The following is a 144179-nucleotide window of genomic DNA, read 5'->3' as shown; positions in this document are numbered from 1 at the left end:
GCAATGGATTGAGGATTTAAATGCAAGGTGAACAATGGCGATTGTGCACCCGGCACAAGACCTGCCGTCACTCCTCCATAAACTGCAAATGGTAAAGCGGTTTTCCGAAGACTATATAATGTTTGCACCACCAGCCGCTTTAAGAAGTCATGCTTCAGGGGGGGAGTAAACTCGTAGAATCTTTGGCTGGACTAAAACGCGCTGTACTCTTTTTCCTTCCCTAAGGTTTTGTCCCGTTGGGTTTTCCTTGTCAAGGTTTTAACGAGGCAGCATATGCGTATTCAGCACCATTATCAGGCGACGTCCGTTGTACTCTTTTCCTCTGGTCTGATTTTTCCCACGTGGTTTTCCAGACGAGGTTTTTAACGAGGCAACATTAGCATTGACGTCAGCATTATTATGAACTTTGGGCACTCAGGTTTTGTCCCAAGTGGTTTTCCTGGTGCAGGAACTCAGGTTTTGTCCCAAGTGGTTTTCCTGGTGCGGGTGTTCAGGTTTTGTCCCAAGTGGTTTTCCTGACGCAGTTTTAGAAAATATTTTGTGGCGGCGACCACCCTCACTCTAAGTTCAGGTTTTTCCTAAATGGTTTTCCTGACACGATTTCGGCTACGGGAGAAAATATGTGACTACCATCATCACTCTGAAGCTACCAATGTTGTATTCTTTTTCCTTTGACTGGATTTTGCCACATTGGATTTTACCGGCAAGGTTTTGACGAGGCAACAAATTTTGCTCGGGTTTTGTCCTATCAGGTTTTACCAGCAAAGCTTGACAACTACACATTTTATCAAGAATGGTGGTCCAAGGGGGAGTGTTATGTGAACACGTGTGTCCCACCATCTCAATTGAATGTCTAACCTACCGACTAACTAAATCTAGATAAGCATAATTAGCCTTATCTTATACGTATAATTTATACACTAATGACACATACTTCTGAAACGTGTCAGTCTCATGTTTTAATAGTCATGCATTGAGTCCTATATAAGGCAATGCTCGGGCAATTGTAAAGGATACAGAGAGAACTCCTAATAATATTTCCCTTCCCGATTACATTTATTCCTCCAGCTATGTTATTCTAAGTTTTGCACTGTGAAAGTATAATCACTGCTATAAGTGATTAGTTATGTAGTTGGTTCTTACACAAGAATCTGTAGGCCACTAGCTATACTATATTAGCTAAGACAAATAATTTGTATCAGAATGTTAGTACTTGGGCAAGTTACTTAAATTTTCGTTTGCCAGATGATATGATTCTTTCACATTAAAATAATGACGACAGTTATCTCCAACTTAAACAAAAAGCAACTAAAACTGGTGTTTAGCACGCGGGATTAATTTAGTTAAAAATTGATCATCAGTTAACAAGTCATCATCACATGGTACTTGCACAACCCAAACAAAAAAACAAACAACAGCAACCTACTCCATTTTCCTTATTAATCACGTCCATTTCCATGTGCTGGAATTCTTGAGATTTACATAGGGAGGAAATAAAATATTAATCAACGCCGTGCAAGAGAAGACGACTTGACTTTTCAAACCTTACAAGTTACATGAGAGTAGCCACCTACTGGTGTTTCTAAGGGCAAGGGGTGTGATGGTATATTTTCACATCTGATGGATTGACCAATACAGGAAGTAGTGACGTAGCACAACAGTTCTTATCGGAAAAGGAAAAATAAAAATGTTCCACAGACGACAAAATGAATGCCATCGAGTGGAAAAATCACTTAGATGGCAGCTACCAGCTAGCGAAAACAAGTTGTAGGTCTCGATTTCCTCTAAACTCATCCAAATTTTATGTTTCCATCTGCATTTTTGAACTTCAAGTTCATCGTTTCCTCTTTCTACTTCGATTTCGATTGTGAAGACATTTTTTCACTATCACACAAGCATTTACAGCTCCTTCGGTTGGGAGAATTGGAAACCTAGATATTCAATTATGGGACAATCTAATTCTTGGAATTGAATTCAAAGGAATTCGATTGAAATCCTAAAAATTCAGGTTTGGTTGAGGTAATTCAATTATCTTTGTTTTTACCCGGAATCCAATTTCGTTGCACTATTAGGCCAATGCAATGGAAATCTACTATTTTGGAGAGAATTGGATTCCTAAATTACACAAAATTGGTCAATTGACCCAATAACGACAATTCCTGGGTGAAAAAGACATGTAAAATTTGATACTGTTTAAATGGACGAGAATGTAAAAATAGTCAGGATGAAACAATTTCATCCTACCCATTTTGAAGTACTTTTTCTCATTTTTAATTTACATCGCATCCAGTTTCATCCTGCTATTTTTTAAGTTTAAGCCAGGATGAATCCAGATTTATTCTTGCTATTTTTTTGGTGTCCATTTCACCCGTACTAATTTTTACTCGTCCATTAGAACCATGTTTTAAAAATATTTCGGTAATTGACCCAATTTCTATAAAAATTAAAGTCTTAAGTACAAAGAATTCATTTGCCTCGCTCGGTTCAAAGAACTGGGTGCATTCCCTAAAAATTGGATTACCCAGATCCAATTCCTTGAAACGAACATGATGTTATTGGCGTAAATGAGTTGTAAAAAATGGAACTTGTTTTTTTTGCGTTTGGATCGATCAAAAGGAATTATATTAAGAAGCACACAAGCTGTGCGGCCAAAGCAAAAAATTTCAAGGAAAAACAAAAAGCCAGAAAAGTCTTTTGACAAATCTTAGAAACTAAACAACCATTGTTACTGCGAACTAAAACAAAAACGCAAGCTACATTTAAGTAGGATTATCAACTTCTTCCCCATTTAAACCCTTGTGATTTTTTGCCACACCACTAAACATTTAGGGATTTGCTTTGAAAGATGGAAAGCTTAACCCCATTATACAACCAAACTCCGTAATAATATGAAAAATGGAACTTGTTTTTTTAGTTAAACCTATATTATAATTAGAAAACATCAAAATAGAATAATATGAAAAATGTTATCTTAAATTTGAAAACAACGATGGAATATCAACCCATATACTCTACTTTCTTAAATCAAATCCTTCTCAAATATCTTTTGTTATTTTCTTCTAAACTGTAACCGGTCGGGATAGTAAAGGGATAACTTACCTAGCGTTTTTAGGGGCCACTAAAAAGGAATTAGAAGCCGTTCATTTATACCCATCCAGTGAAGATGGTTATGGGATGTCTTAAAAGTAGAATTTGTCTATATTGTCCTTCACCTTTATACTAAATCTAAACCTATGTCCTTTATTTTCATAGTCATAACATTTTCTTCTCCTTCTTTGTTCTACCGATTGAAAATAAAATCATCATTTTAATTTTGATTGAAACCAAATATCATCCATCAAACAAATTTAAGGATTAATTTTTTTAAATTAAAAGCCAAGATTCATTAACCTTAAAGTTGAAACTTAGAACATCAAAAAAAAAAAAAAAGAATTAAATGTACAAAACAGATATATGACATTAGTTGTGATCCAAAATTAGGATTTCATTGCTTGAAATCAAAATTTTCATCGGAATTTTTTCTAGGATTTGCAGTAGCAGGAACACAATCGGTAGATAACAATCTATTTTACCTACCGATTATGGTTGATGTTCTTAAGAAATGATGAACATCAACTAGAATCGGTAGATAAAAAATGATTGTTATCTACAGATTATTCTTGATTCAAAAAATTCAATTGCTCTGCACTAAAAATTAAACACAATCAGTAGATAATGAACACAATTTACTAACGATTATGATAGTACCAAAATTCGAAAATTGAAGGATTTAGGAAAAATCTTATTTTGAGGCCATTATATATTCGAAGCATAATTTACTACCGATTATGGTAGTACCAAAATTCGAAAATTGAAGAATTTTTTTCAAAAACTCATTTTGGGGCCAGTATATAATCGGAAGTTTAATTAACTTAAAATACTATCGAATATGGTAATTTTCATTTCAAAATGCCACTATATAATCGGAAGTTAAGTTTACTTACCTTACTTCTGATTGTTATAATTCCAATATTCGAAAAATTCATGGTTTTTTTTTTCAAAAACTCATTTTGGAGCCAATATATAATCAGAAGTTTAATTTACTTAAAATACTACCGAATATGGTAATTCTCAATTCAAAATGCAACTATATAATCGGAAGTTAAGTTCACTTACCTTACTTCCGACTGTTATAATTCCAAAATTCGAAAAATTAAGTTTTTTTTTAAAAAAAAAACTCATTTTGGGGCCAATATACATTCGGAAGTTAAATTTACTACCGACTATGATAGTATCGAAATTCGAAAATTGAATACATTAGGAGGTTAAAATAACATAATTTACTATCAATTGTGGTAGTACCAAAGTTAGAAAATTAAAGAATTTTGGCAAACTCTCATTTTGGGGCCAATATACATTCAGAAGTTAAATTTACTATCGATTATGGTAGTGCCAAAATTCGAAAATTGAAGGATTTTGGAAAAATATCATTTTGGGGACACTATGTATTCGGAGGTTAAATTAACACAATTTACTACCGATTATGGTAGCAGCAAAATTTGGAAATTGTATAAAAAAAATAATCAAATAATTCTCCTACCAATAACTAAATATACACTAACTACCGAATTCCTATTTAACTACCGATTATTAAACGGCAATTTTACCGTTACGAAAAAAAAAAGATAAGGGGTGAACTCAATTTAGTTTTGGGTGACCAATTTTTGTCTTATTTTAGCCCCTAATTCCTTTTGAGTAGCCCCTAAAAATATAAGGATAACTTAGATATCCCACATCATCATTTTTTCCCACGTTTTCCAAGCACCTCATTCCCCTCTTTTAAAAGTAAAAAAAGATTTTTTCTCTTTCCTCTACTCCCACTCTCTCATCAGGAGATTTCAGGCGAACTTCTTTATCTTCTCCGACGAGCTTCAACTGCTCAGATCTGCTCCTCTTGGAGTGGATCTGAGCAGTAACCCCTTTCTCTTTCGGTTTTAATTAGTTACTCTTAGTTTTAGTTAGGATTTAATGATTTTTAGGTTTAGATTGGGGTTAAAACTTTCCTTTCCGGCGGCAAGTTTTATGCATCTTCATGATGTTTCTTTCTATGCTCTTCGAGCTTCTTTTATCGACTTTAATGGTCGTTCTTTGTTGGGGTTTTAGTTTTAAGTACATCAAAGGTGATCGTCGGAGACCGGAATATACGTCGGAATCTTCATCTCTCCGGTCAAAACTTCAAGCAAATCACTCCTATTTTGGAGTATCTCTTTCTTTAGAAGAAGATAATCAACAAAAATGGTGGACTTTTGATCCAAATACCATTTCTCTTCCGATTCAATCGGTTCTCTACTCATACATGTGTCTAGTCTTTTTTGGGTGTTACTTCTCTTTTCTTGTTAGGACATTTGATGTTGTACTAGTGTTGCATGGTATTTCTCTATGGTTCTTAATATTTGATGTACTTGAACTCTTTGTAACCTTAATTTTGAAATTATCAATGAAGAATAAGAGTTTTATCAAAATAAAAAATAAAAAATCCCCTCTTTAAATTGTTGCGATCTCTTTCTTTGTTGATCTTTGAAATAATTGCTTTCACTGAGAAAGGAATCAACAGAATCTCTTGAAGTGCCGACGTGATATATTAGTATTTTTGAGCCAATGATGTTTTCTTCGTCTTTTTTTTTTTCCAGCTTACACATTATCCCTAAAATTTATAAGTATATGTAACATTTTGAGATAGATTATCATCGTTTTCAACAACTCCGGCTATGGGTGCTTTATATCGGTATCCTTTTTACAACCAAAACAATACTCATGTTTATGTGACTCATGGAACTCATCAAGGTTTGAAATATTTCTTATATTCCTTCAAAATTCAATTCGAGCACACGTCATCTATAATATGAATACATAAAATTAGTGCAAATTTATAATAACATGTATGATCGAAATGTATGAATCAAAAATACTTACCAAGTCTTCTAGCGACAAGCCGAAACATGCAAGAAAATTGGGGATATGCCTCAAAATCTAGTGTCATCAATATGTCTGGAAATTCCAGTTTTTGGGGATAATACCCCAGCGATCCAACTTTTCATCTAACCCAATTAATTTGCCAAATACCGCACACAGGTGAGATTACACGTGTGACAAAAATATAGGTTTATCCTTCAATAAACTGCAGCTTTCTTGTTATGGAAATGGTGTTCTTCACAATGATTTAATTCGATTGAAAACTAAGATTTAAAGAAGTTTAAACAAATCAGAAATTAAGAGTGATTCCACTGATTTGTTGTATTGCAATGATCTATGAAAAAAAAACCATCATATATAAACCAAAATAGATCATGAAGAACACATGTTCAGAGAGATGATGAACATGATAAAATAAAATTGAAGGAATGATTCAACAAGTTTAAAGTTCAACAACATCAAATATAAATACCACCAACGGAAACAATCAACATATATACACAAAACCTAAAACCCTAAGTGAAGTAAACATACTGATCTCACAATTAAAACTAGGTTTTGTAGTCAAATTCAAAATCGAAACAAACCCACCTTATAAAAGTAATCGATCTTCATCACTTACACTTCAATTTAGTTAATAACAACGTAGACAAGAAAGAGACGTGGAGATCAAAAACACGATCAATACTCTTCGTATGCCAATTCAGGAAACCCCAACAACACTCCAGTACCTTTTCATCCATAAATCCTAGATTTTACTCTAATGATTCAGACTTCGGTCATAATGACGAAAGCATATATCTTATTTCACTAGAATCACAAGACCCATCTAGTGTTTTTGATGAGAAATTGATAATCATTCCTAGTTGGAAACCTAAATTTTGAAAACCCCATATTTGTATCTCAATTAAAAGATACTGGAAAACCTACGGATGGAAGTGGTGATGGGATAAGTAAGAAGAACTGAGATAATGTTGCGCCGGATAAGGAAAATAATTTTAGTTTCAAGTAAACCAAGGTTATAGTCGTCAATTCCATCATCTCGCGAGATCTCATATTCTGGGATTTTGACCGGTCAAAGTATGGTAATAGACTATCTGACATACTTACGAAAACTGTTAGTTGTATTGGGGTATATTCCCAAAAACTGGAATCTCGGGACATATTCTCAAAATGACACTCGATTTTGGGGCATATTTCTCATTCTCCCTTCTTGCATTGTGAAAATACTCTATATCTACGGAATTACTTCCTCTCTCCACCAAATTTGCACTAGGTTATGCCGGAGAGTTTCCATAGACTAATTTGCGAGCTGGAATTTTTGCAAGATGAAGGGAAAGCACAAGCAAGTCTGCAATGTCCTACCTTATGCAGTTATCTGGGAATTTGGAAGGACGGAAACGCTAAGATATTTGGAGGCAGAGCTAAATCACAAATTACGGTAGCTGTTAACCAAACTTTGTGAATTTGGTGCTCAAATAGAGGAACGTTTATGGGATAATCAAGCTCTTTTTCTGCGGGAAGAAATTGTTCAAGCGTAGAAAATTTCTGTTTGTTTCATTTTCATGGGTCCGAGGTATCATTTTGAAGCCTCCTTTTGTACATGACTTTTTTCCCCTATAATATATTCCGTTTTCATCTCGAAAAAAAGAAGTCTTCGAGTGACCACCACTTTTCGTCCTTGTTTGATTCCCTCTGAATTTTGTTTTCTAGGAATTACTGATTGGTCCTATATACAGAACCCCGTTTAATGGGTGGTCCACCCATTGGATTGTTTTACTCGCTGGTCCGAAAATATGTTTTTGGACTAAAAAATTTATCTTCTAGTCCTGTTCACGTGCGAGTGATATAAACCGTATTTTTTAAAAGGCGAAATTACCCTTTCGTAGAATTGCAACTAGCAAAAGCTGCGAACCAACCTATTTCATTTTCTCTCCCAATTTGAAGACTAAGTATGAAACCAGAAGAATTTATCACCGGTGAAATCAGGGAATCTCGTCATCAACATCAGTAAGAAAGCTAAGACTTCTTCTAATCTCTTTGATTTTGATTCTAGGTATATTTTTCTTTCAAAATAAATTGTTCTGGGAATTTCATTTTAGGGTTAATCAAAAAAATTTATTTCTTTTTCAATTCATAGAGCTAATTTGAAATTAGAGTGGAGATTCATAATCAATCTAACGTTATCATCGTTTTAATTTATAATTTTTTATTTTTTTCCACAAAATTGTAAGATCGGGTCTTTGCTTATATTCGGCCTATCTCTTAATAGTATACACTGATCCTAAATGTGAATTTATAGTGATGCTTAGCATGATTTAGTCTACATATCCCTCTGAAATTTTCTGAAAATGATTAGATTAACATTATGACCTTATCTTCCTTGACATTATAATACACCTTGAAGAGTTTCTTAATACATACCTTGATGAATTGGAAATTGTATTCCTAGAATTACCAAACAAAAAATGAAACTTTATGTCGGTGGTATGCATTATTTGTTGGTATGAGGTCAAGGTTCCATATATTGCAGGAAAGTATACAATTTACTAAGTAACATTATTGATCACCATCACAAGTACGGGACATCTCTCAGTTGGATTGTCCTATATTGTAATTAACATAACAGATTTTGAAGCTATTTAACATGTATTTGTTGTAATTTTTGATCTTCTTCAATTTTTATTTCTTAGGGTTCGTATTTTTTTGAAAATTTTTGTTACAAAATTACTAATTTCATTGTTACCGCTATGAATTTGGGGTTTTTGTCTATGTAGTGGAATATTGGAAGTTTCACAAATTTTTTCAACTTTTGGATATATAAATTTAGGAGTTTTCACATTTTTTCTAAACCTTTAGTTCATGCTTGAATACATATAAATATGTAGTAAGGGAAAGAGTGATTAGTTGATGATATATATTGTATAAAATCCTAACATTGTCTATGCTTGGATATATCGATATGTACTTAGGGAAAAGTGATTCGTTGACGTAATACATGTCAATATGTATCCTTGAATACCAAAGAAAAATATGCAGTATGTGTTAATACTATACATAGCAATACGTATTGTATTGTTGAATACAAGTAGAATTCATCAGCACTACATATCAATATGTATTATATAATGATGGATATGTAGTGTTGTCGAACAGATACTTTTGAAGTACACATACATCAGTACATATCACCATGTACTTGTTAATGTATTCTTGTTACTTTGTTTTCAACCAACTCTCATTACCTTAAAATGTCAATATGTACTGTTTGGATATATATGGATAGTTAAATTAGTGTTTGTGTATAATCTAATAGTAAATGTTGGCATGTACAACACTCTTTTATGCTTGGATATGCATTAGTACATATCAATATGTAGATTAATGTTGTTTGTATGATTTAACATTACATGTCGACGTGTATTATGTAGAACATATTGACATGTATTGTGTAAGAAACCTCTTTATACTTGAATAGGTATCAATACCTATTGACATTTACTGTGTAAAAAACCTCTTTTATGCATGAATAAACATCAATACATATTGATATTTTAGGTTTACTTAGATTTGTATTATCTTGTAAATATTAGTCACATATCCTATGTTTGAGTAATTGTTCTCACGTTATGATGTGTTCTTATTGGAAAAATTGGAAGTACGTATCATGCTTGAATTAAAGAAAAGATATAAACCTGTACACATTGACATGTACTGTTATGAAACACTATCTATTGACATGTATTTTGCGAAAAACATCTACTTGCATAAGAATCAATACATATAATCTGTATTGTTGGTACTTTATCTTACGCAGCTAATAGGCACGTATCAGTATGCGAGAACTTTACAAGCCAGTGACTCGTGCCAATCCAGCAAAGAAGAAAGATCCATCAGTACATATTGATATGTACTACTGGATACTCAGATTACATATGTATTACCTTGCTAAAGAAAAATAAATAAATAAAACGCTTTGTTATTTTGCTCAGGAAAAAAATTGTTGCATTAGAGTACTGTGCTTGTTGAACTATAATTTTATTATTTATATATGATCATGATGTTAGACTCTGACCACCTTTTTGAACTACAACACCTGCAAGAAGATGGCACCAAAGGAGATTTAGGAAGTTTATGCAAAATGCCATGGGAACGAAAGATGTGAGAGTAGATGTCTGTCGAACAAACACATCTGGGAAAAGATTTAGTGCAAAAGGAAGAGCTCTACTCACTTGTCACTGTAGCAGATATTCCGCAAAAGGTTTGAAAGTTTGGGCACTTAGGTTTGAAAGAACTGATGATTGGACTTATTGTTGAAGAACTATGTTTATTTTAGGAGGACTGAAAGAAAGTTTTGAGAACATTAAGATTTTAGTACTTTTAGATTTATTTATTTTTTTGATTGGGTTCTTAGTTTTGTTTGCAGGAAGATGACAATATCTTTTTGGATAAAAATGTACGCACTATTTTGTCCATTATGTCTACAATGAAGTTTGCAGTTATGATGTCAAGTATTTGTCAAGAACTATCAGGTCGGTTTTATTGTATAACATGCACTTTATCACTATCTACCAGGGATATAAACAGAAATATAAACGTAAATAAAACTCTCAAGAATGCTAGAAAATCAACACAATGAAAATCTTGTATAGTTTAGCTATTAATTGGGATTGTTTACAGATATTGTACTCTCTCATGAATGAACAAGCAAGATACAGAGATATCATCCCTTTTGAGATGCGAAAATCAACTCCATCCAACTAATTCTGTTGATGTTTCTGGTTTTCTTCTTCTTTGCAATTCTAATATTTTGCATAATTCTGCAGTACATATCGATATGTATTGAGTAAAACCCTAGTGCATATCAATATTTACCGAGTATCAGAACTACTAAAAGACTGACACTAGAAACTATGGATCTCCATTTTCCAAGGACGTCATTGTGCAACCTGCAGGAATGATGAGAGTGCAATAAATTCCCCCATATTGTAAAGTGCACTATCAAAATGAGTCGCTCTTGCAAAGAAATGAGGGAGAATGTTGATGCAGTCCGGAGACTACTAGATAGAACAAATTCTGCAGTCGATATTTATGTCCACATATTTTGCGAGTCTTTCATTCTTATAAATAGACTGTGCATTTATCTGATACATAACATGAGTTCTACGGGCATCTGACGACGGAACGACATCCACAATGCTTTCATCTGTTATGACCACGGGTCGCAGATTCCTTGTTCTTACTACCACCAACATTCCTGCCACCCCCTACTTGGATATATTCAGAAAATTCGGCTGCAAAAACAAAACAATATCTAAATAAATTAACCAGGTAACTTTAAAAAATAGATGTCTTTCTAATAGTCACTCTCATAGAGGTTCATAGCTATTGTAAGATATAACCCATATAATAGGCAGAAATTCATATATTTGTAATCAATTTTTAAACAAAATCCCAAAAAAAAATTAAAATCAAAACAGAAAATTGCAGCACGTATACACATGTACTGAAGATATTGAAATATACTGAGTAAAACTTAGTAGATAACAACTGCATGTTTAGTAAAAACATAATCAGTTTAGTGTTACTTATAGATACATAGAAACTACATGAAAACTCTAATTCAAGACAAGCATGATGCATAGAAACAAAGAGAGTTTCCAAAGTGTGACCAAACTAAAGGGTAAACTGAAACTATATTTAGTTCTGGAATCAAAACTGTCAAGTAGTGTGCAAGGGTTTATGCTAGAATACCCTTAGAGTTTGAGAGGTTAATGGTCAAAATACTCACGGTAGCACATGGAAGGATGTACATGGTATCACATCATTCTATTGAGAGAGCATACATTATTTTAGCAAAAATGGATACTTATAACATATCAGACAACACAATTTACAGGACAAAGAGTCAAAGCTTAGCATTGACACCGGTACATATCGATATGTACTGGGTAAAACCTGATACATATTGATATATATCTTTTAGAGTCTACAACACCACCCTTTAGCTTCTTTTCTTCTATTAGTTCTCTTTTGTTTTCTGCAATTACAAACTGCATTAGACCCAAATTTCTACCACATTATAAGCAACAATTTGCAAACTTCTTTAAGCGAGTGAATCTCGTATGATATAGCAGAATAAGTTTACAACGTTGAAAACTCAGGAAGGCTACTAAAAAACATGGTCGATCAGTTAAATCTCTTTAACAAGTGGTTTCAGTTCAATAACCTCCAACCTTATTTTTTTGAGAATAATCATTCTACCACTAATTCAAAATGAATATACCACTAATTCAAAATGAATATCCAAGTACATATATACATGTACTAAAGATAACAAGAATTGAAAACCTAACTAGTGGATATTGATATGTATTGAGTGAAAACCTAGTAGATTATATGTACTAAGTGAAAATCTAACCAATTTCTTAACCCACTTACTTCCTCTAATTTCCTGAACTTTTTACTACCAACTTTCAAGATGACAACATTGTTATGACCACATGTTAAGACACCCATTAAAATGATAAAATAGGATTAATGAGCCTATAAATCTACGACATATCTCTCAACAAATAAGAACAAGTGCACATTCACGGACTTGGATCAACGAACGAACAATAAACATAAAATAAACGACAGCCGCCATTGAAAGCTTAGTAAAATCGACCTTTTTCAAAAGAGAGCGATGTAATTGTGGTATATTAATTCATGCATGAAACCAAATGAAAACTATCATGTTGTATGACGCAGGTGCTAAATCCTAAAGACTTAAAAAGTACAAGAAAACATTTTTAAAAAAATCATCAAATTAATGTGCATGTCGTTAGGAACAAAGCATAAAAGTCAAGTACAAAGAACGAAAATGAAAAGAGCATCATGTTCCACTTATCTGACTTCATTGTAGTAGCATATGACGATCATCATCATAGGACATCCAACTGAAAGATGTCCCATACTTGTGATGTGATATATTCATTTGCAAAATGTTCTTCATGTAATACTACTACAACTTCTCATTTCATAATTGCTTTATCCCATTCGTAGTGTTTATAACAATGGTAAGTATTTAAGATTCTGATTGGATAGTTGGACTTCTGATCGATTGAAAGTATATGGTCATCTACAGGTGCTTCTAGGAGGCGAGGATATAGTAGGCAAATGCGTACTGTAAGTGACACTATCAAAAACCACCAGTTTTTCATGGTACAACCAAATATGTACTGCAATTTTTACCAGTACATATGGATTTTTCTTTCATATCTCATGCATAATCAACAAGGGTATTCATAAGAAAACAAAGTAACAACCAATACATCAACAAGTACATGGTGATATGTACTTCATTTTTCGCAATACAGACAAATACGTACTGGCAGTTGACACTATCAAAAACTACAGGCAAATACGTACTGGCAGTTGACACAATCAAAAACTATCCAGTTATTCACGGTACAACCAAATATCCATCAGTATTCGACAATACTATTGATATGTACCTGATGCATATGCAATCCAAGTAATAATACAAATTGATATGTAGCGCTGATGAATTCTACTTATATTCAACAATAGAAAACATATTGTTATGTATTGTATTAACACATACTGCATATTATTTTTTTGGTATTCAAGGATACATTTGACATGTATTACATCAACGAATCACTTTTCCTTAAGTACATATCGATATGTTCAAGCATAAACTATGCTAGGATTTATACAGTACATATCATCAACTAATCACTCTTTCCCTTACTACATATTTAAATGTATTCAAGCATGAACTAAGGGTTTAGCAAAAATCTGAAAACTTTTATATCCATAACTTGAAAAAATTGTGAAACTTTCAATATTCCACACATACAAAAACCCCAAATTCATAGCAGTAACTATGAAATTAGTAATTTTGTAAAAAAATTCTCAAAAAAATACGAACCTAAGAAATAAAAATTGAAGAAGATCAAAAAATTACAACAAATACCTGTTAAATAGCTTCAAAATTTGTTATGCTAATTACAGTATATATTGATATGTATTGCACCAACGAATTGATGTTAATAGGAGATTGAAAACATTAATTTTTCGATTAACATCAATTTCTTCAAGAAAAACTTGAAACTGAAAAAACCCCAGTTTTGATATAAAATTGAAATTGAAAAACTTAATACATACCTTAATTATATGTAAACCGATATCATCATCAGCATCAATAAAATCTTCTTCGTTAACATTAGTTTCTTCAAGAGTATCTGAGATTCACACGATTTTTCGAATTTTCTGTAACTTGTTTGATTTTTGATTGTCTTTTTTTTTTGAATCTAGGGGGTTTTGTTTCTTTCTCCGATGAAGAAGAAGAATGAAATATCGATGAAAGCAAGAAGAAAAGTGAAAACTGTTTTTTTGTACGCGTGTTTTCTTCTCTGCTTGTGACACGCGTGTTGTTAGGGTTACCTTGGTAATTTTACGCTTTTTGAAACTTTGTTGGACCAGCCAGCAAATATTTTATCTCGCTGGACTACACATTAATCCGGGTCGGGTTTTATGGACTAAATAACAAATTTCTCTTTTATTTTTATTTGGATTTTCATCGGGTTTCTCTTCGAATCTCGATAATTCGACCCAATTTTTTTCCCCGTACCTGCACTACAGCCGCCGGTAGTACTATTATATGTGCTTCAAAAAGTGTACGTCTTCCCCGTACCTGAACTACAGACTAAATCTCGTCTGGTATACAGAACCGCAAGACTAAATGTCGTCCATAGGCAGACGACTCAGTATCTGCGTGTAGTGTTCTCTCTCGAGAACGGCTTCAATCGAAGTTGATGAACCTAAAGAGAGTGAGTGATTTGGGGGAGTGACTCCTTCCCACAGTGAGCTGTTTTAGGCCACACTAAATTCAGTGGGAGGAGCGACCGACCTTCCTAGGTGCGGACCATTAGAGGTACATTTCTCCATTAGAAGTAAACTCCTCCACCACAGGATCTGATAGGGATAGGGTTTTAAGGTGTTAGTGGGGCCTGCACAATTTTGTTAGATGGTTGGATTTCATTGGTCCATAATTGGACTATGAAATTTGGTCTACCATTAGCTTTTTCCCTTTGCTTTGGGCGACTGCTTTTATTCAATGTCAGTGGTAGGGTTTAGCTTCATATCAAGGGTCACCAAGAATGGACGTTGCAGAATCTAAATAGGACTTGAAAAATCACAAAGAAGGTTGTAGCAAAATCTTTGGCGATTTCCATTTTTTGTTGTTGTTGATATTTGATATGTGAATTGGAAGGAAGCAAGAAAAAACAACAAAACAAAAAATTAGGATCATACTATTTGCACAGATTGTCCAAGCAAATTCGACAAATCTTGTCTGAATCTCTCTCAGGATGACAATCACTTATTTCTACAACGAGATTCACGAGTACAGGGTTCACAAGAACGGTTTATTTATTTATTCTCAGAACACTAGAAAAACATGTAAAGGGCGACGTGTGTGGATTTACTGGCATTACTTCTATGCGTGTTGAATGCATCCCTTAACGGCTTGACCCCCGTGTCCCTTAAATGGTAAGCATTTTGGCGTTCATTTTTAGTTGTATCCTCTGTTAGAGAAACCAATCATACTTCTACTACATTCTTGTATCCTCTTCTACTACTGAAGAGGGAAATATAATCAGTACAGCCATAATTTCTCTATTTAAGATTTAGACTCTACTTGCCTAAGAAAAAACATAACCAATCACACAACAAACAAAGACCTGGTAGTAGAGTTGATTAACACAACTGAATTCATGAAAATAGAAATTCAAGGACATTCAACATACAACGTACAACAATAGATTATACTAACATTTTTAGTTCAATAGAAACTTGAAAATCTCTACAAATTCAAATAACTTACTGCACCCCACGATTTCGGTGGTGGTTTTTGCATCTACAATTTCATCTATATACAACTTCAAGTACAAGAGTAGAACCACTTACAGGAGGATAGTCGCCAACGTCATTGGTATATGCGCGCCTTTACACTATTCAATGTTCTCTTCAGCTAGTAGTACTACCACTGTCCATTGCTACTACTACTTTAGAATAGCTGAATCCCAATTCTACACGCCAATTTCACCTGGAAAAACTTCGCCTTTGGCCTATCGGTGATCAGCAACTCTGGATGCTAAAGCGGATCTAAGCTGTTCTTGAGTGTACAAACGACTAGACATCTTGACAGTAGCTTGTTGGATCATTAAATCTTTCACAACTGAAACACTAGCATAATTCACATCCAAATCAAGCTCTTTTAAGGCAACCATTAATCTAGCAGCTGGATGATTCTTCTTATTACACTGAATTCTTATCATTGCTTCCCAACCCAAAATTTTGACATCAATATCCACATCAGGGGATTTATTTCCAATGTGATTTAATAACTTGAGATCTGGATCAGGTGGAGCTGCTGACACAGAAGAACTTCTTGTGTCTTTACACGATAATTCCTTCTTCAATGAATCAACTTGTGAAACCAAACCTTCTTTATCTGATTCAGTATTTTGAAGCTTTGTGCGAAGCTCGTTAATGTAAGCAATTGCATCTCCTAAAAGCGAAGCTTTATCCATTTTCGAAACATTCGGGACTACTGCTCTTAAAGCATAGAATCTCTGATTAAGTTTCTCTCTTCTTTGTCTTTCAGCTTCAACATGATTCAATGGTTCTTCTCTACCATTTGCGGGTTTTCTCCCGCGTTTCCGAGGTCGTTTCTCTGTATCTACAACTCTGCTACTTTCAGCTTCACGGACTGAAGCTTCAAGATCAGAATGATCAGAATCAACGGTTCCACCAGCACCATTAGATTTTACAACACCGGAAGAAGGTATGACCACACCAGATGTAAATGAAAACACAGCTTCATCATTATTACTTCCTTTGGAAGTCACTGATTTCTTCTTTTTCTTATCATCTTGAGCAAATTGAGAATTATTAGAGAAAATATTACCATTAACAGCACTAGAAGAATTTCTCTTACTGCTGTCTCCAAAGCTCAAAATCTCACCAGATTCCGGTTTGCAAGAAGATGGTTGATGATGTGAACTGTTCTTTGTACTACTTCCATCAAACCCATATTCAGAAAAATTTAATTCTCTTGTGAAAAACGTTTGAGTTTGGGTTTGGATTTGTGTTTGTTGTTGAACATGAACAATTGAGCTAGAAGGGTTTTCAGTTAGGCTACTTGAGCTATGATTTTCAAACTGAATAACTGGTTTAGAAACCTCAGCAACAACAGGTGGAACTGATGATGATTCCTTAATCTCTAACACAGGCGTCGGCTCAGAGATCCAAAGTAAAGAAGGGTCATTTTCACCTTGATCATTCTGTTGTTGTTGTTGTGACGATGATACTGGCCATGACCCATTATCAGGACTATTGAAATTAAACAAAATCCTAACTTTATTCATAAGATCTGAACTTTGAAAAATGATTTCAGTAGAACCTAATTCAACAACACCATTAGCTAAAGGTATACAAACCATAGTTTGTAAGCCAAATAATTGAGCTTGTTTAGCTCTATCACAAGTAGAACTTAATAATCTATCATTACCAGTTAACCAAACAGGATATGAAGAGAAAAAAGCTTGACCTGGTAAACCACCACCATTGATAAAAGATTGAGTCATTGAAACAAGAAAAAACCATTCTGTATCTGTAACTTCTTCATCAACTGGATCATCAGCTGAAGCGGGTACCCCTGAAATCAATGAATTCAATTCTCTTAAAACTTTTTTTCTATGTTCTTGTTCTGCTAAAGAAGATGGGGTTGTTTTTCTTTTCAATCTATCTTCTTCTCCTTTGTAATAACCATCTCCCCACCCTAAAAATGAAACCCCTGTGTTATCAACTGATGATTGCCAAAAGATTGCATAAGTCCAACTTTCTCTAGCTCCTTCAATTAGGATTTGAAGTCTTTGTTGTAAAGTTTCTTGATTGAAAACCACAGGTTGTTGCAGTTGCTGTTGTTGTTGCTGCTGCTGTTGATCAGACGTTATTGTTGATGCAGATGATGATGGAGGCCAACTATTAGCACCAGCAAATGGAGAAGAAAGATCTGAAGCCATAAAAGCATCCATCATTGATGAATTATCATCTGTCCATAAATTCATTGTTGGTAATCTATAATCAGTCATGTATCATAAGCAACCAAACCCCTAAAACCAAGAAGATGATGAGATACAGTAGTGATGGTGGGAGAGAAAGAGTAAGAAAAACGTGAAAAGTTTAGAGAGAGATAAAGGTCGGCGAGGAAGATATGAGAGAAAACTTGAATTTGGATTTAAATTTGGATTGAATTTCAAGTGAATTTCAGAGTAGATGATAATCATTTATTAGTTTGGTGTGAAAAGAGAAAAGAAAAGAAAGTGAGAAGAAGTGGAGAATAAGGTCTATATGAAAGATCGCCGATTTAATTTGGGTAAAACTCGCCTTATAATCTTTGAGAAAAAATCTACTGAATTAGCTGTGCTTTTTTTTTCTTTTGAAAGAGAGTTCAGTATTATTAATTAACAGTGAACTTCTCTCGAGTATAGATGCCCCATCCAATCATTCGTTACAATTACAATAAGAAAATCCGGACAGCAGTTGTCCCAAACACGTGTGTGTGTGCAAGTTCCTACATGTAGTTGTTGTTGGGTCGCAAAGTTCGCCAATCCATCTGCAGCTTGGTTCATTTCTCGGTAGATATGAGTGAGAGTGTAGGATCCAATTTGTTGTAGGTGGCTTTGGATTTCCTTGATCATAGTGTGAATGATCCATGGTGTTGTTGCGACATCTTTTCTATTGATAAGGATAACCAGCGTCTTTGAGTCCGTTTCAAAGTGAACTTGGACCCAGTTTTTTTGAACCGAAGTTCTTGTTGCCAGTGGGAAAGCCCATGTTTCAGCTACTAGAGCATTTGCTATGCCCAGAGGTGTAGCCATGGCCATCACCACCGTTCCTTGTGTGTCCTACATATCCAACCTGCGCCTGCAAATTTCGGAGATCCATCTGGTTCCCCTTTACTAGCATCGTCAGTGTTTGCTTTCATCCAGTTTGGTGGTGGTGGTATCCATTTTACCCATACAATAGTAGAAGGTCGTTCATTGTGTCTATTTGCTTGTTGTTGTGCCGCCTCCGTGCCATGGTGAAGTTTATGTTTTGTTACCCATTCGAATTCTTGGCTAAGGAGTAAAGCAATCTGTAGGGTTTGCCTTGGGGATTGGACTTTGTTGTTGTAGACTCTATCATTTCTCGCCATCCAGATATTCCAAATGGTGTAGCAGCAGAGAGTGAACTCTGTTTTTGTTCCTGCTTTCTTTATGAACTCATTGAAATTTCTTGGAGGGTTGAAAGGAACGTTATTCCGCATAGCAGTCCTCGTAACCGTATTTCTCACCCTTTGGCAAAAAATATTTGGTGCTGGGTGCGGTGGGAGCCTCAGTCCATTGTATGGGTTTTGTGAAATGTATCCTCTATTGATTTGTTCTCCTAGCAGATTCCAGACTTGTCTTGCTACGTTGCATTCGAAAAGGCAGTGTTGGGTCGATTCTTGGTGCTGATTGCAGATTGGGCAAGTAGCCGTATTGGTGATATTGCGCCTGTGAAGAACCTTGAAGGTGGGTAAACCGTGATGGCTGACTTTCCATAGGAAAAGCCTGATTTTCTGTGGGCAGTTTGCTGTCCATAGTTTATAGTATTCTCTGCCATTTTCATTCCATGTATTGTTGTGTTGAGTATCTATATTTTGATTTGTCGTCGGCCTTGTGAGGATCTCGTAACCACTCTTGACTGTGTATATACCATTTCGTGAGTGCGGCCAAATTCTTGTATCCGCAGTTGGAGGGTTAGGTATGTGGAGGCTTCGGATCATGTTGGCGACCAAAGGTGGGAACACCTGAGATACTAGACTTACATTCCAATTAAAAGCATGTGGTTCAAAAAGCGTACTTACCAAGTCATTTTCCACGCTTATTGGGATATCCACGTTGGTAATCATAGGTATCCAGTTTTCCTTGATTGTTGTGGAGTTTTCATCTCCCAGTTTGACAACAGTGTTCCGTTGTACGAAATCCGCCACCTTATGAATGTTTTTCCAAGTCGAACTAGCAGAGTCCGGTGGTTTTTGCATGTGCCTAATGATTGATTGATGTCGAAGGTACTTATCTCTGAACATGCGGTTGCAGATTGTGTTTGGTTCCGAATGGATCTGCCTAACTGATGAGTGCTAAAAAGTGCATATTTATATATATTTTTCTTGGCACTTAACTCATCTTTTGTGCATTAATTCTACATTTTATCCCATATTCTGTATTTTCATTGTTTTCAAGAATAAATATTTTTATTAATTAATTTTGTATTTCTAGGTTGTAAATAAAGACTAGATGAGTTGCGGAGCAGAAAAGTGGTGAAAAGCCGGGAGGAATTACACAAGGAAGCCGCGAAGAATGTTGTGCACAAGACCAAAAGGCTAGAAGTGGGCTTGAAGAGGAAGAAATTGTTCTTAAAGAAGAAATGGGCTCAGAATTATCCCAAGCCCAACTTATCTCCCAAACCAAAACCCAAATCCATAACCCACTTCTCATGTAGCCGTCAGATTGGATCCATATCATCATCCAACGGTCGCCTCCTCTTCGTGCATCAAAGTCTGAAATTCCTGACCAACACTACAGCACCTAACTCCATCTCACGCCGTTAGTTTCGTTGTATCTCTTCATCCGACGGTCGCTGAAGGCTATGTTCCATCTTATCGTTGGATGCATTTCAGATGTATCGATCAAACGCCTATCACTCGCCTAACATCGAAATCTGATGAGCCCGCCTCACACTCGAACAACCTAACCCTATACCCATCGCCAAACACTCCCCTCCTTCTTTCCATCGACTCCATCTTCTCCATTCCGTCTGCAGAGAAAAACTCTGCCACCACCATCACCTCCACTACCCTCGTCTCTGCCAGCCACCAAATTCCACCAAAACATCACAACCACTCCAAACCACTAAAACCCATCACCCCCCTTTCCATCTAGCTCCTTATTCCATCACTCTCTCACGTTTCTCTCCCTGAAACCCTAAGCGTGGGAGATTGATGAAGTAGGTAACCTAGAGCTGAAATTTACGCATGTAGGAAGTCTAGGAGAGGCAGACGCAAGTGGGTAGAAGCGTATGAGTGAAATTCGAGAAGTATGGGTAAGATTTCGAAACCCTAACTTCCCTGATTTGGGGGAATTTGGGGATTTTTGTAAGAACCCTAATTGATTAATTTGGGTATAAATAGAAGGTGTTTTGTGCTGTTGTGGGTATGCCTGGATTAGCCAGAGCACCACCTCAGAGGCCTGGACTAGCCAGTGCCCTCAATTATCCATGTTATGTGAATTTCAATTATAGTTCTTAATTCAGTTAATTTCAATTTCAAATGTTAATTATGTTTATCATGTTCTAATTTCATGTGCTAGGGTTTAGATGAAACTCTTGATTGTATGTTAAGATAGTTAGTAATCATGTCATTGTTCTTGTAGTGCTAAAAATGAGTTAGGACTGCTAGTAGACATTTGAACAAGCAAGCCTGTGATCAGCTGTGCTGTAGAAAGACAGCTGATGCTAGGGGTAAGTGAGTGATAATGGTTAAAAATTCAGTACATTAGAAGGATTGTGCCCAAATGCCTTAGAGTTGATAGATTAATTGGTTGTGCAAGTAAACCTGTGATCAGCTGTGCTGTAGAAAGACAGCTGATGCTAGGGGTATGCTAGTAAAATTAGTTGATAAATCACCCATTATAGTATTTCCTGAGATGAAACAAGACATGATTCGATTAGATGCTGCCTTAGCTTAGGATCAAGAAGTAGATTCAAAGACCCTAGTACCTTCATTCTATACTTCACTGCCTTTGGCTCAATGCCATTGTTTCACAGTTATTCCTTGGTTCACTATCTCACTGCCACTTAGTTACTTGTTTAGATAACTTTAGCTTAGGAAGATTTCAACACACACCCTAGTCCCTGTGGAATGACCCGTATTTGCACACACATACTACAATCGACACCGTGCACTTGCGGTATAACCGCAGGCCCTGCCATCTTTATCTTTGCTATTCATTTTATACACCAATCCGGGACTGCCAAGTTTTTGGCGCCGTTGCCGGGGACTTGGTGCTGTGTTGTTGAAGTTTTTCTTGCATCTTATCCCCAACTGCATCTGTTGTTAGCATTAGTTGTAACTTGCATATCTTGCATATTGCATTTACATCATTTTTATATTGCATTCCTGCATCTTTGATTTACTGCTTTGACTTACTGTTTTGAATGTTGTTGAGTTCACCAGGTACCATCTTCTGGTGCTGCTGAACTGTGTTGCTGCTGCTGCCTGTTGCTGCTGCTATTGCCAACTACTGCTGTGCTGCTCTGTTGCGCTTGCTGCTGCTGGTGCTGAGCCTCTAGTGCTCTTCCTGTTGTTGCTGCCAGCCTCTGCTGCTGCCAAGGCTGCTGCTGAGCTGCTTCTCCTCCTGCTAAGCCTGAAGTGGTGCTGCTGCCATTCATAAGCCAAGCCCAACTGGGCCTTGAGTACTGAAGCCAAAGCTTAGGATGATCCAAAGCCCAACTGGGCTTTTGCAACCAAACTGAGCAGCTGCGCTGTGCTTAAGCAAGTAAGCCTAAACCCATTAAGAGAACCCAACCTGTGGGCTTCCATTTTTAATTTGTGGGCTTGTAATAATTTTTTCCATTTTTCTGTTGGGTTTGTAATTAATTTCTTGTGGGCTTGTTTGTTTAATTTCTTGTGGGCATGGTTTTAGATTGATTTGGGACTGTTGTTTAAATTAAAGAAAACTGAACTTTTGAAAGCCCAGTTGGGCCTCATATTTTAGTTAGTAGCTAGCCAAAGCCCAACTAAATTTCTGGGACTGTGGGCTTAACATCCATTTGAAAACAAAACATTTACACTGTAGGCTTGACCCAAAAACAGAAAACGTTTTCAAAAGCCCAGTTGGGCCTCGACCTTTGGCTATTTAAGAGCCCAAATTTCAAATTGTTACCTGGGCTTGTTTCTGAACTGTGGGCCTGAACCAAAGTTCAAGTGGGCCAAAATTTCAAAATTCCAAAAACCAACAGTGAGCTTTACTCGCCAGCAGTGGGCCTGTTTTTCAAAAACGTAGCTGGGCTTCGCAAAACCCAACAGTGGGCTTGGTCTCCTTATCCCATTAAAAACCAAATGTTTTTCTCCCATAAAAACCAAAGTTTTCCAAATGTTTCCCTAAAAACCAAAATTTTTCTTTTTCCCATCAAAACCAAATGTCTCCCGACAAAACCAAATTTTTCCAAAAGTCCAATCCCATTAAAAACCAAATTTTCTTGTAGATAGTTTCTTAGTTAAATCTTTTGTTTCTTTTGTATATATAGTGCTAATCCAATATGATCTCGGCTAAAAAAATGTTGGATTTTTGCCTTGAATAATGGAGTTCTAATTTTGCTTTCGCCGAAATCGGGTATTCTCTTTCCTTTTTCTCTACTCAGCATAATCCTCTCCATATGTTGTATTATAATTCTTTACATCTTTTGAAACATTGAGGACAATGTTTAGTTTAGGTTTGGGGGTATAGAGTAGATACCACGATAATATGCCATAATTGAAAACAAAACTCCATCTTTTTGAAAAAATTGAAAAATTCCAAAAAAAATTGAAAAAAAAAAGAAAAAAAAATGGAGCTCATTTACCTTGAAATGTTGACTCTTGTGCAAATATGTAATTATTAGGAGTCTTAGTCTAGATATTTAGGCACCCTGATTCTAGCACAATTCACATAGTGATAAGAAACTTGCACGCGCACGATCTACCAATACATGTATAGCCTCGATCTTCAAGGTGTTTGATAGGAAGTTAGATTGCCAATCACTTTAGAATACTGAATGAGACTTGACTAGCTTGTTCTTTGGTTGGCTGGGATAGAAGTTGGAGAATACGTTAAGAAAAGCAACCATAGAATTTGACCGGATGCATTCGATAAGGGCCACCTCTTGCTAAGAGTCATGTAATTATGTTTTTCTTTTTGTTCATGTATCAAAAGTGTCACTATGTTGTAAAGATCAAAGTTATTTCTTACAAAAAAAATAAAATAAATAAATAAATAAATAAAATTCAATCAAGTATTTATTCCATGTTTTGTCATGTTAAAGACAATATTCTCCCTTGTTCCAAAAATAAAAGAGAGTAATCAATGTAAATAAGAGTCATGTAAAGAGTCATCTTTTTTTTGTAAATAGTCTTGTAATAAGCAAGGAGGGTGCAACCATCGATGTATAACGCGGGTAAACTGAAATATCACCAACTCATTGGGTGAACATTCACAATTCTCGTAAAGCCGGACAGCTAGCTTGGCTTAGAATTCGGTTCTTAGCCTAAAAACTATCTCTTGGTGGTTAGTAGTCATAACTTCAGGTCATTCTAGAAACATGTGTAGATACACTTTACACTCTTATCACATGTCTTTATTTGTTATCAGTGCTAGGATTGTGCCTTTGATAGCTAGATTGACATCTCCATTTTGCTGTGAGCTTAAACTGTCTTGCACATGTCACATTTGATGGAATCTGAGCTTATATTTTGACCTAGAACTTTGTAGGTACGTTCTAAGCAAACCTTCACGAGACTTCACTCGTCCACTAGGGACACTTGGTGGTTTAAAAGGCTTAGTGCATATGCTAAATGCATTCGAGAGACCAGCGACAGTGGTATAGGTAGGATTTCCTTAGTTTTGTTTTACTTGAGGACAAGTAAAATTCAGGTTTGGGGGTATTTGATGAGTGCTAAAAAGTGCATATTTATATATATTTTTCTTGGCACTTAACTCATCTTTTGTGCATTAATTCTACATTTTATCCCATATTCTGTATTTTCATTGTTTTCAAGAATAAATATTTTTATTAATTAATTTTGTATTTCTAGGTTGTAAATAAAGACTAGATGAGTTGCGGAGCAGAAAAGTGGTGAAAAGCCGGGAGGAATTACACAAGGAAGCCGCGAAGAATGTTGTGCACAAGACCAAAAGGCTAGAAGTGGGCTTGAAGAGGAAGAAATTGTTCTTAAAGAAGAAATGGGCTCAGAATTATCCCAAGCCCAACTTATCTCCCAAACCAAAACCCAAATCCATAACCCACTTCTCATGTAGCCGTCAGATTGGATCCATATCATCATCCAACGGTCGCCTCCTCTTCGTGCATCAAAGTCTGAAATTCCTGACCAACACTACAGCACCTAACTCCATCTCACGCCGTTAGTTTCGTTGTATCTCTTCATCCGACGGTCGCTGAAGGCTATGTTCCATCTTATCGTTGGATGCATTTCAGATGTATCGATCAAACGCCTATCACTCGCCTAACATCGAAATCTGATGAGCCCGCCTCACACTCGAACAACCTAACCCTATACCCATCGCCAAACACTCCCCTCCTTCTTTCCATCGACTCCATCTTCTCCATTCCGTCTGCAGAGAAAAACTCTGCCACCACCATCACCTCCACTACCCTCGTCTCTGCCAGCCACCAAATTCCACCAAAACATCACAACCACTCCAACCACTAAAACCCATCACCCCCCTTTCCATCTAGCTCCCTATTCCATCACTCTCTCACGTTTCTCTCCCTGAAACCCTAAGCGTGGGAGATTGATGAAGTAGGTAACCTAGAGCTGAAATTGACGCATGGAGGAAGTCTAGGAGAGGCAGACGCAAGTGGGTAGAAGCGTATGAGTGAAATTCGAGAAGTATGGGTAAGATTTCGAAACCCTAACTTCCCTGATTTGGGGGAATTTGGGGATTTTTGTAAGAACCCTAATTGATTAATTTGGGTATAAATAGAAGGTGTTTTGTGCTGTTGTGGGTATGCCTGGATTAGCCAGAGCACCACCTCAGAGGCCTGGACTAGCCAGTGCCCTCAATTATCCATGTTCTGTGAATTTCAATTATAGTTCTTAATTCACTTAATTTCAATTTCAAATGTTAATTATGTTTATCATGTTCTAATTTCATGTGCTAGGGTTTAGATGAAACTCTTGATTGTATGTTAAGATAGTTAGTAATCATGTCATTGTTCTTGTAGTGCTAAAAATGAGTTAGGACTGCTAGTAGCCATTTGAACAAGCAAGCCTGTGATCAGCTGTGCTGTAGAAAGACAGCTGATGCTAGGGGTAAGTGAGTGATAATGGTTAAAAATTCAGTACATTAGAAGGATTGTGCCCAAATGCCTTAGAGTTGATAGATTAATTGGTTGTGCAAGTAAACCTGTGATCAGCTGTGCTGTAGAAAGACAGCTGATGCTAGGGGTATGCTAGTAAAATTAGTTGATAAATCACCCATTATAGTATTTCCTGAGATGAAACAAGACATGATTCGATTAGATGCTGCCTTAGCTTAGGATCAAGAAGTAGATTCAAAGACCCTAGTACCTTCATTCTATACTTCACTGCCTTTGGCTCAATGCCATTGTTTCACAGTTATTCCTTGGTTCACTATCTCACTGCCACTTAGTTACTTGTTTAGATAACTTTAGCTTAGGAAGATTTCAACACACACCCTAGTCCCTGTGGAATGACCCGTATTTGCACACACATACTACAATCGACACCGTGCACTTGCGGTATAACCGCAGGCCCTGCCATCTTTATCTTTGCTCTTCATTTTATACACCAATCCGGGCCTGCCACTAACTCTTTTGCCCAAGAGAGCAAAATTATGTTTCCTTGTATTTCTGATGCCTAATCCTCCCTTGCCTATTGGGATATTTAGTTTTTCTCTACCCAATATATGTAGTTTTCTGGTGTCGCTTTCATGTCCCCAGAAGAAATTTCTTGCAATTTTGTCCATCTTTTGGTGTACATGGACTGGAAGGAGCCTGGTTTGCATTACATGATTCACAGTGCGGATTAGGGATGTATTGATGAGCATCCATCTGCCTGCCTGGTTGACGCATTTTGAGATCCACCCCTTAGCCTTTCGTCCCATTCTTTGTAGCAGTTGAGCAAAGATTTGTGAAGAATTCCTCCCTTCTTTGAAACATATTCCCAAATATTTTGGTGGGTTGGGAGTTGTAGGGATGTTGAAAGAATTTTTCAATCTTTCTAAGGAATTTGTGTTCAGGTGCGGGTGGTGGATGAGGACAGATTTTTGGGTGTTTATTAATTGCCCTGCCGAAGTGGTATATGATTGAAGGATGCTATTGAGGTTGCTGCAAGTTTCCGTATCCGCGGCGCAAGTTATCAAAAGGTCATCAGCATACATGAGGTGAAGTATAGGCCGATTGTTGTTCGACATTTTCATACCTTTCAGCTTGCCTTCCTCTTCCAATCTCGCCAAATTTGTTGATAATATCTCTGCACAAAGGATGAAGATGTAAGGGGACAAAGGGTCCCCTTGCTTGAGACCCCTTTTGGGTAGAATCTTACCATGTAGAGATACGTTAACATTCACCGAGTAAGTTACCGTTGTGATGCACACCATAACATAATCAATGAATTTTGGTGGAAATCCAAGAGCTTTCAAAGAGAGTCTTATGAATCCCCAGTCGACGCTGTCATAAGATTTTCTAATGTCTAAATTCAGAGCAATCTTGGGATTGATGGTACTGGCAGATTGTCGTGATGGAACAATTCCGTTGCGATAGCAATATTATCATGTATAGCCCTATTCGGAACAAAGGCACTCTGGTATGGGCTGATCATGAATTGGAGGATTTGCCTTAATCTATCAACAAGAAGTTTTGAGATAATCTTGTATACCACGTTGCAGAGACCAATTGGTCTGAACTCATTTGGGTTTGAAGGTGCATCATTTTTGGGGATTAAAGTGACGGTTGTATGGTTAAAAGGTTCATACAGTTCTACATTCTCAAAGAAATTATAGACTAACTCAAAAATTTGTGGGTTGGTTAAGTCCCAGTATTCCTTGAAAAACTTACTTATATAACCATCTGGGCCCGGTGCCTTCTCAGAGCCAATGCTGAGCAGTGCTTTGTGTATTTCCTCATTTGACGGTGGCCTCATGAGTTCCATGCATCTATTGCTCGAGATTCTCGGTAGGAAGTTGTTGAAAAGATTCAAATCAATTGTAGTTGGCCCTGCATTATACTGGGTATCAATATGTTTCACCAGCATTGTTGCAGTTTGTTTTTGGTTATGCACCCACCGGTGATTTTCATCTTTATGTTGACTGATATGATTGAAGCGCCTGTTGATAGTGTCTTTTGTGTGGAAGAATCTTGTGTTTAGGTCGCCATTGTTCAGCCAGTCTATTCTGGATCTCTGTTTCCAATATGCATCCTGACAATGTTGGAGCATTAGGTGAGAATTTCTTGTTTCCCTTTCATGTTTTAGACAAAATATCAATTCACTTTCGATAGAGGTTGCGCATTTTGATTGAGCCAGTTGTGTCTGAAATTCAGCTTCCTTTATGAGTTGGGGAAGATGACCAAAGGTAGTCTTGTGCCATTGTTGCAAAGCCATTGCTGTGTTTTCCATTTTCAACTGGAAGTTCCTTGCAGTGTCGGCCACCTGATATTCTTGCCAAGCTCTGGTGACTATATCTTTCATCTCTGGGTAGAGGAACCAAAGGTGTTCCATTTTGAAGTTTTTTGAGGACCTTCTGGAGATTGCTTTCTCAAGTAGCAAAAGTGGAGCATGGTCCGACGCAATGCATGGTAGATGTCTCACTAAAGCTTGTGGATGTCCAGTTAGCCATTCTTGGTTTTCCATGCCTCTATCGAGTCTTTCCATGATGAAATTTGAATCAATTTGTCGATTTGACCATGTGATCGATCGCCTTCAAAACCCAAATCAATTAGACCATTTGAGTTGATGAACTTATTAAAATGTTTTACCTGGACATTTGTCACCGGCCTTCCTCCCTTCTTTTCATGTTCATTGATCACTTCATTAAAATCACCCATGAGAAACCAAGGTATTGTCGGAGTTGGAATCAGATTAGCAAAAGTTTTCCAGAGGTCTTTTCTTGCAGCAGGTTGGGGGGGGGGGGCATAAACTCCAGTAAAGTACCAAGGTTGTGCATCTAGGTTTTGTGTGGAACTAATGTACAAATGTAAAAGACTTTCATTAGACACTAAGACAGATACATTTAGGTGGGAAGTCCACATAATGCAGAGGCCACCCTTATTCCCAAAACAAGAAACAGCAAAAGAACTCTGAAAACCTAAACTAGTTTGTACAAACGACATGTGATCAGCAGTAGCTAAAGTTTCAGACAAAAAAACAAGATCAGGTTGAAATTTGTGTTTGTATTCACATAATTTAGAAACTGTCAAGGGGTTGTGGATGCCTTGACAGTTCCAAACCAAGAAATTCATTCCAAGTGCGAGTGTTGGTGTTGGCCAACAACTCGCGAAGAACTGCAGTCTCCCTATGGGGTAATCTCTTCATCGAAGGAAAACTTCCAGGCAGGTGCTGGAGTGTGGGATTGGTTGTTCCGGGTCGGTGTTGCATTGCTGTTGCTGTACTGTTGATTCTCTCTTTTGTTTATTGGATCTCTCGATTGTTGTCCTGTGAAAGGTCCTATAGTGCTTCTTGGATTCCTTGCCCTGTGTGTTGGTATCTCAAACATGGGAGTCCAAATCTTCTTCGATTGATGTTCTAACTGTGCGATTGAGACATATTTCCTCTGTTTCTCCGGAGGTGGTTGAGTTGCAAAGTCCGAGGTATTGGGCAGTTCAAGGTGTGGAGGCAGCCTTGTCGGTGACTTCTGAATTCGTCGTTTGTAATTTCGGAGAGGTTTGGTCATGTTGTGTCTATCTTCTGAGCGAGCATTTGTAGTCACAATCACTTCTGGTTTCCATTTATGTTGTGAACTAGCAGATTCACCTTTGCATCTTGTTTCTGCAAAACATTCAACAAGATTTTTGTATAGTCCATAGTAAAGAAAGCTAACATTCTATTTATTCCTGGAGCTGCCTTCGACCCTGTTGTTTGACTCGATCCAGACCCGGTGAAGTGTGAATGGGTTGTTCCTGTGGTGTGGGTTGATCCATCAAAACCGTTTTTCTCTTGTGGGTAGTCCAATCTCTTCCTTGGGCCTGATGTGTGCACTACTTGTTCAGAATGTCCTCCTTGATGGACTTTTCCTTTGCCTTTGGTAATGCGCACAAATTGTGAAGCTTTGTTGATGAGTTCATTCACATGAGAGACGAATTTGCTAGGTTTCTTTGCTGGCAAGGATGAGCTGGCATGTTGTGGTCCCTTCTGATCATTCTGACTGTTGTTCCTTGTATTAACTCAAGGTGTCTTAGCAGGTGTCTCTGCATGAGCATCTTTTCCGAGGTGTTGTTTTTGCGGCTTTTGAAGGTGGATTGTGTCAGTACCTTTGTCAGATTTTTCCGAAGGAGTGACTGGATTCCAAGCCAGACCGCGCCGAGTCATTTCTACAGAAAGTTGAATCGGGCATTGACTTGGTTTTGCTGGATCGGTTACCCTACTCACCTCTTGTTCTTCCTGCTGTTGTTGCTTTCCCCTTGCACTTTCTGTCATGTCTTGCTGTTGTTGTTTTCCTGTATTTTGAGGAGGTTGTTGATACTTGTCTTGTGTCGCTCTCTGATCGCCTATGTCATGAGTTGTATTTTTTGATGGCTCTCCAAGATCGCCTATGCTTGTCTTGTGTCGCTCTCTAGTCTGCGGAAGGGTCCAAAAAAATGATCTCGAAACGGGTGAAAAGGTGCAAATCTAACGGAATCAGTGAAGTTCCGAGCAATGTAGTTAATTCCCGATTTCGATCTGGGAAGATTTTGTCTCGAGGAGATTCTTGGTTGAATCTTGGAGTAACTACCTAGTTTATTTTATTTTTGAATTTTAAACCTTTAATATGTATATCAAATATTTTTTACACATAGATATAATAAAATACCACTAATTTTAAAAAGAAACAAATCTTTATTTGTGATAGTAGAAAACCAACATCCATATAAATTTCAAAAACGTTAAAGAAGATTTTCGGTCAATTTTGGTCGACTCAACCAAAATTATACCAAGAGTCCAATTCCGGCTGATTCCTGCCAAATTCCGTCTCGGCGAAATCAAATATTTCGCTACCTTGAATATCGAAACCGGAATTTCTGGCGGAATCTCGGCCATCTCAGCTGAGATTGACTACATTGGTTCCGAGTCGAAGCTGTCAACTCATTTGGTCCATAGTGGACATGGCTGTCAATAATCGCCCGAAATCTGAGATTATTTTCCAAAAAATCGACATCCTGTAGGATTTAATCCGATATATCGAAATTCGGATCGGACTTTACCTACTTATGGTATCGGAATCTGATCAATAAGGTCATATCCGGTTGGTTTATATCCGACATCCGTAGCCTAGGGATGTACTAGTAATTTCAATCCCCGTGTATTAGATGACGTCGACAATTAACCTCTATTACTCTGTAACATTTTTCAGAGAGAAAAGAAAGAGATCGAGATCAAAAAAGATAGAGATCGATACAGAGAGTTAGAGACTTAGAGAGTAAAGATTAGTTTTGATTGTGGTCAGAGAAGATTAGTTTTTCATTCAGAAAACAAGTGAGATGGTGTTGTTTTGATTGTGGTCAGAGAAGATTAGTTTTTCATTCAGAAAATAATTAAGTAATCTAAACCCTTTTTTTATTTTTGTTAAAACTTAAAGTCGATTCATGCATGATGTTTTGTTAATTATAAGTGAAGTTGGGATAATTGATGTTTCTGAAATTAGGGTTTCTGGTTGAAACTGGGAATTTCGGAATTAAACTTTTTTTTCCTCAAATCGATTGCATGTTTGATGTTTCATGTTTAATTATAGATTGTTAGAGCATTGCTCGGTCGAACCCACAAGTGTTGCTATCTCAAGTTTGTTGTCAAATTTAGTTGATCAAAACTATATCTTGGTTTCTAGTCTACATTTAGTCAAGTCTCGGATTAGGATAAAAGTGTGTAGTTGAGTACCAGACATCATTGCGTTCTATCGTTTGAAGGAGAAAATCAACCGTAGCTTTTGGAGAACTTCATCAACAAAAGGTAAGTGAAGACTGAAACACATATTACTCAAGTTTCACCTTTCTATCTATGAGACAGTGTCGCATGACTAAATTGGACTTTACATGCACAACAGAAATTTCAAGACAAGTTTATCTTGTTAATTATTCTCGAAATATGTCGACTAAGCTTAAGAACATTTGTTCAAACTTGATGAATTTGGTTTAGAACAATTTATTGTTTATGACCTAAATCGTGATTCAAGTCAATCATTTAAAAATAGCCTGGAACAGTGATATGTGTCAATGATGTTATTAGGGAATGTGTTAGAATTGATTATTAGAGAGATATAAACCTATTGTAAATATGGATACAGGACAGTACACGTACCAGCTTACATATTGGAGCAACTGTTATAGGTCCGGAGCCGTAGTACGTGTACCCAGTACACGTACCGGCGTATCTATAGTTCAGCAACAACTTTTGTTACGCATACCGAGTATGAAAACCCAAAAAGTTCTTTTGACTCGTGAACTCAGGATGGTATACATACCTAGTATGCATACCGAAAAAAATTTGTGGACTCCTGAACTCGTTTTATCTTAAGGATATACAAACCTGTTAGAGCATTACTCGTTCGAACTCACAAGTGTTGTTATCTCAAGCTTGTTGTCAATTTAATTTATCAAAATTATATCTTGATTTCTAGTCTACATTTGTTCAAGTCTCGAACTAGGATATATAAAAGTGTGTAGTTGAGTATCGGCTATCACTGCGTTTTATCATTCGAAGGCGAAGATCAACATAAGCTCTGGAGAACTTCTACAACAAAAGGTAAGTGAATACTGAACCACCTATTTCTCAAGTTTACACCTTTCGATTCATGAGACATTTTCGCATGACTAAATTAGACATTGCATGAATAACAGAAATTTTGAGTCAAGTTTATCTTGAATATCGTTCTCGAAATATAAGCTTAAGAACATTTGTTCAAACTTGATGAATTTGGTTAAAAACAATTTATTTTTTATAACCTAATTATGATTCAAGATTTAATCATTTGAAAATAGGCTGGAACGGTGATATGTGTCATTTTTGTTATTAGGAAATATTTCATATTGATTATTAGAGAGATATAGAACTACTGTAAATCTGGATACAAGACAGTATGCATACTAGTTCACATACTGGGAGAACTGTTATAAGTCCAGAGACGCAGTACATGTACCCACTACACATACCGGTGTAGCTATAGTTCGATAACGACTTTTTGGTATGCATACCCGGTATTCATACCATAAAGAGTCTGTTGACTCGTGAACCAGGAAAGTACGCATACCTAGTATGCAAACAGGAAAAAATCTGTTGGCTTCAAAACCAAAAAGGTATGCATGTCCAGTATGCAAACCATAAAAGATCTGTGTATTCCTGAACCCGTTTCTGTCTTAAGGGTATCATACCCGGTACACGTACCATGACAAAAATACTCACGAACAAGTACAATACATGTACTTCCCCTGTCGAATATTTTCGAATGCATCAAAATTATTTCTATGAGATAATAGGAATTTGAAAAACTCTCTAAAAACACTATATAGACATGTTTGATCACATTTGTGACTCAAGGTTAAAGACTTAAAGTGTTATATGAAAACGGTTAAGCTTATTGTTCGATTGGCTAGTTTCGGCTGACCTTCACGAACAAGTCATTGTACACGGTTCGGTTATGGTTCACCCTAACCAGAGTGTATATTCTGGTATGTTAATCTCACGTCAAGTTTTTCATCTAACATTCGAAAGCTACCTTAGCTTATATCTAAAGCAACCTTAATCTTGAAACTCCATATAAGGAGAACCTTAAATAACTGGGATCTTTGAATCCCTGACACTATTCTTGTGTGTCCTAGTTGTAAACTAGAGTCATCCCCTTCTTTAAATCTTTTTAGGTTTAGCAACTAAAAAGACTTCACCTAGGGATTCGTGAGCAAGGTTTAACTATGTTTATCTTGATAGTTCGTGTATCCTGATCTTGTTTTGATTGTTGAGCTTTGCTCCAACAAACAAGATAGATATAAATCACAAAATTTCTTCGTATCATACTTTGTGATTTCACAAGTTTATACTTGTGAGGTGAATAATAATCTAGGCTGCTCTTCGAGAGTCATAAGACTGGATTATGAGGTTTGATAGACTTTGTCTATTATAATTAATTCCCAACCTGTTAGAGCATAGCTCGGTTGAACTCACCAAGTGTTGGTATGTCAAGGTTGGTTGTCATATTTTAGTATTAAAACTCATCTAGAGTTGCTTGGTTAAATACTAGAGTCAACTTCGTTTAGGTTAGACTAGAAAGTCTAGGAATGTTGAGACATACAAGTATTACTCCGAAGACCTGGAGAATAAGAAGAAATAACGACTACAACGAAGACATCATCCTTCCACTTGAGGTTAGTAATATAGACTTGATCTTGTTTTAATTCATAACGTATTTTTCAAGTCGTGCTACATTGAAAACATAACATGTGAAGCTGTATATATTGTATATAATACTCTAGTGATGAGACTTGGTCATAATAGTATGATCGAAGTATCAAGCAAGCATAGTACAAAGTATAAACGCTTATCTTTTGGAACTTCGTAAAGACGACATCGACATAATCTATTATATATATTTAGTTGATTATGTGTGCATCATATAAGTATGATTTCATCCTAGAAAACTATGTATCTTTACATTAGTTTAAGGAAGTAGATGTGTGAACTTTTTTTCATAATCGAATGGGACATCATGATTGGTCTTGTTATTTTTTGAATATCTTTTTTTTGATGACCAATGGAGTTGACAGTGGTAAAACCTATCTTGACTATGTTAAGACTTGAGGTATAACCGGTCACGACCTATAATGAGTACCTAGTTATGAATCGGTAACTTAGTTTAACCTATCACATGCTATGTTGGGATTCTAGATATAACCGGTCACATAAACACTTTGAATCAAAGTGTAACCGGTCACATGATGTATTGGAGGTTAGTGGTAATCGATCACATGATAACCTCGGGAAGCATAGTGTAACCGGCCACATAGTTACCTTGGGAAGCAAGTGTAACCGATCACGATGGCTTCGGCAAGCAAGGTGTAACCGGTATCATAACTGATTACAACCTATCTTGGGAATTTTACTGTATCCCATCACAACATTCTTTGGAGTGATGGTATAGTAGGTTTGTGATCTAAAACCGTGGTTCACATATTTCTTCATGTTGTGTGTGAATTAGGGTTTAAGGGTTTACTAAGATGAGAAGCTTTATGATGTCGACATATTTGAACATGTACATAACTCTTATCGTTTATTGTTCAAAGATATTCCTTGATGCTCAAGGTGATCTTGTATAGAAATAAACGGAGAATCTTTTACTTAAGGTTTTTGGTCTTATGTGCTTTAATAATCAGCAATTAATACATAGCTCTGGAGAATAAAAATTAGTAATGTGCATTTACTAATTAGAGATTTCTATGAGAGATTTCGTAAATATTTGACTCCATTTATTGGAATTAGGAAAACTGAATTTGGACATTCATTGCATATTTTAAGAATAATCTCGGTTTTGGAAATTCCTTGGTGTCCAAACAACCTTGGTCTATAAATACCTAAGTTATCATTTCTAGCAAACTATCATAAGATCCAGGCAAACTTCATTTCTTGTTGTTTCTCGTGGAGCCGTCTATTCGGAAAGGAAAGTATCCTAATTAGGTGAAATCTCTTACGACCGCTCGTTTAAAGACTTCTGTGGGATCAAGAAGCTCTACGAGTACCGCTAGTGGGGAACTAGATAATTGCAGTGTAATTATTTTTTATTATTGATTTGATTGACTAACGGTTGTTAAGACTTCGATTGCACCTAGTTTGTTTATTCATACTAGATCAAAGTATGGATGAGATATTTAGAACTTTTGTTATATCTAAAGACATCTTGTGATAATCCATTGTTAATAGGATTCGTTCTGTGTGTGATTGATCACAAGAGGATTCAAGTGTTGTTGTGCAGGTTTTTGAAGGCCATAGAAGATTTGAAGACGAAGAAGAATTCTTATTAGTTTTTGCATCTTGTGGATTTAGTGCACAAACCTTGATCGGCTGGGATCTAACTAGAATCAGTTTATCTTTGATAGACTTGATTGATTAGTTGCGTGAGATTGGCATCACTTTATAGTTTCTATTTTGATATCTATATTGACTGATTGCGAATCTAAAGATTGATTATTTCGGTATTCAATATTTAGATTGATCTAACCATACAAAGGAGTTTATTAGATTAAACATAAGAGCCTTTGTCAACAACTCATTAATATCTTCTAGCAAGATTTATTAGAGTGGTTACCAAACAGATTCTTCCTTTGTTGTTTGGAATACGATCCAAAGGACTTGTTATTCACGTGCGTGACTCTAGAAGTCCAAGACGCAGGGATACTGAGGGAACCAAGTAGCTAGGGCTAGTCTGCTTGGTCACAACTATGCGAAGTTGGTATTTGATTTTGTGTAGCGGCTTAATTATGAGAGTATTCAAAACTGGACTAGGTCCCAGGTTTTTTTTACATTTGCAGTTTCCTCTTTAAAAAAAATCTTGTTGTGTCTTTTACTTTGTTTTCCATATTATAATTGTTATTATAATTAAGTAAAATACAAAAGTACGTTAACTACGTAATACTTGATATTGATCCTATAGTGTTTCATTTAATTTCGAACCTATTATCAAGTACACACTTTGTTGTCGTATAGTCTCAATATTGTATCCATAGTCAATCACACAAGTGATCTTGTTGTTGTAGTGTCTCGATCTCGTATCCATAGACGATCACATGAAGTGTGAACCGAATTTTTGTACTGTCTCGACTCTGTCCATAGAAGATCACTTTCGGTAGAGGAATTATAGGTTAAAAAATTAAATATTGTGGTGTAATTGGGTACCCTCGTCTTTTCACTACCTCACCTTGATCTTTGATCAGAATGGAAATCACATATAGGCTTATCTGTGGGATACAAATTGGTTTAAAGTCTTCAATTGAGTTGAAGCAAATCTTAGACTGTAAAGGACGTCATCTAAGGAAATCAATTGTGCGGAGTCTTGATAGGATTCAAAAGGCGTAAGGAGCGCGACTGTAACTTAATTGTTGTGACGGTTTAATTCGGTCTCAACTACATTCCAGTCTAAAATTCTAATAGTAAGATAGTGTCTGTAGCGGCTTAATACAGTTTGGTATTCAAATATGGACTAGGTCCCTTGGTTTTCCAGCATTTGCAATTTCATCGTTAACAAAATTTCTGGTGTTTGTGTTATTTCTTTTCCGTATTATATTGTTATCTTTATAATTAAAATATCACGAGTTGTACGTAAAATCAATTCAAGTAGATAAGTCCATTGCAATTTTTGAAGATGACTTGATTGATTCTTGGATATTGGTCTTTGGTATCGTCCAATTACTCTCACGGAATAATCAGGTTCACGGACTTGTCTCTGTTAACATTATGATTGTAAGAGAAAGAGATATAAGCTCTTCATATAATTGTTGATTGATATTCATTAAGTTGAATTCTCAGAATGGTATTCTAGTGCAGTACATACAGTTTGACTAAGAAAAAGTTGGTGGTGTATTTTGGTACCCCCCCCCCCCCCCCGTTTTCAAAACCCGGTACACGTACCATGACAAAATAACTCATGAATTGGAAGTAAGTACACGTACTTACCCTGTTGAATGTTTTCAGATGCATCAGAATTATTCCTATGAGATAATCGGCATTTGAATAACTCTCTAAAAAACATATCTAGACATGCTAGATCACATTAGTGTGAATCCAGATTAAAGTCTTAAAGTGTTATATGAAAATGATTAAGCTTATACTTCGTATGGATAGTTTCGGCTAACCTCTCATGAACAAGTCATTGTACACGGTTCGGTAACGGTTCATCCTAACCAAAGTTTATATTATGTTATGTTAATCTCAAGTCAAAGATTCATCTAATGGTGGATATTTATTGCTTGATTCCAAAGCTACCTTAACTTAAATCTAAAGCAACCTTTGATTTTGAAAGTCTATATAAGGAGAACCTCAAGCAACTGGGATTTTTGAATCCCCGACACTATTCTTGTGTGTCCTAGTTGAAAAATAGAGTCGTCATCTCTTTTAAACCATATTAGGTTTAGCGACTAAAAAGACTTCGCTTAGGGATTCGTGAAGCCAGGTCCGTCTATCTTTATCTTGATAGTTCATGTATCCTGATCTTGCTACTGATTGTTGAGTCTCACTCCGATCAGGCGAGATAGATAGAAATCGCAAAGTTTCTTCATCTCGGACTTTGTGATTCCATGTATATTCCTCCATAACGATTATTTGTTAAAATCAGAGTAGGAAATACTTGTGAGGTGAATACTAATCTAGGATGCTCTTCGGGAGTCGTAAGTACCAGATTTTGAGGTTTGCTAGACTTTGCCTATTGCAAAAGAATTCCTATCATACCTTGATCTTTGATCAAAACGAAAATCACATATAGGCTTATTTAAGGGAGGTAGATTGGTTTAAAGTATTCAATTGAGTTGAATCAACTCTTAGGATGTAAAGGAAGTCAACTAAGGGAATAAATTGTGCAGAATCTTACGAGATTCAAGAGGCGTAAGGAACACGACTGCAACTGAATTACTGTGACGGGGGATTCGGTCTCAACTATATTCCGGTCCGAAGTTATTTGTAGTAGGCTAGTGTATGTAGTGTCTTAATACCGTTTGGTGTTCAAATCTGGACTAGGTCCGGGTCTGCATTTGTGGTTTCCTTGTTAACAAAATTTCAGGTGTCAGTGTTATTTCTTTTTCCGCATTATATTGTTTATCTTTATAATTGAAATATCAAAGGTTGTGCGTAAATCAATCAAAGTAGATACGTTCGTTTTAATTGTTGGATACGACTTGGTTAATCTTGGATATTGATCTTTGGAATCGTCCACGAACTCTCAAGACATAATCAGACTCACGGACTTGTCCCCGTTTACATATTGATTGTGATAGAAAGAGATATAAACTCTTTATATAATTCCTGATTGAGATTCATTAAGTTGTAACTCTCGTAATTGTGTTTGAGTTTAGTCCATACAGGTTGCCTAAGTAAAAGTTGGTGGTGTATTTTCGTACCCCCGCATTTTCAATTGGTACCAGAGCAGGAAAACACGCGCGCAAAAGACCTAATAAGTTTGTGCTTGAAGCAATCTGACTGTATGGACATGAGTGTTGTCTCTAATAGCGTATCACTAACTCAAACTATACCAGATCCCGAGTGTGTTCTAGAAACCATCGATGATGATTTTGGTTGTGATCTGAAAAAGATGGTCGAAAAACTTTGTCATGAGAAACATCGATTGATAAGGAAAACCGAAGGACTTCAATGTGAAGTTTATATCAAAGATTCTGATCTTCTAGAGGGATCTGAAAGGGAAAAAACTCTCCACTAAAATTGGATGATCAGATTCAAGTTACTAAAGAGATAATTGCAAAGTTAGATGACTCAAAATCTGCTCTTGCACAAACTCTTGGGATTTCGAAATCTGTTAAAAAAATCCTATGTTAGAGCATAGCTCGGTTGAATCCACCAAGCGTTGGTATGTCATGGTTGTAATATTTTAGTGAATCAAAACTCAATTAAAGAGTCGCTTGATTATATACTAGAGACAACTTCGTATAGGTTCGGCTAGAAAGATTAGGATTATGAGACATACAAGTATTACTCGAAGACTTGAAGAATGTGAAGAAGTAACAAGCTACATCGACGACATCATCCTTCCTCTTGAGGTTAGTAACATTGTGACTTGAACTATTTCATTCCTAACGTATCTTTCAAGTCGTGCTATATTGAAAACATAACTGCGAAGATGTGAATGATTATACTCTAGTAGACATAGTGTTAAAGAATTAGAATACGAAGTATAACGCTTATCTTTTGGACTTCGTATATAAGACATCGACATAATCGTATGAATGCTATTGTGATTATGTGTATGGGTAAAGGTGAAGATTTCATCCTAGGAAACAATGTTTACATTTATTTAAAGGAAGTACATTCATGAACTTGTTTTATGAATCGAAAGGGAAATCACTAGGCTTATTGATACTGTTATTCATTGCATACATTTGGATTACCAATATGTGTGAGTTAGTAGAACCGATCATAATTAGTTATGTATCTTGGTAAAACTAGTCACAATGCTTGACTTATGTATTTGTATGACTTTTATTAGTGTAACCGATCCTAAGTAATCACTTAAGATGGTATGATAGATATTTGTAATTGGTGTAACCGATCCTGGTAATTGGTATGACCAATCACAAAAGAGTTGTGTAATCGATCCTTGTAATTGGCGCAACTGGTCCTGGTAATTGGTGTAACCGATCCTAGTGACTAGTGTGACCGATCACAAGTAATACCATGAGAATATGGTAACTGGTCCTGGTAATTGACGTAACCGATCCTGATATCTGATGTAACCGGTCCCAATAACCATATTAAGGTAGAAACGATCTTTGTGTTTGGTAGAACCGTAAACCCATGATTAGTGAATTGATATTTAATCAATCACATAGTTCTTGGAAGTCAGGTGAACCAATTTTAACTTGTTTGGAAGTGTGGTATAATGGGTTCCAAGGTTGTAAATATGAAAAAGGATTTACAAAGAAAAAGATGTCGACATACTTTGAACATGTTCGGTAACTCTTATCTTTTATTGTTCAAAGATATTCCTTAATAACTCAAGGAGATCCCGGACCGAAATAAGTTGAGAATCTTTTAATTAAGGTTGTTATTTTACATGCTTTTAATTACCAGCAGTTAAATGCATATCTCTGGAAAATAAAAATTGGTAATGTGCATTTAATAATTGGAGAGCATTTCCAGGAATTATGAAAACCGATTTTGGAAATATATTGCATATCTTGAAAATATTCGGTTTTGGAAGTTTCTTGGTGTCCAAACTTCCTTGGTATATAAATACCCAAGTTTGCATTTCGAGCAAACTATACTAAGAGCCAGCAAAACTACCTTGTTGTGTTGTTACTGGTGGGGCCGTCTATTCGGAGAGGAAAGTACCCTCATTGGGCGAAATCTCTTACGACCGCTCGTTCAAAGACTTATGTGGGATCAAGAAGCTCTACGAGTATCGTTGGTGGGAAACTAGATAATTGTAGTATTATTAGTTTTTGATTTGATTTGATTGACTAACGATTGTTGAACTTTGATTGCATCTGGTTTGTTTATTCTTGAGAATCTCCTCTTATGATATAAGATTCACTCAAACTAGATCGAAGTGTCGTCGGGATATTTAGAACATTTTGTAGATCTAAAGACGTCTTGTGATAATCCATTATTAACAGACTCCGTTCTGTGCGTGATTGATCACAAGAGATTCAAGTTGTGGTGTGCAGGTGTTTATTTAAGATTAAAGAAGATTTGAAGACAAAGAAGATTTCTTATTGGTTTCATATCTTTGCTGTGCAAAAAACTTGATCGGCTGGGATCCAACTATAATCGGTTTATCTTTGATACATTTGATTGATTAGTTGCGTAGATCGACAACACTATATAGTATCTTGGTAGATCCTATATTTGATTGCAAAATAAAAACTCTGCTACTTTGATAGTTGGATAGATATATCTAAAACCGAAAAATAAGTTTATTGGATTAAACAGAAGAGCCTTTGTCTAACTCATATCACTGATATTGAATAGAGTTGTTACCGAACAGATTTGTTGTTCCTTTACTGTTTGGAATACGAACCAAAGGAATTGTTCCAGTGCGTGCACTTATTGAATGTCGGAAGCGCAGGGATATCGAAGAAACTAGGTGAACTATGGGTTTAGTTGCTTGGTCTCAACTATACAATGTTGGTTTGATTTTGTATAGCGGATTAATTCTGAGACTATTCAATTCTGGACTAGGTCCCGGGGTTTTTCTGCATTTGCGGTTTCCACGTTAACAAAATCTTGCTATGTCATTTACTTTTGTTTTCCACAATTATAATTGTTGTTATTATAATTTAAAGTAAATTACACAAACGTTAACTCCATATTACTTGATAGTGATCATATATAGTTTGGTTAAGTCAGAACCTATTATCAAGTAATCACACTTTGATTGTTGATTGTCTCGATCTTGTATCCATAGACGATCACACAAAGTGTGAATACCGATTCGTTGTATTGTCTCGACTCAGAACATAGACAATCACTTTCGGTAAGAGGACTTATAGGTGGAAAAGTTTAAGATTGTGGTATATTTGGTACCCTTATCTTTTCAATTGGTATCAGAGCAGGCAAACACTAAAAGATCTAACAATCCGTGTTTGGTGCGATCCAACCTATAAGAATTGAATCTATGTCGGATTCAGTTAACGTTATGCAAGAGTATGATTACTCAAATGTTGAAGATGTTACAATTTCGTTAACTCGTGATCCAGGAGTTATGAAAACATCTGAGTGTATCTCTGATGGAAAAGAAGATTTTGATAAAGAGTTGGTAAAACTCCTAAAGCCAATAAGATCTATGTCTACTCGAATGATGATATTAAAGACATAATTTAATCTTCTTAAGTATGAGATCAGAGAAGAATATATTCAACTAAATGCTCTAGCTAAAGAGAATATGAATCTCAATGTCAAACTAGAAGCCCTTGGTAAACCTCTTACTCATTATCAAGAGACTCATCCGATGAATCTGACAAATGATTCCGTTATAATCTCTTTTGATGAAGAAACCAAAAGTCCTTGTTCGAATTTTATAGACTGTGACAACAAAACTTGCTTGATCACATATGAAGCAGATCATGATGATGGTGAAAAGTCGAGGGTGCCCAAATATACCTCAAGATAAAACTTTTCCTACCTATAAGTCCTTTCTCCAAAAGTGATTGTCTATGGAATGAGTCGAGACAATGCAACTAATCGTTTCACACTTCGTGTGATCGTCTATGGATACGAGGTCGAGACAATACAACAACGAAGTATGTTTACTTGATAAAAAGGTTCGGACTTAACCAAACACAATAAGATTGCTTATCAAGTAAATAGGAATTAACGTTTGTGTAATTTACTTTAATTATAATAAAACAATTATAGTGCGGAAATATAAAGTAAATGACACATCAAGATTTTGTTAACGAGGAAACCGCAACTGCAGAAAAACCTCGGGACCTTGTCCAGAATTGAATACTCTCAGGATTAATCCGCTACACAAAATTACACCAACTTCGTATAGTTGAGACCAAGCAACTAAACCTATAGTTCACCTAGTTCCGTCTGTATTCCCACGCCTCCGACCTATGAATAAGTCACGTACTTGGAACAATTCCTTTGGTTCGTATTCCAAACAGTAAAGGAACAAAAAATCTGTTTGGTATCAACTCTCTTCAACCAAGTGATGTGAGTTCGACAAAGGCTCTTCTGTTTATCTCAAATAAACTCCTTCGTTAGGTTCTTAGATCTATCTTATGTTCAACTACCAAAGGTAATTGTTAAGATTTTGCAATCAATACTTTTAATCACAAAGAATTGTATTGATGCCGATATACAAAACTAATCAATCCAATCTACCACAAGGATAAACCGATTATAGTTGTATCCTCTATACCAAAACAAGTATTTTGCACACCAAAGATTATGAATCCCAAATCAGAAATCTTCAATATCTTCTTTGTCTTCAAATCTTCTTATATCTTTAATAAACACCTGCACCCAACAACTTCAATCTCTTGTGATCAATCACGCGCAGAAAGGAGTCTGTTAACAATGGATTATCACAAGATTGTCTTTAACACTAACAACAGTCTAAAGATCCATGTCGAAACTTCGATCCAGTTTGAGTGAATCTTATATCATAAGAGAAGATTCTCAAGCATAAACAAACTAGGTGCAATCAAAGTTCAACCACCGTTAGTCAATCAAATCAATCGAAAACATAAGATAAACCGCAATTATCTAGTTTCCCACCAACGGTACTAATAGAGCTTCTCAATCCCAAAGAAGACTTTAAAATGAGCGGCCGTAAAAGATTTCTCCTAATTAGGTTACTCTCATCTCCGAATAGGCGGCTTCACCAGTAACAACACAACCGAGGAAGTTTGTTGTCACGAAGGATTAGTTTGCTAGAAATGCAAACTTCAAGTATTTATAGACAAGGAAGTTTGGACACCAAGGAATTTCCAAAACCGAAAATATTCTCAAGATATTCATTAAAGCACAAATTCGGTTTCCATAATTCCTGGAAATGCTTTGTCCAAAATAATGACCAAAAATCTCTTTGGAAAATCTTTAACTAGTAAATGCACATTAATAATTCTTATTTTTCTAAAATACAATTAAGACCTTAATTAAAAGATTCTTAACTTATTTATGTTTCGATCCAGGGATATTCTTCCTTTAGCTATTAAGGAATAACTTTGAACAATAAAAGATAAATATTACTGCCTGTGTTCAAAGTGTATTGACATCCTTACTTTGTAAGTCCTCTTTCATACTTACAACCTTGAAACCGATTTGCCACATTTCCAAACAAGTTTAGAATTGGTTCATCGGACTTTCAAGAACTATGTGATTGATCAAGAACACTCAATCACAAATCATGGGTCTAACGGTTCTACCAAAACAAGTATCGGTTCTACCTCCATGTGAGTACTGTGCATAGTCACACTAGATTTCCAAAATTCGTTCGACCAGGTACTAGGATCGGCTCCCCACATATATATGGTATCTAACTTATATGTGTTGCATATGTCCATAGGATCGGTTCTCCTTTGCCTAAAAACGTGTTGCACATGTCCATAGGACCGGTTCCCTTTTCTGCTACAAACTTGCTGCACCTCATAAAAGGATCGATTCCCCTTTGTGATGTGTTGCACCTCTTACTAGGATAGGTTTCCCTTTACCCAGATTCGTTCATACACAAATCACAAACTCGATCATACCATCTCAAGTGATTACTTAAGATCGGTTTCACTAATAAAAGTCATACCAATACATAAGTCAGGCCTTTGTGAATAGTTTTACCAAGAATACAAACAAGTCATGAGCGGTTATACTAAATCACACATATTGGTTGTTCACAAGATATGCAATGAATAACAATACCAATAACGCCTAGTGATTTCCTTTTCGATTCATAAACAAGTTTATGAACTTACATCCTTAAAACACATGTAAAACATTGTTTCCTAGGATGAAATCCTCACCTCATACCCATACATAATCACAATAGCATTTAAACGATTATGTCGATGTCTTATATACAAATTTTAATGGTTAAGCAATGAACCTCGTATTGTATTCCTTAATACTATGTCTATCTAGAGTGTTCATGCTTCGCAGTTTTGTTTTCAATATGCATAACTTGAAAGATACGTTAGGTAATGAAATAATTCAAGTCAAATATCACTAACCTCAAGTGGAAGAATTATGTTGTCGTTGTAGCTTCTTACTTCTTCACTTCTTCAAGTCTTCGCAATACTTGTAATGTCTCATATCCTAATACTTTCAAGTTAACCTGTACGAAGTTGACTCTAGTACATAATCAACCGACTCTTAAAATGAGTTTTGATTCACTAAAATATGACAACCAAACCTGACATACCAACGCTTGGTGGGTTCAACCGAGCTATTCTCTAACAATCTCCCCCTTTGTCAATTTTAGTGTCAAAACTCTTACAATCATATGGATAAACAAATTACAAGAATTTATTACACATACGGTTGATTCCCGAATTCAACATCACAATACCCTGTATACATTCAATCCTTAAATGCCGTTGTTGACATTATAATAACAAAGCTAATACTCCCCCTAAAGGTGAGATAGGTAGATTTTATCAATCCGCGCGTCCTTGTTGTACCAATTCATATGATATGTTACTCCCCCTTAGTCCGTGCTTTCACTCTTTCGTTTAGATAAAACGTTTAAGCACCAATGTTCTTTTCCTTAGCGATACAAATCAATAAAAAATCAATGCCAGTATCACTTGTCTACTCCATATATTTCTCCCCTTTTTTGTCACAAAATGACAAAGAAATGAAAAAAATAAAGGACAAAACGAAAAGAATCTTACAAATCTCAAATAGACTTGCAACCTATAGAGTTAAGCACGAGGGTTCCACACACCATTTTTTATAACCAATATCAAAACCGAAACTACAAACTGAAACTACAAAGTAATTTGTTTTGATAGGTTATCAAGGAAATAATTGCCCGAAGCAATTTTCACAATTCATTTTAGCAAACCAAAAACCAACTAAGCACCTTAGTCCCTTTGCTAAACCGATTGTACAAATACAATTGCTTCATTCGATAAGACCAAAATAAAGATAACTCTATTTTTCTCGTCAGGTTATATTTACCCATATAACTTAGACCTTTAAATTTTAAACAAGACAAGTACTAGGTTAATTAACTAGCATTTCTTGTTAAGGAATTCGATTAGACTTGAATAACCGAAACCTCCACTTTGATAAGTCTGTTAGAGCACTGCTCGGTCGAACTCGCATGCGTTGCTATCTCAAGCATGTTTGTCAATGTTAGTGATCAAAACTATAAGTCTTGATTTCTAGTCTACTATAGCTAAGTCTCGGACTAGGATAAAAAGTGTAGTTGAGCTCAAGAACTCCATGGCGATCATCATACAAGACGAAGAACTACTCAAGGAACTGGTGGAACTTCATTGACTAAAAGGTATGTGGATACTTGAACTTATCTATCACTCAAAAATATATCTACTATATCTACTATTTTGAGACAAAAGTCGTTTTACTATATAGACTATGATTATACACATTTGCTATGTGGAGCCGAGTTTATCTCGCCTATCTATTTCTCGAAATATGTGTTGGTAAGCTTTCGCTTTGGCCAAGTTCACCTTTACCCAGTGACGAAAATCATGTTAAGTTTCAAACACTTGAAAATGGCTTTGACGAAAAATGGTTTTTGAATAACAACTATATAACGTCCTCTAAGAATGTTTCAATGATTGAAATAAAATTTTAGAATATATAACCAATGTTGGATATAAGCATTGTGTGATAACACATATACATATAAGCCCTTATTCCTTGAACCAAAGTATGCGTACTTTGTTGATCAGGAAAACCGGAAAACCAGTCCGCGAACTGTCGGAGGTTCTCGACCCGAGAAAATCTGTTGGAGTTTGTAAACTCTTCTGGGAACTTAATTTCGCGAACTAAGTCCGCGTACTTGAGTTAGTTATTTCTAAAGACGATTATTCGTGAACTTAAACTTATATAAACTAAGGAATGCAAGTTTGCAAACCGTGGATATAAAGTTCATGAATTGATTCGAGTGAATCAAATCGTTTTTGCTTCAATTGTGTCTTGTATACTTTTATAAGATCTAAGCAATTGAACAACTATCTAACTAGTTCATTTGAGTCATTTGAACTAGTTATGGTAAAGAAGAATATGGTTAATATTAAAGTGATCATATGGCTAACCATTTGGTTAACTATTGTTGAACCAATGGATGTACATATTTGGGTACAGTTACACAAACCTAAAATCGTGCATTTCATTTGTGTGTAACAAGCTAGGTTTTCGATCTAACAGTTGAAATATATTAGCTTGAATCTAATCTGGTTTTCATCTAACGGTGAATATTGAATGCTTTGTTACCAAGCTAACATTGATTGCAAACCCTGATTTGAAAGACTATATAAGGGAGAACTCTAGTAACTGGAAAACCTAATACCCACACCTTACGTGTGATACTAGTTGTATTATCTAGAGTCGATTCTCCTTTAAACTTAGGTTTCTTCTGGTAAACCAGGTTAACGACTTGAACACTTCATTGGGATTGTGAACCCAGACCGATACTACTTTCTTGTAGTTGTGTGATCTGGTCTTTTCATATTCTATCGTACGAGTACAATCGTAAAGATTGGCTTGAGATTGATATCTCTGATAGGCAAGATATAAAAGTAATCACAAACATCTTCGTCTCATCGTTTGTGATTCCACAATTTCTTCTTTCGCCGCGTCGATTGAGATTATTATGAGGTGATTGATAATTCTAGGTTGTTCTTCGGGAATATAAGTCTGGGTTATCAATTGGTTCCTGTTCACCTTGATTTATTAAAAGACGGAACAGAACTCTTAGGTATGTATGTGGGAGACATATTTATCTATTACTGTAGATTTTTCTGTGTGATACTGATTTGTTTATTAAAGTCTTCGACTTTGGGTCGTAGCAACTTTTAGTTGTGGGTGAGATCAGCTAAGGGAATCAAGCGAGTAGTATCCTGCTGGGATCAGAGATGTAAGGAGCGCAACTGTACCTTGGATCGGTGTGAGATTGATTGGGGTTCAACTACAGTCCATGCCGAAGTTAATTTGTAGTAGGCTAGTATCTGTAACGGCTTAATATAGTGTGTGTTCAATCTGGACTAGGTCCCGAGGTTTTTCTGCATTTGCGGTTTCCTCGTTACAAAATTCTGGTGTCTGTGTTATTTCTTTTCCGCATTATATTTTGTTATATAATTGAAATATCACAGTTTGTGCGTTAGTTCAATCAATTAGAATATCCGACCTTTGTTTGTTGATTTGCATTGATTGACACTTGGATATTGGTCTTTGGTACCATCCAAGTTATCTCTCTTATATTTAATCAGACTCGCAGATTTTTATTTGCTTGAGTAAGGATTAAATCGAGAGATCGAGATATTATAACTCTTTGATATACTTTGTTAAGATTAAGTATGGTTGATTCTCTTGAAAGTATATTGGAGTTAGTCCATACAGATTGCTAAGTGAAATATTGGGTATGGTTGTTGTACCCCCGCTTTTTCAATTGGTATCAGAGCAGCCAAACACGTTTAAATACCTTATAAGTCTGTGTTTGTAGCAATCTGACTCTATGGATAAGAGTATCTCTGATAACGCAACATCAACTCAGAATAACTCGTGTGCATCTCTATGTCCAGAAGCTCTCGAGAAAAACTCTGTTTCTAGTCCTTTGATTGAATCTGCATTCAACTAGGAAAAATATCATGATGAACAGTTGGATGATCTTTCCGATGACAGTGATTCAGAAGAAGGACAAAGTATTGATGAGGAAGTCTCTCAATATATCAAGATTTTTGACCGTTCTTTGAAAGAAAAGAAGTCAACAACCTTCTTGAGTAAATACATGGCTCCTCTTTGTCAAGAAAACTGAAAATTGAGAAAACTCTTTAAAGGGTATGATGGTGGATATAAACTCTTACAATCTATCGTAAGATCGTCAAGAAGATGTTCGCTCAAAAATGTTAGAATGTGATAATCTTCTTCGAAATCTCTGTATGTTGAAAGAAAGACTTGCAGAAGCTGAAGCAAGATATGACTCTCAACAAAAACGTTTTGATGACAAAGAACTCAGTCTTCTCGCCAAAGAAAAATCCTTGGAGACTGACCTTGCAGCTGCTCTTGATAAAGTGAAATCACTGGAAGAGAATCTGAGTAGATTCAATTATATCTCTACTAAATTATCTTCTATGCTTGGAGCATGTAAAGAACATCGTGATACACGTGGTCTGGGCTATAAAGGAATAGACGCTCCAAAAACTAGTAAGATCAATTTCGTTAAAGCTAGTGATATTCCTTCATGTGGAAAAACTCCTACAGCTGGTGATGCTCCTAAAAATAATGATAATGTTCCTTATAGAACTAGTCACACGAGAACAGTTCCTTTAACTGCTTTTATTGCGGAAATAAGGGACGTCCTGAACGAAGATGTCGTTTTCGTTTGAGGAATGAAAAACTTCACAACATTCTTGTTTGGATGTCTAAAGAAGTTCTTAAACCTGTTTCTCATGTTGGAGTAAAAGGAATTGTTGACAATCAAGAAAAATACTGTGATAAGTCTTTTCTTAACTGTGCATTTGAAAATAAAAATGCCTACAATGGTAGAAGGAAAAACGGCAGAAGGGCAACTGGCTTCTTAAATAACTTCGAGAAGAGAAAAAGACAAAGGAGAAAGAAAGAAAAGCCAAATTCCGTTTCTACTGTTAAAGAAGACGGTGAACCAAAGGTATCTGCTCCAGATTTCATTCATATCAATAATTGAGTCTCAGAGCTCAAGACTAGCATAAATAGACTCAGACGGAGCATCAAAAAGACAAGGAAAGCGACTGGCTCAGGTACTCCTTGCTCCTCTCTTGATAAAACTCCTTTAACTAAATCGAGTTATTTTTCCGTAAATCCTCTGGAAGGAGAAAAAGAAGAAAACAATATTGATGAGCAAAATGCTCATCTAAATACACCATGACTGCTCAATGAAGCATCCTTCTTTTAGATTAAATAAGGATGCTCATAGTTCTTAAGAAATTGTCTTGAGAAAGCTGTCAAGGTCGTATTTTTGTTGTTTTTGATGATCTTAAAAATCTGTTGAGCCCTGCTTCGTCTTTCTTGAAGATAATTCTGATCATCCTCTTTTGAGAAAAATTCTCTATTTAATCGTCCTTCCTCCAAGTAGTTGCTTCCCAACAATTATTTTCTTGGAATTAAGAAGTTCATCCTTTGTTCATCTATGGTCCTCCATTCTGTTTGGTCACGTAAAGTTGTGACCATGAGTACACGTACACCTGACCCACATGAACGTCAAGTTTCCTAGGGTTTTTATGGAACTTCTTTATATATATATATATATGTCATCAACTGATACATCGTTCCATAAGGTCAAAAGATTCTACTGATTTTTTTTGTGCACAATGGATGGAAGCAACAAAGATGATGAAGTCAAGAAGGGAAACACTATCGAGTTTCACAAGAATCTTGTTTTCATAACATGCTATCATCCTATCGATCATGAAAACGAACTACCAGTTCATATGTCTTCACAACTGGTAGGAAATATTCTTCGAGATTTTGAGATCGTACGTGAACAACTTGGAATTGCAACAAGGAATCTTGATTTTCAGAAAAACGAACTGAAGAAAGCAACTGATGAGCTCGTCCATGTTCAATCTCTAGTTGCTGACAGGGTTTAGTTTTTTTTTTTTTAAAAATCATGTTCTCTAAGAGATAGTTTGCCTAGTAAATCTTCTTTTCTTGTTTTATTTAGAAGAATAACTAGAGTTTGGAATAAATATTATTGTGATTACACATAGCTATGTCCAACGTTTTCATCTTCATGTTTTTAAGTTTATTTGTTTAAATTCTAAAAAATTGTTTGGAAGATGATTTTTGCAGTATTAATCTTTATGGTTTTATATATTGCAATATGTTATGGGATATATGTGTTTGCGTCCGTGAACTATGATTGTCCCATAACTTGTCAAAAGTTAAGTCTTTCGTAAGTCGATATGCAAGTATTGATAAAAGAATGAATGGACTTTTGACATTACAAAAGTTAAGCCTATTATGTCATTTATTGATGGAAGATAGGTTAAAATCTTTTGTTTACAAGGATTATGTCTATTATATGTCATTGTGCAAATACTGATGGAAAATAGAATGAATCATTGTCTATTCCCCAGTATTGATCTTCCCTGATCCATATTCTATGTATATACTGTGCGGCTCCGTAAATTCTCTTATGTTGAGCATTTCCGATTTAATTAATCATGGGTTCTCTTGTGGTTAATTGAATTGAGTATTAATTGGATTCAAATCCATATTCGTATGTGATTTGTTATGTCCAAAGAAATCCTTCATTTCTTTTGAAATTAAGGTCGCTCTTGTTGTTATTTCTAGAATGACATTTTATGGGAGGGAGTTCTTAATTGAATTTGTGATTAATTGCCAAATCTTTGTGGGGAGTGTGGATATGGAAATTATAAGGGTTATCTTGTATCTTTATAAACTCCTTGATGAAAGCATTTAGCTCCGGCTATAAGATTGCATCTAAATAAGTTGATATGTGCTTTCTTTTGGTCATGAAATGTCTCTATGGAAATTTTCATTAGGATCCCGTTCTTGTACCTTTGCCAATTTTATTGACAAAAAGGGGGAGAATTAATATATAGTTCACACTACAAATACATATGGTTTTTGGATCATTATGTAAGGAGGAGTGGTTTCCATGTGAGATGGAGTATTGACTAAGGGGGAGAGATACATATTACCATAGTATTGTTGTCGAAGTTGTGATACAATTGAACTTTGATACTACATAATGATACTATGACACTGTATAACAATGATCGAGAATTCTATTTTCTCATTGTTATAGCTACAGATTTTTAACAACGATGATGCTTAAGTTACAACCTTTGGAATCATTGGAGTACTTGGAAGTGACGAAGATTTCGAGTAATGTTGAAGATTAGGCATGTGGAATAGGAGACAAAAGTGTATTATTTATTTTTGTATTCCATATGTATTAATAGTTTTGTCACTAAAATTGACAAAGGGGAAGATTGTTAGAGCACTGCTCGGTCGAACTCGCATGCGTTGCCATGTCAAGCATGTTTGTCAATGTTAGTGATGAAAACTATAAGTCTTGATTTCTAGTCTATTATAGCTAAGTCTCGGACTAGGATAGAAAGTGTATTGGAGCTCAAGAACTCCATGGCGATCATCATATAAGACGAAGAACTACTCAAGGAACTGGTGGAACTTCGTTGACTAAGAGGTATGTGGAGACTTGAACTTATCTATCACTCAAAAGTCTATCTACTCTATCTCCTATCTTGAGACAAAAGTCGTTTTACTATATAGACTTTGATTATACACATTTGCTATTTCGAGCCGAGTTTATCTCGCCTATATATTTCTCGAAATATGTGTTGGTAAACTTTCGCTTTGGCCAAGTTCATCTTTACCTAGTGACGAAAGTCATGTTAAGTTTCATTCACTTGAAAATGGCTTTGACGAAAAATAGTTTGTGCATAACAACTATATAACATCCTCTAATAATGTTTCAATGATTGAAATGAGAGTTTAGAATATATAACCAATGTTGGATATAAGCATTGTGTGCTAACACATATATGTATAAGTCCTTATTCCTTGAACCAAAGTATGCGTACTATTTTGATCATGAAAACCGGAAAACCAGTCCGCGAACTGTCAGAGGTTCTCGACCCGAGAAAATCTGCTGGAGATTGTAAACTCTTCCGGGAACTTAAGTCCGCGTACTTGAGTTAGTTATTTCTAAAGACGATTATTCGGTGAACTTAAACTTATATAAACTAAGGAATGCAAGTTTGCAAACCGTGGCTATAAAGTTCATGAATCGATTCGAGTGAATCAAATCGTTTTTGCTTCGATTGTGTCTTGAACACACATTGTATAAACCCCGGGACCTAGTCTAGATTGAACACACACTATATTAAGCCGCTACAGACACTAGACTACTCCAAGCTAACTTCGGACTGGACTGTAGTTGAACCCCAATCAGTCTCCCACTGATCCAAGGTACAGTTGTACTCCTTACGCCTCTGATCCCATCAGGATACCGCGCACTTGATTCCCTTAGATGATCTCACCCACAACTAAGAGTTGCTACGACCCAAAATCGTAGGCTTTGACAATAAACAAATCTGCCTCACACATACAAGTCTATCAAAGGATCAATCTGTCTCCCACAGACAAACCCTAAAAGTTTTGTTCCGTCTTTTGATAATAATCAAGGTGAACAGGAACCAATTGATAATACGGTCTTATATTCCCGAAGAACAGCCTAGAGTTATCAATGACCTCACAACAATCTTAATCGTATGGTAGCGAAACAAGATGTTGCGGAATCACAAACAATGAGACGAAGATGTTTGTGATTAATTTTTATATCTTGCCTATTGGAGATATAAATCTCAAGCCAATCAGTCTGATTGTACTCGTACGATAGAAAATGCAAGATCAGATCACACAACTACGATAAAAGTAATATCGGTCTGGCTTCACAATCCCAATGAAGTCTCTAAGTCGTTAACCTGGTTTTAGAAGAAGAAAACCAAAGGTTAAAGGAGAATCGACTCTAGCACGCAAACTAGTATTACATGTAAGGTGTAGGGATTAGTTTTGCACAATACTAGATGTCTCCTTTATATAGTCCTTCAAATCAGGGTTTGCAATCAATATTAGCTTAGTAACAAAACATTCAATATTCACCGTTAGATGAAAACCTGATTTATATTCAAGCTAATATTTCTCAACCGTTAGATCTAAAACTTAGCTTGTTACACACAATTGATAATGCACGCTTCTAGGTTTGTTAACCGTACCCAAATGTATGCACTTGTTGGTTCAACAATAGTTAACCAAATGGTTAGCCATATGAGCATTTCATATCAACTATGTTTTTCTTCACCATAACTAGTTCAAATGACTTCAAATGAACTAGTTAGAGTTGTTCAATTGCAAGGAAATATTATGTACTGCAAAAGACACAATTGAAGCGAAGATGATTTGTTTCACTTGAATCGGTTCATGAACTTTTATAGCCACCGTTTGAAAACTGCATTCCTTAGTCTTTTTAAGTTTAAGTTCAGAAATCATCTTCAGGTATATAACCTTCTCAAGTTCGCAGACTAGGTTCGCGGAATTAAGTTACCGGGCAAAGTTTACAAATTCCAACAGAAATTCTCGGGTATGAGAACTTCGCCGGTTCGCGGACTGGGTTCGCAGACTTAGCTTCACGCAAGTAGTTTTTCAACTCCAGCAGAAATTCTCGGGTTTGAGAACATCGGGAGTTCGCGGACTTGGCTCATGCCATTCTTCCGGTTCTCTTGATCAACAAAGTTCGCAAACTTTGGTTCAAGGAATAAGATTTATACATAAATGTGTTTCCACAACAATGCTTATGTCCACCATTGGTTATGTAATCTAAACTCTCATTTCAATCATTGAAACATTCTTAGAGGATGTTATACAGTTGTTACACCATTTCTCGTCAAAGCAATTTTCAAGATGATTGAAACATATCATGACTTTCGTCACATGTTAAAGATAAACTTGATCGAAGCGAAAAGCTTACCAACATATATTTCGAGATATAGATAGACGAGGTATACTCGGATCGAAATACCAAATGTATATAATCCAAGTCTACATATATATAGAGCATACGAATTCTTGTCTCAAAGAGTAGGAGATAGAGTGGATAGACTTTTGAGTGATAGGTAAGTTCAAGTCTTCACATACCTTTTTGTCGAGAAGTTCCACCGGTTCCTTGAGTAGTTCTTCTACTTGTATGATGAATCGCCATGAAGTCCTTGAGCTCAAATACACTTTCTATCCTAGTCCGAGATTTAGCTATAATAGACTAGAAATCAAGACTTATAGTTTTGATCACTAACATTGACAAACATGCTTGAGATAGCAACGCATGCGAGTTTGACCGAGCAATGCTCTAATAATCTCCTCGTTTGTCAATTTTAGTGACAAAACTATCAATACATATGAAATAGAAAAAAGATAAAGAAACTTTAGTAGCTCCTATTCCACATGTCTAATCTTCAACATTCCTCGAAATCTTTGTCACTTCCAAGTAATCCAATGATCCCAAAGGTTGTAAGTTTAGCATCATCGCTGTTGAAGATCCGTAGCTATAACAATGAGAAAACATAGTTCTCGATCATTGTTATACAATGTCTTAGTATTATTACACAACGTCAAAGTTCAACTGTATCACAACTTCAACAATAATACTATGGTGATATGTATCACTCCCCCTTAGTCAATACTCCATCTTACATGGAGACCACTCCCCCTTACACAATGATCCGAAAACCATATGTATTTTTAGTATGAACTATATATTAATTCTCCCCTTTTTTGTCAATAAAATTGGCAAAGGTACAAGAACGGGATCATAATGAAATTTCCTAGAGAGACATTTCATGACAAAAGGAAAAAATACATACCAACAAATTTAGATGCAATCATAAAGCCGAAGCTAAATGCATTCATCAAGGAGTTTAAAGATACAAGATAACCCCTCTAAAATTCAACAGCCGCACACTCCTCAAGATATGACCATTAAGCACAAGTTCAAAAGAACTCTTCCCCATTCGATGTCATTCCCGAAAGAACAACAAGAGCGACCTTAATTTCGTAAGAAAAAAAGGATTTTTATTGGACACCAAAAACCACAACAATGATTTTCTATATCCAAAAACTCAATCAAATTAATCACAAGTAAACCCATGATTAATTTAATCGGAATACGCAATCAAATTAAACACAAGAAGTGATCAATTCAATTGATTGTGCTCAAAATAAGAGAACTTATGGAGACACGAAATTACCATCTAGATTAATTACAAGAGAACCCATAATTAATCTAATTGGAATATACAACCAAACTAATCACAAAAGTAATCAATTTAATTGTCATTTGTTTTGCTCGACATAAGAAAACTTACGGAGCAATAACTAAATAACCAAACAAGATGATTAATTTAGTTCAATATGCTCGACATAACATATCTCATGGAACACCAACTAAGATAATAAATCAACTTGGTTGTATAGTGCTCAACATAAGATACATTATGGAGCCTCATAGTAATATATAAAAATATGGATCAGGGATGATCAATATTGCAGAATACACAAGGATTCATTCTATCTTCAATCACTATTTGCAGAACGACAATTAATAGACATAATCCTTGAAGAAAAAAGATTTTAACCTATCTTCCATCAAAATATTTGAAAATATAGGCTTAACTTTTGTATTTGTCAAAATTCCATTCATTCTTTTACCAGTACGTGAATACCGAACACGAACGACTTTACTTTTGACAAAGTATGTGACAAACATAGTTCACGGACGTAAACACCAATATCCCATAACAAATTGCAATATATCAAATCATAAAGATTAATACTGCAAAAACATCATCCTCCAAATATTTTTTAGAATTTAAACCAATAAACCTAAAAAAACAAGAAGATGAAAAATAATAGCTATGTGCAATCACAATCATTGCTATTCAAACCACTAGTTATTCCTCCAATTAAACCAAAAAAAAGACATACTAGGCAACAATGTCTTTGAGAAATTCCTTATCATTCCCGAACTCCTTGTCGTTAACATCCATTGGAATATAAGGTTCGTGGAGGAAGGAGTCAATACCAACAAACCGTCTTCGCTGATGATGTCGAACCAGGGCCTTATGAATTTCCAAAGATCTTAAAACGCAAGCCTTTATTTCACTAATATCCTTTCTTACTTCCTTCAACTCATCAATAACATCGAAAAACTTCTAAGAGTTAGAAGGGACAGCCCTTGGCTTTCTTGTATTCCTCCTCTTTATTTTCAAGGAAGAAGTTACTGGATATTTCTCTTTTTCCTTGATTGATGGCTTAACAATCATATTGACATCTTTTCCATCCAAAGACATGATGCTTAGAGAACAGTTATAAACAACTGGTTTTTGTGAGTGGAATACACAATCTCATCAAGCAGTCTTAAGATATAAAGGATATCAGAGAGGAAAAAGGAATGTAGGGCTCACAACCTTTAAACAGGTTTATGGACGCGCAATTCTAAACCCTATAAAGAGTAGAATTTTCGATAATAACCCTTTACTTTATTTTATAGACAGGAAAAACAAACCTAAGAAAAAAGAACTTTTCCTAAAGCCTGAGCGGTACACAATCTTATCTCTTTTGATCAGGCACATGAGACAATATTTACCAAACAACACAATTAATTTGTGCTGTGGTGAACAACAATTTGTCCACCATTTTCCTCTTGAGAGGAATCCATTGACTTCTGTCTATCAAAGCGATTTGACCATACCTTCTTCTCTAATGGTCTTATGTTTTCTTTGGAAACAAACTTCTTAGACGAAGATAAAATCCTACATACCTCAGCAGTCTTATGAGCAAGTTTAAGCTTCCTTGCCAATCTATTTGCTCTTCGTTGAAGTTTGTTGGCGTGCCTCACTTGATGTTTGTACTTGTAACATCTTGATAGTTCATTACCCTTTTGAGAACAAAACGAGCACGTCAAACTTGGATAGTATTCAGGCATCTGTGGTGTGAAAGCAACCAGACACATAGTAGATCCTGAAACATTACAAACAGAGTTTCCAAAGGATGGGTCAATTGATTCTTCCAGCTTGATTGGATTCTCTTCTTCACCGAAACCATCAAGGTTGATATATGTATTACTACAATTATCAAAATCAATGTTTTCACATAGAAGATCAACACTTGATTTACTATCTTCATCAGAATCATAGATATCAGACATCTCATCAAGTGTTACAGTAAGACCTTTGTTCCCAGTGTATTTTCTACGATTTGGGCACTCGTTTGCAAAATGACCAAAACCTTTACACTTAAAGCACTGTGGCATATCCTCGTCATCAGCCTCGTCAGCATCCCTTTTTTTAGGAGGAACGCGATTGTGAGGTTGATCTGATGACCTAGGTTTGTCTCTTGAAAAGCGTTTACTTCTCTTCAATAGAAGATCCCTAAACTGCCTTGTGATCAAGGAGACTGATTTGTCAAGATATTCATCCGAAAAATCACCATCAGACTGATCATCCTCAGAGACATAAACACTTTTACTTTTATCAAGTAATTTAGTGTTTTTCTGTGCTTTCAAGGAAACATCCTTTCCGATTTTGGATGTATGCTCATGATCAAAGATCTTTAGCTTTCCAACCAATGTATTTCTGGAAAGATTATCAAGGTTATTTCCCTCAACGATAGCATGATTCTTAGACTCGTATCTAGATGGCAGCGATCTGAGAATTTTCATCACAATGTCCTTTTTAGGAATAGTCTTACCCAATGCAAAAGATGCATTAACAATTTCAGACACTCTGTGATTAAACTCATCAAATGTATCTTCATCTGCCATACGAAGGTTCTCCCAATCGGAGTTAAGGTTTTGAAGCCTAGCTTCCTTTTCACTAGAGTTACCTTTAAATACGGTTTCGAAGATATCCCAAGAATCTTTAGACCTAGTGCAATTAGACACATGGTGCTGAAGATTCGAGGTAATGGCATGTATGATGGCATTCAAACCGTCGAAATTTTGCTTTGCAGCAAGTATCTCGGCAGGACTGTATTCACCAATATTATTGGGAACGTTTACATCTCCAACTGCCACAACGGGAGCATCATAGCCATTAACAACATATACCCATGATTGAAAATCACGTGCTTGATGAAAAGCTCGCATAACAATTTTCCACCATAAGTAAGTAGAACCATCGAAGACTGGTGGTACGTTAATAGAGATATCACCTCTATCCATAGAGTCAGATCTCTACAAACACAGACTTGTAAGGTCTTAAACGTGTTTGCTTGCTCTGATACCAATTGAAAAAGCGGGAGTCTAACAACACCACCCATAATTCGCTTAGCAATCTGTATGGACAAAATCGAATATACTTTTAACATAATCAACAAGACTCAATCAATTAAAAGTATATCAACGAGTTTATATCTCTCTTCTTGATTTGATTTACTCAAGCAAGAACTGCGAGTTCTAATCAAATACAAGGAATAACTTAGATGGTGCCAAAGACCAATATCCAAGGATCAATCAATGACAATCAACAACCAAAGGTTGGATTACTCTAATTGATGATCTAACGCACAACCTGTATTATTTCAATTATAAAGATAAAACAATATAATGCGGAAATTGAAATAACACAGACACCAGAAATTTTGTTAACGAGGAAACCGCAAATGCAGAAAAACCCCGGGACCTAGTCCAGATTGAACATATATTGTATTGAGCCGCTACAGACACTAACTTACTCCAAGCTAACTTCGGACTGGACTGTAGTTGAACCCCAATCAGTCTCCCACTGATCCAAGGTACAGTTGTACTCCCCACGCCTCTGATCCCAGCAGGATACCGCGCACTTGATTCCCTTAGCTGATCTACCCACAACTAAGAGTTGCTACGACCCAAAATCGCAGGCTTTGAAAATAAACAAGTCTGTCTCACACATACAAGTCTATCAAAGGATCAATATGTCTCCCACAGACAAATCCTAAAGGTTTTGTTCTGTCTTTTGATAATAATCAAGGTGAACAGGAACAAATTGATAATCCGGTCTTATATTCCCGAAGAACAGCCTAGAGTTATCAATCACCTCACAACAATCTTAATCTTATGGTAGCGAAACAAGATGTTGCGGAATCACAAACAATGAGACGAAGATATTTGTGATTACTTTTTATATCTTGCCTATCAGAGATATCAATTCCAAGCCAATCAATCTGATTGTACTCGTACGATAGAAGATGCAAGATTATATCACACAACTACGATAAAAGTAGTATCGGTCTGGCTTCACAATCCCAATGAAGTATTTAAGTCGTTAACCTGGTTTTAGAAGAAGAAAACCAAAGGTTAAAGGAGAATCGACTCTAGCACGCAAACTAGTATCACACGTAAGGTGTGGGGATTAGTTTTGCACAACACTAGATATATCCTTTATATAGTCTTTAAAATCAGGGTTTGCAATCAATGTTAGCTTAGTAACAAAGCATTCAATATTTACCGTTAGATGAAAACCTGATTTAGATTCAAGCTAATATTTATCAACCGTGAGATCGAAAACTTAGCTTGTTACACACACTTGATAATGTATGCTTCTAGGTTTGTTGACTGTACCCAAATGTATGCACTTGTTTGTTCAACAATAGTTAACCAAATGGTTATCCATATGAGCATTTCATATCAACCATGTTGTTCTTCACCATAACTAGTTCAAATGACTTCAAATGAACTAGTTAGAGAGTTGTTCAATTGCAAGGAAATCTTATGTACTACACAAGACACAATTGAAGCAAAGATGATTTGATTCACTTGAATCGGTTCATGAAATTTTATAGCCACGGTTTGCAAACTGCATTCCTTAGTCTTTTTAAGTTTAAGTTCAGAAATCATCTTCAAATATATAACCTTCTCAAGTTCGCAGACTAGGTTCGTGGACTTAAGTTACCGGGCAGAGTTTACAAACTCCAGCAGAAATTCTCGGGTCTGAGAACTTCGCCGGTTCGCGGACTGGGTTCGCGGACTGAGTTAGCGGACTTAGCTTCACGCAAGTGGTTTGTCAACTCCAGCAGAAATTCTCGGGTTTGAGAACTTCGGAAGTTCGCGGACTGCGTTCGCGGACTTGGCTCACGCCATTCTTCCGGTTCTCTTGATCAACAAAGTTTGCAAACTTTGGTTCAAGGAATAAGACTTATACATAAATGTGTTTCCACAACAATGCTTATGTCTACCATTGGTTATGTAATCTAAACTCTCATTTCAATCATTGAAACATTCTTACAGTATGTTATACAGTTGTTGCACCATTTCTCGTCAAAGAAATTTTCAAGATGATTGAAACATATCATGACTTTCGTCACATGGTAAATACAAACTTGATCGGAGCGAAAAGCTTACCAACACATATTTCGAGATATAGATAGGTGAGGTATACTCGGCTCGAAATACCAAATGTGTATAATCCAAGTATATATATATAGCATACGACTTCTTGTGTCAAAGAGTAGGAGATAGAGTAGATAGACTTTTGAGTGATAGATAAGTTCAAGTCTTCACATACCTTTATGTCGGGAAGTTCCACCTGTTCCTTGAATAGTTCTTCTACTTGTATGATGAATCTCCATGAAGTCTTTGAGCTCAACTACACTTTCTATCCTAGTCCGAGACTTAGCTATAATAGACTAGAAATCAACACTTATAGTTTTGATCACTAACATTGACAAACATACTTGAGATAGCAACGAATGCGAGTTCGACCGAGCAATGCTCTAACAGTTGTCATCCTTATGCAAAACAAAAGAATAACAACAACCAACCTTTACCAGAGAAAGGTTGAAAACCGGTTTTTAACTATTGCAAGCAAAGTTGAAAACCACCGAAACACATATGCTTTTATGCTAAACCAAAACCGATTCAACATATTGTGACTTTTTCACATATTGTTTATATCAGAAACCCTCACGATCCTTTGATAGAGCCTACCAATATGGGCTACAACTTAATCCTGCTAAATCAAAAAGTCACCCAAACCATAAGGGTTCACAATATTATGAGATCGAATATCAAGGTAATAAAACCGAAATCAAAAATCCCATAAACATCCATAGAAATAATAAAGCATTCAAGCACAGGCTATGTAAATAAAAAAACATCACAAGAAAAATTATAAATCAAACAATTTTGTTCATAATATGATAGTTTTATTCATAATAGACTTAGTACAATCATTGAAAGAAATCAAAAATTGTTGTCTATTTTCCTTTTGCAACTCAGTCCTTCATATCAGTACTAAATGAAGGCGGATTACTGCTTTCAGTCTTCAGCTTGTGAATTTCTTCAAGTAGAAAACCTTGTTGCTTGACCAAAACTTCTTGCAGGTGATAAATTTTCGTGAAGGATTCTGCAAGAGCATGTAATTCTGTCTTTGATTGAACACAAAAGTGTGTCAATGCTTCAATACACTGATCTTTCTTCAGAGTATTCTCTCTTTCCTTCTTCCTAAGCCAATCTCCTTTTCTAATTTTACTCTTAATATCAAGAGAAGATCCAGACTTAGCCTTAATTTGATCTTTCTGATCTAACATCTTTCCAAAAGAAGATGTTGGATCCAGACTCATGGTTCGGACAAGGAATGACCAAAGAAGGAGAAGGATCTTTTTATAATTTTCATACTTCCGAAAATATAATATTCGAATATATCAAATATTTTCAAATACTAGATTTTATTTCCATACTCTACACATAAGTGCCTTATTTTTCTTCTTCCTCACTCAGAATTCGGCACACATGGTGAGGAAAGAATTCTAATACCGATCAAGTGGTATTAGTATGAGATTTTCTCTCATTATGGAAATTTGAACAAAAAGATTATCCTTGATCTAGTATCGTATGAGATATTCTCTTCTTATTACTTCGAACGAGCGAAGTACCTTGAGATTGACTTGGGTTGCCTATGCAACTTTTAGCAATTATGTTTTTGAGACAGTTTTTGCATCTTGTCTTATTTTTCCCTTTACCATTAGATGATTTAATAACATCGGAAGACATTTCCATTTTTAAAATGGGTAAATCACTAACGGAGGAGGAAGAAATAAGATTGACAACTGATGCAATATTAGCTGTTTCCTCTTCTTCAGAATCGTATGAACCAAAGGTCTCATCTAGAGTTACAGCCAACGCCTTGCTTCCAGTGTATTTCTTAAGATTGGGAAAATCTTTAGCAATATGACCAAACCCTTTATACTTAAAACATTGCGGCTGATATTCATCATCTTCCTCATGATCCTTTTTGACAGTAACTCGATCATGTGGACGAGAAGATCGATGAGTATCCTTAATGAATCTCTTATTACGCCTTTTTAAGAGATCTCGAAACTGTTTAGTAATCAATGATAACGATTGTTCAATTTCATCATCAGAATTTTATGCAATCTATTCATCTGAATCATTCGTCTGTCTATTCCTCTCCATTGGAGATTTCAGAAGTTTTGCAGCTCTAAAAGCGATTCCTTTACTTTGAATATACTGTGATTCATGGTCAAAGATCTTTAACTTTCCAACGAGTGTGCTTCATGAGAGAGTTGAGATATCATTTGCTTCTATGATTGCATGCTTCTTAGAATCGTATCTTGGTGGCAACGATTTGAGAATTTTGCACACTATATCTTTTTCAGAGATAGTCTTTCCAAGAGAGATTAGGGTCTAGACTCGTTTCTCATCAACCTACTAACTTCTACTCTTTTCTCTAGAATCGGTTTTTACCCTACTACAACTATTAAGGAGACAATGCCCATAAGATTTGTTGGTTTCGATCGTGATAATATGGTTTTAGTAGACATGTATTCTCATGGCAAATAGTCATAGATATTTAGTCCAGGATTGATCAAGGTTATTGATGAGGTTCCAACTCGCAAAGAATATTTTTTACTTCTATTTATACTATCAAGTAATATAATGATAAGCAGATTCCATCCCGAGGGAGGTAATTGAGCAAAAGTTGTTATGCAAATAATCTTATCAAGTTTATTTTGCAAAGAATCTGAAAATTGTATTCAAATATGAAATGAGATTGATTAAGGATTCATTCTCGGCCACGGAACATAAACTTAATCGATATATCGCCACGTTTTTCGCATTATCTCGTTACAAACAACCCAAGAATAATTGGTACGCTCAACTATTCCGTTATTATCTCTTAAGTTCACCGGATACGGAAGCGCTTGACTACCGGATTTTACTTGTCAAGTTTCATAGAAGTACACTCTCTATGTGTAACTTAAACAAGTGCTCTAAGTTTTATGAGATAAGGTTGCTCCTAGTGATAACTTCAAAAGCTTGAATTACCTACTAGTGTCAATTTCTACATATGGGTACTTAACAAAGTCCCATCATACATACCCGTATATTTTTGTTTGTGTTTAATTCTCTAGACAATTACAGGACGGAAAAAAATAATCAAAACTAGCAATAAGATTATGAATTAACTATTAAATTTCGAACTTAAAACAATTAACAAATAACCCATAAACATTATTAGCATGGTAGAAATTGAATAATAACGAAAATAATTGTGAAAGAATAAGCTATTTCATATCAATTGTAGGTTCATATTCCGGTCTTTGAAATCACCCCTAATCAAAGATAGTTTAGCTACTCATAATCATATATTCTCAAAAATAAGGTACATGGCTGAATGGTGTTTGAAATGATCAGAAAAGTTGAGATTAATGTTGAGATTACCAGTCCCACATTGTCCGGGCAATCCAAGATCCTGCGGTTTATAATCCCTTAGGGCCTATCCACTCATTGCCAATTGGTATTGAGTTGGATGCCCGTATTCTAATATGGAATCAGAGCAGGCTATTTGTGTCGAGTCATTTGATTGCACCTTCACTCCGCGTCACCCGATTTATTGTCCACGTGTTATACCCAACGAGGCTACACGTGAGGGGGCGTGTTTAAATTATCAGTCCCACATTGTCCGGGCAATCCAAGATCCTGCGGTTTATAATCCCTTAGGGCCTATCCACTCATTGCCAATTGGTATTGAGTTGGATGCCCGTATTCTAATAATTAAACCATAGCAACAAACCAAGTTTGATTCTTGAAGTAGTCGAGAACTTGTGGTAAAAATTATGAAATCCAACGAGCTCTCTGGAAAATTTAATTGAACAGGTTGCAGGCATCTTCTCTGGTGATCAAAAGGTAGGGTTTCAGTTGTGTTTCTGACCTCCTTATATATATCTCCGCACCTGTAATTTCGTGACCTCAACATACCCAACCATTCACGGAATACAAAAATACTAATGTGAACTCAATTGCATCCATTCATCTCTGTCAAACCAAAAGAAACAACACCACTTGGTGTCTGTTTTCACGGCTCAGTCCATATCCAAAAATCAAGACAAACTGGTACCTAAGTTATCTTACCATGTTGGCTTCTAAATCAGGTCCAACCAATGCCAAACGCGACCAATGAACCATGGCAGCAACGACAAAAAATCTCGTGTGTTTGTTGCACCAACTAGCCTCTGCCAAAACCCTTGTATTCAGTAGCATGATATCGTATAATTGAAATTCAGCTCAACAACTTGTAGTATCTCCTCCAAACCAAACCAATTCAGTCTGCAAAAATTTTCCCACCAAAAACCCAATTCAAGCCAACAAAACCTATGGAAATAACGTTGACACCTAGCTGTTTTCTTCACTGAGTTTACTGCCGAAACTTGTCATGAATCACCACAAATTCGAGTCACTTATCTCTGTCCCTTGTTGATGTCTTGGTTGCACCAGACGGACCCAATTTCATACACACTCGTAGCTCCATCTTTGTCCGTTCTGAAATGACCTAACTCATTTTGAAAAGCACACTTCAATTCATTCCCTGTAGAATAATCCACCAAATTTGAACATAACAACTTCCTATTTTAGCTGAAATCCAGCTCATTTTAGCTCCAAATGTGAGCTGAAAAACCACTAAAGCGCAACATATTCTCCTTGTTCTTGTTGCTGTTGAGATACTCTCGAAAACCCACAAAATCATTCTCACAATTCATGCCAACAACAAGTTCAATTCTTCCTATTAGAGCATAACTCGGTTGAACCCACCAAGCGTTGGTATGTCAAGGTTAGTTGTCATATTTTAGTATCAAAACTCATCTAGAGTCGCTTGATTAATTACTAGAGTCACCTTCATTTAGGTTAGACTAGAAAGTCTAGGAATGATGGGACTTACAAGTATTACTCTGAAGACCTGAAAAATGTGAAGAAGTAATGATTACAATGAAGACATCGTCCTTCCACATGAGGTTAGTAATATTGACTTGAACTTGTATCCATTCCTAACGTATTTTTCAAGTCGCTTTTGACTGAAAACATAACATGCGAAGTTATATATTCATGAAACTCTAGTATTAAACTTGGTCATATTATTATGATCAAAATATCAAGGAAGTATATTGAATTACGAAGTAAAATGCTTATCTTTTGAACTTCATAAGTGCGAAATTATGTAACTTGTTACTTGATTGTGTGTATGGGATATATGTGTGATTTCATCCTAGGAAATAATGTTTTATGATATTTTTTTAAAGGAAGTCAATATTACTAACTTATGGATATTTGTGACCGAATCATACCTATGGTAGGATATGCGGTATAATGATTCTTAAACTTATGTTGGGAGTCAAGGTAGTACCGATTCTTACCTATCTTGGGAAGCTGGTATGATCGATTCTTAAACTTATGTTGAGAGTCTAGGTAGAACCGGTCCTTACCTCTATTGGGAAATTGGTATAACCAATTGTTAACTTATGTTGAGAACCATGGTGGAACCAATCCCTACCCATTTCAAGAATTTGGTATGACCGATTTCTTAACTTACGTTAGGAACCAAGGTGAAACTGATCCCTACCTATGTTGGAGACTTGGTAGAACCAAAGCTTAACCTATGTTAGGTGTCATGGTAGAACCAATCCCAAAGGAAAAATCGAATCTCAAGTTCACATATTACTTCACGGTTTTGTGTGAGTTTGGAATTAGGGTTTGCTAAGATATGAAAGTTATGGATGTCGACATAGTTTGAACATGTGTACAATTCTTATTCATAATTGTTCAAAGATATTCCTTGATACTCAAGATGATCCCAATCTGAAATATTGAGAATCTTATAAATTAAGATTTTCGATTCTATATGTTTTGATTTCCTATCAATTAAAAAAGAGCTCTAGAAAAAGGAATATTAGTAATGTACTAAACTAATATAGGAATTTTTTCAATAAGAGATTTCAGAAATATTGTTTGACATTAATTGGAAATACGAAAACCAAAATAGTACTTATTGCATATCTTGAGAATATTTTTGGTTTTGGAATTTCCTTGTTGTCCAAACAACCTTGGTCTATAAATAGTTGAGTTTGTATTTTTTGCAAACTATCCTAAGAGCTAGGTGAATTTCATTCGTGTTGTTTTTGGTGGAGCCGTCTATTTGAAGAGGATAGTAACCTAGTTATGAGAAATCTCTTACGACCGCTCGTTTAAAGACTACTGTGGGATCAAGAAGCTCTACGAGTACCGTTGGTGAGAAACTAGATAATTGTATTTTTATTTTAGTTTTCGATTATTGATTTGATTGACTAAAGGTTGTTGAAACTTTGGTTGCACCTGGTTTGATTATTCTTGAAAGCCTTCTCTTCTGACATAAGGGTCACTCAAACTAGATCAAAGTATCCACAAGATCATTAGAACTGTTGTCAGATCTAAAGACATCTTGTGATAATCCATTGTTAACAGACTTTTCATCATGTGCATGATTGATCACAACATGATTCAAGTTTTTGTGTGCTGGTACTTTAAAGATAATCGAAGATTTGAAGACATAAAAGATTTATCTGATTAGTTTCATATCTTGTGAACTTTTTTCATAGATTTTGGTCGGCTAGGATCCGACTTAGATCTGACTTGTCTTTGATAGATTCGATCATAAAGTCGATTAGATCGACAAATATCATTTAGTGGTATTCTTCAATACCCGAATCTGATAGTAGTGAATCTGAATCTAAGTTACTGATTCGGATTTATCTTACCCGACAAAGGAGTTTATTAGATTAAACGGAAGAGCCTCTGTCAACGACTCAACATATCTTTTACTAATGACTGAATGGAGTGGTTACCAAACAGATTTGTTCTTTTACTGTTTGGAATACGATCAAAAGGAGTGGAGTACATAAAACTTTACTTGGTAAAGCAACTCAAGATAATGATTTCTATCTTGAGATTCACGTGCGTGACCAGAAGGTCGAAGACACAAAGATACTAAGGGAACTAAGTAACTAGGGGTAGTTTACTTGGTCTCAACTATACGAAGTTGGCTTTTATTCTTTGTATAACGGCTTGATTCTGAGAGTATTCAAAACTGGACTAGGTCACAGGGTTTTCTGCATTTGCGGTTTCCTCGTGTAGATCGTGGTTTTTAGTTCAGGGCTAAAAATGTAAAACCTTATATTTAATGCGCCGCCTGCAAAAGGACTGAGCCATTTAAAAGTAATGAGTGCCAGGGCCTCTCTGCTCACACATGTATTGAGAAACTCAGTATATTTATTCAGAATGGTGCATGTAGCAACAATCCCAAACATTCTGTAAACTCTCGCATGTATTACTCATTAGTGTATGGTTTATTGAGTATTTTCCTATGCTATGTTCCCCAGCTGAACCATTAGTATTGGTATGACACGACAATTAGTGTTCACTCGCAGCTGAGTAGCACGAATTTCCCGAAATATCAAAATTAAGGTCTAAATGAAAATGCTCAATCATAAGACGCGCTAACTGCTCTCTGAGAATAAAAGAATTTTGTGTCAATACACAGAATTTTTTAAATTTGTTCAATTTTGTGATAACTCACAAGATTCAAGTTTTCGGCCTAATTAATGTGCAAACATTAGGTCTTTTGCACCTTGTGCAAATATATCGAACCCTATTGGTCGAGGCCAAACCTAGATAAGCTGGGAACTAATCCGCCATGGAGCCAGTATGAGCAAAGTCCTACCAAAAACGAGAAATAAAGAAGAACTGTGGCAAATGGGAGCGACAACAAAAGAGGCGCAGCCACGCCACATAACTGGCCGATTCGCTCCAACAGGAGCCGCCTGTGGCCGCTGGACACGCTCCATGTTGCCCTTGCCAACCTCTTTTTATATCGACCAATCAGGTCGCTCTAAATGCGCCACACACATTTAGAATGAGGCCGGCCCCACACTGCTTGCCGGCCCTCTTTCCCATCGACCAATCAGGTCGCTCTAAATGCGCCACACGCATTTGGAATGAGGCCGTCCCCACATTGCTTTCCGGCCCTCTTTCCCATCAACCAATCAGGTCGTTCTAAATGCGCCACACACATTTGGAATGAGCCCGACCCCACATTGCTTGCCGATCCTCTTTCCCATTGACCAATCAGGTCGCTCTAAATGCGCCACACGCATTTGGAATGAGGTCGGCCCCATGTTGCATGTCGACCCCCTCTTTTTGCCATCGACCAATTAGATCGCTCAAAACCCGCCACACACACTTTTAATAAAGTTGGAAGTTGGTTGGTCGATGCACCTAACTCCATTAGGAACCTAATCTAGACGGCTCAAGCCAGTCTCCAAAAAATCACGGATGCACGATTGGGCCACTTGATTTATTAAGCTTAGCCGCTCCTAACACGCCCAAATAGGCATCACCATGCAACCGCAAGCAACGTGCCAAAACTGCTTCTCCAAACCGCGCCTAGTGATTATCGCAGGTGCCATGACGATTGGCTATTCATCCTTCCAAATTGCTTCAGTGTGCCAATTGGCAGGCCATGCCATTCCGTGGCAGCAACATGACAGCGTAGCTGCGTGCTAACCCACTTTTGATCATGGCCAACGCCATAAAAAATTCCAATTAGGGTATTCTGATCATAATATGGCTCTTGTTCTAGTGGCATTAGTCGAAACCCTAATTCCTAGTCGTGGACTAAATTATGCCGCTTCGGCCCTACAACATGCCACAAGCCATGTGGGACCCAGAAAATTCCAAAAATGGCGCCATGCTATGGCCATCCATGGTTATCCTTGCGCCTATGGTCGTTCCCATATTATGGCCCTACCATAATTCCTTTGACGCGGCCATGGCACTATCCGCACTAAAAACATCACCGTGCCGCGGCCACATGCCACACGTGCTAATTAGTGTTTGGCATGCCAACCCCTAATTTGGATAGGGCCGCTACGCTAACCATGACAAATAATGCCACCCATGGAATTAAGTTTGATACGGCAACTAGAGCCAATATTGTTGAGCCATATTTGGACCTAACACCAATATTCCAATATATACTGGCCGCGGCTACGCCAGACACTATTTGCACCACTATGCCACTGGCAGGCGCCAATCGTGCCACTATACCACTGGCATGTGCCAATCGCGCCACTATGCCATTACCAGGTGCCAACAGGATGTGGCCATAATTAACGACCACCTTCTCTCATAAATTGCAATCTCGGCCGTCCAGCTTCGCCACGAAATTAACCGTCCTACGATAATTCTTAGGTAACCAACCAAGACTAACCTAATAGCGGCATACGCCATTTTCCTATAGCAAGTCTCATGACTTGACTTTCCACACATGATTATCTGCCACCTAGCTGGCGTACGGTTAATCAGAATAACCAGGTCTTGCACACAAGAGCCACTCAGCAATCCGCTGCACATTTTCCACCAAAATACTCGAGACATCAAACATGTCACAAACTGGGGATGCTCATCAGGGTATTGGTCTGGCGGTTTACAATGTGCGGCGTTGATTGAGGGTAAAAACTGATTCTACTGTTTTTGGTAAATTTGGGTGTGTTGATGAGAAACGAATTCAAACCCTAAACAAATGTACTACACAGGAGTACTTTTGAGTTCGAGAGATCAATCTGTAAGACTCTGGCCTAAACTAAGAAATGTATGTTCCAGATTCAATTCGGTCACAAGGTGAAGGAGAAGGGTTGATCTTATGGAGGGATGCGAAGAAGGTGCTTGAGATCAGAATGTTGAATTATGAAGGTGTGGTTGTTTATGACTTGTATCAGAAAATGGTTTCTGGTTACTTGTGTCCTGTCCGTTTGAATAGGTTGAAAACCTATTTATACAAGTCATTGACGCGCCTGATCTCTTAGGAAGTGGAGGAAGTTAAGTAGTGGAGAAGTGGGTTTGTGTGGAAGGTGGTGATCATCATGTTTCCGTTATGAGGGAGGACTGATCACACATTCACCCACTACTCTCATTACTATTAACCGTCCGTCTTTCCTGACACTTTCTCGTAATGGGCGCGTTGCACGCTGTAAACCGCCAGACCAATATCCTAGTGAGCATCCCCCAGTTTGTGACATGTTTGATGTCTCGAGTGAATGGGTCAAGTCATGTGACTTGCCGCTAAAATCAGCACTTAGTGCTTTTAGGTCAAATAATAAATTATTTGTGAAACTGATATTTATAAAGCATTGCTTATAATCGATGTATGTAAATCATCTCTTTCGAATAAGCAGCTGAAAATAATTGATGTGTTAGAAGCATCGTTGTTTTTTGAGCTCGATCGAATCAGACACGGATTGAGCGTCTTAAAAGTAGCACGACCGACCATCTTTGGGTAATCGTTTGAGGGCCCTATGGTCGAGCTGTCTCTTGGTCGATCACTCCTGTGGAGGAGAGATGGCCGGTGATCACAATGTTACTTTGTTGGTTTTATAAAAATAAATCTATACCATCCATCTAGGCTGGCAAAGTTGGATGAACGAGATGATTTGCGGCAGTTGTATACTGCTGTTGACGCAACTTTAGGGTTTAGGGGTCCATATGGCCAACTCTATTTGGGCGTGCGATTTGAGGCATCAGGCATTAGCTCGAGCAGGCCAGTTGGTCAGTGTAAAGATGAGTCGACAGTGATCACGTTGACATCTTCGGGGATGCCTGAAATTAAATCTAAGCCTTTCAACTAGGCCAGCGAAGATGGATGGTTGTGATCGATTTGCGACAGTGGTATGTTGCCGCAAACGCCAATTAGGGTTTAGAGACGGCCACATTACCTCTAGTTCGATCAAGCGGTTTAATGTGTCATTGACTTCCCTTGGGCAAGTCGATCGAGTAGGAATAAAATTGGGTCGGTGGTGAACTCATGTACACCTTCTTGATCGTCCAATATACGATCTACACCGTCCAATTAGGTTGGCGAAGTTGGATGGACATGACTGATTTGCGGCAGTTGTATAATGCCGCTTATTCAATTTAGGGTTTAAAGGTTGCGCGATCATCCTTCTTTGGGCGCGTGATTCAACGCGTTTCTGGTTTTCCGTGGGCAGGTCGATCGAACAAGAATGAAGTTGGGTCATTAGTGAGTACCCTTTTGATCATTCGAGGGACGATCTAATCCGTCCAACTAAGCTGGCGAAGTTGGACGAATGTGATGCATTTGAGACCGCTTGGTCGGTCTTAGCTCGTTTGAGATCTTCTTAAACAGCGCGATCACCCATGTTTGGGTCGGCATTTAAAGCACTTTTGAATGAGAAAAATAGGACTCGATCGACTAGGGCACTAGTGGGCCCGCCGATGGTCACTATGGTGATTTCCTAGTTCTGCTAGGAGTACTCTAAGCTTGTTAAATCGCGTGACCAAATCGTGTGTCCGTGATTATTTTTTGAGACTGATATGGACAGTCTGGATTTCCCTTAAGGAATTTAAACATGTTCGATCGAGCTATCCTTTAATTACAAGTGTGTCGACATGAAAATCTCTTTGTCAGAGGACGATGCAGCCTGTGTGAGTATTTTCATGCAAATTCTCAATACTGACACTTCGGGAGATTCACGCTACTCTGCTGAGTGCGAATATTTAATCGTCATTTCATATCAATATTAGGAGTTCGGCTGGGAACATAGCATAGGAAGATATCAAGCAGGTCAATGCATTAGTGAGTAATGCCGGTGTAAAATAGAATTCACAGAGTATTCGGGATATGCACCATTCTGAGTGAATTACACACACACACACACATATATATATATATATATATATATATATATATCCGAATATATTGAATTGCTCAATACATACATGAGCGAAGAGGTTTATGCACTCATCACCTTCAGATGGATTTCGTTCCTTTGCAAGATGACAGCGCATAAATACAGGGTTTGACAATTTTGACCCTAAACTAAAAACCTCCATCAACATTAAGTCCCCTGCTTAACACGTAATGGTGACGCTATTGCGGGGTAAGTAATCGATGGTGACATACTAAACGCAAAAGAAACGAGAAAGATAAGGTTTACCATGAGGAGTTTGATTGATCACCAACAACAGGTCCATACGGCGGATGGCATCGGCGTGACCATGGCGTGTCAGCGGGCCGACTGCCTTTCTCCGTGTTCGAATCAAATAGGGAATCCTTCCTTCGTTAGGATTCTGCAAAGTATGTAGGTATAAAAGGGAGTCGACCCTTCCCCTTCTTCTTTATTCGCTCGTTTTTGCTTCGTCCTTACAGCTGGTGTTCATCTATTTGCTGCTGTTAGCAATCCCATTCCAGTCGTCCATCGACAACAAGGTAAGAGCTTCTTCGTTCTCTTCCCTTCTTTTACCCTTTGCGAGCATAAACTCCAACCGCTTGCATTGCTTTCATAGTTTTGGAGTTTCGTTTGATCCTGAATGAATCTTCTTTTGTTGACAGCGTTGAAGCGAGGATGTTCATCATTAGTAGTAGAGGTGATCACAACAACATGATCATAGTAGGTCAGCAAAGTATTTGTGGTAAGTGTCGCTGCTCGTTACTCTTCCTCTTCCTTTTTCTCTTATCTTTCGTTGGCTTCACTTTTATGTATTCGTGTTAGTAGCAAGGGCGTGTCAATCGAGACGACCAGCAGAAGGAACAACAGCAATACGAGGAGGCAGAAGTTATTCAGGTATGCACTCCAACGTCTCCTCCTTATATCGGCATTTTTTTTGTTCTTGTGTGTTGTTGTGAACCTAGCCGTAGGTATATCTTCCATGAACCCGAGAAATCATCCCAGTATGACTAATCGCTCTTTGTAGACAGTATTAACAATACCATTGATAACAAAGTAATCAGCATCACTAGCAAGATGAAAAGAGAATACACATGCGATTGCCGCTTATTTTCTCCCCATTTTTTGTGCCAAAACCTAGCTTTAACTTTCAACCGTGGGTGTAATACCCATGGTGGAATAATTTTTCTTTTGTTCGAGGGGAGTAATTCCCCACTCGAGCTAGTTGTAAGTGCATACCGGCCGTGAGCGTGTATCCCGCGGCCAAAGACCTTGTTGCGGGAGTAAACTGTCCGTGTGCGTATATTCCGCGGCTGAAAATGGACGGCAATGAATACAGATTTTATATTAGTTTGTTATCCACATGATTCGATCTCTGAGCTTTGACAATTGGTTGCATCGAATTCAATAAGAAGTTGTGTGTATGATTTTTCTTTTTAGCATGAAGTAGTGACTCTTTTTCATTGTGCTTCATTGTAGTTATTTGAAAGCGAACATAAGGAATTCTCGTTAAGATGTCACCTGGAAATACTTCTGTCGCCAAGCCAGGAAGTGCTAGCAATGCCAAAGATATGCCAAATATAAATGATGATCTCTTCGTCGTGCCTTATCTGAACGTTAGGAATCATCCTGGTCATAAGATAACCCTCCTCACAGGTTCTGAGAAAGAAGAGGCTACTCCGTCAGTTTCTCCGGGGCGTGTGATGAGGTTCTGTCTCCAAAAGAAAGAGTATCCATCTTCTCCTATTGATTTCAAAATTTGTCACACTCCGTTGCGCTCTTATGAAGGATGGATGAGGAATATGTTGAGCAATGAACGCATCAAGAATAACTTGACTAAAGCACAAGTTGTTGAAGCTGTCATGGCGTATGCAACACTTCATATTAATAAAGATGCTGCGGTTTAATCACTTTCATTTCTCGATGGTGTACTTCCATGCACACGACCATATGCAGATGGGAGGGGAGGGGTGGGGGGTCGGTGGGGGGGTGGTGGTGGTGGATGACCATCTCTTTAGAAAGCGTAGCCACTTTGTTGAGCTTTGCAGTTGCGGAAAATCTTCACTTTGTGATTGGAAGTGACTAAGATTTCAAGTAATGTTGAAGATTAGGCATGTGGAATAGGAGCTACAAAAGTTTTTTTATATATTTTCTTGTATTCCATATGTATTTATAGTTTTGTCACTAAAATTGACAAAGGGGGAGATTGTTAGAGCATTGCTCGGTCGAACTCGCATGCGCTGCTATCTCAAGCATGTTTATCAATGTTAGTGATCAAAACTATAAGTCTTGATTTATAGTCTACTATAGCTAAGGTCTCAGACTAGGATAGAAAGTGTAGTTGAGCTCAAGAACTCCATGGAAATCATCATACAAGACGAAGGACTACTTAAGGAACTGGTGGATCTTCATCGACTAAAAGGTATGTGGAGACTTGAACTTATCTATCACTCAAAATTCTATTTATCTCCTATCTTGAGACAAAAGTCATTTTTCTATGTAGAATTAGATTATACACTTTTGGTATTTCGAGCCGAGTTTACCTCGCCTATCTATTTCTCGAAATATGTGTTGTTAAAGCTTTCGTTTTAGCCAAGTTCATCTTTACCTAGTGACGAAAGTCATGTTATGTTTCAATCAATTTGAAAATTACTCTGACGAGAAATGGTTTGTGAATAACAACTATATAACGTCCTCTGAGAATATTTCAATGATTGAAATGAAAGTTTAGACTATATAACCATTTGTAAGATATAAGCATTGTTGTGGAAACATATATATGTATAAGTCCTTATTGCTTGAACTAAAGTTTGCGAACTTTGCTGATCAAGTGAACCGGATTAGCGCGTGAGCTAAGTCCGCGAACTGGCGAAGTTCTCAAACCCGAGAATTTCTGCTGGAGTTTGTGAACTCCATCCGGGAACTTAAGTCCGTGAACCCAGTCCGCAAACTTGAGTAGGTTATGTCTAAAAACGATGTTTAATGAACTTATCTTTATAAACTAAGGAATGCAATTGCAAACCGTGGCTATAGAGTTCATGAACCGATTCATGTGAATCAAATCATTTTTGCTTCAATTTTGTCTGGTGTAATACATAAGATTTCTTTGCAATTGAACAACTCTCTAACTAGTTCATTTGAGTCATTTGAACTATTGTTGAACCAACTAATATACAAGTTTGGGTACGGTTACACAATCCCAGGAACGTGCATTTCATTTGTGTATAACAAGCTATGTTTTTGATCTAACGGTTGATAAATATTAGCTTGAATCTAATCAGGTTTTCATCTAACGGTGAATATTAAATGCTTTGTTACTAAGCTAACATTGATTTCAAACCCTGATTTGAAAGACTATATAAGTGTGAACTCTAGCAACTAGGAAACCTAATCCCCACACATTATGTGTGATACTAGTTGTGCTAAGCTAGAGTCGATTCTCCTTTAACCTTTGGTTTCTTCTTCTAAACCAGGTTAACGACTTAAAGACTTCATTGGGATCGTGAAGCCAGACCGATACCACTGTTCTTGTACTTGTATGATATGATCTTGACGTTTCTATCGTACGAGTACAATTTTAATAATTGGCTTGAGATTTCTATCTCCGATAGGAAAGATAAAAAATAATCACAAACATATTCGTCTCATCGTTTGTGATTCCACAATATCTTTTTTCGCTGCGTCGATTAAGACTATTGTGAGGTGATTGATAATACTAGGTTGTTCTTCGGGAATATAAGACCGGTTTATCAATTAGTTCATGTTCACCTTGATTTATCAAAAGATGGAACAAAACTCATAGGTATATTCGTGGGAGACGGATTTATCTACTATCATAGACTTTTCTGTGTGATACAGATTTGTTTATTAAAGTCTTCGACTTTGGGTCGTAGCAACTCTTAGTTGTGGGTGAGATCAGCTAAAAGAATCAAGTACGTAGCATCCTGCTGGGATCAAAGACGTAGGAGCATAACTGTACCTTGGATCAGTGTGAGATCGGTTGGGGTTCAACTACAATCCATACCGAAGTTAGCTTGGATTAGGCTAGTGTCTATAGCGGCTTAATACAGTGTGTGTTCAATTTGGACTAGGTCCCCGGGTTTTTCTGCATTTGCGGTTTCCTCGTTAACAAAATTCTGGTGTTTGTGTTATTTATTTTCCGCATTATATTTGTTTATATAACTGAAATAATACAGGTTGTGCGTTGTTCAATCAATTAGAATATCCGACTTTTTGGTTGTTGATTTAAATTGATTGACACTTGGATATTGGTCTTTGGTACCATCCAAGTTTATCTCTCTTGTATTTAAATTGAGACTTGCAGTTTGCTTGAGTAAGATTTAAATCGAGAGATAGAGATAAAAACTCTTTGATATATTGAGTCTGACTGTCTAGTTGATTCTCTATAAAGTATATTGGAGTTTGTCCATACAGATTGCTAAGCTAAATATTGGGTGTGGTTGTTAGACCCCCGCTTTTTCAATTGGTATCAGAGCAGGCAAACACGTTTAAGACCTTACAAGTCTGTGTTTGTAGCGATCTGAATCTATGGACAGAGGTGCTATCTCAATAAACGTACCACCAGTCTTCGATGGTTCTAATTACTTTTGGTGGAAAATTGTTATGCGAGCTTTTCTTCAAGCACGTGATTTTCAATCATGGGTGTATGTAGTTAATGGATATAATGCTCTCGTTGTGGCAGTTGGAGATGTAAACATTCCCAAGGACATTGGTGAATACACCCCTGCCGAGATAAATGCTGCAAAGAAAACCTCCGATGGTTTGAATGCCATTATACATGTCATTACCCCAAATCTTCAGCACCATGTGTAAAATTGCACTAAGTCTAAAGAAGCTTGGGATATCTTAGAAACCGTATTTGAAGGAAATACCAGTAAAAAGGAAGCTAGGCTTCAAAACCTTAATTCCGATTGGGAAAACCTTCGTATGGCAGATGAAGAAACATTTGATGAGTTTAATCACAAAGTGTCTAAAATTGTTAATGCATCTTTTGCATTGGGTAAGACTATTCCTGAAAAGGACATTGTGATGAAAATTCTCAGATCGCTGTCATCTAGATATGACTCTAAGAAGCATGCCATAGTTGAAGGAAATAACCTTGATATTCTTTCCAGAAATACTCTTGTTGGAAAGATTAAAATTTTCGATATCGAACTTAAACAAAGAGATAAAAGTCAATTGTTTAGCAACCATGTTGCTACATCTGATAAAAGATCTCGTCGTCCCAAATTGATTAATGAAAAGGATGAAAATTGCTTTATTTCTACTCTATCACTGTTTATACAACAGCTTAAGAAAGTTCTTAGACAAAGTAAAAGAAAGTCTCAAACGAGAGCTCAATCAATCAATAAAAGGGATAAGAAAGTTCCAAGAAACTATGCTAGAAAAAATAGTTTCTAGTGCTATAAAAGTGTCAATGATATTCCTAAAGATCCTAACACAGAGGTTTGTGAGTTAACTAAAGCATGGATGGCTACTCTTGACTATTGTCCCGAGGATGAAGTCTATGATGTTTTCTTAACCTCTTTGCTGAAAATCACATTTGCCCTCCTAATAGTTATGACTATTCCGTGATGAATAATCATACCTCTCCTGAAGTGTTTCAATTGGAAAATGAAACTCTGTTTAAAAGGATTAAAGATCTGGAATGTCAACGACTCTCTTCAAGACTGGAGGTTGTCAAATACAATTATGATTCTTATGAAATATGTCAGACCTCTTTGATTGAGTCTGTTAAACACAATCATCAAACATCTCCTGACCCTGTATCATTCTCAAGTCACTTTGATAAAAAGGATGATATGGACAATCACAAGAACTTGCCAAGCTCGTTGGCTGCCTTGTGTGATGATCAAGATCATCTTAAAGATATTAGCACTAGAGATCGAAAGCAGTGCTCCTCTAAATGCTTGCAAAGGAGGAAAAAGAAAGTTTCTAGGAAACCCTCATTGTTTTCAAAAAGGATTCCCAAAGCACTGCATAGTTTGCGAAAATCAACAATCAAGGTGTTCAAAACTATGTTAAAAAATGGAAAGAATGACGTGCGTAACTCTTCTTTCCTAAAAACAAAACAGAAACAAGGAACAACAAATACTTCATCCTCTTGTAAAAAGTCTCCCAGTTCTGCATTGGATTAGGACAATCACTTTATATAACCATTGTTACAATGATTCATGTCTATCTCTCTTAAGACAAGAATCATATTTTCAAGAGGGTTGTGATGAATGTTTTGTTCCTTTAGGGTTACTTCTGTTTGTTTTGTTAAAACCGTTTTTGTTCATAAACGGCTTCTTCCTATAAGACTTCTTCTGGGAATTACCAAATTCTATTAGGGTTTTGGTCAAGGGTCTTTGTTGGAAATCCATTCCTATCCTCATTCCCTTTAAAGGATGAAGATTACTCTTCTGTATAAACTTTTCATTTATCTTTTCTAATCGTGTCCTCTTCAATTCTTTCCAACAAAGAAGTGATGTTTGGACTGTTCTTTTTCCCTCTAAGAAGATTCGCTTTGATTCTTCTAACAATGAGATGTGCTCTGACAAACGGGATTTCACCCCTGATGGGAACTCGTCTGTCTCTCTTTTTGACAAGCTCTCTTTAACCATGAATCTCGTCTTGGAACAAACCCGTGCTCTGAAAAGTGATCTCGAAACTTCTTTTTAGAGACTTGAAGAAAAGATGGATAATATTGAATCAAGGATTGATCTGATCGAAGATGAGCTTGAAGAATATAGGGAATATGAGAAGAGTATTCAAAGTAAGTGAAATTGCTTTATAGGAATTTTATTTTCCTAGTAAATCTTCTATTTTTTTCTTGTTTTATTTAGAAGAATGACTAGAGTTTGGAATAGCCATTATTGTGATTACACATAGCTATGTCCAACGTTTTCATCTTCATGTTCTTAGATTTATTGGTTTAAATTATAAATTTGTTTGGAAGATGATTTTTGCAGTATTAATCTTTATGGTTTTATATATTGCAATATTGTTATGGGATATGTGTGTTTACGTCCGTGAACTTGATTGTCCCATACTTTGTCAAAAGTAAAGTCGTTCGTGAGTTGATACGTATGTATTGATGAAAGAATGAATTGACTTTTGACAAATACAAAAGTTAAGCCTATTATGTCAATTTTTGATGGAAGATAGGTTAAAATCTTTTGTTTTCAAGGATTATGTATTTTGGATGTCATTGTGCAAATGGTGATGTAAAAATAGAATGAATCCTTGTGTATTCCGCAGTAATTGATCTTCCCTAATCCATATTTTATGTATTACTGTGAGGCTCCGTAATGTGTCTTATGTTGAGCACTAAACAACCAAGCTGATTATTTTTATGATTAGCTTTGTTGTTGTTCCGTGAGATACTTTATGTCGAGCATTTTGAACTAAATTAATCATCTTGTTTGGTTATTTAGTTACGACTCCGTGACTTTTCTTATGTTTGAGCGTTTTTTACTGGGTTGATTATTTTCATGATTAACTTAGTCATTGCTCCATATATTCTCTTATGTCGAGTATGACCAATTAAATTGATTACTTTTGTGATTAGTTTAGTTGTGTATTTCGATTAGATTAATTGTGAGTTTTCTTGTGATTAATCTAATTGAGCGTTTATGTCTCCATAAGTTTACTTGTGTTGATCAATTTCAATTAAGTAAATCATGGCTTCTCTTATGATTAAGTTAATTGAGTTTTTTGGATTCAAATTCATACTCGTATGTAATTTGTTATGTCCAAAGAAATCTATCTTTTCTTTTTGAAATTAAGGTCGCTCTTGTTGTTCTTTCGGGAATGACATAAAATGGGGGAGAGTTATTTTGAACTTGTGCTTAATTGCCAAATCTTTGTGGGGAGTGCGGCTGTGGAATATTTTAGGGGTTATCTTGTATCTTCATAGACTCCTTGATGAATGCATTTAGCTTCGGCTTTATGATTGCATCTAAATAAGATGATATATGCTTTCTTTTGGTCATGAAATGTCTTTTTCAGAAATTTCATTAGGATCCCGTTCTTGTACCTTTGCCAATTTAATTGACAAAAAGGGGGAGAATTAATATGTAGTTCACGCTACAAATACATATGGTTTTCGGATCATTATGTAAGGGGGAGTAGTTTCCATGTGAGATGGAGTATTGACTAAGGGGGAGTGATATATCACCATAGTATTGTTGTTAAAGTTGTGATACAATTGAACTTTGACGTTGTGTAATGATACTATGACACTGTATAACAATGATTGAGAACTCTTGTTTTCTCGTTGTTATAGCTATGGATTTTCAACAACGGTGATGCTAAACTTACAACCTTTTGGATCATTGGAGTACTTGGAAGTGACTAAGATTTCAAGTAATGTTGAAGATTAGGCATGTGGAATAGGAGCTACAAAAGTTTTTTTATATATTTTCTTGTATTCCATATGTATTTATAGTTTTGTCACTAAAATTGACAAAGGGGGAGATTGTTAGAGCATTGCTCGGTCGAACTCGCATGCGCTGCTATCTCAAGCATGTTTATCAATGTTAGTGATCAAAACTATAAGTCTTATTTCTAGTCTACTATAGCTAAGGTTTCAGACTAGGATAGAAAGTGTAGTTGAGCTCAAGAACTCCATGGCAATCATCATACAAGACGAAGGACTACTCAAGGAATTGGTGGATCTTCATCGACTAAAAGGTATGTGGCTACTTGAACTTATCTATCACTCAAAAGTCTATTTATCTCCTATCTTGATATAAAAGTCATTTTGCTATATAGACTTAGATTATACACATTTGGTATTTCGAGCCGAGTTTATCTCGCCTATCTATTTCTCGAAATATGTGTTGGTAAAGCTTTCTCTTTAGCCAAGTTCATCTTTACCTAGTGAAGAAAGTCATGTTATGTTTCAATCAATTTGAAAATTGCTCTGACGAGAAATGATTTGTGAATAACAACTATATAACGTCCTCTGAGAATGTTTCAATGATTGAAATGAGAGTTTAGACTATATAACCATTTGGAGGATATAAGCATTGTTGTGGAAAAACATATATGTATAAGTCCTTATTGCTTGAACCGAAGTTTGCGAACTTTGCTGATCAAGTGAACCGGAGTAGCACGTGAGATAAGTCCGCGATCTCAGTCCGCAAACCCAGTCCACGAACTGGCGAAGTTCTCAAACCCTAGAATTTCTGCTGGAGTTTGTGAACTCCATCCGGGAACTTAAGTCCGCGAACTTGAGTCGGTTATGTCTAAAAACGATTTTTAGTGAACTTATCTTTATAAACTAAGGAATGCAATTTCAAACCGTGGCTATAGAGTTCATGAACCGATTCATGTGAATCAAATCGTTTTTACTTCAATTGTGTCTTGTGTAGTACATAATGTACAAGTCTTTGCTTCAATCGTGGCTAACTAGTTCATTTGAGTCATTTGAACTAGTTATGGTGAAGAAGAATATGGTTGATATGAAGGTGATCATATGGCTAACCATTTGGTTAACTATTGTTGAACCAACTAATGTACAAGTTTGGGTACGGTTACACAAGCCCAGGAACATGCATTTAATTTGTGTATAACAAGCTATGTTTTCGATCTAACAGTTGATAAATATTAGCTTGAATCTAATCAGGTTTTCATCTAACGATAAATATTGAATGCTTTGTTACTAAGCTAACATTGATTTCAAACCCTGATTTGAAAGACTATATAAGGGAGAACTCTAGCAACTGGGAAACCTAATCCCCACACATTCTATGTGATACTAGTTGTGCTAAGCTAGAGTCGATTCTCCTTTAACCTTTGGTTTTTTCTTCTAAACCAGGTTAACGACTTAAAGACTTCATTGGGATTGTGAATCCAGACCGATACTACTTTTCTTGTAGTTGTGTGATCTGATCTTGCTGTTTCTATCGTGTGAGTACAACTGTAATAATTGGCTTGAGATTTCTATCTCCAATTGGAAAGATAAAAAGTAATCACAAACATCTTCGTCTCATCGTTTCTGATTCCACAATACCTTTTTTCGCTGCGTCGATTAAGACTATTGTGAGGTGATTGATAATACCAGGTTGTTCTTCGGGAATATAAGACCGGTTTATCAACTATTTCATGTTCACCTTGATTTATCAAAAGACGGAAGAAAACTCATAGGTATAGTCGTGGGAGATGGCTGTGTGATACAGATTTGTTTATTAAAGTCTTCGACTTTGGGTCGTAGCAACTCTTAGTTGTGGGTGATATTAGCTAAGGGAATCAAGTACGTAGCATCCTGCTGGGATCAGAGACATGGGAGCATAACTGTACCTTGGATCAGTGTGAGATTGGTTGGGGTTCAACTACAGTCTAGACCGAAGTTAGATTGGATTAGGCTAGTGTTTGTAGTGGCTTAATACAGTGTGTGTTCAATCTGGACTATGTCCCGGGGTTTTTCTGCATGTGCGGTTTCCTCGTTAACAAAATTCCGGTGTTTCTGTTATTTATTTTCCGCATTATATTTGTTTATATAATTAAAATAATACAGATTGTACGTTTTTCAATCAATTAGAATATCCGAACTTTCCATTGTTTATTTAAATTGATTTACACTTGGATATTGGTCTTTGGTACCATCCAAGTTTATCTCTCTTGTATTTAAATTGAGACTCGCAGTTTGCTTGAGTAAGATTTAAATCGAGAGACAGAGATAAAAACTCTTTGATATACTTTTTGACTAGATTGATTCTGAATGTCTAGTTGATTCTCTAGAAAGTATATTGGAGTTTGTCCATACAGACTGCAAAGCGAAATATTGGTGTGGTTGTTAGATCCCCGCTTTTTCAGTGTTGTCCGCTGAAGAAGAGGTGATGTACGACGCTCTGGTTAAGAAGGCGGAGGGATTTAATCAGAAGGAATGTGATGAAAAATGTTTTTATACTTGGTGGGTGTCTGAATGGTTTCTTACGCGACCGAAAGTGGACCAGGTGTTGGATGATGTACTTAGTGTTGCCGCGTTTTTATCCCTGTGGTTGTCTAGGGACGTTTTTGATGATGACTCTGGTAAGAAAACCATAAGAGAGAAACTCATCATGTTCACTATTAAGATGGCGCAATGCGTAGTCCTTCCTCTAGGTAGCTTGTTCCTCGGGTCTTTGTACTCTCACCTGTATTCTCTGGCAGAGGACATGTATGTTTCCAACGGATATATGAAGGTGGAGTCACATATTCACATCGATTTTCTCCATGCATTTTTATGGGAACACTTCAAAGGTTATGCTCCTGTCCCTGCGGTTTCGTTTTCCAGTTTATATGGAGGTTCCAGAATAATTCGTTGGCAAAAGAGGCGTCTGAAGCTCGGGTTGGAGCTCATCGATTTTTTTGATAATGTGCATGCCATAGATTTTTGCCCGTGGGCACCGGTTCATTCTTCTGTGGTCCAGCCAAAAACCTTTGCCGTTGTTCCTGATACGGTGTTGCACACTGGAGAGAAAATGAGTCTTGGAGAGATCATATTTATGCGAAGCTGCACCCCAGGATATGTTCCGTCCTTCTTTAATGAATCCCTTACTGTAGTTCCGTATAATATCGACAGGGCCGCTTGTCACATGGGATTTGATCAGGGTATTACATTTTGTCGTCTTCACATGCCTCCAACGGAGCTTTTGCTGCCTGTTTTTGATACTAACCTCTTCGCCGCGAAGAAGAGCCTCCCATTCTTTCTCCTAGGAAGGAAACCAGCGGCTACTAGGAAGTATAACGATTTCTTGAGAGAAGAGCTCCTAGCTTTTCAAGAGTTCGCTGACGAAGTTGTGGCAGTCCCGCGTGACAGGCCTTCCCCTGAGATCTTGAAGCAACATAAGTTGTTGAAGCAGCCTTCCTCGAGCAAACGAACCCGTAGTTCTAATAAAGGTGAGCGCAGTCCCGAGGAGAAAGAGGCGCATTCGAAGGGACGTGCAGGTGGCGCTCGGACGACTCCAACCGCTCCGGTAGTCTTCAACTCTTCTAATATGCAGGTTGATGTGTTTTCAAAGTTGTTGTAGTAATAAATAGAGTTCGTTCAAGAATTGTGAAGGTTGTGATTTTAGATTTAAATTTTAAAACTAAAGAAAATAAAGCAAATTAAAACTGATTATATTAGAGAGACCGGGGTTCAGGATATCACCATTCACCAAAATTCATGTAATTTAATGTTAATTTTTATCATGCAATTCTAGAAAATATAACTCCAATCAAAAGAAATTGTGATTCTAATCATTGCCTATATTAGATTTTCAAAACATCAATTGTTAATCGCAAGCATGAAGTATCAAAAGCCCTAAACTAAGCATACTTCATCAAGAGAAAACACAACTAATTAATAAAAATCATTACTCAATTTTCATTCGGTGCAAATAATCATAAAAGAATTGCATAAATAAATTCAAATAAATTTTACCACATAACTTTTGGAAGAATGGCTTCCTCCATCGCCCCGGAAGATTGGGTTTAGCTCATCATTGTGTAAACACGCTCAAAATATTTGTTCATTGCTTCAAAAATTGTTTACAAAGATAAAATGGAGAGAAAATGATGAAAATCGGGTGTTTAAAACTCTTCCCCTAATCACTTCCTAATCACCCCTTCTATGTGATCCTAGGAACCTATTTATACCCAGTAGCACCAAGAAATCTCGCTATTACTCAAGATAATTCTCTCTTAACTCGGCCTTGATGAAAAATATTCTGGGAATATTTTCTTCCCATTTTCACACGTCTTCTGAGTTGTATGGTATATCAAAATATTCTCATTTAATTGAGACAAATAATGAAGAGAATATCTTCAATTAATTCCGTGAATAATTCCTTCCCTGTTTTCGAAAATATCCAAAAGTATACGATTTCCTTCCATTCAAGACACGTACAAAATCTTACTGTCATGGTAAGAAGACAATCATGTCTTAAAGACACAAATATCCCAATAATATCATGACCAGAATCTCACACAGTTGAGATTTCTTTTCCCGCCAAATATCTTTCCCGTGAAGAAGAAGATGGGTGCCCCCTATCCGGTCCTGGGGTGCGAATAGCAGATGCCATGAGGGGTGTCTCTGATCAGCTGCTTGGGTGCAAATATACTTTGTGTACCCCTTATCATTTGGGCGCCCCTTATCCACAAGTGAGAATATGAATAACACGTTCCTTCCGGTGTTTTAGACGACTTTTCGAGCCGATTTTTCCAAGAATGTTTATTTCCAAAAATACCTAAAAACACATAAAATACCATAATAAGTACAAAAATCGAGTACCAACAATACATGAAATTAAGGACAACGTAGACACAAAAATGTGTCTATCAAATACCCCAAAACTTATTATTTGCTAGTCCTCGAGCAAATCTAGAAAATAAAAATGACTACACTTAGCACGTGCAGCAAGCCGTTAAACCGCTAGGTGGCCCTAGTGGCGGAGTGTTGTCTCCGGAGGGTTTACCAGAGGTGTACCCACAAAACCTTTACTCCAGACCCTAGCTATCTACGCAGAACCTTGGAAGGCACTAAAGAATCTCCTTGGTTGGCATACAATCATTGACTATAGGAGGAAGTACTCTGATGCGAAATTCCAATAGTTGTACACGAGTTTGCACTCAACATACTAAAATTCATATATAAGTGACAGAGCTCTACTCAGATAGTTTCTGTACATCATAACCGGAGTCAACCAATCACATGGAAAGATTAAGAAGATGGATAAAGAGATGGTTAAAAGTGAACGGTGTTTCCCATATATGTCTGAAGGCCTTTGCCAAGGTGAACCTATCCTAATGGACTGAGATACCGGTCTGACTAATATCAACACATCTGGTATATACAAGGGGACCAGTGGTCGATAAACCTAACTCTAGGTCAACACAACTGGAATATACAAGGGCACCAGTGGTCGACTTTATTGAATTTATTCCGGTTGGTCTAATGGTCTGTTTTTTTTTTTTGGTATCTCAATCACTCTATTCCACCCTAGCAAAGGTAACAACTTGAATCGTGTGCCCCACCAAATCACTTAAAAAATAAAAACAGAAGGATTAGGGTTCAACGAGATATGGCGAAACTACCAAGTTTTTTTTTAATTCTAACACCTGAGCTCTGTGCTTTTATGAATAGACTCTTTAGATGTTTCCATCTAATCAGATTGGTTCCTCAACTCCTACAACCAAGATGTTCCCATCCACTTAGATTGGTTAGTGCCAACCTTAATAAGCATAAATTTCTAGGCTCTGGAGTTTATTTGTTGCAGCTAAGAGCTAACAAAAAATTTCTTCCCCACCCCCAAACTTAAATCTAACATTGTCTTCAATGTTCTAAAGATGAAATTAAAAGCATGAACAATAAGAAACTGTTACCACTTGATGGATGGAAAAGAAATAAGGAAGGATATTACCGTAAGCATGAGTACCTCCCAGGAAATGCTAAATTTAAAGTCTTTATCTAGACATCAAATACCTCAAAAAGTATTGTCACCTTACAAAGTCATATATCAATAGTCGAAAATTTTTTGGGTCCATAAGACCAAATAGAGTTGACACCAGTATGAGACAACTGCACTGATTCAGAAAAATGAAAAGAAGGAGCACGTCCTCATCTAAGGTTTCTGTCAAGACAACTGGGTTTATCTGCGACGCGTAATTGAACTTCATATGTGTGTCTCGATAAATAGATTCATCCGAAAAAAGGGTCTCTAATACCCGGGTTACCTCCTGGACAGTATCAGGAGGATCGGGTTGCGGAGTCTGAAAAGACTCAAGTAATATCTCAGATGTACAAGGCTCGAATCCCAAGTTAGGGACTCTAATTAGGGATACGATACAATCACAAGAACCATCACTACCCCCGAAATGAGGGTTCACAGACAAACCTCTAACTATTTCTTGAATTTCCGGATCTTCAGAGTCCTTAAAATACTCAAGAGATTCTTCTAGTTCTCTACCCCCAAACTTAGGGTCATCATTATTCTCAGAAAAACCTAAAACTATTGCCTGAATTTCTGGGTCCATAGAATCTTTAAAATACTCAAGAGCTTCTTCTAAAGATTGATCACATATCTGATCTAAGAGAATGGTTTCCTCAAAATCATCTAAAGAATCTACCAGTAAAGTGTCAAGCCAATTATCCTGAACCAAATCCTGAACTAAAGTGCTAATCATATTCACTTCTTCTAAATCATCGTTCTCAGAAGGTTGTCTAGTAACATTAAAGACATTTAGTGCAGTGGTCATATTACCAAAGGATATGTTCATAAGCCCAGTCATATAGTTTATGACAGCGTTAGCTGTGGCTAAAAATGGGCGACCTAAAATCACTGGGATTTGACGACTTGGGTCCTGAACATGCTGGGTGTCTAGAACAACGAAATCCACAGGATAAATAAACTTATCAACCTCAATCAGAACATCCTCTATGACACCACGAGGGACTTTGACAGACCTATCAGCTAATTGCCGTGTCATTTTAGTCGGTTTCAACTTACCAAGACCTAGCTGGGTGTATACATGATACGGGAGTAAGTTAACACTAGCTCCTAAGTCAAGTAAATCTTTATCGACCATGTGATTACCAGCCGCACAAGATATGGTGGGGCATCTAGGATCCTTATACTTAGGGGGTGTTTGGTTCAGAAGAATGGAACTTACCTGACCAGCTAGAAAAGCTTTCTTATGGACATTAAGCTTACGCTTTCGTGTACAAAGATCTTTAAGGAACTTGGCATAAGCAGGCATCTGCCTAATTGCTTCTAATAGCGGAATGTTGATGTTCACCTGCTTAAATGTTTCCATTATCTCGTTGAAAGTCGACTCCTTCTTTGTTGGGGATAACAAATGTGGATATGGGGCTCTAGGCACAAAGGTAGACCTATCAGGAATTTCTTGGGAATCCTTAGAGACTGTTTCAGTTTCCTTGTATACGGGCTCCTCTTGGGAAGTAGAAGGTGGAACTACAGTTTATCCACTAGGCATGGCTACCTTATTGTCTACCGTTTTACCACTCCTAAGGGTTGTTATCGAGTTCACATGGTTTGATGATTTCTCACCAGCTAAAGATATTTGATGGACTCCCCTAGGGTTGGGTTGTGGTTGACTAGGAAACTTTCTTTTTTCTCTCAATGTCTCATTTATCTGACTAACCTGGGTTTTCAACTCGGAAATAACCTGAGAGTTAGCTTGTACCATCTTTTTATTTTCATCTAATCCTTGTGCAACTGATTGCTGAAATTCTAAAGTGTTCCGAGTTAACAAGGCAAGAGACTCTTCTAAACTCATGATTTTCTTATCTGAAGGGATCTGAAACTGTGCCGGAGCTGAAGGACTCTTAGAATAGCCAAAACCTGGGGGAACCTGAGCATTACTAGACTGACCTTGATTCTGGCTCTTGGACCAAGAAAGGTTTGGATGGTTTCTCCAGCCAGGGTTGTAGGTTTCTGAATATGGGTCAAACTTCTGTTGGTTATCAAACCTAGTGTTGTTATAAAGAGCATTGGCTTGCTCTTCAACAGCATGGCCTTCCCAAAAAGGCTAATTTCTTCCACTACTACCACTAAAATGACCTAATTCTAAGGCTTCTAACCTTTTGGCTATAGCTGCTATTTTGGCATCTGACTCATAAGATCCTTCTACCTATTAACATTTCCTCTACTTAGAAGAATTGTTTTCTGGGGTTCCCTACTATTTTCCCATTGTTGGGTCTTATCGGCGATTTCATTCAAAAATGTCATCGCTTCATCAACAGTTTTATTCTCAAACCCACCTGTGCATAATGACCCAACCATGGTTGTTGTTGAATAATCTAGACCCTCGTAGAGGATCTGAACTAACCTAACCTTCTCCAAACCATGATGAGGACATTGAGATATCAAGTCATTGAACCTTTCTAAGTACCTATATAAAGATTCTCCCTCTTGTTGGGCAAAAGTACATATTTGTGTCCTAATAGACGATGTTTTATGCCTTGGGAAAAACTTATGTATAAAGGCAGAAGTAAGTTGGTCATAGGTTTCAATTGACTCAGAGTCCAAACTATACAACCAAGATTTGGCTTTATCTTATAAGGAAAATGGGAATAACCTAAGTTTCAACGCATCATCACTTAGGTTTTTAATTTTCAGAGTACTACAAACTTCCTCAAATTCCCTAACATGAAAATAGGGGTTCTCATTATCCTTCCCTAAAAACATTGGGAGCATCTGTAAAGTCCCAGGTTTCAGTTCATAATTTGCCTCGGTTTCAGCTAACTTGATACAAGACGGACGAGAGGTCCTAGTTGGGTTTAGCAAAGCTTTCAAAGTTGCCATTTCTGGCACTACCAAAGGACTAGGAGTATTAGGGGTACTTTCCTCACAAAGAGAAAGATTCTCAAAACTGAAGTTTCCAAAAACGGGGCTCTCAAAAGAAGAGTCTTCGAGCTCCCCGTCTTCACAAGAAGAACTACTAGGTTTTTCACTAATCAAACGACCTAGAGTGTTTCTTTTCCAATCCCAATTAAAAACTTTGGGCATACACTAGAAAAACAAAATCAAAAAGAAAAGTCATAAAACGGAAGGGATGTTCTATGCAAACACAAACAAGGCTGACTTCACCACAACAAACTTATTGATTTCTAGCAAACAAAAAGCATGATGGCTCCACTTAGATTGTTCTAGACCAGCTTCTAGTCCTTCGAACGGGAATTCGTTACAATTTAAGCAAACCCCTCTGGAATCAATCCGAGTTAAAGTAAGTTGAATAGAGGCGAGGGAAGCTCGGTGGAGCTTTGATACCCAAGACCTCACCGGTATTACAAGGCGGCGCAGTCACGCATTCAACTTATAGAAACCGTCAAGAACTTCGAAGTATGCTTAAAAGAGTAACCAATATTTTTCGAATGACTTTCCTGTTAAGCTCGTTACCCTATCGGTCTCGTTCTAGTCAAAATTTTAGACTTAGGTTCGCGTTTGGTGTCGTTTTCCTAAGGCGGGCAAGAAGAGAACGGTGATGAAATCCGAACCCTTATCTTGTATGGCCAGTCCTTGCCTTTTACTAGGAAATTAAAGCAACCGTTTTCAAGTCCTCAACATATATGCGTACGAAGGAAGACAGTAACTCGCTGACAGGGGATTCGCGAGTGTTTTGACAAACTTACCTCCCGTACCAGACGGGGGATGAACCTTTGTAGTCGACTCGGTCCACGACTCCTATGTCATGTACGAACCCGAGGGGCCGAGGTGATATCGTAATCACCGTCCTTCTCTGCAAACAATTTATATTTAAACTACCCTTCCGTAGGGATTAAAAATAATGTCCCAAAATTTAAAGTCCAAAGTCCAAAAATATAAAGTGCAAAAGAAAAATAAAGTCTAAAAAAATAAAAATCTAAAAAAATAAAAATATCTCTCTTTTTAAAAAAAAATCTTCTTCTTTCGCTCCTTTCGCTTTGCCTTTTACTCCAGTCTTTAAGTATTCACCAAAAGCTTTGGCAAAATTTTCTTTCGCTCCGAATTCCAAAATCTGAAAGAAAAAGACAAAAACCCAAAAAAGTAAAAAAGAACAAATAAAAATAAAAACCTAAAAAAAAAAAATCTAAAAACTCTAGCCTAAAGAAAAATCCGCGTCGGCGGCGCCAAAAATTTGATGTGTTTTCAAAGTTGTTGTAGTAATAAATAAAGTTCGTTCAAGACTTGTGAAGGTTGTGCTTTTAGATTTAAATTTTAAAACTAAAGAAAATAAAGCAAATTAAAACTGATTATATTAGAGAGACCGGGGTTCAGGATTTCATCATTCACCAAAATTCATGTAATTTAATGTTAATTTTTATCATGCAATTCTAGACAATATAACTCCAATCAAAAGAAATTGTGATTCTAATCATTGCCTAAATTAGATTTTCAAAACATCAATTGTTAATCGCAAGCATGAAGTATCGAAAGCCCTAAACTAAGCATACTTCATCAAGAGAAAACACAACTAATTAATAAAAATCATTACTCAATTTTAATTCGATGCAAATAATCATAAAAGAATTGCATAAATAAATTCAAATAAATTTTACCACATAAATTTTGGAAGAATGGCTTCCTCCGTCGCCCCGGAAGATTGGGTTTAGCTCATCATTGTGTAAACACGCTCAAAATATTTGTTCATTGCTTCAAAAATTGTTTACAAAGATAAAATGGAGAGAAAATGATGAAAATCGGGTGTTTAAAACTCTTACCCTAATCACTTCCTAATCACCCCTTCTATGTGATCCTAGGAACCTATTTATACCCAGTAGCACCAAGAAATCTCGCTATTACTCAAGATAATTCTCTCTTAACTCGGCCTTGATGAAAAATATTCTGGGAATATTTTCTTCCCATTTTCACACGTCTTCTGAGTTGTATGGTATATCAAAATATTCTCATTTAATTGAGACAAATAATGAAGAGAATATCTTCAATTAATTCCGTGAATAATTCCTTCCCTGTTTTCGAAAATATCCAAAAGTATACGATTTCCTTCCATTCAAGACACGTACAAAATCTTACTGTCATGGTAAGAAGACAATCATGTCTTAAAGACACAAATATCCCAATAATATCATGACCAGAATCTCACACAGTTGAGATTTCTTTTCCCGCCAAATATCTTTCCCGTGAAGAAGAAGATGGGTGCCCCCTATCCGGTCCTGGGGTGCGAATAGCAGATGCCATGAGGGGTGTCTCTGATCAGCTGCTTGGGTGCAAATATCCTTTGTGTACCCCTTATCCACAAGTGAGAGTATGAATAACACGTTCCTTCCGGTGCTTTAGACGACTTTTCGAGCCGATTTTTCCAAGAATGTTTATTTCCAAAAATACCTAAAAACACATAAAATACCATAATAAGTACAAAAAATCGAGTACCAACCATACATGAAATTAAGGACAACGTAGACACAAAAATGTGTCTATCACAGGTGCGTACGTGTCTTTTCCCAAGTTGTCTGGATTTTGTTTTGAAGCAGTCTTATCAAATATCTTCTTTCTTTGAAATCAGGGTTTTAGAACTGTGAACGCCTTTTCTAGACTTGCTCGTGGCCATGATATGGATGAGGTTGAAGATGAAGAAAACTCAGGGTCTGACAGCGATGGAAAAAACACTTCCACACGTGGTAGAGAATCCAATTGTCCTAGCGAGCTGGAAGATGAACTGGTACGTCTTTTATACATATTTCTTTCAGAGATGATTCACTCTTTCATGTGAAATAGACATTAACGAATGATTGCAGGAGGAGGCCGCCATAAAGAACAAGGAGGTGGCTGATGATGCAAAGAACACCTCTGCCCTTCCTGATGAGAACGGAGACGCTGCATCCATGGTTGTAGATGTGTCTGGCCTCAAAGAAACTCTTGGAAATGGTACGGCATTAGTTGTACATTCTCTCGCTGGAGCCATTTTTGACCCTCCATTGGACGCCCCTTACACAGACCATGTGCTGGTTGGAGGATTCAGCGTGCCCGCTAAGTATGAGGAGTTGTACACCAAAATATGGAAGAAACATGGCCACATTTCCACCTTCAATAAGATTAAGAGTCTCTTTTCATTGGTTAAGCGCGTTGAAAAATCCCTGTCTTCCATTCATGATATGTGCAGGGTGAATGGACGCAACGTTTCTGAGGAGGTAGTCCAAAGCTGGAAATTCCATCGAGACCTGTTCGTGAAGTATGAGTTTAACGCCTCTTGGTTCTGTGAAGGATTTTCTAAGATCCAAGAGCTTCAAGGCAAAATGGATGATGTCCCTCCATGGACCTCATTACTCAGCAAGAGGCAGAAATCGAGCGATTTTTCTAGGAGTTGAAGATGAAGCAGAACGCTCTCCAGAACATGAAAGATGCTTTTTCCAAGAAGGACGAGTTGTTGTTGGACGATTTCTATTGAATTATTTATGTTTTCTCTTTTATTTCTTAGGTGTCTTTGAGTGACGTGAGAAATTCCTTTCGTGGTTTGATTTTTTCTGGTTTTTGAACTAGCAAACGATTAATTTTATGAGGATATTTGAATTTGCTTTTGGGATAAATCATGAGTAGTTTTCTGAAAGGAATTATGCTTGGGTCAACCATTCATACTGAGATTCTGATTTAAGTAATGTAACTTAGAGAAATTGTGCATGTTGCATGAAAATTGCAAACATTACACGAAAAGGGAAATTTAACGTGGAGATTGAAAATGGTATTAATTTCATTCTGAAAATGGGACGTGTGCTAGTCCCCACCAAATTTCCAAGAGGTCTCTCATACACAAATAATCGTTTAACGAGACTTACTTGTTGACAAGGTTCCAACGAACGAAATTGGGCTCTCCCAGACAATTGCTTAAAATCCAGGTTGCGACTTAAGTTATTGTAATACGCCTCTGCTAAAGACCTGTGCTAATGAAAATTCCCTAGATAATTCGATCTCTCCTGTGATACTACGCACGTTGGATTGTGGAGAGAGGAAAGATTCCCAGTTCTTAGGCGCAGCTCCCCTGAATTAATTTTCTCCCAGACAATGCGTTCCAGGCCGTTGCATTCACTAGTGGGGGTGATGGATGAATCTGTGGTAATGGAAATATCTTGGATCAGTCATCTCCTGATCAGTTGGTGGACGCTATACAAGAGGTAATTGAACTACTCCATCTTGCACCCAAACTTCTAGCAGCTCCAGAACCTTCCTCATAGGAAATGGGAAATGCGGGTACCCCAGGTCTAGCTTTTCTTGGGTTTGCAGCTGCAGTCGTGAAAACTCTTGGGGTCTTTGATACGAGGCTCGTTTCGAGAGCGGAGTTATGTGTCGACATAGACGCAGATATCTTAGCTTGGCGGTTTTGCTGAAGTGCAACTTCTCTCGAGGGCCCTGCATCGATGACCACAGCGATGCGACGTGGTTGAACCGAGTATCGTTCATTAGTGAAACTCTTGTTTCCATGGGGGTCTTGGAAAATTTCCCCTTCCTCAAGCGCTTCTCTTCTCGGTAAAGTCATGGCGGTCGTGGCTGCGGATTGTTGAACAGCTTTCTGAACTTCCGCAAGGGTCTTGAGATATATATAGACTCTCCAACAAAGTTTCGTAAGCTGGTTCCCTGCCCTTATTCTGCGGATATTGTGATATTCCTGATGAGTTCTTTTCCTTGTGAAACTGCTTCGGCCCTTTGTCACCGGATGGATTTTGTTGATCGTTTCCTTTCGGTTCATGTTCGATGCGATTACGTATTCCGTGTACATAATTTTTGGCGGATACACGGACTTCAGATAAAGATCCGGTGTCATGTTTATCGTTGATGGTATTCTCCGGGAGAACTCTTGCCGACTCCTTCCACAACCGTTTTACTGTACTCCTTAAAAGATAGAGTCTCTCGTCTTTCCGTCTTGCTATTTCAGCCTGGTTTGTGAGTGCATCTTCTAATATCCTAGTCATGCCTTCCATGGTGATTGTGCTTTGATCGTTTATGGTTTTCAGAGAATTTGGCTGGCGGAGATACATCACAGAGTGGAAGTTGAAATTGGTGATTGAAATGAAATCGGGTTAACGAATGTGTTGATACCTAAGATCCTCCCTCTTGAATTCGAGATAATTGAAATGAAATTGAAAATTAATCTTGCAACCGAGAGATTAATCTCCCACTGTGGTCGCTAGTTGTTTGAGGGTAAAAACTGATTCTGCTGTTTTTGGTAAATTTGGGTGTGTTGATGAGAAACGAATTCAAACCCTAAACAAATGTACCACATGAGTACTTTTGAGTTCGAGACATCAATCTAAAAGACTCTGGCCTAAACCAAGAAAAGGTCGTTCCAGATTCAATTCGGTCACAAGGTTAAGGAGAAGGGTTGATCTTAGGGAGGGAAGCGAGGAAGGTGCTTGAGATCAGAATGTTGAATTATGAAGGTGTGGTTGTTTATGACTTGTATCATAAAATGGTTTCTGATTACTTGTGTTGATAACACTTGTGTCTTGTCCGTTTGAATAGGTTTAAAACCTATTTATACAAGTCATTGATCGCACCCTGATCTCTTAGGAAGTGGAGGAAGTTAAGTAGTGGAGAAGTGTGTTTGTGTGGAAGGTGTTTATCATCATGTTTCCGTTATGAGGGAGGACTGATCACACGTTCACCCACTACTGTCATTACTGTTAACCGTCCGTCTTTCCTGACACTTTCTTGTAATGGGAGCGTTACACGCCGCACGCTTGTTGATGGTGGATTTTCAACAAAGGGAAAAACCGTAAAATCATGAGGCATGTTTTGACACGGCTTTCAGGCATGCAACGGTTCATATTTTACGAAGCCAAGATGAATATGTTGTCGAAGAGACCCACTAGCTAAGCGATTCGATTCCTGGAAATTCATCATGACCTCTATGCAGATTAACAGTTCAATGACTGCAGGAGAGAGACCCACTTCCAGATAGAAGAACGATTAGGCGGTTCTCCGTAGATTGAGAGCATGAACGCTTTCAGGACGTCGGTGACACTCAATGTTCCCTGACTATGTGGAGAGACCGTGTATAGATTCAGGCGGTTCTCCGTAGATTGAGAACAATAACACCTTCAGGTCGTAAACAACACCCGTGACTCCCTGACTATGCACCATTAATAATGGATGTGACGCTTTAACTAGCTAATATCTCTTCTGCAATAGATTAATTCTATCGTGACATTCACCACTGAATTCTCAGAATGATCTATTATTACTCCTATTCCATGGTCGAATCCACGGCTTGATCCCATGGAATGGCAACAACAATTGATCCTATTCCATGGTCGAATCCACGGCCTGATCTCATGGAATGGCAATAACAATTTATCCTTTTCCATGGTCGAATCTACGACATGATCCCATGGAATGGCAATAACAATTGCTCCTATTCCATGGTCGGATCCACGGCCTGATCCCATGGAATGACAATAACAATTGCTCATATTCCATGGTCGAACCCACAGCATGATCCCATGGAATGGAAATAAACAATTGCTCTGATTCCATGATTGAATCCACGACTTGATCTCATAGAATGGCAATAAACTACTATATTATCTCATTATTCCGATTTCATGATCGAATTCGCAGCTAGTCTCATAGAATGGTAATATATAATTTTATTACTCCGATTCTATGGTCGAATCCACGATCCCATGAGATGGTAATACTTTTTTTATTATTCCGAATTCGTGGTCGAATCCACAACTGATCCTATGAATTGATAATAAATAACTATTCATTTTTATTGCTCCGTTTCATGAATTATTTTCCACTGAATTTCATGAATTAGCAATAAATACTCAACAACCGGGCATCTGGACCATCACTGAGTAAGCCCCAAAAAAATGGTGCAAGTGTACTCGACAATGATGCACGACTGAGCACCCGGATTCACAAGCGAGCATTCAAAAATATGGAAAGATGAGGAATCCTACACAAAACATGAGAAAACAATAAATAATAAGAGGCGCTCATGAGTCCGGGCCCACCGCCCGGCCGGCCATGCCTTAGTTGTGGCTGGTCCCATGCCTCTCCCATTATTTTTCTTACTTTTTTTATTTTCATGAACTCGTGAAAAACTTCTTCAATTCAGCAATTTTCCTTGTTTGTGCAAATCTCATGAATATTCCATAACTTCATGGATTCATGAAAAATAATATTATAAAATAGGAAAAGGTGTGCGGGACCGGGCAACCTAGCCGTCCGGCCATGCCCGAGCCGTGGCCGGTCCCACACCTTGCAATCCCTAGCATTTATAATTATTATGTCCCAATCTCATGAAACTCTTCCGTTTCAACAAAAACTCATGGATTCTCCATAACTTCACGGATCCATGAAAAATAATATTATAAAATATGGAAAGGTGTGCGGGACCGGGCAACATAGCCGGTCGTCCAGACCCTAGCCCTGGCCGGTCCCACACCTTGCAATCCCTAATCTTTTATAATTATTGTTTTTCTCAATTCATGAAACTCCTTGGTTTGAGCAAAAATCGTGATTTCGTCATAACTTCTCAAATTTTGCCTGAATCATGAAAAACCAAAAGCCAACATGGTCACACGACCGGCTAGCCTCTCACGGAAATTTTAAATGTTAATATATTCTTATTTTAATATTTACAAATATTGATCAATTGAGCATACATGCTCATTCCAACAAAATCAAGAATTTCAGTCAAGATGAAAGTCTTCTGAAAATTCACAATGTTCCTCGAACGCATATCAGAAAATACTGAAACTCTCAGTACGGAAACACGGACACCATGGTAACACGTGCATGCCTTCTTGACCGACCAAGGTCATCCCTAGGGCTTGCACAATGCCGGTCCCACACATTTTCATAATTCTGACCTAATTCGCTAAATTTCTCATATTGTGCCTAAATTTTCTCCAAGCAACCTGAGGATTGCTCAAACGACCAACAGCTGGTCATGTGACCACCAAGAGCCGGTGATAATTCTGACCTAATACGCTCAGCTGAAATTAGGGTTTCGAATAAATGTTCCACGAATCATCATTCTGAGCAAGATTCAAACACTAATGAATTTATGTTGATTCAACAACCAACATATGAATTAATCATTTGGTAATCTACCAATATTTTAATATCTTTATTGGGTCACGTCACCAATAAATAATTCGTCGAATTGAGCAATACTTGCTCATTTGCACAAATGTTGATCTAATTATCAATATTTAGTAATTTATCAGTAATTTGTCGAATTGAGAAATACTTTCTCAGTTGCACGTCAAATTATCAATAATCTTTAATTTGTCGAATTGAGCAGTACTTGCTCAGTTGCTCGTCAAAAATATTCAGTAATTCGTCGAATTGAGCAATACTTGCTCTCGTCCAAATACTGGTCAGTAATTCATCACTGAATCTACAATATTGACATCATTTCAGATAACTACATGTTCGATCCATGAATCGCCGAGCTTTCATCACTCATGCTCGATTCAACAAAACCTAGACTCAATGTCTAATCAGTCAACAACTGACTAATCAATACACTTCTGTCATGCAGATTCCACGATTCGTGAGACATCAATCACGTCAAATTGGGGGATATCAATTAGGGTTTTGGTCTGGTAGCCTACAACACGTGGATTCATCCACAATGAGAAATGTGAGTAAGTCGTGCCAACGGTTGAATGATTTAGCAAAGTAGTGGGTGAATGATCAACCAAGTCTCCGCACAATCTGGAACTGGTTTCACCACGATCTCCCACTTTCCCACTCTTTCACTCAAGAAACCGTCACACTTACAGGGATCAAGGTGTTCACGACTCTGACAATATAAATAAGTCTCTGAATCCATGATTGAAGACAACGAATGATCACCAACTATCAGCGATTGTCTACACAGAATTTCTCGAGTAACTACTCTCAAGAATTCATCAATCCATCATAACTTGTTCGAACTCATTAGTTCACCAAAATTGCAGAAACCTTCAACACACCCAAAATCCTTGATCATCACTGATATCACACAATTCTCAGCTTCCCTCCTACAGATCAACCCATCTCCCTCTTTGTGACCGAATTGATTCTGGAAAGGCCATTGACTTTGTTTAGGCCGGAATCCTACAGATTGATCTCTTGAATCTAAGCATTCCCTTTGCAGTGCATCTGTGTGAGGTTGAACAGTTTGCTCGGTTGAGGAGTCTCGACAACACGCTCGTCTCTTCACTTCGCCAAAAAACCAGCGACTCGTTTTTCCCCATCTACAGATTGGCGACCACAATGGGAGATCATTCTCTCGGTTTCAACTCACAATTTCATCAAAGATGGTCGATTATGGGGAGGTCTTAGAAACATCCAATCTAAATTCATTATCTCCTACTAATGGCGAATTTCTTCCAATTGCTACTAAACTTGGATGGCCTGGTCAAGCTCCCATCAAGGCTATCAACACTCAAAGCTCAAACAACATTGTTGATCTGATGAAAATCCTAATGATATAGTAACAAATCAAGCGGAAATTTTCAAGATAATGAACGAAGTGTTCACCCTTTTGAAAGTTCATACAGGTCAGCTATCAAAGGAACCAACATATGATCGCTCTAAAAAGAATATTGTTGGCAATCATTCCTATGTTACCACTAGTGTTGATTTACCTTCTAAGATCCATACCTCCACCAGCGAAGACGAAGATGAAGTCCGCACCCATGCTAAGCGCAATAGGATCCACCAATCTAGCTTGGACGTTCGTGAAAGCTCGAGACAATTCTCACGAATTCATGAAGAATACCCGTCCCTTTTGGCACGCTTTAATCAAGACCCTTACGATAAAGGGATAATTCCAATATATAAATCCCTTTTGGACGATTCACATTCTCGGATCGTAGCCGAAGCAACTGACCGATCAGTTGTTGCCCTACTCAGCCAATCCAAGCTATTCCTAAATAAAGAAGTTTGCAAGGGTATAAGGAAAAATAGGTACTCTTACAATCCAGAACTCAACCTCCATCGTTCCATGAACTTTGTTGCTGAAGGAAGTAAAAGTAAAACCGAGGCAAAACAACACATGCATGCTCCTCCAGAATCCCAGGCTCCTCCACAAAGAAAGAATAATCAAACCCGAAATGCACAAGTGTTGACTCGGTGTCAACAAAATGACCAGACAGACCCAGACTTCCCTCTACACATCAAAAAGGTTATCGAGGTGCTAGAAGTCTGGATCCAAGATGGTGCAATCAAACTTCCATACGTCAAGAAAAATCAGACTGAAGAAAAAATGGAGAGTCCTCGTTATTGTCGCTTTCATAGGTTCGTCAATCATCCAACAAGCGACTGTAAAGTTCTGAAGCGCATCTTCAAGGAAAAGCTCGAATCAGGAGAACTTAATCTGGGGGCCGAAGGGGTGCACAGGGGTCCTCTCTCAGTCAGGACTTTCACTCTCTAACAACCAGTCAAAAAGCAGTTCAATCATTGATCGAGCATATATGTGAATTGCTCTATCCGTCTAAGGCACAAAGGAAATACATGTTCACAACACCAAATTATATTGTGTCAGACGTATGTCCATCCCGGAAACACTCCTTGAACCATCATCCACAGACAAGGAGATGCACAACTGGGGACTGCTTACCACAGTCCATCTCAGAGGAAATGAATTCGAAAAAATGATGATCGATGCCGACACCGTCATCAACATCATTCCACTGAAAACATTTAGAGCCGCAGGCATCACTCAGAAAGAATCTACTCGTCATCCCATCATCAGAGCACTTGGAGAAATTCCGAAATTTTACGGGGTTGAAGCAAGATCCTGCAAAAGATGCATAGACATTCATCAAGAAGTTCCGCACTCAGGAAAATTTCATTCCTTCCATGTCTATGTCATTTATTTCTCACATGCTACCCTAGCATGGGGACTTAATTCTACTAGAAACTCTACTATACGTTATGAATGGTAGCTTCACCGCATTAGTATCTTACCAAGTGGTTGAATCTAACACAGCTTCGAATCAAGCATCTCACCGAGACATTCACTACTGAGAGATGACGGAAGCTTGGAAAAGAACATTTTGGTCATTTCTTCATAGCCTTGTAGGAGTGTCCTAGTGTACCACAAGATCATAAAAGAACTGATGTACGCACAAGTGTTGAATCCCAGTACCACAACAAAAGGAATGCTGAATCAACAGAAAATACGCGAGGCCGAGACGATCAATCCTAAGACATTAGACGCTTCAACGCTCAAGCATATAAGAACCCTTCGAATTGTACTCCCAATCAAAGAGTACACCTTCGAGCGCCCCTAGCTTCAGCATAATACCTCGACGGTGGCACACCGGTTCAACACCGACACTATCAAAGTGTAGCTGAATTACAATCGATAAGTCTTCACTATCCCATGATAATACTTCTGAAGTAGATGCAACATCATTCATAAATGGATGCTACAAACTCCTTCAAACTCTGCTAAGTGAATGAGGGATGCACTTGGGACTTGATCTTATTGGAAATATCAATTCAATATATTTCAATAAATGTTATCTACATAACAAGTCATTGCAACTTGATGAAACTTCATCAAATGGAACCTCTCTACATCACAAGCCCTGCACAACTGGGGAACTGCCTATCTTCACCAATCATGTCCAGAATGAAGACCGTTGCTGCTATCTATCGTGCAACAACATCGATTCCATGACGAAGCCACTTCACAGTAAAGTCATATTCAAGAAAATTTGGGTTGAAATCCTAGTACACCTTCATCTTAGGAATGCTCGACTCACCAATTAATTCGTGCATGTAAATGCTCACTGGATGGAAGAGCAAAGACTATCATCTTCGCTCTCTGTAGCGACTGCAACCATAGTACCGGTATCAGCAAGGATATGTGGAGGAACTCTATTCATGGTCTTAGCATCAACAGGAATTTATAGAGAAAATTCAATTGTGATCTCGACATCAGTCTTAAGCGCAACATCCTGCTTCATCAACTATCCATTCTCTGAAGCGTTACTCTGTAGATTACTTCTTCAATCCCTAATGATTCATACAAATATGTGTAAACATGAAAACATGCTAACACGAATGTCGTCCCAAAGATTGCACGACAGACGGGCACAAATCAAAGTCTTATACAAGATGTTCTCATCGCCTTTACAAATCAGATACAACACACTTCAGGCTATGGGTTTACAAAAACGTACCAATGGATAAGGAATGGGAGAATGCTTCCTCCATGAAAGATGTTCGTCTATGTCTCTTCTACAACATACCAAAAGGGCGCATCAATCGGACATACGATCTGAAAGATATGGCCTTTACCGTCAGGTCTACGAAATCTGAAAATTTTGTACGAGATTACAAATTACAGATGTGCACGCTTCGTTGGCTAACCTATGCAACTCCAAATTGAGTGACTCTTTGCTCATGTGATAACTCAGTCTCTTAGCTTCAAAAGTTGTGGTTAAGCATCAAATTCCGATGTCGTATGAGGTTCCTACAGCTTCCAGAGCATACATCATGCAAGCAGCAATTCTTAGACAAGATCCATAACTTCCACAGTCGATCAGTGACCACCAGGTCTTTCGTCTAAGTCCTTCATCAAGGTACCTCCAACTTCTACCACCTAGGTCTTTACATCAATTTTTCTATCTGAGTCCTCTATCTAGGTCTCGCCAGAAGAAGGGAAAACGAAAATGAGAGATTTGACAAAATACTGGGGACTGACGGTTCACTGATCATGGCGATTAGTTTCACAGTCCAAGACCCGTGGAAGCAGACTCTCATGTGCTTATCATTCATCATAAAATTAATTCTACCACCGGTACATGCAACCATGGTCATTACATCACCCTCTCTTGGGAGCAACCTCAGTTATGGTCCCGTGACCAGGGTTTTAAAAGCGATGTTTCTACGACTGACAGAAACAAGATGGCACTACAAGCACCATGATCATGTATAAATCAAGGGTTCCTGATCTCAAATGAACCAATGACATTAATATCCTTCACCAACCGTTCAAGACACAAGCGAATGGTCTAAAGACACAACATGAGTTTTTTTGCGACAAATCCGTCTGAAGTAATTTTACACTGCCCTGTACAAAGATACGATCTGGGAGCATTTGGTGAAGAATCTAGGGATGGGTCATATACCATTCTCTTCTTATTGATGTCCTCTACAACATGTCAAAAATTCACAGCAATTGTAAAAACGAGGAAAGAGATGTAGCCAAAACATTGGACTACATGCCAGCTGAAAAATTTCTGGAAGTCTCCTGGAAGTTTACTGTTTCTCCTTTTTCAGGCCCTAAACAGGCTCAAAACTCAAAAAGCTATTTTGCTAAATCTTGAAAAATTTTCTGGGCTTGAAGATACATATTCAGATCGCGAAAATCCGACTTCGAACGAAGATTCTACGGTGTTTTTAGTAAAAGGCTGAAGTCTGAAATTTTCTGGTGACGTATTTCAGCAAAATTGCTCGTATACTCACATGGATTCTCATTCTTTCATTCACAAATCAGAAATTTCATACTTCTATGAAGATATTATAGGAGATATACTTAATAAGGGAGTCTCTAAATCATTTGAAGGCTCGAAAATGCCGGAATCTCCATTGGCAACTCCACTATGTCCATTCGGTTCAGGATTTCGGAATCTCCATATTCCCGTGTCCCAAATAAGAGCACGCTTCATCAACATGCTGCTTATCTAAAATGATTTCTTCCCGGATTCATCAACAACAATTATTGTTATTTCGTTCAAGGAGATGCCATGATCACTTGCACGAAAGAGATACTTACATCGACTTCTTCATCAATGCTGGAATCCTGAATTGTTTGTCCGGGAACAAGTTGAAGACCTTCGTGGAGCCAAATTCTGAAAAGAAATAACAAACCTTGGTTTCGTGATCCTAATTGCACGGGCGAGGAAAAGTCATGACACAAGGAGCGCTAACAACTCACCAAAGAAACATCATCTTGTAGTCCTTACTTCTGGGTTCTCCGCTCCCGTATACTTTCTTCCATTTCCGTGGAGCCTACATTGATTCGATATCTCACTATAAGATCATCATGTGGTAAAGCTAATGGAATAACCATGAGTATAACTCAGTATGAAGGATCTCTCACCACTCAGAGCACATCGTTCATACAAAGCGAAGGATTCGACAAAACAATGAATCACGAAATAAAAGTGCTCACAACAGCGTCTACAAAAATGATGACCATCCAACTCTTACCTATTTACAATTTCACTAGCTATAGTGATTACAATCTCGGGAATTTGTTCGCTCCTTCAAACCTGCAAAGACGAACAAAATTTGTTATTCAAAACCATAACGTGATTTTCATAAAACTGTGAACAATTCACGAAACTTCCATCATGTGAACAGTTCACGTTATTTTCACCGTGTGAGCAACTCCCATCGAGTGAACACTCATTGGTTTTTTGCATACGCTATCATATCACAAAATACATACAAACAGTATTTTATCAAAAATTGTTTACTTCTAGCAATTGCTGAAAATCAAAAAATTTAATTTCACATAAATTTTCACTGTGTGAACATTCACTGGTTTTTCAAAAATTGGACAAACATCCATTCTACAATTGTGAAAACTCACATACAGACGTTATTTCACCGTGAATAATTGTCTACTTTAAACAGTTGTTCAAAATCAAAACATTGATTTTAAATACATATATATTTAACGTGAAACTCACGTAACTTTGAAAATATATGTATATATATATTTTTGCTCCCTCTTGCGAGCATCTGTCTTTGAAACGAGAGCATATTTTCAAAAAATTTATGAAGGCTCACATATCGAGAATAAAAAATTTCATGAAAGATCATATAAATTTTTTTTATTACTAACAGACGCACGTCTATTCTCAAAAAAAAACTTTTCTCTCATACGAGCATCCATCTTTGAAACGAGAGTTTTTTCTTTTTTCTGAAATCTCACATATTTAAAAAAAAAAAAATTTGGCTTCCGTGAAAGCGCATAGACAAAAATTTTATCCTTAGACTCAAGTCTATTTCGTTTGTTTCTTAAACTAACGAACGAGAAAACGTCTGTTTATAAAACAAGGATTTCCTTTTTGGTTTGGGCCCACGAACGCTAAACCGACCAAAACTGGGCTTTTAAATGACCAAATCAGCAGCATCTCACCTCTCTGTGCTCACAAAATAACGCTCTATCACGCTATTAGGATCCTCACTCAAATATTTGCCCGCACGTGACACCATTGCAGCGAATCGAGGATTCTGAATATACCTTTGTAGATTGAGTTCAACCACCGATCTCATCGACTGAAAATCACCATTTAATGCACTACTGCGGAACATGATTGTTCCCCACTAAGCAGGGGACTTAATGTTGATGGTGGATTTTCAACAAAGTGCAAAACCGTAAAATCATGAGGCATGTTTTTGACCTGGCTTTATGGCATGCAACGATTCATATTTTACGAAGCCATGATGAATATGTTGTCGAAGATCCCCACTAGCTGAGCGATTCGATCCCTGGCAATTCATCATGACCTCTATGCAGATTAATAGTTCCATGACTGCAGGAGAGAGAGACCCACCTCCACATAGAAGAACGATTAGGCGGCTCTCCGTAGATTGAGAGCATGAACGCCCTAGGACGTCGGTGACACTCATGTTCCCTGACTATGTGGAGAGACCGTGTATATATTTAGGCGGTTCTCCGTAGATTGAGAACAATAACGCCTTCAGGTCGTAAACAACACCCGTGACACCCTGAATATGCACCATTCAGAATGGATGTGACGCCTTAACTGGATAATATCTCTTCTTCAATAGATTAATTCCATCGTGACATTCACCACTGAATTCCCAGAATGATCTATTATTGCTCCTATTCCATGGTCGAATCCACGGCCTGATCCCATGGAATGGAAATAACACTTGCTCATATTCCATGGTCGAATCCACTGCCTGATCCCATGGAATGGCAATAACAATTTCTCCTATTCCATGGTCGAATCAACGGCATGATCCCATGGAATGGCAATAACAATTGATCCTATTCCATGGTCGAATCCACAGCTTGATCCCATGGAATGGCAACAACAATTGCTCATATTCCATGCTCGAACCCACGGCATGATCCCATGGAATGGCAATAAACAATTTCTCCGACTCTATGATCGAATCCACGACTTGATCTCATAGAATGTCAATAAACTACTATATTATCTCATTATTCCGATTTCATGATCGAATTCACAACTAATCTCATGGAATGGTAATAGATAATTTTATTACTCCGATTCCATGGTCGAATCCACGATCCCATGGGATGGTAATACTTTTTTTATTATTCTAAATTCGTGGTCGAATCCACAGCTGATCCTATGAACTGATAATAAATAACTACTCATTTTTATTGCTCCGTTTCATGAATTATTTTCCACGGAATTTCATGAATTAGCAATAAATACTCAACAACCGGGCATCTGGACCATCACTGAGTAAGCCCCATAAAAATGGTGCAAGTGTACTCAACAATGATGCACGGACTGAGCACCCGGATGCACAAACGAGCATTCAAAAATATGGACAGATGAGGAATCCTACGCAAAAAAGGAGAAAACAATAAATAAAAAAAATAAATAAGAGGCGCCCATGAGACGGGACCCACCGGCCATGCCCTAGCCGTGGCCGGTCCCATGCCTCTCCCAGTATTTTCCTTACTTTTGTTATTTTCATGAACTCATGAAAAACTCCTTCAATTCAGCAATTTTCCTTGTTTGTGCAAAACTCATGAATTCTCCATAACTCCATGGATTCATGAAAAATAATATTATAAAATAGAAAAAAGGTGTGCGGGATTGGGAAACCTAGCCGGCCGGCCATGCCCGAGCCGTGGCCGGTCCCACACCTTGAAATCCATAGCCTTTTATAATTATTATGTCCCAATCTCATGAAACTCCTCCGTTTCAACAAAAACTCATGGATTCTCCATAACTTCACGGATTCATGAAAAATAATATTATAAAATAGGAAAAGGTGTGCGGGACCGGGTAACATAGCCGGACGTCCATGCCCTAGCCGTGGCCGGTCCCACACCTTGCAATCCCTAGTCTTTTATAATTATTATTTTCCTCAATTCATGAAATTCCTTGGTTTGAGCAAAAATAATGATTTCGTCATAACTTCTCAAATTTTGCTCGAATCATGAAAAACCAAAATCCAACATGGTCACACGACCGGCTAGCCTCTCACGACAATTTTAAATGTTAAAATATTCTTATTTTAATATTTACAAATATTGATCAATTGAGCATACATGCTCATTCCAACAAAATCAAGAATTTCAGTCAAGATGAAACTCTTCTGAAAATTCACAATGTTGCTCGAACGCACATCAGAAAATACTAAAACTCTCGGTACGGAAACACAGACACCATGGTAACACGTGCATGCCTTCTTGACCGACCAAGGTCATCCCTAGGGCTTGCACAAATACGGTCCCACACGTTTTCATAATTCTGACCTAATTCGCTCAATTGCTCATATTAGGCCCAACTTCTCTCCAACCAACCTGAGGATTGCTCAAACGACCAACAACTGGTCAAGTGACCACCAAGATCCGGTCTCGTGCTCTCTTGGTCAGTCCCCAATTTTTCATACTTAGGTTTTATCACCTAATGCTGAACTCAACAATATTTCAATAAATGATGAAACCAGCATTTAATCATCATTCTTTCACCAACCCTCCAACTGAGGACCCTGGTGCATACTCACTCGAGCACTAGGCACCACATGGACGCCCATCATCCCATGTAGTCGGTCCCTCTATCATTCATGACCTATTTTCAGCGATTCATCAATTAACAGATAATGGATCTGAAATTAGGGTTTCGAATAAATGTTCCACAAATCATCATTCTGAGCAAGATTAAAACACTAATGAATTTATGTTGATTCAGCAACCAATACCTGAATTATTCATTTGGTAATCTACTAATATTTTAATATTTTATTGGGTCACGTCACCAATAAATAATTCGTCGAATTGAGCAATACTTGCTCAGTTGCTCAAATGTTGATCCAGCTATCAATATTTAGTAATTTATCAGTAAGTTATCGAATTGAGAAATACTTGCTCAATTGCACGTCAAATTATCAATAATCATTAATTTGTCGAATTGAGCAGTACTTGCTCAGTTGCTCGTCAAATTCTCAATATTCAGTAATTCGTCGAATTGAGCAATAATTGCTCTCGCCCAAATACTGGTCAGTAATTCATCACTGAATCTACAATATTGACATCATTTCAGAGTACTACATGTTCGATCCATGAATCTCCAAACATTCATCACTCATGCTCGATTCAACAAAACCTAGACTCAATGTCTAATCAGTCAACAACTGACTAATTAATACATGTCTGTCATGCAGACTCCACGATTCGTGAGACATCAATCACGTCAAATTGGGGGATATCAATTAGGGTTTTGGTCAGGCGGCCTACAACACGTGGATTCATCCACAATGAGAAATGTGAGTAAGTCGTGCCAACGGTTGAATGAGTTAGCAAAGTAGTGGGTGAATGATCAACCAAGTCTCCGCACAATCTGGAACTGGTTTCACCACGATCTCCCACTTTCCCACTCTTTCACTCAAGAAACCGTCACACTTACAGGGATTAAGGTGATCACGACTCTGACAATATAAATAAGTCTCTGAATTCATGATAGAAGACAACGAATGATCACCATCTATCAGCGATTGTCTACACAGAATTTCTCGAGTAACTACTCTCAAGAATGCATCAATCCATCATAACTTGTTCGAACTCATCAGTTCACCAAAATTGCAGAAACCTTCAACACACCCACAATCCTTGATCATCACTGATCTCACACAATTCTCAGCTTCCCTCCTACAGATAAACCCATCTCCCTCTTTGCGGCAGAATTGACTTTAGAACGGCCATTGACTTGGTTTAGGCCGGAGTCCTACAGATTGATCTCTCAAATCTAAGCACTCCCTTTGCAGTGCATATGTGTGAGGTTGAACAGTTTGTTCGGTTGAGGAGTCTCGACAACACACTCGTCTCTTCATTTCCCCAAAAAACCAGCGACTCGTTTTCCCCCATCTACAGATTGGCGACCACGGTGGGAGATCATTCTCTTAGTTGAAACTCACAATTTCATCAAAGATGGTCGATTATGGGGAGGTCTTAGAAACATCCAATATAAATTCATTATCTCCTACTAATGGCGAATTTCTTCCAATTGCTACTAAACTTGGCTAGTCTGGTCAAGCTCCCACAGAGGCTATGAACACTTAACACTCAAACACCATCGTTGATCTGATGAAAATCCTAAATGATGTAGTAACAAATAAAACGGAAATTATCAAGATACAGAACGAAGTTTTCACCCTTTTGAAAGTTTTTACCGGTCAGCTATCAAGGGAACCAACATATGATCGCTCTAAAAAGAATGTTGCTGGCAATCCTTCCTATGTTACCACTGGTGTTGATTTAACTTTTAAGATCCATATCTCCACCAACAACGACGAATATGAAGTCCGCACGCTAGCATGGGGACTCAATTCTGCTAGCAACTCTGCAATACGTTATGAATGGTAGCTTCACCACATTAGTATCTTACCAAGTGGTTGAATCTGACACAGCTTCGAATCAAGCATCTCACCGAGACATTCACTACTGAGAGATGACGGAAGCGTGGAAAAGAACATTTTGGTCATTTCTTCATAGCCTTGTAGGAGTGTCCTTGTGTACCACAAGATCGTAAAAGATCTGATATACGCACAAGTGTTGAATCCCAGTACCGCAACAAAAGGAATGTTGAATCAACTGAAAATACGCGAGGCCGAGACTATCAAGCCTAAGACATTAGACGATTCAGCGCTCAAGCATATAAGAACCCTTCGAATTGTACTCCCAATCAAAGAGTACACCTTCGAGCGCCCCTAGCTTCAGCACAATACCTCGACGGTGGCACACCGGTTTAACACCGACACGATCAAAGTGTAGCTGAATTACAATCGATAAGTCTTCACTATCCCATGATAATACTTCTGAAGTAGATGCAACATCATTCATAAATGGATGCTACAAACTCCTTCAAACTCTGCTAAGTGAATGAGGGATGCACTGGGGACTTGATCTTATTGGAAATATCAATTCAATATATTTCAATAAATGTTATCTACATAATAAGTCGTTGCAACTTGATGAAACATCATCAAACGGAACCTCTCTACATCACAAGCCCCTGCACGACTGGGGAACTGTCTCTCTTCACCAATCATGTCCAGAATGAAGACCGCTGCTGCTATCTACCACGCAACAACATCGATTCCATGACGAATCCACTTCACAGTAAAGTCATATTCAAGAAAATTTGGGTTGAAATCCTAGAACACCTTCATCTTAGGAATGCTCGACTCACCAATTAATTTGTGCATGTAAATGCTCAGTGGATGGAAGAGCAAAGACTATCATCTTCGGTCTCTATAGCGACTGCAACCATAGTAACGGTATCAGCAAGGATATGTGGAGGAAATTTATTCATGGTCTCAGCATCAACAGGAATTTCTGGAGAAAATTCAATTGTGATCTCGACATCAGTCTTAAGCGCAACATCCGCCTTCATCAACTATCCATTCTCTGAAGCGTTACTCTGTAGATTACTTCTTCAATCCCTAATGATTCATACAAATATGTGTAAACATGAAAACATGCTAACACGAATGTCGTCCCAAAGCTTGCACGACAGACGGGCACAAATCAAAGTCTTCTACAAGATTTTCTCATCGCCTTTAAAAATGAGATACAACACACTTCAGGCTATGGGTTTACAAAAACGTACCAATGGATAAGGAATGGGAGAATGCTTCCTCCATGAAAGATGTTTGTCTATGTCTCTTCTACAACATACCAAAAGGGCGCATCAATCGGACATACGAGCTGAAAGATATGGCCTTTACCACCAGGTCTACGAAATCTGATAATTTTGTACGAGATTACAAAATACAAATGTGCACGCTTCGTTGGCTGACCTCTGCAACTCCAAATTGAGTGATTATTTTCTCATGTGATAACTCAGTATCTTAGCTTCAAAAGTTGGGGTTAAGCATCAAATTCCGACGTCTTCTGAGGTTCCTACAGCTTCCAGAGCATACAACATGCAAGCATCAATTCTTAGACGGGATTCATAACTTCCACAGTCGATCAGTGACCACAGGTCTTTCGGCTAAGTCCTTCATCAAGGTACCTCCAACTTCTACCACCTAGGTCTTTACATTAATTTTTATACCTGATTCATCTATCTAGGTCTCACCAGAAGAAGGGAAAACGAAAAGGAGAGATTTGACAAAATACTGGGGACTGGCGGTTCACTGATCATGGCGATTAGTTTCACAATCCAAGTCCCGTGGAAGCAGACTCTCATGCGCTGATCATTCATCATAAAAGTAATTCTACCACCGGTACATGCAACCATGGTCATTACATCAACATCTCTTGGGAGCAACCTCAGTTATGGTCTCGTGACCAGGGTTTCAAAAGGCGATGTTTCTACGACTGATAGAAACAAGATGGCACTCCAAGCACCATGCTCATGTATAAATCAAGGGTTCCTGATCTCAAATTAACCAATGATATTAAAATCCTTCACCAACCGTTCAAGACACAAGCGAATGGTCTAAAGACACAACATGAGTTTTTTGCGACAAATCCGTCTGAAGTAATTTTACACTTCCCTGTACAAATCGACGATCTGGGAGCAATTGGTGAAGAATCTAGGGATGGGTCATATACCATTCTCTTCGTATGGATGTACTCTACAACATATCCAAAATTCACAACAATGGAGAAACGAGCAAAGAGATGTGGCCAAAACATTGGACTATATGCTAGCTGAAAATTTTTTGGAAGTCTCTTGGAAGTTTACTGTTTCGCCTTTTTCATGCCCTAAACAGGCTCAAAACTCAAAAAGCTTCTCTGATAAATCTTGCGAATTTTCTGGTGACGTATTTCAGCAAAATTGCTCGTATACTCACATGGATTCTCATTCATTCATTCACAAATCAGCAATTTCATACTTCTATGAAGAGATTACAAGAGATATACTTACTAAGGGAGTCTCTAAATCATTTGAAGGCTAGACAATGCCGGAATCTCCATTGGCAACTCCACTATGTCCATTCAGTTCAGGATTTTGGGAATCTCCATATTCCCGTGTCCCAAATAAGAGCACGCTTCATCAACATGCTGCTTATCTACAATAATTTCTTCCTGGATTCATCAACAACAATTATTATTATTTCGTGCAAGGAGATGCCATGATCACTTGCACGAAAGAGATACTTACATCGACTTCTTCATCAATGCTGGATTCCTGAATTGTTTGTCCGGGAACAAGTTGAAGACCTTCGTGGAGCCAAATTCTGAAAATAAATAACAAACCTTGGTTTCGTGATCCTAATTGCACGGGCGAGGAAAAGTCATGACACAAGGAGCGCTAACAACTCACCAAAGAAACGGCTGGGGACTGCACGTCATCTTGTAGTCCTTACTTCTGGGTTCTCCGCTCCCGTATACTTTCTTCCATTTCCGTGGAGCCTACATTGATTCGATATCTCACTATACGATCATCCTGTGGTAAAGCTAATGGAATAACCATGAGTATAACTCAGTACGAAGGATCTCTCACCACTCAGAGCACATCGTTCATACAAAGCGAAGGATTCGACAAAACAATGAATCACGAAATAAAAGTGCTCACAACAGCGTCTACAAAAATGATGACCATCCAACTCTTACCTATTTACAATTTCACTAGCTATAGTGATTACAATCTCGGGAATTTGTTCGCTCCTTCAAACCTGCAAAGACGAACAAAATTTGTTATTCAAAACCATAACGTGATTTTCATAAAACTGTGAACAATTCACGAAACTTCCATCATGTGAACAGTTCACGTTATTTTCACCGTGTGAGCAACTCCCATCGAGTGAACACTCATTGGTTTTTTGCATACGCTATCATATCACAAAATACATACAAACAGTATTTTATCAAAAATTGTTTACTTCTAGCAATTGCTGAAAATCAAAAAATTTAATTTCACATAAATTTTCACTGTGTGAACATTCACTGGTTTTTCAAAAATTGGACAAACATCCATTCTACAATTGTGAAAACTCACATACAGACGTTATTTCACCGTGAATAATTGTCTACTTTAAACAGTTGTTTAAAATCAAAACATTGATTTTAAATACATATATATTTAACCTGAAACTCATGTAACTTTGAAAATATATGTATATATATTTTTGCTCCCTCTTGCGAGCATCTGTCTTTGAAACGAGAGCATATTTTCAAAAAATTTATGAAGGCTCACATATCAAAAATAAAAAAATTCATGAAAGGTCATATAATTTTTTTTATTACTAACAGACGCACGTCTATTAAAAAAAAAACTTTTCTCTCATACGAGCATCCATCTTTGAAACGAGAGTTTATTCTTTTTTCTGAAATCTCACATATTTAAAATATAAAATTTTGGCTTCCGTGAAAGCGCATAGACAAATTTTTTATCATTAGACTCAAGTCTATTTCTTTTGCTTCTTAAACTAATGAACGAGCAAACGTTTGTTTATAAAACAAGGATTTCCTTTTTGGGTTTGGGCCCACGAACACTAAACCGACCAAAACTGGGCTTTTAACTGACCAAATCAGCAGCACCTCACCTCTCCGTGCTCACAAAATAACGCTCTATCACACTATTAGGATCCTCACTCAAATATTTTCCCACACGTGACACCATTGCAGCGAATCGAGGATTCTGAATATACCTTTGAAGACTGAGTTCAACGACCGATCTCATCGACTGAAAATCACCATTTAATGTATTAGTGCGGAACATGGCTGTTCCCCACTAAGCAGGGGACTTAATGTTGATGGTGGAATTTCAACAAAGGGAAAAACCGTAAAATCATGAGGCATGTTTTTGACACGGCTTTCAGGCATGCAACGATTCATATTTTAAGAAGCCATGATGAATATGTTGTCGAAGAGCCCCACTAGATGAGCGATTCGATCCATGGAAATTCATCATGACCTCTATGCAGATTAACAGTTCCATGACTGCAGAAGAGAGACCCACCTCCACATAAAATAACGATTAGGCGGTTCTCCGTAGATTGAGAGCATGAACGGCTTCAGGACGTCGGTGACACTCACTGTTCCCTGACTATGTGGATAGACCATGTATAGATTCAGGCGGTTCTCCGTAGATTAAGAACAATAACGCCTTCAGGTCGTAAACAACACCCGTGACTCCATGACTATGCACCATTCAGAATGGATGTGACGCTTTAAATGGCTAATATCTCTTCTGCAATAGATTAATTCTGTCATGACATTCACCACTGAATTCCCAGAATGATCTATTATTGCTCCTATTCCATGGTCGAATCCACGGCCTGATCCCATGAAATGGCAATAACAATTACTCATATTCCATGGTCGAATCCATGGCCTGATCCCATGGAATGGAAATAACAATTGTTCCTATTCCATGGTCGAATCCACGGCATGATCCCATGGAATGGCAATAACAATTTCTCCTATTCCATAGTCGAATCCACGGCCCGATCCCATGGAATGGCAATAACAATTGCTCCTATTCCATGGTCGAACCCACGGCCTGATCCCGTGGAATGGCAATAAACAATTGCTCTGATTCCATGATTGAATCCACGACTTGATCTCATAAAATGGAAATAAACTACTATATTATCTCATTATTCCGATTTCATGATCGAATTCACAGCTAATCTCATGGAATGGTAATAGATAATTTTATTACTCTGATTCTCTGGTCGAATCCACGATCCCATGGGATGGTAATACTTGTTTTACTATTCCGAATTCGTGGTCGAATCCATAGCTGATCCTATGAATTGATAATAAATAACTACTCATTTTTATTGCTCTGTGTCATGAATTATTTTACACTGAATTTCATGAATTAACAACAAATACTCAACAACCGGGCATCTGGACCATCACTGAGTAAGCCCCACAAAAATGGTGCAAGTGTACTCGACAATGATGCACGACTGAGCACCCGGATGCACAAACGAGCATTCAAAAATATGGACAGATGAGAAATCCTACGCAAAACAGGAGAAAATATTAAATAATAATAAAATAATAAGAGGCGCCCATGAGACCGGGCCCACCGTCCGGCCATGCCCTAGCCGTGGCCGGTCCCATGCCTCTCCCATTATTTTCCTTACTTTTGTTATTTTCATGAACTCATGAAAAACTCCTTCAATTCAGCAATTTTCCTTGTTTGTGCAAAACTCATGAATTCTCCATAACTTCATGGATTCATGAAAAATAGTATTATAAAATAGAAAAAGGTATGCGGAACCGGGCAACCTAGCCGGACGGACATGCCCGAGCCGTGGCCGGTCCCACACCTTGCAATCCATAGCCTTTTATAATTATTATTTCCCAATCTCATGAAACTCCTTCGTTTCAACAAAAACTCATGGATTCTCCATAACTTCACGGATTTATGAAAAATAATATTATAAAATAGGGAAAGGTGTACGGGACCGGGAAACATAGCCGGCCGGCCATGCCCTAGCCATGGTCGGTCCCACACCTTGCAATCCCTAGTCTTTTATAATAATATTTTCCTCAATTCATGAAACTCCTTAGTTTGAGCAAAAATCGTGATTTCGTCATAACTTCTCAAATTTTGCTCGAATCATGAAAAACCAAAAGCTAACATGGTCACACGACCGGCTAGCCTCTCACGACAATTTTAAATGTTAATATATTCTTATTTTAATGTTTATAAATATTGATCAATTGAGCATACATGCTCATTCCAACAAAATCAAGAATTTCAGTCAAGATGAAACTCATCTAAAAATTCACAATGTTGCTCGAACGCACATCAGAAAACACTGAAACTCTCGGTACGGAAACATGGACACCATGGTAATACGTGCATTCCTTCTTGGCCGACCAAGGTCATCCCTACGGCTTGCACAAATCCGGTCCCACACGTTTTCATAATTATTACCTAATTCGCTCCATTGCTCATATTGGGGCCAAATTCTCTCCAACCAACCTGAGGATTGCTCAAACTACCAACAACTGTTCCTGTGACCAACAAGAGCCGGTCTCATGCTCTCTTGGTCAATTCTTATACTTAGGTTTTATCACCTAATGTTGAACTCAGCAATATTTCAATAAATGATGAAACCGGCATTTAATCATCATTATTTCACCAACCCTCCAACTGAGGACCCTGGTGCATGCTCACTCGAGCACTGGGAACCACATGAACGCCCATCATGCCATGTGGTCGGTCCCTCTATCACTCATGACCTATTTTCAGCGATTCATCAATTAAAAGATAATTGATATGAAATTAGGGTTTCGAATAAATGTTCCACGAACCATCATTCTGAAAAAGATTCAAACACTAATGAATTTATTTTGATTCAGAAACAAACATCTGAATTAATCATTTGGTAATTTACCAATATTTTAATATTTTATTGGATCACATCACCAATAAATAATTCGTCCAATTGAGCAATGCTTGCTCAGTTGCTCAAATGTCGATCCAGCTATCAATATTTAGTAATTTATCAGTAATTTGTCGAATTGAGCAATACTTGCTCAGTTGCACATCAAATTATCAATAATCTTTAATTTGTCGAATTGAGCAGTACTTGCTCAGTTGCTCGTCAAATTCTCAATATTCGGTAATTCGTCGAATTGAGCAATACTTGCTCTCGCCCAAATACTGGTCAATAATTCATCACTGAATCTACAATATTGACATCATTTAAGAGAACTACATGTTCGATCCATGAATCGCTTAGCATTCATCACTCATGCTCGATTCAACAAAACCTAGACTCAATGTCTAATCAGTCAACAACTGGCTAATTAATACACGTCTGTCATGCAGACTCCACGATTCGTGAGACATCAATCATGTGAAATTGGGGGATATCAATTAGGGTTTTGGACTGGCGGCCTACAACAAGTGGATTCATCCATAATGAGAAATGTGAGTTAGTCGTGCCAACGGTTGAAGGAGTTAGAAAAGTAGTGGGTGAATGATCAACCAAGTATCCGCACAATCTGGAACTGGTTTCACCACGATCTCCCACTTTTCCACTCTTTCACTCAAGAAACCGTCACACTTATAGGGATCAAGGTGTTCACGACTCTGACAATATAAATAAGTCTCTGAATCCATGATTGAAGACAACGAATGATCACCAGCTATCAGTGATTATCTATACAGAATTTCTCGAGTGACTACTCCCAAGAATTCATCAATCCATCATAACTTGTTCGAACTCATCAGTTCACCAAAATTGCAAAAACCTTCAACACACCCACAATCCTTGATCATCACTGATCCCACACAATTCTCAGCTTCCCCCTACAGATAAACCCATCTTCCTCTGTACGACCGAATTAACTCTGGAACGGCCATTGACTTGGTTTAGGCCGGAGTCCTACAGATTGATCTCTCGAATCTAAGCACTCCCTTTGCAGTGTATCTGTGTGAGGTTCAACATTTTGCTCGGTTGAGGAGTCTCGACAACATGCTCGTCTCTTCACTTCCCCAAAACACCAGCGACTCGTTTTCCCCCATCTACAACGCTTTAAACCGCCAGACCAATACCCTAGTGAGTATCCCCCAGTTTGTGACATGTTCAATCTCTCGAGTGAATGGGTCAAGTCATGTGACTTGCCGCTAAAATCAGCACGTAGTGCTTTTAGGTCAAATAATAAATTATTTGTAAAACCGATATTTATAAAGAATTGCTTATAATCGATGTATGTAAAGCATCGCTTTCGAATAAGCAGCTGAAAATAATTGATGTGTCAGAAGCATCGCTGTTTTTTGAGCTCGATCGAATCAGTCACGGATTAAGCGTCTTAAAAGTAGCATGACCGACCATCTTTTGGTAATCGTTTGAGGACCCTATGGTCGAGTTTTCTCTTGGTCGATCACTCCCTGTGGAGGACAGATGGCCGGTGATCACAATGTTACTTTGTTGGTTTTCTAAAAATAAATCTACACCATCCAACTAGGACGGCGAAGTTGGATGGACGAGATGATTTGCGGCAGTTGTATACTGCTGTTGACGCAACTTTAGGGCTTAGGGGGGCACACGGCCAACCCTATTTTGGTGTGAGATTCGAGGCATTGGGCGTTAGCTCGAGCAGGCCGGTTGGTCACGTGTAAAAGTGAGCTGACAGTGATCACGTTGACATCTTCGGGGCTGCCTGAAATTAAATCTAAGCCTTTCAAATAGGCCAGCGAAGATGGATGGTTGTGATTGATTTGCGACAGTGGTTTGTTGCCGCAAACGCCAATTAAGGTTTAGAGACGGCCGCATTCCCTCTAGTTCGATCAAGCGATTTAACGTGTCATGGATTTCCCTTGGGCAAGTCGATCGAGTAGGAATAGAATTTGGCTGGTGGTGAACTCATGTGCACCTTCTTGATCGTACGATATACGATCTACGCCGTCCAATTAGGTTGGCGAAGTTGGATGGACACGATTTATTTGCGGCAGTTGTATAACGCCGCTAATTCAATTTAGGGTTTTAAAGGCTGTGCGATCACCCTTATTTAGGCGCGTGATTTAACGCGTTTCTGGTTTTCCGTCGGCAGGTCGATTGACCAAGAATGTATTTGGGTCATTGGTGAGTACCTTTTTGATCATTCGAGGGACGATCTAATCCGTCCAACTAAGCCGGCGAAGTTGGACGAATGTGATGCATTTGAGACCGCTTTGGTCGGTCTTAGCTCGTTTGAGCTCTTCTTAAACAACGCGATCGCCCATGTTTGGGTCGGTGTTTGAAGCACTTGTGAATGAGCAAAATAGGACTCGGTCGACTAAGGCACTAGTGGGCCCGCCGGTGGTCACTATGGTGATTGTCTAGTTCTGCTAGGAGTAGTCTAAGCTTGTTAAATCGCACGGCCAAATCGTGTGGCCGTGATTATTTTTTGAGACTGATATGGATAGTCTGGATTTCCCTTAAGGAATTTAAACATGTTCAATCGATCTATCCTTTAATTACAAGTGCGTCGACACGAAATCTCTTTGTCATAGGACGATGAGGCCAGTGTGAGTATTTTCATGCAAATTCTCAATACTGACACTTCGGGAGATTCACGCTACTCTGCTCAGAGCGAACATTTAATCGTCATGTCATGTCAATATTGGGAGTTCGGCTGGGAACATAGCATAGGAAAATATCAAGCAGGTCAATGCATTAGTGAGTAATTCCGGTGTAAAATAAAATTCACAGAATATTCGGGATATGCACCATTCTGAGTGAATTACATATATATATATATATATATTTATTTATATATCTGAATATATTGAGTTGCTCAATACATCCGTGAGCGAAGAGGTTTATGCACTCATCACCTTCATATGGCTTTTGTTCCTTTGCAAGATGACAGCGCATTAAATACAGGATTTGACAATTTTGACCCTAAACTAAAAACCACCATCAACAGGTGTGCAACACGCGCATTATAAGAAAGTGGACAGTTAGTGGCGGCAAGAAGTAGTGGGTGTAAACTAACTCGTCTACCTTCATATAGGGACGTGGTTTCTAGCATTTACACATTACCCCACTTCTCCATCACTCAATCACTCCCACTTCCTACGATATCAGGATGCGTTCAATTATGACTTGTATAAATAGGTTTCTGCCTATTTCGACCAAACAAGAGAGTTTTGGGTTAACAACACAAGTATCCAGAAAAACACCAAGAACGGATAGCTTACATTCCGCAAGCCAGTTCCAAATTCGGATACAAGTCATAAAACAACCACACCCTCAAAATTCAATATTTTGATCTCAACACCTTCTTCGCTTCCCTCCCTAAGATCAACCCTTCTCCTTTACTTTGTGACCGAAGCAAGTCTGGAACGACCATTTCTTGGTTCAGGCCAGAATTGTACAGATTGATCTCTCGAATCTAAAGTACTCCCGTGCAGTACATATTTTTAGGGTTTAGATTCATTTCTCGGCGGCACACCCAAATTTACCATTCCCAGCAGAATCAGTTTTTACCTCAAAACACCTCGTTAAAAAAATCTTGTGTGTGTTATGTACTTTACTTTCACATTATAATTGTCTAGTTATAATAAAGTAAATACACTTGTACGTTAATCCATATTGCCTGACATTGATCCTATAGTCAATCGGTTTAAGTATCGTAACTATTGTCAAGTAAATATCTTGTTGTCGTATTGTCTCGACTTTGTCCATAGACGATCACACAAGATATCAGACTTATAGGTTCATACCAGATGATTGTGATGTATTTAAGCACCCTCGTCATTTCACTTTCCTTTTCCTGATCCAAAACACCAACGTATTCACTCCATCTTTCTTCTTCTTCTCTTGCATTTGAACTTCACACTGAACCCTTGTAAACAATCATCAGATCATTCTATCTACTAATGAACAAACCCCATCTTGATCTCCGGCAAACGTCAAAATAAATGTGGCGTCTGCTGCTTTGAACTGATGAAGAACCGATCCCCTTTCTGCTTGTAGACAATTTTTCCCCTCTTCAGTTGCACATGTGAGGGATTCTTGTTTTGAAACAAATAACCAGTGACAAGCCCATGACTTAATCTTCAAACCCATATGCTTGTAGTCCACCTGGCTGGCGATTCAATTGATATGAGCCTTAAGCGCCGATATGCTCCGTTCCGACGTCTTTTTCTTCTTTTACTCAAATTCAAGCCATTGTGCCCGAAAATACAAAAACAAAACGTAATATACAAAATAACAAGGAAACTAATAAGAAAATCATAAGAAATCGATACTAAAATTAGGACTTTTAGACACCTATCAAATTCCTCCACACTTAATCTTTGTTAGTCCTCTAGCAAACAAAAACCAAACTAATATTCAACAACTCCTTTTTGTCGAGGTTACAGTTACTTTTAGCGAATGTAACAAGCCTTTGAACCCCTAGGCGTCCCTAGTGAACGAGTTATAGTCTCATGAGCGTTTACAATAAGTGTACCCACAAAATCTTTATTCCAAATTCCAGCTACCAGTGAAAAATTGAGGAACAACACTAAACAATCTCCTTAGTTGACATACTTTCATTGGATACAGGAGGTAGTACCCTGATTAATCGTTGTCGTAACATGTCAAAAATAATTACACCTTCTCACTCACAAAATGTATAATGAAGTACTAGGTAAGAAAGGATCATTCCCACATAAAGGTCTTGGGAGGTTATGTTGTTTCAGTTTCCTATATAAAACAAAGGGGGGATTTCTGATTTATGTAAAATAAACTAAAACTAGATGACCGCTGCCACGGTGGGACGGCCGACCGGAAGACGCAAAAGTATCATTTTTTCCTGACATGGCGTGAAAATATCATTTTTCCTGATACGGTGGGAAAGTGTCATTTTTTCTGACACGGCTCGAAAGTATCATTTTTCATGACACAACGCGAAAGTATTAAAAGTATCATTTTTCTTGAAATGGGGTGAAACTATCATTTTTCCTTACACGTACGGCGTGAAAATATCATTTTTCCTGACACAGGATGAAAGTATCACTTTTCCTGAAACGTAAAATTAGCCGATGCATAAACCAAAATATGACTGCATTATGTGTTGATGCATCCTTTGCGGTGGTTTTCATAATGCACGCAATTTTCGAAAATTGTGCCTGATGTGAAAGTATCTTTTTTTTTTGAAACGGAGGTAGTACATCGTTTTATTAGTTGTAAAGGAAAATAAGTCGATGCATAAACCAAAATATGGATACATAAAGTATTATGTATCATTTATGGTGGTTTGCATAATGGATATACATTTAATTTTCGAAAATTGTGCCTAAAATGATAAACACCTCCGAATTTTATAAAAACTCCAAATTTGATATTGTTGTTTGTACTCATTGCGTAGATTTTTTTAAAACCTTTCCAGCGAGATAAAATTTGTTAAATTCCAAGGCACGGATTTTTAGATATGTTATATTAAAGTTTGGTTGCCAATTATACCCCTACAAAAATAGGATACATAAAGAGTTATAGTAATTGGACTAAAAGGGAGGGACAAGTTAGTCCTTTCATTGTTGATTGAATTTTTTTGGTTACAAACACCAGATCCAATCTTTTTGTGTCAAATTGGAAAAAAAAGTCATGCTTCACATTGACATAAAGTCACCATATATAAGGTCCTCTCTCGCTTCGCTCGGTCGGCCCAATAAAAGCAAATAAAGAAAAGTAAACAAATCAAATCAAGAAAGTAAAATTATTGGATAAAGGTTTCATCTTCAATCACAAACAAGTTTTGAATGTATGATTAGAATTTATATTTAACCTCGTTATCATCAAAAGCCCTAAAGTATCTAGAGAGCAAGTTACTTCATTAAATTCCTAAAATCATCACACTTTGTAGATGAGGAAAACGATTTGCTGGTTTTTACGGAATTGAGGAGACGACCGTACGGAGGAGACTCCTTGAACCGAGGGAAATGTTTAACCTCACACATATGCACTGCAAGAAGGGAGTGCTTTAAGTTCGAGAGATCAATCTGTAGGACTCTTGCCTAAACCAAGACAATGGCCGTTCTAGAGTCAATTCGGTCACAAGAGTGGATGGGTCGATCTGTAGGAGGGAAGCTGAGAAATGTGTGAGATCAATGGTGATCGAAGATTGTAGGTGTGTTGTTGTAAGGACCTGCCTTACAAATTAGCACAGAAACAACTCAAAATCTCTAAGGATAGAGATGGATTGGGGAGAACAGAAATTTAGAGAGAAAAGATAATTTTGATTACTAATTTTCATGATAAGTTCTACAAACAAAGAAGGAAATATAAATGATGGGGTTTGGTGTGCACGTGTGCCACTCATACACGCATTCTACTAATCCTACTTAACAGCGACTATTTACCTAATAATAATGATTAATTAGATACTAATTAAACTAAACAAATTACTAGACCCCCATAGGCCAGGTGGACCTTAACTAAACTTGTCAGGATAAAGCAGGGTCCTGACTGATGAGCACGCAAGTGTGACGCATTTTCACCTATAACTATATTAGCTAGGCCCCATTTTATTGTTAATAAACTTGTTTTTAAGTGTTTTCAAGGAAATAAGTTCTTATGGAGAAATCATCACGAAAAGTGGTTTTTGGACCTCAGAAAATTACTAAAGGCACCCCAACTTTGGATAAGAGCACCCAGGAAATGTCCCAAAATAGTTGTTAAAGGCACCCAAGAGTTTTTCACTATTTACAGCCCAAAAATACTCTTTATACCCCACAAATTGCTATTCGCACTCCAAGAATTGTTAAATGTACCCCAAACTGCTAAAGGGACGCTGGATTTGGATAAGGGGCAGTCATCTTCTTCGTTTGAATTTTGGCAGGAAAATGGTTGCAGATTTAGGGTTTGATAATTGAAGTGGTTTCACCGAGACTACATCGTTGAAATTGAATAGGCATCTTCCTTAAGCCTACACAGGCCTGGTATGATTGATAGATTGGATCAACATTGTCTAGAATGGTGATTTGAAGCAAACAGATTGAAAGGAAAAGTGGCAGGAAACTGGTTCTTGAACTGGCAGAATTAGGGTTCGAATTTTAATCACGTTCTAGGGAGATTCAAGGGCCTAAACTCATTGGGTTTTTTTTATTTTGGATTAACAGAGCTGGTAATGGTCGTATTTTGGACCAGAATTAGCCAGAATGGTGGATTTAATGCTTGAACAGGTTCTCGAGTTTTCTTCCTGCGGAAACTTTGTTAGGAATTTTGACAAGTTTCGGTGAGACTCGACCACTGGTTTTGGTTGCTTTGGGCCTGTTTGGACCAAAAAGGAATAGTATGGTCGATGATTTCGAATAGAATGGGCTGGATACTCAGATTCACAGAAAACAGGGGAGTACGTTGTATGGTAGGATATTCTCCAATAACCGGAGCAGATTTGGTGAGATTTTCTTGTCGTATTTGTTTGATATCGAGTTGTCACGGTGAACAGAAGGTGGTAATTGCTTCAGGTTTGATGATTGTGAGATGATTATTCGGTTGGAACAAAACATGGAAAGAATATTCGATCGAGATATTTTTGGGAAGCTGGCACAAGTTTGGGCGTTTACTGCTCGTGTTGGAAGACTCAAGCTACCATTTGGAGCCTGATTAAGTTAAAAAGTGAGAATATACTAACTGCAGACGCGTGAGAAAGAAATTAATGGAAAGAAAATCTCTTAACATGTAGCGAAGTAAATAGAGAATATATGGAGTTATTACAAGGATTTTGGCGACCTGTCGAGTATAAATAGTGTGTTCGGGATCAGAGAAAGGTTATCGAGTGACTGGGGAGAAGAAAAGAGGGTTGCAGGGAAGATTTTTCCGCTGCTGCAGAAAAGAAGAAGAAGAACAGACTACGCTTGTAGTCTGTCGTTTAAAACTGTCACTGTTTCTACCAACAGTTTTCTGCGACAGATAAGAACAATAGTTTTCTGTAATATCCATTATAACAGTTTTGTAACGGCTTTACAGCTTTGCGAAACTCAGTTTTCTTATCTCTTCACCTCTTGTAAGCACTTTTGAGCAATAAAAATGAATTTTGAGTGTGTCTACAATATGAGGAGTTAAACCCCTACACTGGGTCGGCGGATGAATCCAAATTTCATACATGGGTGAATTTATTTTATTCTTTATATGACTTTCGCACTAATTAAAATAGAATTATGATTTTGATTAATTAGATATCATTTTATTTGATGGGTCATGCTTGCTTAAATGTTTGATGTCCCATGCTTACAATTTATAACTAATATTTTGAGAATCTACCTTGGCAAAAATAAGAGTCCATGTTATTTTTATTGAGCAATAATTGCTGAAGAATGAATAATTGGGCCTTATGATATGAATTCGGTGAAATCCTAGTCCCGGTAACTCTCGCCTTTGTTTATTATTTTCATTAAAATCTTTAAATTTAATCTTCACAAGTCTTAGAGTTCGAATCTTATTTACTACAACAACAATTAAAAATCACATCACTGAAAAATCCCACTCCTTCAAACTATCTTTGTCCTCAAGGATATGAAATGAGCTTCGCCATTGAAGAGCACAACTATTGCAGATTGTAGCCCCATCTTGAATATATTATGAAATGTAAACTTTGAAAAATTGAACACCCAGGTCCCTGAAAAGCTGAAACCATTCATTTGAATAGTAGGTATCAAGATCTGTAGTTTCCGTTCAAAAATAGTTGATGCTCTACCTTTAATAATGATCAATGCACTAATGTATTATGAACTTAATCCTCCAAGGAAAACATAATCTTAAGTAATGCACATTCTTTTCTGGGAGAAAAATATTGTTGTCTAGGTAGTGTACCGAACGAAACCAATAAATTGAGTTTCCCTTGAAGAATATTCCAAGTAAGAAATAACCAGCAAAAATTGTAATTATCGTCTTGCCTAACTCTATAATACCTTGTATAACCAGTTTGACTGCTTCCTTTCGGATCCCATCACCAAATCCAAACTCCAACTGAATTTGATGATATAAGACAAGAAGACTTACCCAAAAGTTCCTTAGCAGAGAAATATTTTGAAGTAACATACCTCGACTCTTTTAATTCAATCTTGTCTGGTAATCTGGTCACACTAAGTGGAATACCACTTACAACTGCATCCGCTTCCATGAGCACCAAGCCTAACTTTTTGCACTTGTAAGAAACAAACATAATCTCTGGAATTAAGATTCCCACCAGACCATTATGTGAGATGGATATATTCATATCCTTTATCAGCTGGGTTGTACGATGGTGGTGATTTGTGCTGGCATATAATGAAGTAGCTACTGTAGTGTATATCTCATGCCAAAACCTTCTAAGAATTCTGTAGCCTTTGATGTGCAGTAAGTTAATTAGAAAGCCATGTAATGTAGTGATAAAATTTAACTTTACCTCTCTAAGCTGGAGCATACTGACTTCAGTGATGTGACATTTAGTTGAACTAGAAGGTGAATTTCCGGTGTGTGTCGAGCATTTCTGTAAGGTACAGGTCACTACCTGCCACAACTAAATGTGAAGGAATCTCATACTACCAGCAATCCTTGTATCATATAACTATCTTTCATAAGTTGCAAACTCTGGAGCAAGGTCTGACGCTTTCCAACTTTCATCACCAACATTATATGAAACTGAAATGAACAGGATTACCTCCATGCTGAATTTCTCCATTCTGACCTAAGAACCAATTCTGATTACCAAGTTGAATAGGATGACTGGGATAAAACAGTTGATGTTGTCCAGCTATTAGCCAAGAAGACTCTTGCGATGATAAGCATGATTCCTGTCAATTCAACCCCCCTTTGTACACCCCATACAACTCCATTAACTTCTACAAACTTTCCCTGGATTATCACTCTCCATTCACAATTTTCCACTCCTCTACGATGCCTCTCTCGAATAAGCCAACTCAACACTCGACTATGACAAGGACTGAGCAAGAATAAATTCCTCCTCAAGAGATGACAATAAATCCTAACAACAAACAGACCCACCATAAGATGATATACAAGGAGCCAAGGAACACCAGCATCTAGTTTATGCACTGTGATAACTTGTGAATACCACACAACTGCTGAATAATTGACTTGCTTAGGAAACTGACCTAGCCTGCCCTCATGAGTGGAAGAAAACCAAAAATTTGGATTGAGCATATGTTGTTGATTGGTAAATTCATCATCCTTTGTCGTATGAGGTCCCAAAAAGGTACTGACATTAACTTATTGTAAGATTTTACTATACATAGAATTCCCATTGTACTCCACCATCAAATTTGACAACTTGAAAACTAACATGCTAGGAGAAAGAGTATCCAGGCAGAAATTAGGAGTACTCTAACTCAACTGCAGCAACCTTCCTCTATCAAATACCCATCCAGCGCAATCCTTGCCACTAAAGAAACACCATGTTATATTATCCGGTATTTTCAGTAAACAATGTCCCAACTGTAATATTATAGAAGCTATATCACCATTGAAACTCCATCTTCTGGTAGGATGAATATGAAGGATTAGTTCATCTGCATTGCTAGGTTCACTTTCCTTTGTCACATGAAGAATCGTTGTAGCCCAGTAAACACTAACTTGTTGCCGTGATAGTTCATCGTACAACTGGAAGAAATCACGAGTTTTACCAGTTTTAACAACCTCAGACACATTCGACTGCTCAAATAACAAGTCTAAAGGGTACCCAAAACAGAAATGAGTACTGCTTGTATTGTGAAGAGAATACCTCCTGATAGATTTTAACAGCTTCCCTCGACCCAATAACTTTCTAGCAAGAACCAGGCTATCGCAGAAACATTTTCCACTTCTTGCACACATAAGAAATAGCCCCAATTCAATCTTTCCCTTTTTAAGTTGCATAAGAAAATCAACTCTGCCGTAGCTCAAACTCCAATCTACACTGTCAATCATTTTAATAAATAATATCTGAGCAGTACCAGCAACGCCACTTTTAGTTACTATACCAGGAATTGTTTCACTGAACATCAATTATGACCAGTACCCATGTTCACAAACCATCTCATTAACACATTTTCCATCATAATCATCCATTAGAATTGACCCATAAAAATTAACCAAGCAAGAAGTAATCATATCAAAACTGAACTTAGAAATGCTTCTAACACATTAAGGATACCTTCCAATAGCTTCAAGACATATCCCACGATCAAATAACACACGGGCCAGAATCAGAACTAGGTAAAACTACATATATAGAAGTAATTAAAGATATGAATAAGATGAAAGACATCTCAATTTTCAGAACCCTTCTCACTATGAAACCCAATTCGGCACTAGGGAATTTACTTTCAAAAATGAAGGGTTTACCTTCCTGGTAGGCTAGGAACCTTGAATCTCCTTTCTGAATTTCACCAACATCCCCAGCTCCGTCGATTTTAGAAGGATTTAATCTGACTGCATCAGTGGTTGAATCGTCTTTTTCTTCATCGAACAAAAACGATGAATCAATCAATTCCAGATTGAGAGAATCGTCTCCTGCTTCCTCAGATGGAATTGAAGAGTTTCGATTAACATCAGTTATCACTTCTTCCATCATAACCTCATCCTCCATTTTCTTAGCTTCCGGATCCCCGACCTCCTCAACTTGTAAAGACTCCAACTTTTTCTCGGTGATGGAAATGAGAATATCAATTTGTAGAAGATCGAAATCACGATCTGGTGAATTTTTATCCCATATTAGACTTTTAGACTTCATTCTAAAATCGAATAATTCGTGGTATAATGCTTTTCTGGCTTCATATATATCTTGTTCTATGATATCAACTCTACTGATAAATTTTTTGATTTATGCTTGATTTTTCATAGTAAGGTTACCCAGGAAAGAGTGCTCTGATACCAATTGTAAGGACCTGCCTTACAAATTAGCATAGAAACAACTCAAAATATCTAAGGATAGAGATGGATTGGGGAGAACATAAATTCAGAGAAAAATATAATTTTGATTACTAATTTTCATGATAAGTTCTACAAACAAAGAAGGAAATATAAATGATGGGGTTTGGTGTGCACGTGTGCCACTCACACACACATTCTACTAATCCTACTTAGCAACGGATATTTACCTAATAATAATGATTAATTAGATACTAATTAAACTAAACAGATTACTAGACCCCCATAGCCCAGGTGGCCCTTAACTAAACTTTTCAAGATAAAGCAGGGTCCTGACAAATCCCACTCCTTCAAACTATCCTTGTCCTCAAGGATATGAAATGAGCTTCGACAATGAAGAGCACAACTGTTGCAGATCGTAGCCACATCTTGAATATAGTATGAAATATGAACTTTGCAAAATTGAACACCCAGGTCCTTGAAAAGCTGAAACCATTCATCTGAACAGTAGGTATCAAGATCCGTTGTAGTTTCCGTTCAAAAATAGTTGATGTTCTACCTTCAATAATGATCAATGCACTTAAGTATTATGAGCTTAATCCTCCAAGGAAAACATAATCTTAAGTAATGCACATTCTTTTCTGAGAGAAAAATATTGTTGTCCAGGTAGTGTGCCGAACGAAACCAATAAATTGAGTTTCCCTTGAAGAATTTTCCAAATAAGCAATAACCAGCAAAAATTGTAATTATCGTCTTGCCTAACTCTATAATGCCTTGTATAACCAGTTTGACTACTTCCTTTCGGATCCCATCACCAAATCCAAACTCCAACTTAATTTGATGATATAAGACAAGAAGACTGATCCAAAAAGTTCCGTAGCAGAGAAATAGTTATAAGTAACATACCTCGACTCTTTTAATTCAATCTTGTCTGGTAATCTGGTCACACTAAATGGAATACCACTTACAACTGCATTCGATTCCATGAGCACCAAGCCTAACTTTTTGCACATGTAAGGAACAAACACAATCTCAAGAATTAATATTCCCACCAGACCATTGTGTGAGATGGATATATTCATATCCTTTATCAGCTGGGTTGTACGATGGTGGTGATTTGTGCTGGAATGTAATGAAGTAGCTATTGTAGTGTATATCTCATGCCAAAACCTTCTAAAAATTCTGTAGCCTTTGATGTGCAGTAAGTTAATTAGAAAGCCATGTAATGTAGTGAAAAAATTTAACTTTACCTCTCTAAGCTGGAGCATACTGATTTCAGTGATGTGACATTTAGTTGAACTAGAAGGTGAATTTCCGGTGTGTGTCGAGCATTTATGTAACGTACAGATCACCACCTGCCACAACTGACTGTGAAGGAATCTCATACTACCAGCAATCCTTGTACCATATAACTCTCTTTCATAAGTTGCAAAGTCTGGAGCAAGGTATGACGCTTTCCAACTTTCATCACCAACATTATATGAACCTGAAATGAACAGGATTACCTCCATGCTGAATTTCTCCATTCTGACCCAAGAACCAATTCTGATTACCAAGCTGAATAGGATGACTGGGGATAAAACAGTTGATGTTGTCCAGCTAATAGCCAAGAAGACTCTTGCAATGATAAGCATGATTCCAGTCAATTCAACCTACCTTTGTACACCCCAGATAACTCCATTAACTTCTACGAACATGCCCTGGATTCTTACTATCCATTCACAATTTTCCACTCCTCTACGATGCCTCTCTCGAATAAGCTTACTCAACACTCGACTATGACAAGGACTGAGAGAGAACAAATTCCTCCTCAAGAGATGACAATAAATCCTAACAACAAACAGACCCACCATAAGATGATATACAAGGATTCAAGGAACACCAACATCTAGTTTATGTATTGTGATAAATTGTGAATACCACACAACTGCTGAATAATTGACTTGATTAAGAAACAGACCTACCCTGCCCTCATGAGTGGAAGAAAACCAAAAATTTGGATTGAGCATATGTTGTGCATTGCTAAATTCATCATCCTTTGTCGTATGAGGTCCGAAAAAAGGTACTGACATTAACTTGTTGTAAGATTTTATAATACATAAAATTCCCATTGTACTCCACCATCAAATTTGAAAACTTGAAAACTAACATGCTATGAGCAAGAGTATCCAGGCAGAAATTAGGAGTACTCCAACTCAACTGCAGCAACCTTCCTCTATCAAATACCCATCCAGCGCAATCCTTGCCACTAAAGAAACACCCTGTTATCTTATCCGGTATTTTCCGTAAACAATGTCTCAGCTATAATCTTATAGAAGCTATATCACCATTGAAACTCCATCTTCTGGTAGGATGAATATGAAGGATTAGTTCACCTGCATTGCTAGGTTCACTTTCCTTTGTCACATGAAGAATCGCTATAGCCCAGTAAACACTAACTTGTTGATGTGATAGTTCATCGTACAACTGGAAGGCATCACGAGTTTTACCAGATTTAACAACCTCAGACACATTCGACTTCTCAAATAACAAGTCTAAAGGGTACCCAAAACAGAAATGAGTACTGCTTGTATTGTGAAGAGAAGACCTCCTGATAGATTTCAACAGCTTCCCTCGACCCAATAACTTTCTAGCAAGAACCAGGATATCGCAGAAACATTTTCCACTTCTTGCACACATAAGAAATAACCCCAGTTCAATCTTTCCCTTTTTAAGTTGCATAAGAAAATCAACTCTGGCATAGCTCAAACTCCAATCTACACTGTCAAGCATTTTAATAAATAATATTTGAGCAGTACCAGTAACGCCACTTTTATTTACTATACCATGAATTGTTTCACTGAACATCAATGACCAGTACCCATGTTTACAAACCATCTCATTAACACATTTTCCATCATAATCATCCATTAGAATTGACCCATAAAAATTAACCAAGCAAGAAGTAATCATATCAAAACTGAACTTAGAACTGCTTCTCACACAATAAGGATACCTTCCAATAGCTTCAAGACATATCCCACGATCAAATAACACACGGCCAGAATCAGAACTAGGTAAAACAACATATATAGAAGTAATTCCATATATGAATAAGATGGAAGACATCTCAATTTTCGGAACCCTTCTCACTATAAAACCCAATTCGGCACTAGGGAATTTACTTTAAAAAATGAAGGGTTTACCTTCCTGGTAGGCTAAGAACCTTGAATCTCCTTTCTGAATTTCACCAACATCCCCAGCTCCGTCAATTTTAGAAGGATTTAATCTGACTGCATCAGTGGTTGAATCGTCTTTTTCTTCATCGAACAAAAATGACGAATCAATCAATTCCAGATTGAGAGAATCGTCTCCTGCTTCCTCAGATGGAATTGAAGAGTTTTGATTAACATCTGTTATCACTTTTTCCATCATAACCTCATCCTTCATTTTCTTAGCTTCCGGATCCCTAACCTCCTCAAATTGTAGAGACTCCAACTTTTTCTCTGTGATGGAAATGAGAATATCAATTTGTAGAAGATCGAAATCACGATCTAGTGAATTTTTATCCCAGATTAGACTTTTAGACTTCATTCTCAAATCGAATAATTCGTGGTATAATGCTTTTCTGGCTTCATATATATCTTGTTCTATGATATCAACTCTACTGATAAATTTTTTGATTTATGCTTGATTTTTCATAGTAAGGTTACCCAGGAAAGAGTGCTCTGATACCAATTGTAAGAACCTGCCTTACAAATTAGCATAGAAACAACTCAAAATATCTAAGGATAGAGATGGATTGGGGAGAACATAAATTCAGAGAAAAAATATAATTTTGATTACTAATTTTCATGATAAGTTCTACAAACAAAGAAGGAAATATAAATGATGGGGTTTGGTATGCACGTGTGCCACTCACACACACATTCTACTAATCCTACTTAGCAGCGGTTATTTACTTAATAATAATGATTAATTAGATACTAACTAAACTAAACAGATTACTAGACCCTCATAGCCCAGGTGGCCCTTAACTAAACTTGTCAGGCTAAAGCAGGGTCCTGACAGTTGTGTATTCTGCGTGAAGAAATAAGATAAGTTCTGATTGATTGAATTTGCTCTGTTGAGAGTAATTGCTCAGACTAATCTCTTGTTGTCTGTTGATGAGAGATTTTGTCTGTTGTTTCAATCATGATTCAAAAACTTATTTATATTGCCAGAATTATAAAAACCTTGATCCCATGAAGTGTGACAGTTGCTGGAGTCAAAGAGTGGGGAAGTGGAAATCGTGTTAAAACCAGTTGCTCATCGTGCGGAGACTTGGTTTATTTTCCATCCACTATTTTTCTAACTCCTCAAACTGATTGCACGACTTGCTCACATTCTCATCGTGTGTATGAACACACGTGCCATAGACCGCCAAACCAAAACCCTAGTTAATACCCCCCCATGTGACACGATTGACGTCTCGTGATTGTGGAGTCTGCAAGGCAGACGTGTATTTAGTTAGTCAGTTGCTGACTTTATGGGACGATGAGTCCTTGTATTGCTGAGTCGAATGTGATTTGCAAATGTACTAAGACTCATGAATTGAACGTGTCTGTTGAGATAAAGGTATAATTCTCGAGTAAATTTTGATAGTTACAGTGAGCAAATATTGCTCATTCGATGGATTGTTGAATATTGATAGTTGAACCAATATTCCTTAGTCTGAGAAAATATTGCTCATCTCAGCAAATATTGCTCGTTTGATGAATTATTGGTAACAGAACTAAATAAAATATTAATTTAAAATACTGGCAACTGAACCGGATATAATTAATTAGAATGTTGATCATGAAATCAACGTAAATTTATTGGCGTTTGAATCAGGAATTATGAACCTTGGATTCGAAAACCCTAATTTCGACCAATTGCTGATCAATTGATGATTTATTGAAAATCAACCACGGAGTAAAGGAGGGACCGGCTACATGGGATGATGAGTCGACCATGTAACGCCCATATGCTCTAGTGAGAAAAATACCAAAGTCTCCTGAAGACCAATTGGTGAAAAGATGATCAAATGCTGGTTTAATCATTTATTCAAAAAATATTCGTCTGAACCTTAGGTGATAAAACCTAATAAATTATGAAAAGATGAAGGACCGACCAAGGGGTCATGAAATTGGCCCTGGTTGGTCATGGGACCGACTGACGATGGTTTTATGAAATTCCAAGTTGTTTGGAAGAGTTTGAACCTAATGTGAATAAATTAGGTCAAATAATGAAAATATGCGGGGTCGGCCTCTTGCAAGCCAAAGAGCCAACCTTGGTCGGTCAAGGTAGTATGATCATGTCACCAAAGTGTTTGTGTCTCAGTCCTGAGAATTTTTATATTTTCTGATGTGCGTTTGAACAACATTTTGAGAAAATATGAAGAAATCAAGGTTTTTTGCTCAAACTGAGTAAACTTCATAAGATGAAGGAAATAATAATAATAAAATAAGGAATCATGAAGTGTGGGACCGGCTATGGCCAAGGCATGGCCGGCCGTCCAATAATCCGGTCCTATGGCACTTTTCCTAATTTTATATTATTTTCATGATTTTAGGGAAATACCATGAAATCAAGGAGTTTGCTGAAATAAAGGAGTTTTCCTTAAAGTTAAGGAGTTTCCATGAGATGAAGGAAACAATAATACTAATAATAATAAAATAAGGGGCATGTGGGACCGGCCACGACTAGGGCATGGTCAACCGGCTAGGGCCCGGTCCCGCGAGTCTTCCCTAATTTTATATTATTTTCATGATTTGAAGGAAATATCATGAAATTAAGGAGTTTATATGAGATGAAGGAAATAATAATAAAATAATGAGGAATCATAATGTGTGGGACTGGACACAACTAGGGCATAGCCCGCCGGCTAGTAGACACGGTCCCACGACACCTTTCCCAATTTTATATTATTCCCTTGATGTGAAGGAAACACCATGAAACTGAGGAGTTTCCTTAAAATGAAGGATATTTGTTCAAATGAAGGGATTTTCATGAGATCAAGGAAAATAATAAAAATATGATAAAATATAGAATTGGGCGTGGGACTGGCCACAGCGTGACTGGATGGCTAGTGGGCCCAGTCCTTTAGCGCCTTAGCTAATATTTTATTATTATTTTTTTTCTTCCTATTTTGCATAGGTTCATCGGTCCTTCGTGTTTTGTAATGCTCGTTCGTGCATTCAGGTGCTCGTTAGTGCATTATTGTTGAATACACTTGCACTATTTTGGCAGGGGCTTACTCGATAGCTGCTCAGATGCCCGTACGTTAAATATTTATTACTAACCCATGTAATTCTGCTGGGAAGAACCATGAATTGAAGTAATGAAATATTATGAAGAACGTAGAGTATTTACAAATATTCAGTTAATGAATTTAAGGATTAGAAATAATTAATTGATGGCTCTATACTAGGAGGCATGCTGTCTAGGAGCATTAATTATCAGAGAACTGAGTGATATGAGCTTATTGAAGCGTCATATTTCTTTTATATATTCAGGGAAAACATTATCACATCCTGAAGACGTTATTGCTCCATACTAGTAGGCAAGCTGTCTAGGAGCCGTCCAATCTTTTGATTCTATATAGAAGTAATTACTGGAATTGCTCAGTATTCACGAGATATGTTGTTGCCTCAGCTGAGAGACTACACATATACATATACTCTGAGAGACAGTATTCTCAGTTAGAGATTCTTGTGGCATGAGCTTTCATACTTCGATGAGAGACATGAGCCTCAATACTCATCTGATTGCTGGATCAGGAATATGTATAATTATGGTTTTACGATTTTAGCCTTTGTCGAAAATCCACCATCTACACACTTACATGTAAAACGATGCAATTATGAATACTACCTAGAGAATAACCCCATGCCTTGCGCTAATCAAGTTCAATTCCTAAAAGTGCATTAAGAATGGTGAAATTGGCTAATCAATGCAATTGAAATACATTGCGCAAACAATTTGAACAAAGGTCAATTTTTACATATGATTACAAGAAAGTATCACTACAATCCGTAATCATATCATGCTACATATTCAAGGTTATCGCTCGATGATTAACCCTAAATTATCTATAGATATGGATGTAAAATAAACATTCAATCATATTGCAATACGTCAATCATGAAATCATTAAAAAAGGTAGAAAGTGAACGATGATTTTGAGAGAAAACTAATTCATAAATCAAATAACTTGGTTGCAAAATCCAACTACATCTGTAACCGATAAAAGAAAATTATCTACTCATATTAAAGGAGTTCATAACAAGAAGAAGAAAAAACTATCATGTTGTAAACCCCAGAATAAAAGTAGTAGATGAGATAATACAGAATGAGAGAACTCTGCTCTTTATAAATGTCTAAGTAGTAAAAATCCCATGCACTAAATCCCCCATCAATCGGTTGCCAAAACAAACCAAAGTTTTGTAAGTCTCTCGTCCAAAATCTAGCCGTGAAAAGAAATTCTCAAAAACAGTCCAATGGGCCACACATAGGTGTTGTAGAAGTCCAGCCCATTTAGTCTTCTCTTCTCAACTGTCGGTCCTGCAGAACTGATAGTTTATCCTTCATACTTTACCTCCGCTACTCTCCATTTCTTCCCAAATACTCGACAATCCCATTGAACTCCAACTTCTCAATCACATACCATCTTCTTAACCATTTAGCATATACATCTCTCACCCATATCAACACAACCTCAACCCCATTCTTGAGCCACAACTTAAGTCACTGCCTATTGCCATACCATTTGTTCCTTGCACCAATTGAATTCAGAAACTAGCCCTTGTGAACATCTGTGCAGCAACTAAATTTCATTTCCTTTAGTCACCACCATTCACAGCTCACAGGACTTGAGCTTAAATACCAGCTACAACACCATCTGCCTCTCATCCAAAGTACATCCCGTAACCTGCAATATCTTCTTGAGAACACCATCCTACACACAATTGCACATTTTTTCCGGAAGCATCCTCCTTTACATCCAAAACTTCCCCCACTGCACTATCACTGATTTACCAGCTCGAACAGCACTGCCAGACTCAGACCTGCATAACTCCATATACAACCACTACACCAGTTCAATGCACCTGCAACAGCTGCAACTCAGCTCACTGCCTCATACTCAAACCTTCCATGACACAACCATCTCCACTCCAGAAATCCATGGCTTAGCCTGCAATTCAAATCTCAGACACCAAACCCACAACATTTCATGTTCACTTGCAATATCAGTCCCTGCACTAGAGCTAACACCACCTGCACCAGTCACTGCACTGTCTTCTAGGTGCAACAGCAACACCAACTCCTTCACTGCATCACCATCAGTATCTTCTCTTCTTATTTCAGCTGAATTTCAGTTTCTCTTTGCCAGCATCACTTCAGATCAATTGTAGACTCCATCTCGATTCTTCTCTTCTTTGTCACGGACAACCACCAACTGCACCTGCAGTTCAATATCTTCTTATCTAATTTCATAACCCTCTTCTTCTAAACTCTTTGTAAACTTGAAATGGGTAAGAACCCATCGATCTATCACCAATCCATTTAATCAACACACCCGACCTTGTAATCTCGTTCTCAAAATCAAATTCAGCCAAAACCATCATGTACCTTCTCGATTTCATTTCAATTTCTACCGTATTTCAAAATCATCAAGAACCCTAAATCAAACGCCAGATGTATTTCCTTCGTTGATTCTTTCTAAACCCTTCTCATATTCTGAACGGTCCACGAGTTATAACTCCAAAGGTGTCACTATCCATACACAAAAAACCCATCAAAACAAAAGGAACACAACAACCCCATCAAAACAAAAGTAACACGAAAGCCCCAAAGAATTTGAGGAAACCAATTTTGGTTTCATCATAGAATTTGATGAAACCAATTTTGAAATTTGGGGTTTTTGTATCAATTTTTAAAAATTTGGGTTTTTTGTATCAATTTTGTTTAAGATGGAGTTTTAATGGATCTCAACATTTGAATGGGGTTTTTGTACCACAAGTTTGGTCACCTTGGGTTTTTAAGACTAGTTATGTATTCTGAATCATCTTCAATTCTTAAAATGAGTTCTTGATTGGTCTGAATTTGAAATCTCCTCTGAACCCTTGGTACTCAACCATCAAACCTGCCGACGTGAACCCCTTGTTGCCCTGGTCTTGGTTTGTGTGTTGTAAGAGGAAACAAAATTGCGTTGTTCTGAATCTGACTCGACCTAGATGAGTCTAATACCCTGGAATAGATATCGTCGCCCACTGCTTTAGATAAGGGCCACCTGATTTCTTGTTTTCGACACACTAAAGATTTGTGTGTTTGTTATCTTCACCTCCATTAATGCCCAGTGCCTCCGAGTAATGAATTGAGCCTATATTTCTCTTGTTTCACACCAATATGACTCCAAACACTTAGAACTTAAAAGCAAACATAAGAGACATAATTTATAAGAAAAGTAGCAGTGAAAGCATAAACAATAGATAAATATTAAAGTGTTTAAAACACCTATCACTTATGCGAATCTGATTCATATATAAATGACAAAGCTCTACTCATAACAAAACCACAATACTCGGAATCTAACTAACCACAATCACATGAATATATTAAGAAGATGGATATAGAGATAGATGTTTGTGAATGTTGACTAAGGTGAACGGTGTTTCCCATATATGTTTGAAGGTCACTGCCAGGATGAACCTATAATCCTAATATATTGAGATAATGGTCTGAATTCTAATATCAACTCAGCTGGTAAATACAAGGGTGACATCGGTCGTTTTATTAATTGAACAATAATAATACTAAATAGTCTTTTTTTTCGAATTGACTACATGATTAGATCTTTCGAGTCTAAGAGCATGCTTCTTGTCAGCATATTACATGGTAATTCCCATGGATCCTACATTTCACGCTTGTTTAGGCAACGGAGACAGGGAGAACACACACATATTGCTATCTAAGTGTCAATCTATATTTTCGATTGGTATGGTCTCTCTTTTTTTTATTAACTCAATCACTCTACTTCATCTCAGCGGTGATAACATTTCGATGCTGGTGCCTCACCAAATCACTTAAAAAAACAAATAAAAAATTACAAAAATAAAAACAGAGGGTGATACAGTGACCACTCCGAGATATGGTGACAACTAGCGTGTTATTTCTACCACCTGAACTTTTTCCTTTTATAAATACACTTTATTTGTGGGTTCCTCAACTCCTACAACCAAGATGATTCCATCCACTTAGATTGGTTAGTGTCATCCTGGGCGCACAAGTATTTAGATTTCGGAGTTTATTATGCAATTTTTTATTTTGAAAATAAAAATAAAAGATAATTATTAATTAAATATTATTAAGATTCGTACAAAACCCTGGTTGGTAGCTAGCTAGCCTAGCAACAAGCTGAGCTCCAACACTTTTTTGAATAGCTACACCCAATCTATGAAAAATAATACTACCTACACCACTACTAGCATCATTACAAACTAAACAATTTTTCAAATGCTTAAAGAAACACAAGGTATCCTCACTAAGCTCTCCCAAAGTAGAGAAAGCTAGAACTTCCAAGCCATAGCTATGTGAAACACATTTGTCCAAGTAAAGTATTTTTATTTTTGAAATTTTGAGATTTTTCCAAAAAAAATTTACCAAAGGCATGAAACTCTACGTACATATAATGCTCCCCCACACTTAAAATTTACAGTGTCCTCAATGTAAATTTAGTCATTCAAAGTAAAGTTCAAGGTGGGAAATTCCTAAAATCATATGCAAAATAAAATAAAAAAATAAAGATAAAATGCTTAAAAATAAAAAGATAGGGATAAAAATACAAACTGATAGGTTGCCTCCCACTTAGCGCGTGGTCCAAAGTCGTCAGCCCGACTTCCAACTCTAATTACTCCTCTAGAGAGAGTGGATCACTCAATGTGACAATATCCAGATTTTCCGTCACATTAGTAACAACAGATAATCCAATTCATCTGGACCTAAGTTTATTGGGAAACAACTTAAGACGAGAATGAAATAAAAGAACTTTTTTCCCCGCTTCAAAACCATTCCAGGAAATCATTTTATCATGAAAATATTTGGTCTTATCTTTGTAAATGCATGAACTTTAATATACATCATTACGTATTTCTTCTAACTCATTGAGTTGAAGTTTCCTATGTTCATTAGTAAGATTTGTGTTCAAGTTCGACGGGAAGATGGCAAGGTTTACCATAGAAAGCCTAAAAGGAGACATACCGATGGGTTTCTTGTAAGATGTTTTATATGCCCATAACACATCATTGAGTATATAACTCCAATCCTTGAAATATTCACCATCTTCTCTAGGATGGACTTAATCTCTCGGTTGGAAATTTCGGCTTGTCCGCTAGTTTGTGGATGGTACGGAGTGCCAACTTTATGAGAAATATTATACTTCTTTAGAAGAGCATGAAAGGATCGCTTGAAGTGGGAACCTCCGTCACTAATCACAACTCGAGGTGTACCAAATCTAGAAAAGATATGTTCCTTCAAAAACTCACAAAAAACTTGAGAATCATTAGTAGGAGTGGTTTTGGATTCCACCAACTAAGAAACAGAATCTACAACAAGAAGTATATAAAATTTCCCATTGGGATTCGCAAATGGACCCTTAAAATCGATACTCAAACATCAAAAAATTCTACAGCGAGATTTGGTGTTTGCGTCATTTGGTTTCCAGCACCTAGCTTGTATGTCCTTTGACACCTATCACAAGACTTGCAAAATAAATATGCATCCCTAAACAATGTATGCCAATAAAATCCACTTTCGAGAACTTTGAGGGTTGTCCTCGTAGCTCCAAAATGGCCACCACAAGCATACGAATGAGAAAATTTCAGAATTGATTGAAACTCGGAATCACGTATGCACATGTGGATCATTTGATCGGAGTAATGCTTCCACAAATAAAGTTCGTCCCAAATATATCGATTGGCTACCTTCTTAATTTTATATATGTTTCTGAAATGTAGACATGGAACTAGGAATTTGTACCGTCACCAAGAAGTTATCAGTATCAGCATACCATGGAGTTGTACCAACAACCATAAAGAGTTCCTTATCCGGGAAACTATCATGTAAAGGAATCACTTTTTCGGACACAACCAATCTGCTGAAATGATCGCTACAGTGTTCTCACTACCTTTCTTGTCCTTGATTTGCATGTTGAACTCTTGAAGAAGAAGTATCCATCTTATGAGCCTTGTCTTAGCATATTCTTTGTTAACAAGTATCATAGTGCAGCATGGTATGAGAAAACAACCACTTTGGTACCCATCAAGTAAGATCTGAACTTCTATCGTGCAAACATTATGGCCAAGAGCTCATTTTCAGTAGTGGAGTAGTTGGTTTGCGCTCCATTGAGAGTTCTAGAAGCATAATAAATGACATATGGAACTTTACCATCTCGCTGTCCCAATACGTCTCCAAAAACATAATCACTAGCATCACACATCAACTCAAAAGTCTTGCTCAAGTCCGGTGGTTTGATGATTGGAGTGATGGTTGTTGATACATGAAAAATAGTTCCCCTTAACTAGGTTAGGGTGCCCCAAAGAGGGGAAAGGCCACACATGGAACATGTGAACTTGGGGACTGAGGGCCAAGTCCACCAAGGAAGTACCCATGAGTTGGAAGGTACAATGAATGAATTAACAAGGAAGAAGGACGTTATATTAGAAAATGAATGACATTAGTAGTAATTAAGGAGGTTTAGGACACATGTCAAGATGTCATAAAAGAAAGGGCTTTTGGAAAGTCTATATAAGAAAGGACAAGGTACAATGGAAAGACAACTCTCCCTCATACTATTCTAAGAAAAGTGAGGTCATATTGGTAGGCTATGACGGGTAGAACCTAACGAGAATTCCGGTATTAACATTTGGCGACCACACCCGGAGGCTCGTGCCTAGCCCACCATGATGCAGTCAAATAATAGTAATCTTGGCGCGGCAGGAAATCAATCAACTAACCGCCTTGTTGACCTTGACGAGGTCATCATAGAAGAAGGGGATAACGAGGAAGAAACACCACATTAAAGCGCAGATCAACGATCTGAAGACGCTCACCAAAATTCCACGCACAAAGAAGATGCAAAAATGGTTCGACAATCAAGACCTACAACCCCGGGAATGCAAGGTATTCAGAAAGAATTAGAAGAGCGATTGCAAAAGAGGCAAGCTTTGGAAGAATGGATAGCTCAAGCCGTGATTGCAGGCCAAAGTTCCCTTAGGGAAGCAACCGAAGCGGAAAAACACCAGAGTACCAAGGCTGCAGTAATCACACAAGAGGAAATAGCGGAGTACCTAGAGCATAGGTATCATATCACGAAGTAAGATAACCACCAGCAAACAAACAACCCATACCCCTTAAGTATCCGGGAATATCAGTATCCCGAGGGCTATGTTTCTCCCAAGTTTAAAACTTACGATGGACAGGGAAACGCGCGGAACATGTCAACCGTTTTTTCTCAGCTATGAATGATAGAATTTACGATGAGAAAATGTGTTTGAGAGAATTCCCCAAATCAATGATAGGAATGGCCTTTACTTGGTACGATAACTTAAAAGAATGAAGCATAGATTCTTGGCCCCTTAAGTACTCGATGTTTATGGGCAAATTATATTCAACCAAGCGGAAAGTTACGTCCATATACCTGAGCAGAAGCGGACAATGACAAGGTGAAGAAATAGGGACATATACAGAAAGATTCCGATGGACGACACTAGACTGTCATGAAGACATTAGTGAAGAAGCACTCGTGGAAATATGTGTACGAGGAATGATTCAGTCCTTCAAAGGGAGTTTGATCAACTTCAGATTTCAAACCTTCGTCGAACTAGAGGAAGCTGCTGAAAGAATCGTTGACTACAAGGAAGAGTTACCCGCAGACGTTAACTGGCGTCATACTGTAAGTACCGCATCCGTAATCCCCTACAAGCCTAATAACAAAGAGGGAAGCGGAAGCCGGAAACAAGGAGGAGACCTCCCCCAAAGGAAAAACAAATGGATTAGAAGGGATTCGAGATCATCTCCCCCTTCACTACCTTATGGAAGAGAACAAACTGTTTGGCTCCTCAACCAGTGGGCAGCCGAGGGTGAGGTTCAATTGCCGCCGACAGTGATGGACGTCAATAAAATGAATAAGGACGCTGCAAGGTATTGCCATTATCATAGGAGAACGGGACATCCGACAGTAGAATGCCTCGCGATAAGAAGCATATTCGAAAGGAAACGCGAGTCTGGAAGGCTTGAGGCAGCAAGACAAATAATCGAGCGAGACCCTTTCCCGCTTCATTAAGAATAAAGGAAGCCGGTGAGCTGAATGTAAGAGCGCGATAGCAAACAACGGGTAATATATATATATATATATATATATATATATAATTTGTGATGTCTTTTTCCAAAAAAAAAATCTCTTGAGTGATGAGAAAGGTCGCGGAACGTTAATGACGTCCGGTCGACTGACAAAAGGTTGCGGAACGTTAATGACGTCCGATCGACTGACAAAAGGTCGCGGGAAAGCCAATGGCTCCCGATCGACTGACAAAAGGTCGTTGAACATTAGTGACGTCTGATCGACTAACAAAAGGTTGCGGAACGTTAATGACGTCCGATCGACTGACAAAAGGTTGCGGGAAAACCAATGGCGCTCGATCGACTGACAAAAGGTTGCGGACGTTAATGACGTTCGATCGACTGAAAAAAGGTTGCAGGAATGTCAATGGCGCCCGATCGACTGACAAAAGGCTGCGGGAATGCCAAGGGCGCCCGATTGGCTGACAAATTTACTAAAGTTGCAGGAATGCCAATGGCGCCTGATCAACTGACAAAAGGCTGCGGGAACACCAATGGCACCCGATCGGGTACGCAAACTTACTAAAAGACACAGGAATGTAAACGGGGGAGTAGCCGCGTTCTACACACATCCCACCCTCCGGATCCCCATCAAATAAGATAAAAAAAGAGGGGAGAGTAGGCGCGTCTAACGTACATCCCGCCCTCCCAGTTCCCTATTGAGAAAAACAGAGGAGGAGTAGGCGCGTTTCACATACATCCCGCCCTCCCAGTTCCCTGTTGAGAAAAAAAAAGGGGAGAGTAGGCGCGTTTAACGTACATCCCGCCCTCGCAGTTCCCTGTTGAGAAAAACAGAGGGGGAGTAGGCGCGTTCCACATACATCCCGCCCTCCCAGTTCCCTGTTGAGAAA

At 37.6% G+C, this 144179-nt stretch overlaps 1 protein-coding gene across 1 annotated transcript; it reads right to left on the bottom strand.

The window, feature by feature from the left end:
- Window positions 1-15705: 15705 nt before the first annotated feature.
- Window positions 15706-18336, bottom strand: LOC113302019 (transcription factor MYC2-like). Its single transcript, XM_026550851.1, has one exon. It carries the CDS (start codon window positions 18117-18119, stop codon window positions 16092-16094), a length of 2028 nt encoding a protein of 675 aa, XP_026406636.1. The 5' UTR covers window positions 18120-18336; the 3' UTR covers window positions 15706-16091.
- Between the last annotated feature and the right edge of the window lie 125843 nt (window positions 18337-144179).

The sequence above is a fragment of the Papaver somniferum genome, chromosome 8 (assembly GCF_003573695.1).
Source record: "Papaver somniferum cultivar HN1 chromosome 8, ASM357369v1, whole genome shotgun sequence".
Lineage (NCBI taxonomy): Eukaryota > Viridiplantae > Streptophyta > Magnoliopsida > Ranunculales > Papaveraceae > Papaver > Papaver somniferum.
The sequence above is the reverse complement of the archived record's forward strand: the minus strand, read 5'-3'. Positions and strand labels throughout refer to the sequence as shown.

What these genes read in the sequence shown, in the direction of transcription:
- LOC113302019 (XM_026550851.1), bottom strand. Translation starts at nt 18,119, where the DNA reads ATGACTGATTATAGATTACCAACAATGAATTTATGGACAGATGATAAT.